Source organism: Falco rusticolus, chromosome 5 (assembly GCF_015220075.1).
Source record: "Falco rusticolus isolate bFalRus1 chromosome 5, bFalRus1.pri, whole genome shotgun sequence".
NCBI lineage: Eukaryota > Metazoa > Chordata > Aves > Falconiformes > Falconidae > Falco > Falco rusticolus.
In genome coordinates, this window is record NC_051191.1 from 13,982,247 (window position 1) to 14,126,425 (window position 144,179).

Here is a 144,179-nt window from a genome sequence, read left to right on the forward strand (position 1 = left end):
GCTCTGAAAATGGCCTGTCTTCCACATTGTTGTTTGTTTGGATTTTTTTCTAAATTAGAAGGAAATGCAGAAAAAAAACCCCAAAACCCTAATCTGTACACTTCTCATTTGACTTGGGAAAATAACTCGCTTTGGGAGCAACATTTTAATTGTTAAGATTCTTGTGTTGCCTAAAATATTACTAAAGATAAAGGATTTGGCCTGGTCATGGTTTTAAGAGCTACTTACAAAACTAAGCATTTTACAGAACCCAATTCACTATCTTCAAGCTAACAAGGCACCAAGCATGTTGCTATGAATTTCTTATTCATGATATGGAATGTTTTCAGGCTTGAACTGGTTTTAGTGACATTTTTCAAACAAGCAAAACACAGTCTGTAAGAAAACAGAACGTTCATTTCTGTAGAAAATGTGTTTCATTCCAATTAGGGATAAAAATATAAAATCAGAATTCTATTTATGCTGAAGGAATATGATTTTTTAATATTGGAACACTTAGTGTTTTATATAAGGAAATTATAAACTATATATGAAAATACCATATTAAAACAGATACTCTAGCACTGAAGTCTAGAGTGAATCAAAATGATAGTTGAACTAAAAATTCTATCTCATAAAAATGAGCCATTTTTCTCTAGTTGTACTAGGTTAAATTTGATCAATTTCAACAAATTCTGTTAAAAATGGAGAAACGTTTTACAAACACTTAAAGATGAATAAAAATAAAGTCAGAAGTTGTTTAACCAAAAACCTGTCTGATCAATTTTAAAGCAAAATAGTCATCAAAATACCTGCTCAGCTGCAAGTTTCAACATATTTTGAACCTGTGAATTGAAATAGGCCACAATTTTCCGTGTGGGCCATTTGAAATGGTGTGACTTTACCTCTCTATTTCCAGAGGGGCAGATAAGGGCAATAACTGTATTTAACACTGCTTTATGGAGCCATGTAAGCACTGTTGAAGGTGTTGAACTGATTTTAGAGAGAAGTCAAGTTATTTTCCTTGCTTCCAGAAGAATATCTGCCTTCTAGAGCTCCAAAAGGCACAACACTGCAGCTCCACTACACGTCCTATAAAAGCCTCCCCAAACACTAAGTACGGAAGCTGCGATGTATGTAAATATATACATCTCATGACAGTTTGTAGGAGCAAAGCACAGAATACAGGATAGAAACGTATAGCAGGATCAATGAATCTTTTCAGATCTGCTGTTCTCCAGTACAAAGTGCAAGAAAAGCAACACCTACAAAGTTTGAGTTATACTATAATATCAGCAGCAAAATAGATTCACTACTACTCCTGCAAAACCATAATGAAATTCTCTCCATGGATCCTTACAAGAAATTCCATGTCCACTCACCATAAAAATGAATGAGGATAGTATCAGTCATCTCAAATATTAACAGTAACCTAGCTGAGCCAAATTATATGTTTTATTTAAATTTTACCTTTTAAAATTTTTTTTTTCATTTTCCTGCAAGTATGAAGGTTGTAAAAATAAATGTGTTATAAATATTTTTTGCTTCATATATTTGGGTTTATGAACAGGTGGCATTCTGTATGTACCATAATTTAAAGTAAAAAGTTACTGCCAGAGGAGCTCCATGCTGCTAAGTATAGATAGGAAAATAGAAAGCAAGATCCTCATGGTTTGGTTTGAGTTTTGCAAGTTCTATACTGCAAATCTATTGTAAGTTCAAGGGAAGAGGATGATGGAAATTACAAAGATCGTAAAAATGTGTGGTCTGTAGAATGAAAAATGTCACAATTACTGAAAAGTGGGAAATCTGTAAGCTTATGAAGAATTCACCTACATTTCTGAAAAAGAAGAATACATAAAAACTCAGCAGCACCTTTCCTGTGACGTACTCCAGCCTTAAAATGAACTTTGGTTTGGCAGAGGGCTGCAGAAAAACTGTGTAAGTGCTACAGAGGAGTGGCAGTGAGTGGATTAGTAGGAAGGGGGGAACAGGCAGGAGGCAGGGACAAGCAGAGGCAAATATAGATATTTATTATATCATATATATAAAATAATCTAATACCACCTATTACCTGCCATATAGCATTAAGGGGGATCTGTGGGCACCCTCAGGGCTTGAAATTGCTATTTCTCAGCTATTTGAGCTCTGTTTCAGTCTGCTGTTTCTTCATATTTCTAACATACAGTGTTTAACCCTATGTAACCATGGGAATTAATGAGAGGTGAATAGAGGGAGGGGTATTATTTTATCATATTTTAATAGGTTTGTTACTTCAGAGAGGGGTGTACATGCATTTCCATATTAAAGGACATACAGACGTGCTAGGAGTTAAAGTGTAACACATCAGTCCAAAGAAGGCACTAAGTGGACAGAGTTATCCAAAGGACTTTGTTTTCTTGCTGAAGCATCAGACCACAGCAGCTTCTGTTCTTCCTTGTTTTAAGAAACTTTTAAGCCTTATGGGCAATATAAAGGCCTTCAGTATTATTTGGAATAGATCCCATACCACTTTAAATGTTGGATCTAGTCAAAAGAACAGTTCTGTGACAACAACACTGTATTTCTTCCACCCTCTACTCATCTCCAGAGCCAAAGCATTTGTTGCATGATGCTCTTAGCTCATTCTGCTATCAGCAATGCAGAGCCATTACAGCAATCAGATGTAACAGGCTTTATCACCAGCAAAGCAGTTGCAGGAAAATTTCAGATTACCACAATTTGTATACTAATTCAGCAAAAGTGTACATGGTATTTAAAGCATGCCTTGATTTTAAGTCTCATAGTTGTATTTTCAAGCATAAAATTTGGGTGGCTTACTTAGCAATTTTGTTTAATTGAGCAAGCACATACTTTGCACAAATTAAGAAGGCTGCGTATGAAGCATCAAGGTAGCATTTTTAGCAAGCAGATGTTGTAGCCAGGCAGGTCGCTTTTTGGGCAAAAGCAAAACTTTTAAGATGTTTTTCATCATCTGTTGAATTGGTAGAAAATCAGCTGTGGCCAAAGAGAAAAACTTTGACCCTTGAGCCTTACCGTTGAGATATCTAATGACCTTTCCTGTGCCAGTACAACCACTTGTACTGTATTCCCACAACTCCCTCTGGTGGCAATCTTCTCCTTCCCAGCTGCGGGACAGCATCTTCCCTCTTCTTCCTGAAGCTACACATGGGTTAGAGGCGGGCTGGTAGATTCTCGGCTCATTTGGGCACTGGAGATGCTGCTAAAGTTTTTGTTCGAGTTAGAAGATCTCTTTTTCTTACTTTTAGTTATATATCTGCCAGTTCATTTGAATAAACAAACTATTGTTAAATCTGCGTTATATTGAAAAAAAGACTGCAGAAAAAATGCTGATTTAAATAAGTATTTTGTAAAATAAATAAGATTTCTAGTTAACGTATTTTCCTTTCATGTAGCCCACCACTATATAAACACCTCACAAATGGTCTTGATTTGTCCCAGGTGAGGCTGCTGAGGCAAACAGCTGCATCACAAATCCAAAAATAGGGAGCTGCAGCCTAAAGCAGGCAAATGATTTTCCCCAATTTCACATGCAAAGTCAGTGGCATGCTGGGAAAATTAAACCTGGGTTTTCTTCTTACCTGGGGCAATTTACACCGCCCTGTTATATAAAAGGACACCCTGTTATATAAAGGGACCTTAACATCTACTAACTCATTCTTATTTTCAAGGTTTTTCTTTTCCTACCATTGGAGACAGCACTGCCTACCTGCTGCAGTCCTCATCAGATCATCCCTCAGTACCTGCTGCCTAGACACGTAGCTGTGGAGCTTGACATCTCTGTGTGTCCAAAACCCTGGTAAATATGGTAGCAGTTTGATGACAGAAGACCCATCACAGTTCGATCCCCCAGCTTTATGAAAACTGATTGGTACCAAAATTATCTTACATAATTAAGTCAGTTTAACGATGACTACATTCCTTTATAAAGATTGCATTGCAACTTTTTTTCCACTTACAACTTGTCCTTTCTTGTGCACATCTGAACTCACTTTCATCAAGCAATACCATCATGGCTATAATATCAAGAGAAAGTATAGATTTTAAAGAAAAAGCAGTCGTCATAAGCAATCATCATCAAACTCACTAGATGAAAGTAAGATGAAAATATTTCTGTTTATCCTGTTGCTAAATCAACTGTGTTTTGTTTGTTACATTACACAGATTAGTAACATGGGTTTTCACAAGGGCATTGTGGTGGTAAGTCACACTCCATACCCACACTGAACGTAAAATTTCTCCTCTTGTCATGAATAAATCATCCTAGCTGAGCACATAAGGATGATGTGCAAAAGCAGCATGATTGGCCCAAAAGGTAGAATGATGCAGTAGTATGTCTGAGGAATGAAAGGAGAACGAGCTATGAGGGCCTGTAATGCACGATGATGTACCGTTGATCAAAGTAGAGCAGTCTGCTATCAAAGAATAGTGTGCATTACTGGGAGACTAAGGAGGTCTCCTATGTCACCTCTGCTAAACAGGATCCTACTATTTTTAACATTTTAATTCAGGTTAGTATTCAGGTCTCTCTTTCACATGCACACGTGTCTCTGCCTATATATATGTACACAATTTATGTGACATAATTTTCCATTGCATCAAATGGAAATTTTTATTTAGTGATTTCTTATTCCAAGGCTGTTCTTCTGATGAAAGGTAGTTCCAGTTATGTGATCCTAGTGAATTCATTATGACTAAGGCTCTGGTCTTTACCCTGTAACTACCTATGCATGGGCTTTTTATGCTGGAATTTTATTTTTCTAGATGAATCATACCTATTGCAGTTCCCACGGAACAGAGGCATGCCTGCCCCTGGTGATGTGGAATCAGAATAATGGAACGTGAACACATCAATAATGCAAATGAAACCTGAACACATCAGTCCTGTCCCTGTCTGACAGAGGAGAGTAAACCCTTGCAACGCTTTTTGTCCTATTTAGGTTTGCCCTGTACTGTAACTTCGTAGAGTAGATTGACAATGATAATACGAAAGAATGAGGGCTGCCAACCATAAAAATTCATCAACACCGGAGGCCATTCCTATCCCAGTGTCATAACCATTTAGTTGCATTTCTCCCTCCTGAGGTTTTTTCCTCTGCCCAAGTGAATCTTCTTTTTCTAGCTGCGGAGTGGATCAACTACAGCTGAAGGCAGCACTACCAAAACCAGCTAAAAACCAGAGCATTCTCCTTGTACAGGGACAGTGTGGATCCAAACACCTACAAGCTCGGGAATGGGTAGAAATCAGTTTCCTGTCCCTGGGTCAGTCATCCCAAACGTCAGGTGTAAGTACAACCATGTCAGCTAATTAATTAAACAGCAATACTGCCTGCAAAGCCTCTGGATTTTATCTCAAGCAATCAACACTGGGGAGCCCTAAACCGAACCACTCTGTGCAGCGTTGAGTCATTGGCACCACACTCCATGAACTACATAAACCAAATTGGAGAAAACGCGGTAACAATGAGAATGATGCAAGGGCTAAAATCCAGAACTTGCAAGGAAGGTTATGGAAGTGTTAGGGTTGTTGTTGGGGGTCTTGATCAGAGAAACTTGCGTGCCTCAAAGACTGACTGCTGCTAAGTAAGGATCTGTTACCCATGTTTGTGGTGATAAGACAAGAAGCAGTAGCCTTTAATGAAAGAAAGGATGATTAGTCTAGATAGTAAGACACATTTTCTTGCAGCGAGTGATTGTGCACTAGAGCAGCTCACCAGGGAAAACAGTAGATTCTCCATCACCAGAAATATTGAGCAACAGGTCACATGCAAATTCATCCAGCCTGGGGCTAGCATAGTTTTAGAAGACCTCCAGCTCTCACTTTTAGTTCTATTTTTCTAGGTGTTAGGATTCTCGGTGCCCATGTAAGGGGTGAATCTCGGAGGTGGAAAGCCATCCATGCTCTGTACTGCAATAGGTGTTCATCGGAAAATAGGTTCTGCACATGCCCAAGTGAAGTAGTTGCTTGTATTTAGGTGCCTGAGGAGCTTTCAGACTGACCTTGCAAACATCTCCACAATAAGACAAGGGCAGAGATTCTCTCTGCAAAGATGTATTGAACACAAAGTTTACAACTGAGCACAGTAATATTCATTCACGGCATATTGGCATGTGACAAGCAGGGAATTTTAGACTTAAATGAAGCATGACTAGCTAATAATAATTGCATAGTTTATTTACAGATGTAAATTTGCATAGGTTCCTCAGGGTCAGTGAGGTCAAGAACCCAACAAATTTTCTTTTCCCAGCTCTGCAACAAAATCATGCAGTTATATATAGCAAAATACACAGTTAACTCTGGACAGAGAACGTCTTACTCAAGCAGTAAATGTGTACAACTCAGGTTCAAATATGGTATAATTCAGGCACAAACTCTTTTTCATGCCTAAGTAATAAAAAGTATCCACAGCCTACCTGTCCCACCTTTTCTTCCTGCTCTGCTTCTTTAAAAAAAACCAAACAAAACAAAACCAAAAAAAACCAAACCAACAAACCAGCATTTACCCTAAGCGTTTCAGAGACAGCTCTCTCAAGTTTTCCCTGAGTTTGACTGTCTGAACAAACAGAAACCATAATTGCTTACTGTCTGCATCATGACCTCCTTAAGTAACCTTATTTTTAAGTACAGTATACATTGATGGTGCATCCTTAGCTAAAACTACAGTGTGCGGGATTACATACGCTTAACCAGTCATCAAAAGATAATGTAAGTATAGATTCATGGTCCGATTCATCTGGAGTTTTATGTATACAGCTCCCTGAGACATTAGTTGTCAATACACTCTTGGGTAAAAGTACTTATTAGTGGATCTAATTTTTTGTACAGGAACACATATATCAGTGGCACCATATAGCTAACTGTAATGAAGACACACAGAACATCATTTGGATGACACCCTTGTGCTCCTGTGATTTTATTCATCAAAAAGTTATGTAGAATAGATACCATTAACATTTCTCATATATTTCCTTACAGCATTCACAGCATTTTAACTGACAGTGTTGAACAAAGAGGCAGCAAAGAAGCGGCATCCAGCTGAGGAGTGCAGCCAGAAGAAGAGTCTGGCTCCTCTCCCTGCCAGAGGTCCCGCTCGCCACCTCCGAGGATTCTTGCAGCAGCATTAGCTAGAGCATGTGCAGTACAAAATACTCCTTGCTTTCAGTGAAGGTGAAACAAAGTACTGGCTCCAAGAACAGAAAAATAAGCTTTCGAACCTGTGCTATAAAGGAAGTATGAGAAATGAGAAAAGGATGAACTGAGCAGGAAATAAAATGGAGATGGCGTTACACTGCAGCTGTTCTACTTACTGCATGCTGGAAGCCCGTATCTTGAAACATGCTTCTTTCTCCCTGGGACTAAACCTTGTCACGCTACACCCGTACACCCCAGCCACTCTTTCTAGCCCCAAGCCCATCTCTTCTCACCCCAGCAGCCCTTCTTCCTCTTCCTTGCTGCCCCCTCAGCCACAAGTTGCAGCCTGGCCGGAGGCACGACAGCAGCTGCCCAAGGGGAAGGATCCCGCTGTAGGTTTGCAGGCAATGGGTACAAGGGTACTTACCAAGGCTCTGGCTTTGTTCAGTCCCTTGTGTAGAGAGCCTGGTCCCTGGGCATGCTGCAGGCTAGCACTGGGACTCTGGCTTCCCTCCCTGAGTCTGCTTCACCGCTGGGTTTTCTGCTCCACGAGCTGTGGCATATCCAGCACATGCAGCCAGGGGTTGCAGTTGTGCGTGGGTGGCTGCAGGAGCACCAGGGCAGAGCAAAATTTCTCAGTGAGGTCCATGGTCATTCTTACTGATGTAGCAATGTTACTGACACACTCAGAAGAGGGTGATCTATCAACATATTGCAAAACTGTACTTTTGCTAACAGGTAGTTAAACAATTAAAGGCAATGATTTCATTCCTGTAAACTTGCTCATTGGCTCAATCTAGGAGAAACAATGAGTACAGAGAGGAAAAGGCTTCAAACATATCTTTTTTTTTTTTAATAAAAGGTCCCATAATTGGTTTGTCAAGGTTGAAGAAACATATTTATGTACAGGTTGGTTCTGGGAATAATATTTGTTTGGTTTTGTGGTCAAATAGCAGCAAAATCTTCTCATACGTATGTTTTACCATTGTTTAGTATCCTAAGGTACTTCTGAATTATCCTTTTTTTGTCATCTTCTTTTCTCTACTTTTCTGCAGTCACCAGATTCCCCCCCCCCTTCCCTTTTCATTCACTGCAATATTTTTCATGTACATTTTCAATCTACTTCTTCTTAAACTCCTTGGTGATTTAATGAAAATTCATATGTCTTTGATTTCTTTCCAGAACTGTGGCCTAAAACATATTTCCCATCCTCTCTTTGATGTTTTGCTTTAGGGGAATGTTCTTTAGATGGACTATTCTTAAATGGCATCCTATGTGGAGACTCTATTCCTTTCTGTAAGTACATTTTAAACTCCATCTTAATAGTGCACTCCAGTATTCCCCTTTAATGTCACCCTGCTTATCACATCAAAGTAATGTTTGTCTGTAATGCTCCACTGAGGTGTAATGAACAGTTTATCTGACAAACATCTGATGATTTGCATGTGAGTACGCTTCAGTATGGTCTCCTGAAATCACACCCGGCCTGAAACAGAACTAACTTTGCTTCTGTAGGAATAAGCAAACTTGGATCCAAGCTGAAATAACAGGATCTCTTACCAAATTTCTAACAAGAGGATTAAAACTCTTCGGAGCATCCTGTGGGGAGACACATGAAGCCTGGAGAAAGCTCAGCTCCTCCGAAAGCTTGTAGATGGTCTCCTGGGCGGGAACGGCCAGGTGGAGCAGCCATGTTAGTCAGCACTTCTTCTTCCAAGCACAGGTCATACGGGCCCCCGCACTCCTTCCAGTGTGGCTACCGTCCTCTCCGCTGGTGTCTCACTATTTTTGAGTCATAGGAAGGTCATATATTTCAGATTAGAATCTCATTAGAGATGACTAAGTGTTTCCATAACATATGCATCCCTCAGTAGCCTGCTACTGTTGTAAGTCAGGCTGTTTCAGCCCTGAAGACTCACTCTGAAATAGTCTCTTCCCCAGGCAATCACCTCCCCAGCTGAAGAGTTCAGAGCACCCAGGCAAGGGCAGACAGCCGAGCGCTGCTCCAAAGACACCTTCAGGGCTAATGTGTTTGACATTGTTTTGCTTATGCTTCCTGCTGCAAATCAAGGCGACACTTAGGAAATTAATATATAAAGCCCCTTTATTGCACCACTACATCCCGTTAGCAGTTCGGAGACCAGCTGTGAACAGGGGCTTGCCAAAGCCTCCTATGGACTTCGTGAAAGCACAGAGCACTTATCTGAACCTTACAAAGACAGGTTTTTAACCTTTTTTCCCCACACCTTCTTACTTTTCCCTTCCCAATGCTGCTGGCCTTGGCTTTTTGTAAGCCAGCACAGATCCATTCTTCTCGGAAAGATGAGGCAAATCCATCAAACCCTAATGCTCTTCCCCATTTGAAGCTGCTCAAGAAACAGCACACATGAAATGAGGCTTTGTATTGTGGTTTTCAGCTAATAAATATACATCAGAAGGGTGTCACGGGGACATTGCACTAAAAATGTGATGTTTTCAGGAAGCAGTACATCCATATTTTCTTTAACAGAACATTTTCTGTGCACTTTGATTAGAATACACTTATTGGTAGACATCATTTTTCAAAAATAATTACTATTGGAGCTGTTCTTAGTATTAGTTTTCATAAATTCATCCAGTTATAATTAATATGTGCCTTTCAAGGACCTAAAAGGGAAGGCATTCAATATTTCTTGTCTCTAATTTTAGTATGATCTGATTTTCCTCTGGTTGCCTTTCCAAACACCTGGGGCCAGCCATATGAGTAAATTAGATTGTGCTAAAATGCATATTAATGAAGCTCAAGCAACGGTTCCCTAAAGGGACAGTAAAACTATATATAGCTCCTTTTTTTCCCCTCTCTTGGTTAATGTGCCTTTCAACACATTTAGATCCTAGTAAAGTCACGCCATTTTAGAACAGTCAGAAAAATGCAAAGAAACTGTAAAAACAAAAACTCAAAAGCACATTTATTTGACGTCTATAAATGATCATTCCTTTTGATACTTCGGGTTTAAAATTATTTCCTGTTACAAATGGGTTTTCTTTTAACTGGATTATCCTATGAGAAAAAAATAATATCAAGACGTTTGGGGTAGTAGAAACTGGCATATTTGCTAATAGCCTACAGTGATGTGTCAGTTTCCTCTCCACAGAAACCCATAATGCTCATTATAACAGATAGCAGTGGAGGGCGACAACCAATAATCACACGTACCCCTCAGTGTATGGAATGAAAAGAAAGGGTTTTGGAAAAGGACACTGGAATAAATCCCAGTTCCTCAAGGAATTCTCGTGGCTCTATTGGGGATTGTCTGCAGCAATATTTCAGTCTGGACCAGGTGAGTGGTTTCAAGTGAATCACTGCAGACACTGCCTTGGTTCACACCACGGAGTGGTCATAGAGCATGTGCACCAGATTCATTCAGGAGAACTGAAACTCGAAGGTAGACTGCAGAGGCACATTTAAAGTGTGCTGACTGCTAACGGGCTCTCAGTTCATGGAAGGAGACGAGATGAAATCCAAAATGGAAGCTCCTAAATGTGTGGACACTTGCATCCTCAGCACCACCACTTCTAAACCGGGTGGATACAGAGGAAACTGCTTGGATGACTAGGGAAGCCCAGGTTATCATACCAGAAAAAAATTGGTTTGGTAATTAGACCAAAGGCTTAGAGAGGATGTGACTCAGTGACAAACAACAGGAAAAGAACTACCAAGTCACAAAACAATCTGACACAAAAACAAGTGAGTATTAATTGCTCACATCCTAGAAATTAGATGGAAGATCTAAGCACAGATCTAGGGATTAGAAAGAAGATCTAAACAAAACTGAATGTTTGGAATGATGTTTCAACTGGAACATCATGGCTTAAAGGAGCTCCAACTTATTTTAAAATGCAGCTTATGGAAGGAATTGTATAAAATTGGCTGCTTTTTAGTGTAGTGGGCAGAATCTGACAGTTTAATCTGGTAGGATATGATGTTTCATTCCCAAGCATTGTCAAAGCATTGATGTAAGTTCTCCATATCATTACAATTAAACCACATTTTATACAGGTTCCAGTAATTTTTAAGTGCCTTTAATGTAAAAAAGGGGGGAAATATATACATGACTTCTCACTATAAAAAATTTGAGCAAAACTTTAGGATGAGGAATAACTTCAATTGGATGGAAATACTGAAAGTGGTATATTTGTTAATTGCTTACAGCAGTTCTGCATTTTCTTCTTCATAAAAACTGTAGTGCTCACTATAATGGATAACAATTACAAACGGTGTCTTTACAAACAATGCAATGGTCATGCTATTGCAGCTTGTGGATCTACATGCCAGTTAGCAGTCCTGCCTATTTATGTATTTATTTTTATTGCACAGTGTAAGGCACATGAAAAGAGGCAATCAAGAGCAGAGATACTCAGAATGAGTGGCTACTCAAAGCCAGGGGCTTTGCCATGCATGATTTTCAATTAGAAAGAGGAGATGCAGATTCAGGAAGCATTCACGTAGTTATTCAGGTTTTCATTTTCTTCTGACCACACTTTCAGAGTCAGGAGTTGAAAACAGAGGATATGAGCTCTTTCTGTATTTAATGAAAACTTACTTTCTCCATTCTACTCTTCTCTCCCAGTGAAATGAACTTTTTAAGCATGCTAAAGCCTTACTTGTTACTGTAGAAAGAGCATTCAGTTTTACAACTACTGAAGTTTCATTCTGAGTATTTTATTATTTCTGTTATTTGCTTTCTTCTCCCACTACCTGTGCTAAGCTTCCTTCTCTGCCCTCAGACATCCACACTCTTACTCTTCACTTTGAAGACAATCCCAGCCTCCCTGCCAGAAACACCCCTTTGCCACTGTGGGCAACATTTGGAGCCTGTTGTTTTCCAGTACCAAGAACTGTAGGAACAAGTATCCCTGCTACCTGCCTCCCTGCTCCCTCCTCACTAGTACTCATCTTCAGGGGCAGGCAGAAGGTGTGTGTCTTCTGAGGCTGAGCAACAGCTCTTGAGGTAGGATATTCTCGTAGGAAGTGATCATTGGTTTCCACTATTGCTTTGGACACCAAGGACATTGGCAAAGCTTGACTCACTTATGTGCTGTCCACATAGCACAACTGGAACTAACACTGGTCCCTCCAAAAAGTAAAGATTTTGTGAAGGTTTTGGGGTCACTCATGAGAAAATGGGCAGTCGGGAGAACGAAGGTCACTCAGATGCAGGTGCACAGGCAAAAGATGCTGTCATTCAGAAGCGGTCCATGGGTGCTGTGAAGGGAAATCTATGTTCTCCTAGGAAAGGAACATTAATTTAGGTCTCCCACAGAGTTTCCTCAGAACTCTGCTTTTATTCTGTAACTACAGGATGGTTGAATTAGGCTCTAAAAAAGTAAAATGCCAAACATTAGGTTAGTGCACATATTAATAAATTCAGGATTAAAAACTAAAGAGAGAACGGTGAGAAAGCAAGATTTGGCTAAGATGGTCTGACTACATCAGAGAGTGTCTTTCCATAAAAGTAATTCCAGGTCAGTTAAATTGCTTTTAGAAAAATTAAATCTTATGCATAAAATATGCAAGACCTTTAACTTTCCATCTTTTGTGTTTTAATTGTATGGTAAAACATTATTTTGTTACAGTAATTTTGTCCATTTAACTCTGAAGCAGTTTTAAAAAGTCAGTGACATGGGTTTAAAATATAGCACATGAAACAATATTTCCATCAACATACAGCAGTTGCCATAAACAGCCTTAATTTGCAGTCTAAATTACAGATCTAAATATATTCAGACAAATTAATGCAATGGAAAATTATAGAACCCAAACAGTATATTTATTTATTTATTGCAACATCTTGCTTGCATTTCATCTGCCATTCATACAAGGTTACTTCAAGTTTAGTAATTTTTCCCTCTCTCATGCTCAAATTGAGAGGAAAACCCCTCTCCAAATGTTCATAACCAAGCTGAAAAACATATTTTGGACTAATCTGTTCACAGGAATATTTTTTCCTATATATCATATATCCTACCTTCATTTAAACTGTTATACCCGTGTTCAGCTGTTGAAGACTTTGAGTAAGCGAACGATAAATAAAATTGGCCTTTCAGGTTATATGTGGGTCATTTTTGAAGCAGCCAGCCCTACAAAGCATACTGAGGTGCAGAGGATTACCAGTACACGTGCGGTTTTGTTATGCAGCCTGTCTCTCAATGACAGCGTTGTAATTGGTTTTGGAGTGACATGTGGCACAGGCAGTCTGAACTGGGGTGCTACCGAGACTGGTTTCATTGAGAAAGGGTTGTATTCACTGGGGACAGGATTTCCAATAAATCCAATAAATCAAAAAAAAAAAAGTCTTAGCTAATGATAAACCACCAATAATCTCGGGCTGGGACAATAGAAAGTAGATTGGCTCCCCCAGCAAGTGTTAATGTTGAAAATCAAAAGCCACGAGTAGTAAAATTTACTTCATAGTCCTCAAGAAGAAAAGGCTTCTACTTTATTACAAATTAAGACCCGGTTTCTATGAGGCAGCAGACTGCCCTCTTACTCTCCAGATTATTTTAAAATTGAGTCTTTTTCTCTTCTTTTAGATGCTGTAGCTTATTATGAATAAAAAATCTTTATTGTTCAGTATGTCACCTTCTGTTTGACAGGAGGAAACAAGGAACTATTACCGTGTCTGTGGATTTCACATGAGGACAAGCAAGACAATAAAAAATGAAGTGAGATTTTTGTTTTTGTAAGGGAAAATGAAAGGAAACCATTTACAAGTAGCAGAATGAATGGCTGGCTTTGATATTATTTTTTTCTGTCTCACTATTTAATTGTGTTAGCCTCACCTTCTTTCAGTTACTTCTGAAACCTCTCACTTGTCACACTTTGATATGGTGCAGGGGGCTGGGAATGGGTACGAGCAGGCTAAGGGCTTTCTGCCCCTGCACGTCTGTGTGAACTCAGAACTGGTCTGTTCATCCCGGGGAGGAGAAGGGTTTGTGAGCAACACACGTCTCCTGGCCCCTCCTAGGAACTCATCATCCTTAAACATCATTAAACTGATTGCATTGCCAGGTGTGGCTAATGCTAGCCCAAGAGATCAAAAGCTGGTCAAGGGGAGCTGAGGTAAACAGAAAGCATTATATGAAACTGGGATAAAAATCCAGAAACAAAGGGAATAAAATTACATATAGTAAATAGAAATTGATTACAAGTTGAGAGTGCAAAATCATCTGGCTCTTCCACACGTCCTGTCCCTTCCATATCACCTCTGTCCCTTCTTCCATTCACCTCATAGTCCCTTCACCTGACGAAAATACTGTGTCATGTCTGATACAAGTAGAAGTAATTTGGGAAATCCTATCTAGGACTCATCAGGACCGCGTACTTCCAAACATCCAGATTTGCTCTGAGCACAAATTGGAATCTGAGGTTCCAGAAAGCTTGTGGTGAATGACTTCAAGCTGGGCAACCAAAGGTTGGCTGTCTGCAACCTGTTGGAGCAGTAAATTTATAGCACTTAGGGAGCCGCTGTGCTGGGGCATCAATCTTTAGTCTGGGACAGTCCCTATCAGATGTGTGATTTATCATAAAAATTTGGAAGAGCCACTCCTGTGGGCATACAGGTCAACCATGGGCAGACAAAAATTATCTATATGCGCAGTATAGGACCACCCAGCCCCAGCTGTACAAAAACTCCTTCTCCAGATGTCTTGCAACTGCAAAAGCACAGAGAAAGCCATGTCCCGTATACTTTCCATGCAGTGCACAGGATTCAAACATGTAGTAGAGGAAATCTTTTACCTTTTCTCTGACATCTGACAGCACTAGCAGAAGCTGTGCTGCCTTGCAGGCCCTTCAAACCAGTACCCCGAGCCTGGACCTTGCAGACACAGATCTTGAGGTGGCACTGAAAGATGTATGGGTGCAGGCATGGCATCGAGAATGTCCGAGTCAAGCTTCCAGCTGCAGCCTGTGATTCCAGAATCTGGTAAGGCCTAAGAGAAAATTATTTCAGACTGAGGGATGAAGCCAGAGAAGGCTGCTGACAGGAGGGGAGAGGAGCAGGAGTTCAGATGGGAGCAGAAACCCCACAGAAGTCATGCCAGGTGGGAGCAGAGGTGGCACGGAGACAGGGCTGGTGGTCCTGCGCCAGCTGAAGGGGCCAGCACACCCCCAGGCCCCATGTGCACCAGGGCTGCAACAGGGACAGTTTTGGTGCCTGGGGCATCAGCACTGTAGGGTCACACATCTGTGAGATGCACCAAACCGCCCCACACACCTCCACAGGGGTATGCTTGCTTTGGCTAGCAGCACCCAGGGATAGGCAGGATAAGGATTCGTGCCCAGGGAAAGGTCCAATGCTCACCAGACTTGGGGTCCAAGGCCCCTGGCAAGAGCTAGAGCAAGTCTCTTCAGCTGCATTTGTCCTGTGCTTCACATGGGCTTTGGGAGGCAGAAACCTCCTAAAAACAGGATCTGGGAAACAAACACCCAGTGGACATGTTCACCATCGACCGTGCCGGTAGAGATGACAAATGAATATGTTTCAGCTGTAATATCCTTAGAAAGAAAAGATGAGCATGGAGAAAAGTAGAGCTGGGTTTAGGCCTGAAGGAACAGTTTACAAAATTGTTCTAGTCAACGTTTGCAACGAAGTCATAAAAGCAGGTACAGAAGTGATACACAGCAGCTGCCAGCAGCCTGCCACCCCAGGTAAAGTGCTCCAGCATGGGTTTGCCTCGAAATAAATGTAACAGCAGCTCTGAAACACAAAACAGATTTTCCCCAAAGCTTTGTAATGAAAACAAGCTTGAAAATGGTTGGCAGACTGAACTCTGCTCAAGTACGGCATCTCTTTCACCTCTCTCCTCCCTGCCTCCCTACCTTACCCAAAAATAATGGCTTGGGAAAATGAGCAGTTCCTGCAGTAACTCCTGAAGACTGTTGTGTTCGGGTTTTGGTGAAGTAAGGCAGAAGACATTACAGCCACTGAATATTTGCATTAGTCTCAGCAGGTCAATAACCACAAAGATTTTCTGCTCCAGTTGCTTGCAGAGAGATGTGCACTTCTTAAAATCCCAGATACTTTCTGTTAAATTTATTTGCAAAGCAAGACGTAACAGTGTAAAAAAATCAATTGAACAAAACAATTTTATTGGAGTTCACATGCTACAAGGTGTGCAACCACAAGACCTCAAGCAAGACAAGCAAGCAGTCCTGTAGCTGCTTTCAAAGACCTCTGTTGTTTGCAGCAATGTAACTGAGCACACCAGCAGTTTAGCAGGTTTCCCCTTGATCAATTATTTAGCCTTTCATTTTATTTTGCTGAAAGTTCTTCTTTTTTCTTTTTTTTTTTTTTTAGTACAACCACTACCTTTAATAAAGGGTGTATCCCTGTACTTCTGCGCGCTTGAATTTAGAGCACTATAAATCCCTGCTTTCATACCTCTGTTTCAGTTGTTCCTCTGTACCCCCAGTAGTTTGTCAGGCAGGGGAAGGATAAGAAGCCAATAGAAGTTCCAGCAGATCAAAGAACAGGATCTGTCAGACCTCTGCTGCCTCCACGTCCAGTATTGTGTTGCAGTCCTCGGGGGCTGAAGTAGAACCGTTCATTTGAGAACTTGCACTGAAAAAGTTCCAGAATACCAAAAAAAATGGATGAAAGCCAAAGAAAGTCTGGAGGCTTGAGATTCGCAGGAATAAAGGGAGAATTAACACCATCACACACACAACTGTGCTTCCTGTCATTGAACAGAGAAAATAATAAAGAAGATGTCTGAGGATAATTAGCTAAAACTGTACTGTAATATTCAATAGAATAATAGATCCTTTACAAAAATTCCCTCCAGAAATCTTGTAGCTTGTATTAATTTCTATACATTAATATTATTTTTTTTGCTTTGATTCAAATACTTTACATACAGTTTAGATGCAATTGATATTTAAATTTTGTTCAATCCTTTATGAGGCTCAGTGGACAGAAGCAATTAAATCAGAAATAAAGAATGATGTGAATAAGCAGCAAGGGAGTGCCTCTTCATTCAGTGTACAAAAAAATTAATATCCACAGATGAGCTATTAAATAGGGCAGATTTTTTTTCATCGCTTCAGTAGTAAAGCCACACTGATTATGTACCAAGTAAGTATTATACGGTCGAGAAAGATGGGTAACAGAGCTGAAATTTGCTAAGAGGGGGCAGGGGAGTAAGTGTTCTACTTCTTTGTAATGATAAATCCCACAGTAAACCACTGACAGCTGTTAGTTTACCCACATTGCTGATTTCTGCTTTGCTGTGTTGTTTTTTTTTTTTTTAAAGCTGATTTTTGTCAGTAAAATGATACACAAAACACCTAGTTTCACACTTGAAAAGTAGAGAACAGTGAGTAAGAGATAAGAATTAGTCAAACTTACCAGTTTATATCCCTGTTAGAAGGAAATTATCTTACCATCAGTGAACAACAATTGAATTGATAGCCTAGAAATATTCTTCCTTAAAGGCCAGAGGGCCAACAGTTACGAAGGGAAACCAGACAAAGTGATAGGAGAGACACACGCAGTGGGCAAAGCTGCAAATGAACAGGCCTCCCCGCCTGAAGCCAGCGCAGGCAGGTGCCCAGCGGGCTGGGGCAGAGCAAGCTGTGCATCTGCCTCGTCACTCGCTGGATCCCGGCGGCTCCTCTAAGCTCAGCGCAGCCAAATCTGGGACTGAAATACCAGATAGGTACAGGTCACCCTGGCTCATGTCCGAGGTATGAAACAAGGTGCTGTAGCTGCATGATCTAACAGGCTGAGCAGAAACGCAGGTCTGGTCAAAACAGCTGGCTTCTTTGCAAACTTGAAATGCTGAGATATAACTGAAGCCTAAGCTATTCAAATATTCATCATCTGATGCATTGCCATTGCATATCTTAGTCTCAACAGGAAGGTTCTGCATGACACCACCGGCTTTAACTCCTTAATACCACTGTCTGAAAAGAGAACGTAGAAAACACACGCTAGGAAAAATCCCCTCCACAGCTCCAGTGCTGTCTGGGGTAAAACCACCTTTTCCCCATGGATCCTGAAGCTTCTTGCAATGTCAAGGTCATGGAACAACCCATTCAACATGGCATCCAATCTCTTCTCCCTCACAGGGAGGACCACATCGTCAGTATGTTATAACATGAGGTTTTATAATTAGTTTGAACTGGAGGAGAAATATGACCTGTTGTTTCTCATCATCTAATCAATGCTTCTGTCAGTTCGGGGCATTAAAATTATAATGTATTTGCCTAGTACTTGCATAAAAGGGTGAGGAAAACACCCACAGAAAAAAGCTGTACTGCTGTACTCTTCAAAATTCTGCACACTGCGCTAGTGCAGCTTTCCTATAGTATGGAAGATTAATCCATATTTGCACAAAATTCACAATAATGCAAGAAATAAATTTAAAAATAGCTATTCCTCCCAGGCCTAGAATGAAAAATGGAAAGGGGTGGGGTGGGACTGGGCTGGAAAGGAACATTGATATGAAATATTTTTTTCTCAGAATAGTGACAGAAATCTAAAATAATATTTGCAATTCTACTCTTACAGCTGCACTTCAGTTTCTCCCATATTTTACATACTAATTATGGAAAGACAAGTTATCTTAATTTAAGCTTGCATATGAAATTCCTATAAAACATACAGATGTAACACACTGGTGCGTTACACTGGTTTATAGGATGGCTGGCTTTGTGGACAGCGATGACATCCTATATGACATTTATAATCTATTAAAGTGGCTGGTACTAATAATAAAGCCTACATATATCCTCAGTTTTAAGGTTGTTTGATAACACAGTATTGTTTTAATAACTTCATAATGAATCTACATGGAGATGGTGTACTGCCAAAGAGAAATGGATATGAGTTTCTTCTGTATCAGCACTATAAAATTAGGTCTCCTTTTCAATCCTATTTCTAGCCCATACAAATATAGCCTTTGTACTTGCTTACAGGTCATTAATAATGACATTTTCTGCATTTCATTTGATTATTGTAGGGATATATAAACAGGGGAAAAATGTACTTAAGTACACCAATTTAAAGATGTATATTTTCTTAGTTATGAATATACAGTTCTGATAGTACTTCTAAATAAATTGTATATACATTTCTTACTCTTCTATTAGAGCTCAGTTTCCATGAACAAGTAATTATTGTAAAATTTTCATTTTTTCATGTTTCCTAACAAGGTTGTTAAGGAATGCAGCCATGCAACCACCATTAATTTGTAGTAAAAGATACTGGGATGGAAATCAAAAGATACATGTTGAAATTTTTAACAGCCTAAAAAAAAAAAAACCACAAAACACAACAAAAACCAAACCCACAAAAGCACATTCACACAAAACCCCAAATGCAGCTTCAACGCTGTAAGAAAGCACTAGCTTTTTCTGACAGTTTAATAGCTGAAATAAAAGTGAGAAGGGAGAACATGACACCTACAAGTAAGCAAGGGAAGGGAATGTGAGGAAAGATACATGACCATTACCATACAATCACGGCTGGCAAAAGACAGATTTCACACACCGATTTCTACTGAACTGAACGAACCAGTGAGGGCTCATCTTCGTCCCAACTAATGGGGACCAAAACCCACATGTGACACCGGTTATCTTCGTTACAGCAGAATTGATGCTAAGCAGGAAACGACAGAAAATTTCAGTAGGGTCCCCCCAAAACCCCTTTTTTTTGGTGTGGTTTTGTTTTGTGGTTTTGCCTTACACATTTGCAGTGTGCTGACTCTGAAGAGCTAGCTGCTGTTGTGTGCAGCCCAGCTGGCTGCAAAGGACAGCAAGACGCTGCTGCACGGGGCTCTTCACACACAGAAGAACAGGAGGGGGTCTGGGTAGCGCAGGAGGGGGTCCAGGTAGCAAGTTTTCCCCCTTGCCAAGGAGGCATTAGCATGGCTTAATCTGTTCTCTACTTCAGAAACCTATTGCCTATCTAAGACTGGCCCCTTCCACCCACAGCACTTATGGAGCTGGGCTGGAGGTAGCCAAGCAGAACAGCTAAGCCATCTCTCCGGAGCCAACAAGGTGTAACCCACCTCACACTCCCTCTGTTCCCATAAATATATAATTTTAAACTTTCATTTGCAATGAAGTAAACCTATAGTTTCACTTCATTTGCAAAAAAAAACCCAAACCAAAAACAAAACCAAAAACCAACCCCAAATCTTTCACAGGATTTCTGGGATGACAATCTGAGACCAAATAAACAATAATTTTGCTGTTCTAATACCTGATCTCTCATGTGTGACACACAAATTCTCTCTGGATAATTTTTATGCAAGTTAAATGGAACCAGCAATATTCACATACCAAACTTTGATATATCCCTTTTGAGTTTCACATTACTGTGTCTTATGAATGGGGAGAAGTTAGAAATGGGGTTATGTCCTTTTTAGAATAGGGATCATCAGATTTATTATCATTGAAAAGGACTATCCCAAGTGCCTATTACCCATCATATGACATTTAATTTGAGCAAAATAGATGTTTACTTAACTGCATTAAAAACCAGCAACACAGACCCATGAGTGGGAGAGGCTTGAGCTGAAGATGTATTTGAACACTTGTTTTTTGACTACTGTGTAAACAGAACCATTAAACTCCAGCAACCTGGCATTTCTAGGCCAACAGAATCCACCCAGTCTGTAACCCAGACAAGTTCGGTTCAAGCTTGAGAAAAGTATTAACATTTCAAAAACTGATTTCAGAAAAGTTTACTATAAGATGAGTGATGGTTAAAAAAATAAATATTTAAAGGAAGAGTCTGACTGGACAGTCTTCTCCTAGTTATTTTTAGCTAGTGAGACACTCTGGAAAACCGGTGGTCACTAGAATCAGCTGCAAAATATGTTAATTGTAAAATGATTTTTCTACACAAGCTGAGGGGATTATGAGGTGTAAAATAAATGTTATGTTACTTTGTATCAACTAGTCAATCTTATTAGGGCACAGAGCAATTTAAGTGATAGGCTGAAAATTGGCCAGGGCAGAATGCAGACAAGACCCAATTAAGACAAAAAGCAATTTGAGTTTACTGAATAATCTATAAGAGCCAATAACAAATTACAAAAGCCAGAGAAAATTACAAGTAGGTTTTGTTTTCAGTGCGCAATTAGTAGTACTGAAAGAAAGAAAAAAAAGCATGATGTTACCAAATAATTAGAGTGGGGTTACCTCACATTCAGTCTTCAGTGGTGAAGGACAGAAAATGTATTAGCATTTTTAATAGGTTTCTGCATAAAACCAGCTGGGTTTTGTTAAACAGAGGAAAGCTGGGTCGCTGGGGGACTGAATACAAAGATAGATAACATAGCACCTCTGTTTTAGATGCTAGGTCATGAGCTGGGTTTCTTGCTCTGTTAATGGCCTTGCACTTGCATCAGAGCATGCCCCTGTCAGGACAGCACAGATGGCACCTACAGCTCTTTGAGCAATGACAAATCACAGAATCACAGAATGGTCAGGGTTGGAAGGGACCTCTGGGGATCATCTAGTCCAACACTGCTGCTAAAGCAGGTTCACCTACAGCAGGTTGCACTGAGTCGTGTCCAGGCAGGCTTTGAATGTCTCCACTGAAGGAGACTCCACAACCTCTCTGGACAGCCTGTTCCAGTGCTCTGTCACCCTCAAAGTAAAGAAGTTCTTCCTCATATTCAGATGGAACCTCCTATGTTACAGTTTGTGCCCGTTGCCCCTTGTCCTGTGGCTGGGCACCACTGAAAAGAGCCTGGCCCCATCCTCTTGACAATCATCCTTAAGATATCTGTAGACATTAATAAGATCCCCTCTCCATCTTCTCTTCTCCAGGCTAAACAGGCCCAGCTCTTTCAGCCTTTCCTCATAAGGGAGATGCTCCTGTCCCCTCATCATCTTTGTAGCCCTCCGCTGGACCCTCTTCAGTAGTTCCCTGTCTCTCTTGAACTGGGAAGCCCAGACCTGGACACAGCACTCCAGGTATGGCCTCACCAGGGCAGAGAGAGGGTAAGGACAACCTCCCTTGACCCACTGGCCACGTTCCTTCTAATGCACCTCAGGATCCCACTGGCCTTCTTGGCTACAGAGACACACTGCTGGCTCATGGGTAACTTTTTGTCCAAGACAAGGAATAACGCAGGAATAGCCCAAAGTCATGACTGAGGCAGGCTTGTGCTGCCCAAGCAGACCAAAGTTTAATTTTTCCCCGCCATGTGGCTTAGAGAACTCTTGCCATAAGAGAAATAACTGACATGAATTCCTCCAAGTCAAAGATGAAAGCAAAAATTTATTAATTTTTAACTGGAAGATTTAGGCACGTTCACACTCATGTGTGCTGGCTCTTGTGTATCTTTTCTGAGGCAGCTCATCCATGTGCAAGAAATGTGGACACTTAAATGAAAGTGACTTCTACAAAGCAACAGACTTGGAGGCACACCTCTCACTGTCAGAGCACTTAAGTGTTTTGTTAATGTGTATATGTGCTCCATCGCTGCTAACACTATCCCGGTTCATCAGACTACTGTACAAAGCTACAAAAAGCACAGGAGTATTATATATTTTGTTGGCGTATACATTTCACAATATTCAAAGGAAACTTTGCTCAGTGATGCCAGTGGGCACCTACTGGAATTCCCAAAGGCACTTTGATGCTTCAGCTGTTAATTGAAAGGACAACTTTACAAGTCTGGTTGCAAGTCAAGCTAGGAGCTATTCTCCAGACTTTTATACGACTTGCACCACCATAGCACAGGCAAAAGTTGTCTCATCCAGCATAAACTCTGCAGGCATAAATATAACCCAAAGGGTTCTTTTGAACTTGCAAGATACTTTTATATTAAATCAGGAAGTTGTACCAGGATGAAACATGACCAGAGAGAAAACCGAACTGGTTTTTTTCATTCATATTCAGAAAACAAGTTATAACAATGTAAGTACTAGGTAATAAATTACTATAAATGAGTAAAGATGATACTGAAAATACACAGAAAATTATGATTTGTGACTGGATTACCAGTGGCTGATTTATCTTCAACTACACATTAGAGCAGACCTACACCAAAGAACAGCAGTCCTTAATGTTAATGCTTTAGTACCTATTTCTCAAGGGAAAGAAGCCATATTATTATTGCAGTACTTGGTAGAATACTCACTTCAGTTGCTTATTCCACTTCTATTTTAGGTAAGTCTTCCCTTATCAGAAAAAAAAAAAAAAAAAAAAAAAGGCCAAGGGTCTCTTTCATAAGGAATATAACGTGAAATTAATTTAATCTCTTTCTGCTTTGAAATATGTTACAAACAGATTGTGATTTTCTTCAACACGTTATACAAAACTATTCAAGGATTCATTTCAACAACAATTCACATGCTGAACCTCATTAGTAAGTAGTTTGCTGCCAGTACTCTGTATTAAAAATGAAGTGTTTCAATAGATTAGTCATGTTGCTTTGTCGGGCTTCTTTTTTTTAAAACTTGTTTGCACTGATGTAAATCAGAACAATAAATTTGCCCATGTGAAGACAAGGATCCAGTAAGACATTTCATCAATATTTTGCTGCATTCAGTTAATCTCCATTTTGGCAATCACTCCTACTAGCTAGCTAACTTGCTGTCCTTCCAGAATGCGACCACCAAAACAGTATGAAAACAGGCTAAATGAGCCTCTTAACAAACAGAGTATTAACTAAAGCCTCACCCAATCTTTATTAACTGCAGATTCAAATTAACATTTTCTTCTTTTTTTTTTTTTCTTTTCCTCCCACATTGTGTATTCATTCACATGAATATCATGGAGGTACCAACGGAGGTCTCACTTTGTGTTTGTACAAGTTCCTACACAGGGACTGCAGCAGCAGAGAAGGCAGCACAAGGTCTCCACTTGCAGATCACGGAAGTGTTATCAAAACCAGAGTAGAGCTTTACAATTACAGCCTCAGTGAGAAATAAGGTAACTCAACAGAAACAGTAACTCCCAAAGAGCAGCATATTCCATAAAACCATATTTAGTTTCTCGACCTTTATACATACAACTTCTAGAGAGCCGTGCTGTGCTGGCTTTTCTTCAGAAGGAGGAAGGGAGCTGCAGTACTTCACCTTCTCTGCTACTGCGGCTTCAAAGAGCCCATTAAGGGCACAGAGCAATGCTTTGATACCATTGCCTCTTTCTTGAAGATGGGTAGACAATGGTCTGCCCTCCAGGTCACACAAGCAGAGCCCCTCTGGATCACAGAGACAGACCTGCCCTATGTTAGACTCTGGGAAACTGAACTCTGTAGCTTCTATTATAAATTGCCATTTTTCTCCTTAGAAAGTCACTGCTACCTTAATTGCAACAAGCTCAGCATCTGAAAAGCAACCTTGGAGAGCAAAAAGACTGATTAGGCTAAGGGAATGCATTGGCCATACAGGAGCTGTTTACATGGCTGGCAAACACAAACCCAAAATGTACTGCGAGGTTAACTTTTGGCTGCACTTTATATAACTTAAGAGATAACAGTTTAGACGCTCCAGCACTCATTCAAAACATGTTTCCTCTCTCTTATTTAAAAAGTTGAGGAGAAAAAAAAAAGTAATAGGAGCTTGCTTAATATTTCATTACTTTTTTTTTGCATTATCACAAACATCTAGAGCAAACATTCAGTCCCGATCTCTATCTGCCAGAGAGCTGCCAGATTGCCAGTAGTACTACTTGTGTCTATGTAGTAGTCTGTACTTCAGGTCAGCTGTGAGCTGAAGTTCTTAAAGATGAACCGGATGGGATCTTAGAGCAAGCATTTTGTATAACATTTCTCATATGATTGCTAGAAGAGGGTTCATCTCCGCTCAATAAAAAGCTATGAAGCAAGAAGTAATCTTTCAGTCCTTACTATTCCTTTCTGGTAAGCTGTTTTCTCCCTCTGTTACTCAGCTAGATTTTGGAAGACCTGAACACTCATGTCATACCCGGCTGAAGCACGAGTTACAGCTGTTCTTCTGCAGAAAAGGGTGTCCCCCCATTCACCACTTGGCCCCTTATTGTGGGGAGGCAGAGCTGCAGCTTGGATTTCAGCTTCTCACGGGCAGGGCTATGTCAGCCCTCCCACAGGCTGCAAAGACCTGACCTTTCAAATGTAAAAATTGAAAATTCCCTGGACAGAGAACACAGCTAGATTTTGAGGCAGGAGGCTCTTTAACTTGTTTTCCTATCAGTTAGACAGATTCCCTAGACCACCTATACCCTTCAAACTCTCTTGAATGAATAACATTAAAATCTTAATTGGTAACCAGCTCTTTCTGCTTCCCCCAGGCAATTATGACAACAGAATAAGCCTCAGGTAACTCAGACATCAGCCTAACCCAGCACTCTCCAAGTAGGTCTCTAAGCAAAACTCTCCATGATTTTGATGAAAACAGTATTGGGATTGCTTTCTTGAGGTCAGACAGCGTATGTCTACAAAATCAAGAGTTAAACTTTCTCCTTGAAGGCCAAACGCTGCCTCATTGTTAATGCTATAAACCTCTCCGCTCGGCACTTGGATGCCTCATCCATTCTGACCCTGCTGACCTGCTCGGTGTAGTATGAGGTTGACCTTGTTCTTGCCTTGTTTCCCTTTGGTCCTGCTTTTTGTCCCAGGCACTGTGCTTCAGACACACGTAAAGCACAGGAGATCAGGTAGCAGCAATCCCAAGCTGTGTTTCAGCAACCTGCCCTGTGTTTCATCTTCTGCACAGCCCCTCTTTGCTGCTTGGAAGCAGAAGCAGGGCTTTACGTCACATATAAAACCACAAAATGAACACGGAGGAGGTGTAAGAAAAGGCAGCTCTAAAACTCTGAACAGACAAGGTCTTGGACCTCAGTCCAAAAATCTTGGTGCCACGTTAAAATGAATCCTTAGCCTCTTGCCTATAAAGGGAGCCCAGGGTAAGGCACAGAGGCATCAGTACAGCACATGGGGAGAAGCAGGGGTCAGCGACTACCCAGCCGTCCTGTTGCCTGAAAACTTGATGTGTTACATGTTGTTTTACATTCGCTGGCTAAAACCCTGTGATTTTGCTATGAAACAAGAATTTTCTTGCTCTGGGGAAATACCCCTCTCTAAGCTACGCCCTAGCCTCTCACTGACCCGCTCTACAGACATGATAATGTGCTTCTTGCTGCCTGGCACTCTACACCCACAGAAGAGGCAGGAGGTGCCTCCCCTGGTGAAACAAGCAGTTACCAGTGGCAGTTTCCCAGGCTGAGGAAAGCTGATGGCTGGGGCTTGCTTCCTGCCCTGGGCACCTGCTCCATCTGCTCCACTGTTATGCAGAAGGTGGGAGGCACCACCAGAGAGAAGGCAAGGCTTCGAGAATTACATGTGTTTGCAGACATCCAGAAATGGGTTGGAGCATCTTGACACGGGTTCACAACCCCTTTTTTCAGGCTAGGCAATAAAACTCCAGAAAGAGGCAAATGTTCAGATATACCCCTGTGCTCAATATCCCCCATCACTAACTCAGGGGGGATTCCTGTTGCACAAGGGCTGCTCCAGACCCCCTCTCAGGCACCTAATTCTTACTGTTGTCTGTACAGGGAGCCTGTATGCTTTACTGTATGATTGCATTTTACCCCAAGCACTTAGAATTCAGGCACTGGAGCACTTAATTCATGGGTACTAAAGCACTTTATTATATCTGCCCTCCATCAGTAACTTACTGACACAAGCAGAATTGATATACACAAGGGTTAAAAGGATTAACGGAAACCTACATTAGACATTTGCACCAGATGAACCAGATTGATTTTTAAATCCACTTGATTAAATGGGTGTACTTTTTCAAGACTGATTCATTTAGCAATTTTTCCCTCAAAGGCTTCACTGATATTTCGCATACAGTGACTAATTACTTTCCAGAACACAGTGTACTTGTTCTCTGCTTCTGTGGACTTTAGTGACTTCTGCATAGTCACTACATCTGGGCAAAGTGGGTATAAAGTGCTGTTCTGCTTGACAGTATTTCACACTGCTCCGCAGGGATGTACGTAGGATCATGAAAGGGGCAAGAGAGCGTCTGACAACTGCTGGTGGAGGTAGAGCTGCAAACGCTGGAAGAATACATTGCCAAAGTCTTTCCAGGTGGTGGGGCCATCATACTGGCTTCACAGGGTGAAAAAAAGCAAAGGCAAGGTGGTAGCAGAGTCTAGAGGTGGCTGAGCCCTTGCTGTGGAGAGCACAGAGAAGGAGGGAAGCAATGCAGCTCACTCCCCCAGCGCCATGCTGTAAGGCACAAATCGGTCCCCAGGATACCTGCCGGACAGCTCTGGCAGGGCTGGCATCCTGCTGCCCCCCTTATAACAGAGACTGACAACAAGTGATTATTTAATACAAGCTCTTCCTCTGTTTAACATTCTTTTTATTTCAAATTCTTGAACCCCTCTACTCCTCTACCGCTGCACCTGGTGTATACTCCCCCAACCCCCACCTCCCCTTCTTAATTTTGTAAGTATTTTTTGTGCAGCTCTGTCTCAGGTTTGCATAGCTGCTTTCCCCGTCCCACCCCCCACCCCCGACCCCCCACCCCCCGCCTCCTTCATGTACAAGTGGATTTCAGTATAAAAGTCTGCCAGGTTTTCAAAAATCCTCTGAAAATTCTCCTGCTCAGTGAAGCACATGTCAGTATAAATGTCTGTGAAGTCTTCTAAAGCCTCCTTGAACTTCTCCTTCACAGCGATGCCCACGGAACCTGGACAGGCAGCAGGTCTGGCTGGCGGTCACACCATTGTCCATGTTAGCTAGTATTTTCTCATTGCCAGCTTGTGATCCCTGCTCCTTTATATTTTATTTCTGTGTTGTGCCTCCTCTTACATAGGAGCTGATTACTTCTTGGAACAGCAGCTGAATGTATTTTTTTTGTATCATACAGATTTAAGGGATCTACAGCTATGAAATACCTGATTTTTACCATCCACTATTTCCTTATGCAAAAAGGGAGTGCACGCAGATGCTCCTCTTCAGAGGAGAACAGGGTTTGTGGACCAGTCTCAAGGTATTTTTGAAAAAGAACAATTAGTTCAACCCGAGCTCACTTAGGCTGTGCTGTGCCTGCTTGGACAGGTACAGGGAGATCTGCATTCATTCCCCTCATGCTTACCCCTTGTGGCAGAAGCACATAGGATACAGTGCTGGAAGAGCCAGTGTAGCTGGGCGTGAGCCAGCACAGCCCTGGCATTAGCCTAGATGTGCTTGGCTAACACGGGCACAGTGACAGCCTCAGACAGGGCTCCAGCAAAGGGGCTCAGACCTCGGAATTCATCCAAACTACAGTAGTCGTATGCTTCCCTAAATTCACCATCTCATGAAAATGAATGCACCACACTAACGTATTTATCTTAACACCCGTAGTCTCGTGCTTCCAGTGCTGTCATGAGCAGGAGGAAGAAAGTCTGTGGTCAAAAGAAGCCATTTAGAAAAGTGTACAAAAAGGATCTTATTTCTTAAACATCACCTTGCTCACTGTAGTGGTTGCACTCACATGCCCCTTAACGACAAGAGAAGCAAAACTGGGACAGAACTTCCCCAGAGATACATCTCCAGAGCACTGAGATATATTCTTTTGTGTGTTGTTGCAGTGTAGGAAACCTGGCTGATGCCCATGGCATTAGTGCCAGCTCACCTGAGTACACATAAGAGGACACTGGTGTCCCAAAGCCTCCTCAGACTGCTCATTTCAGAGCCGACCTTTGGGATCCAGTTGCTCTCCTGCTTTGGAGTTGCTAGAAATGTCAAAATTTGCTTTAAGCATGTTCACAGGTCTTCTCACAATGTTCTGTAGCTAACAGACAGAGATCTCTGGAAATTTTGTTTCCATTTTCTTCCATGTAGCCAGGCAGGGCTGGAAGGGCAGTTTATGGCTACAACTCCTCTACTTCTTGGAGGCAGCTTGAAACCAATTCTGAAATTTCCAGGGCTGTTAGTACCACTACATGCTCCCTGCTAAAGCTGCCAGGAGTGGCTCGTGATTGTGCACGACCTCTGTTGTGACCAGTAGAGTGTAAGACACAGCTCAGTCTAAAGGAATAAAAACTAATACTTCAGTGAGGGAAAGCTAGCTGCCTGCCCAGCCCAGCTCCGACGGGACTCTCCCACTGACTGCAGGAATAAAATTCCTGTCCCGGGGTCCTCAGCTACAAAACAGGTATCTGCCTGCATTGGGCTGATGTGATACTTGCAGCACAGTGTAAACAAACTAAACCCCTGTCATGCCCTAAGCATGTGACTTTAGCATTGATGGATAAGGTGTGAATCATAGTGGAAATTAGTTCAGTATTTCTAAGTTGTGCTAAATACTGAGCAGGGGAAAGAAAAGTTATGCCTGACCTCAAAGATGCGGTGCTACAGATACAAGAGCCTTTCAAGGTAATGTAGCTACAGTGAAAAGGAAAGAGAAATCCAGAAAGGGGAGAAGAAAAAAAAGTATGAAAAATTAACTAAGAAAGGAAAAAAAGACAAGAAAAGGAAAGGGAAATTACAAACTAAAAACAACAAAAAAAAAAAAAACCCACAAAAACAAAAACAAAAAAACCCAAAACACAACAGGTTGTGGAAAATCAATACACTCAAATAAATTAACAAAAACCAGAAATAAAAATCTCTCCAAACAGGTCTTTCCCACAACACTACTCTTGATTCTTCCTGTTAATACTTTGTGTGCACTGCTAATGTACTTTTAAAATTGTAAGACCTGATTAAACACATACAGGTATAATACGGATATCCTGCTTGCTAAAAAGCTCAGGACTAATACCATATGAGGTCTAAGATAGGACTAGTATCTGGTTTTCCCATTAGCTCCATAGATTTGAAGGCTAAATTAATATTATTTCAATATATAGAGATTTTATTCTTTCTTATTCTGAACAAATCATCCATTAGAAACCCCAATGTATTTTGTAAGACACCACTCTCAAGAGTTGAAAGCACTTGATAGGAGAAGATATTCATAACATTCATATAATTGCTATGAGATTAATCTCAATTTTGAGGTTGTTTGCCTTTATGACTGACAATGTTAGTGCTTCCATGGTCCCTCCTCTTTGTTCATATTCTGATTGGACTGATGACTGTGACATGACATAGATTTTTTTTGTCCTACTTTCTACTTTGGATAGTAATTCACCTCTTCCTCTGACAATTAAGATACATCTTGGAAAATTACTATTCTATACACTACACTGAACATAAGTCAAAACAATTTTCAGTTCAGTTTGCAGGCCCCAGAGGAAACTGCTAGCATGTGCATATTGCACCCTCTATAAATGAATGCATGAATTATACATCAACGTTATATGTCTCAATTCTTTTTAGATTATGAGTTGTTTATAGAGTACATTACGATTATACAGAATTTAACATGCAAAGTTACCCAAGCCTGTCTTGCTGAGTGCATAATAAAGGTACCAGATTGTATCTTCAGATACCTTCTTCACATACCTACACCATTTACAAAAAGAGAAACAATGTAAAGCTTCAAAGAGCAAAATACAAGGAGTTCACTTGCATATTAGAAAGGCTCCATGGCTCCACTGACAGACCATCAACAGAAACCAGTAAACATAACCATATCATCATAGGCCCTGATCACGAGTCATCACTACCTAGTCCAGTCTATTAAAACATCTAAAAACCACACCTTTCCCTGGAAATCTGTGAAAGTTAGCCCTGGAAATCCGTGAAAGTTAGCATTAGATAGGAGTTCTTCAACTGTATATTTTTTCTGGTCATGGGTCAAAGCTAGCATAAAGCTTTGAGAGACTAAATTACACCGACTACAATTTTATGATCCTGAAATCAAAGATTTTAAGCATGGGAGATTCCACGTTTCTGAAGAACTAATCCCAATGGTCACAGTTTTCTTGGCATAACATGAAAAGATCTTTTTCAGAATGTAAATGGCTATATTCCAAGCAGCAAATTTCAAGGACTTCAGAAAGAGCAAGAACATCAAAAAAAGGAATCCATGTTAGTAATGCTGGGCAAACGGGTAAGAGGATTATGCAGAGCTTTACCAAGTACATATGTGAAAAAGTACTAGGTCTAGAATTGGGGCAGAAATCAGCAATGATTCAAAAATGACTACAATATTGAACATAGTCTGGAAGTCTAAGCATATGGTAAGGGAAGATGAGCTGCTAATGTAAGTAGGTAAATGCAAGTGAAGGAAAACATGAGGACCTTCACATTTAGATGAAGTTCTGGGCAAAGAGCATTAGACAGCTTTCAGCACTGCTCAGTGTTTGGGGAGAGCAATCAGTGAAAGGAGAAACCAGAAAATACACACACACACACACACACACACACTCACACATCCTCCCCGCAAAGGTTTTGAAAATTAATGTCAGATGTAAAAAGACACTTTCAAGCTATGATATCCCAAAGTCTATTTTTAGTATTCATAAAAAAGGCTGCCACTAATTTACTAGCACAGTTAAAGTTAATGGATATACTGAACACTAGAGGTAGAAGATGTTTTCAGAGATCAGAAATTATGCTGAGGAAAGACAAATCTGGAAAGAAATACGACTGAGTTGACTTAAGTGAATATTTGTAATGCTTTTTTAATTAAAACAAGTTTCATTCCAAAATTACATTTTCATTTCCAGTCAGAATACATTCAATACAGAGTAAATCCAAACAATTTTATAACTGATTTTTATGCTTGCCCCACAACAAAATCCATTACTCACACAGGTCCGGTAAGTACCTTTCATTCAGACTAAAGGAAGGAGTAATTAAATATTCCCATGTGTGATGACACTTGAAACAAAAACTCCTGCCCAAGGTTAAAGCCAGTATGGTAAGCAGTTAAGCCAGTTCAGTCAATACGCTTCTCTGATTTCTCAGTTGATTGCAAGGCAGTGGGTTGAGGCATGAATGTTTTTAGCTCTGCATTATTAGAGGCCAAGGGAAACCAGAGCACTAAGAGCAACCCAGCAGATGGCACAAATTGTATTCATCAGGAGCAAGTGCAGGGCTCAGTGTTGTGCAGGACCAGTTGGAAAGTCAGACTTACTACCATAAGTTAAAAAATTGGTCACAGCAGTCTATTTGTATACTGTGTTAGGGCAATTAAGCAAACAAAGTTGCAACAAACAAATACCAAGGATGAATGAATTCTGCTACTGATAGAGAGAAGCCAGAAGAGCCTCCAAATATCAGCAAAGCATTTGTGCCAAAATACAAGAAATTACTATATGGCAAATTTTCATTTTTCAAAAAAAAATCCGTATGAAAAGGTACAAAATCAAAGAAACAGGACCTTGCAGTACTCATCTGAACTGGCATCCTAAGGCATAAGGCACTCATGAAAACAAACACCGAAAGGGGGAAAGATAGATGTACATACATAGAAGATCTTTACACCTATATATGTACATATTAAACCCTTACTTCTGTCTTGGACCAGGCCTTTGGAAAAAGACAATTTGCATTAACAGTAGCCCTGGATATGCAGCACCATTCAGGTTTCCATGCCATTTTTCATGCCATGCTTTCAAATCCTAACACAGCAAGAAAAAAAACCAAAACACAATAACAACAACAACAAAAAAAATGCATAGCATGTCATGTACAGAGCCTATCCTATTTTTCCTGACAAAAGTTGCATATAAGTTCATTCATCATCAAGTCCGTGAGCTTTTATACGCAAAAGCAGGCCTCGAGTTCCTCTTCTATCTGGCACAGAGAGTAATGAGATCAGAAGTGATCCTGAATCAGTCTCCAAGAAAGTGCTGCCTCATCCCCTGACTTTCCTGTTGTGATAGTCAGATTTATTGTACCTGATCTGACAGCTGCTGTCTTAACCCAGATGCATACCGTAAAATGTCTTTAAGGGCCTTATAGAAGAGGCAGGTGATCTTGAACATAATATATTAGTTTGCAGAAAGAAGTAAGGCTGAAGGTAGGACAGGTCATGTGCCCATAGAAATTTCTGTACTTGATGAGATGTATTTGTGACAGGACTGAAGAAGTCAGAACAACCACCTAATCTGTGTTACAAAAGGCCCCCCTGTCTGGGATTCAGCCATCAGCAGGGATGGAAAGGCACCTCAAGGGCACAAAACACTGAAGAGCTGCAACACTCCTTACTTTCAACAAGCTTCCACTCCAATCACTAGAAACAGACCTTCCACAACATTATCCTTGGCTATCTTGGCTATCCTTGTAACTTGTGTGTAATGCTTGCATTACAAAAATAAAATCCAGCAGGTTAAATGCTGGAAATGGGACAACAGTAGAGCTTGAATATGTCTGGCCTAATTTAATGTTGTTTCTCTCTACAAATAACAAAAGGAAAGCTTACAATTGGTTTTGTTCATAAATATTTGTGTCCTAGGGGGAAAAAAAACCCTAACAACCTTCCTCAAAAGGAGCAGTTGGTAATCGAAACTTTGTTCACCTTTTCAACTTTGTTGAAACATGCTGCTTTTCTCATGTGAAGATAACCCATAAAAAGAGTGTATTTTAATTCTTTCATTGGATATTTTATTAAAAGATAATTATTTACTAACTACCTATGCCTAGAAGCAAAAAAGTTTTACTTCTAGTTATCAACTCTTTCAGCTACTTAGTCTCCTCCTGGTTTGGAGCAAAACTGGGTTATGACATCATGCGATTTAAAGACTACGTTTTTCTTGGTATTAGCCACACAGCCTCTACTTGTACATTAAAGTAGCACCAAAATGTACCTGGCATCCTGTTGGTATTTGACATCCATGATGTTTCTATCTACAGAAGCTGATTTAGAGATATAACAACTAAGGACAGAGATCAGGCTAGGTAAGGATCTTTTTTTCCTAAATTATTTGTAAAGCAGTTGGACAAATACAGAGATTAGATAATTCATACACATGCTTACATAAAATAAATAATTTCTCTTCCTTTTTTCTTTTCATTCTTTTTTCTTCCCCTCTCACATCTTATAGACAAATCTGGTTTTTTATGCAGTGCATACTAAAAACCACTGTAAACCAGCAGCCTGTGAAAACTTTAAAGCTGTTTGGAGTTAGCAGACACATCTACTCTGGCAACTCCTAATTACATCATCAGCCATTTGCCTGTTTTCAGTCCCCTATGTTCACATCTTACTATGCTAAGCAAATGGCCACATACCTTGAGCTAGCAAACTACCCATCTAGTAATACTTATTTCTAGGCCTGTGTTTTTAGATAAAGAACATCTTGTGATTGATATACTGATATCTCTGTGCATGGCCATACGTGGAAAGAAACATGTATTCTTCATCTATGTTTGCTCACAAGTAGTAACTCACAAGCTGTAAAATTCTGGAAAAGAATAACTTGTATTTTTAAGACATGCTGGCAGACAAGCTGATATGGGGGAGTCTAGTGCCTACCACCATCCTAGTTTTCAGGCATCTGACAATTTTCTGTGATGTAGGAAATACTTCACTGGCTTAAACTGGTACATGAGGCCACTCTTTGAAACAGGGCAAATCACCAAATGTTCATTTAGAATTAAATAGCAGGACAGTTATTTTGATTTCAAGATATTCTCTTGGTTTTATATTGGCAATTGCCTCACGTGACTGAAATATTATAGGTTATTACAGGCTGAGGAACAGATTGTAGCTTCAGGTTTTCCTTTCTAGACTTATATTCCTTTGTTATTCCCATAGGAATAATTCCCTAAAACCTTAAGATTACTGTCAGCTGTCTAGGATTCCATCAAATTTTAAAAATCTTTTTAAACCTGGACACAGTATTCCCAAACGTAAGCAAAGCTGCATGAAGCAGAATTATTCTTCTGTCCTTAAAAGTCATACCCTATTTATATATCTGGTACAATACTCATTTTTTGCAGCTTCATCACATTGTGAACTCCTGTCTCATTTGTTCTCCGTCACCCTCAGGTCTTCCTCTGCATTACTGCATTTTAAAACTTATGATTGGGGAACTGGCCTTAAGTAAAAATAACCAACTTCGTCAGCCCTTACCCAGAATTTTTAGAATTCAGACAATCTAACAGAATATTCCCCTACTGTCCTAACTCCATCTTCCCTAGTCACACTGCGAATAAGCACATTTACTCCCATCACACACTAATCCTGTTATAATTACTTCTCAGAAAACCTTTGCCATGGGTTGAGAGGAAATGGAGAAGAAAATAAAAACAATGCCAGAGGCTCCAAATCCTATCAAGGAAAGGTAAGTGTTCCTTCCAGCACCCAGTGCAAGCCTACCACTCTTTATACCTGAGGGCTGAAACAAGATTGCTGCTTTGTTACAATCACCTTTGTTCCAGTATCTTTTCACTGGCAACACCTCTCTGAAGCATTTCTACACTATGGCTGGTTTCCCTCAAAGCTCCACACAGCTGGAAAATCCTTCTTGGTAGCAAATGAGCATTTTCTTCTGCATGGCAAAGGGGCTCTAAGCTATTTAATTTGAGAGTATGCTGACTTTACATTTTACATTAGATTTCTGCAATCAATGTCACTAGAAATTTCCACATAAAGCAGAGTAAGATAACAGTCTTCATTGATACGATTCTAAAAGTTCACACTTCATGAAAATCACCAAAAGAAAACAAAAATGATGCACCACATTACAGAATTATTTACTTTGTACCACAAGTATCACTTGCAATCACTTTGTTATCACTGGTGCAAAATTAGTTTCCTGATTTGAAAGACAAGTTACTCAGTCCCTCCTCGTCTGATGGCATTCCTACCAAGCAGCACACCGGTGAAAAAGGAAAGCCTACGGTCAGCTTCTCTTTCTACTCACGTTACACTGCACACGCCGAGAAAGGCTAAGGGACCTTCATCCCTGGAAGGTTTCCAGACTCAGCTAGACAAAGCCATGGCTGACCTGGATTAGTTCCAGGATGAGTTCTGCTTCAAGCAGGAGATGGGGTAGATGACATCCACTGGTTCCTTTCAAACACTTCTGGGAATCTGGTCTGTGAAAGCAGCAGGAACGTCAGTTGTATCTCACTGCTTTTCAGATGTCAAAAACTGCATGAGGGAAGAGAAAAAAATGCATCTAAAAATAAAAACAGTCAAAGGATGCCTTGTTTTACCTGTCTCACAACAGCAACAAGAGCCAGGAGCAGGCAGAAAATACAAAAGATCCTTTTCTCTCTGGCAGCTTGGGTGGGTGACTCACAGCAAATAATGAACTCTCTACATACTGCTGCTGTCAGTGGCGAGGGAATCTGCCTTCTAAACTCTGACCTGGGCCATGCGACTGTGGACAGAAAAGAGGGAGCTTGGCTTCTTCCTAGCAGTTTTGTCAATAAGACATAATGCCAAGGACAGCTGAGGACAGCAATTGCTGAAACTTAGACTTTGCAAAGCAGCTAAAACCCAAGTGACAGGAAAGCAGGTTGAGGAAATCCCAGCACTCTCACATCCCATCCCACAGCTGCTCTGAACTGCAGTAAGTTGAGTCTCTCCCCAGACTTTTCTTCCCAGAACTCAGAGTGTGTTTGGATCCCTTTAACCTTTACACCTACCTACTGACAGCCAAAAAAATTATTATGCGTGTTCTTGTTCTCTATCAGTTAAGTTCCTCACCAAAAATTGTAGTTTTTCTCATGACTTCTAACTTGCAAAGCAAACCTAAAATTAAACAAAGGCAGCTTTTTCATGTGGGTAGCAGGAAACAGAATTTGAGGATGATTTTGCTTGATTTATCTTTGTCCTCTTACTATACAGTGGAATTGCATCCAAACATGGAGGCACTGATGGCACATTTCACTTGGTGCCATGCATTTTCACAGTGCTTATATACCCAGAGAAGGCTGTTCATGCCCTTCCAGAGTAATAGGAAGACAAAGTCTTGCAGTAAAGATTTGGTTTTAAACTTTCACTTGCATTTTACAGAACCAAGTGATTTGTGTATCAGCTAAACTTACTATTACATTAGACCCAGAACGCTGAATTGTATTTCATTTGACCTCCAGCTGTGGATACTAGCTTTTAGTCTCCGCAGCTCAGACAGCACTATCCTAGTGTCTTACTTCTCCACATAACTATTTTTTTTCATATATCTTCCACCTAAAGGCAATGAACATTATGGCTGTGACACCTGCTGCCAGTGCAGCTGTAGTTCCAGCTGGTTTTCTTCCCTGGGGTAAACCAAGAGTACTATACTTATATTCTGAGGGGAGGGTGGGGGTGTAATTTATTGTAGACAATATCATCATAATCACCAATCATATCAGTTATTGTTTTTGAAACAAGTTGTTTCACAAGAAGTATGGTTTACAAAGCACTCCCCAGATTTCTCAAGCTTGAGAATGACAAGTCTGGGTTTTCTTGTCTTTCCAAGAAAAGTTTTATTTATTTAACAATCTGTTATGGCTTTCCTGTACATCAGGCAGAACAAGAGCCTCTTTGCTCTTTGCACAGCTCAAGGCTACAAAGAACCTTCTCCACATTGCACAGGCTTTATGACTGAAGTTTTCCCTGTTGAATTCACCCCCACAAGGACCAAAGTGACTGTCAATATTAAATGTAGGGTTGGTGGAAGCTTTCAGGTTCATACCCTGGGAACGGATCCTTCTTGGCCACATCCTGGAAATGGCAATGCACCTTCCTCTTTCCGGAGGTCTTCCTCCTTTATTTTAAACTATAAAGTCCTTTGATACTACAAAAGGTACTTTTATTCCATGCTGAAACAGGCCTTCCTAAGAAGTCTCTTCTTCCTTTATGCTTTCTGAACTTCTACTTCAAGTCTAGTTCAGTTCAGTTTTGTGGGTAGCAAACTCACAGCTGTATGGGAAGCAGGAGGATTTGTGGATGCTCGTGAGGCAAACATACCGCAGGATCTCCTGTGACTGTGGTGGATTAGTCCTCGTGAATGTGGTGGCTCCTTCCACCACTCCTAAAACAACCCGCAGAGGCCATTGGTGATACAGCTGCCACACAGGCACTTGTCCATTAGGAACTGTCCCTGACGGATAAGAAGCTACTGAAAAGCAGTCATAAGAAATTAATTATGTTTCATTCCAGTTAGGATAGATCTGAATCTGTGACTTCAGGGTGAAGGAGGATGAGTTCTGTGAATGAATCTCCTACTGTAGGGTGTTCTGAGGAAAGCTGCGTGATGTCAACAGTCGACTCCTTTCTGGCAGCCAGTCTCTGTCAAGGTCGGGTAAGTGCTAAACAAGTGAATGCAACAGTAATTATTTAGGGAAAAAAAAGAGGCAACATCAACAAGACTTGGAATTTTAACTGAAGTGAAAGAGGTTATGCTTATCTTAAAGATGCAAATGTTGGTAAGTAAACACATTTGAAGACAGAAACATTGATCTGTTTGCCCTTGCTGTGTTGTCTAATTGATCACCTAACCGGCTGACTGGATTAAAATGTGTTCCTGGTATGTGCCCTTTCCTCCTCTTGGTTTCTATTTCTTAAATTTTTAGAGTATTAAAAGTCAGTTTACAATTCTTTTTCTGATTGCAGATCACCCTTACAGTATCTCGTTATCTTAAACACATTGTGAACTTCAGAAAAGTGTTATATTCCTCTATTATGTTTTCTAAGTGCTGCATTTACTTGGTAACTTGGTGACCATGTACTGGTAATTGGTTCTTGTAAGAAAGCTACATTTTTTACTTACAGGAAATCTGCAAGTGCTACAATTCAGCTTCTACTAGTATAAATCAAACACTCTCTGTGAAACTGTAATCTCATAGATATTATCTTCACTTAGGCTATAGATTTAAAATCAGTCTGCTGAAATCTAGAAAGACAGATAGTGAGTATAAATATTAAGTTTTGCTTTTCTTCTGTGATTCATTAGGTCACCTCCCATCATGTACAATAAATCTTGTAAATTTTTAAAAAATAATCAATACTTGGCTAAAGTTACCATTTCAAAGTATGCACTCTTCAATTATGAAGTATTATTTTGCAAGTAAAATATCTAATTGGGAGTCAGGAACCATACAGTATCAAGACCAAAAACCTGACATGGCCCAGTTCTTCATTACCTTGCTCTGCCTTAAGGGTCTATCAGCAGGCAGGAACTTATTTCTCAATTATTCAAAGATGGACAGTTCAAAACTTGCAGTGCAGGTTATTTTGGAGGGTGTCCTGGGAATTACAGAATCTCTGTGGCACTCTAGCAGAGGCTACCATGTGCCAAAATGGCTGAAAGATGAGAGTCTTTGTTTCATCTCCATACTGAAACCAGGTGGGAAGAGGAACTTGACTTAAATAAATGGTCCTCAGATAGTAAGTCTAACTCCCTATATAATGCAAAGGATCTTTTTTGCCTTAGTATGTAAACTGTGCACAAGTGACTACACAAAGTCTGTGACTTGACAAGAAACAGATGACTCAGTTCTCTTAACTTATAAAAGATGATGGAATGGTACCCACTTCCCCCCTGGTTACTCTTAAAGAAATCTTTCTTACAAGTGATATTCTGATTAGCGCTAGCTTGAGGCATAGATTCTACAGGCCAATTTACCTATGGCTTGTGAGATGATGTGCTTGCACCAACATCTGGTTTTCTTTGAGAATATATAATTTAAAATATGGTTTTGCTCTTCATTAAGAAATCCTTCAAACTCTGAACCATATACAATTGATGATCTGATTTTTTGCCTGGAAATAATCTCAAAGGACAGTACTGAAGAGGGGAACTGCACATACTCTAGGGCTGTAGTGTACCTAGAGCTCAGCTTGCCCTAATCCCACTCCAGCTGTAAACCTCAACTTATTCACTGACCTGTCAGATTTTCCAGGTTGTGTGTGACCTTCACTTAACAGGTCTTTGCCTTGCATTGGTGTCCAAATTTCATTAATTTACAGTACGATGCTTCCCTTCCGTGCTGGTAATCTCCATGCCAGACAGAGCTTGGCAAGCTGTGTTTGCTGTGCTGGTGTTAGAGGTGGTGGAGCCAGGGAGGTGCCACAGTAGGATGCCAAGGGGTCATCCTTCAGTGAGGCCAAAACCTCATCTCCCCACCATATCATCCTGCATATGGGGTCTTGCACATTGGCTGAGATGCCCATTCTGAAGGCTTTCAAGTTGCTGCTATGGCACTCATGACCACATTCTACACAATTACATTGTGGTAAAAATTAGTGTAATGTGCCAATTAATTTATAGATAAAATAAAAGAACTGGTTCTTTATTTTTGGCTTTGTTTAGCTTACAAACCTCTTCTGGTTGCAGTCTTTCTGGTAGTCTTATTTAAAGACTCAACTCTACAAGTATGTTTAGAAAGAAATTTATATCAGACTTCTGCTTATGTGAAATTATAAAAACACACAAGAAAGAGTGAAGGACTGAAGTGAGAAAATACTTCCTGTGAGCACACTGACTACTATTCCTCAAGTCAGAATTACAGCCTGTTCCAAAACCGTGCAGCTATTTTGCCCATTTACCAATCAGGATTTGCGTGTTCACACACAAGATGCCAGCATGGGACCCAATGGCCATTACTGGTTTTGTATTACAGGAAAGACACATTACGTTGGTCTGGAGCCAACTGTTTGTAAAACTATTATTAAAAGAGTGTACGCAGAGTAATGGTGATCACAAATCACTTACTAAACCTTGAATTTGTATTGACCCAAGCCTTGCCACTATGTTTAAGAGATTCAAATTTAGACCTGATAAATAACTGCTGTCAGAAATGGTAGCTGCTTATGTCAGTCATTGCTGAGACCCAGCAAGTACATGTGAATTCAGCAATCCCCAGCAACAAAAGAAGACTTCAGACTATAGGAATTTGCTAGTCACCTTCATTTAGTTGCCAGGTTCTATAGGAAAAGAATTCTCAGAAACATTCACAGATGACCAGGTAACTTGAAATATCAGAACAACAACTACGATAGTCACTGAGCATATACCCCAGAGTAGAGAGAATGTAGAAGAAAGTTTATTTTAAAATAAAATTCCATTAAAAACATGGCTCATTGAGGATTAACTAACTCTTTTGGAAGTCTCTTACACCATAGCAACAACACAGGCATTTTGGAAAGTCCCTCTTTTTACAGTTTCAAAAATCTCATCAAGTTTCTCGGATTGCAAAAAGGAAACCCTAAAAGTTCTATAGAAGTCTCAGCAACGGAGAGCTTTAAAAGTTCATCTTTGTGCTGATATTTCTCTTATTCAGGACAAAAGAGGAAATGATGCAGGAGTACAATTCAAAATAATAACACGATCAACCACTGTATTCTTTCTCAACAGCCCAAAAATTACATGCTCCCATTACCTTTGGGGTGTGTTAGAAAAATCCCTAGTGTGCAATTTCTAGCTAAGCTTCTTCAGGAAGAAATACAGTTCCTGTCCTCCAAAGGTCTTAAGTGATGTAACTTTAAGAATATCAGGCATAGAAGTTTCACAGGTAAGGGCAATTCACATCATAGAAACATTTATGTAGTGCTCTTAACCGCTAATGTAGGCAGACCCATTCAACGCCCGGGAGCAAAAGGTTCCTCCAGCAAAAGAAAATTGGCCAGGGTCCCATTTGTGTTCATCTGCATAAAGAAGCTATTGCAAAACCAACAAGCCAGGTGTGAATTTAAAGTACAATAGCTATTTGTCTTGTTTCTCTTAGTGCTCTGGCTCAAGCAGGTTACATTGGGGTTCTGTAACAGCTACAGAAGCTGCTGTTCACAGCTGGATGCGTGCCCCTTGTTCAGAGGTTTCTGTCTGCATTCTAAGGCTAGTTCATGAAGCAGCTGCTAGGCTGCCACAAATTACAGATGAAAATTAAGGAAAACCATCAGGCATAAAACATGCCCAAGAATGCATCCTCATCCTAGGGACCCTAAGCAATGTCAAGGCCATAGAATAAATGAGATTTGTAGGTAGCCTGAAAAAAAATCTGTCAACAAGGATTCATAGGATGCCTTCTGCTGGGTCTGGGATGCCTTCTGTCTGGTCTGTGTGGCCCCAGGAGTCTTTGCCAAACATGTTTTAAACATAACCGGTGTCCATACCATAAACAATGTCTAACCAAAAAGACCATCTAATTTGAGCTGCTTCTCTCAAAAATGAGCCTTCATAGATCAATAGAATTCTGTTTGTCCCACCGAACTGGGTTTACAGATAACTTGTTTTGAAATAGTGAATTGTCTAAAATAACTCCACACATGGACAACCCTCCAACAACTCTAAGGACAGTTAGATCTTTCTATACATTTATGGGTCTTTAGACTTCAGTATGAATGGTAAAAAAATGGGGGCAGCCTTTTACCAAAGGGAAGCACATCCTGAAACAGTTTGAAACCAAAAATCTCTTCCCAACCTTTCACACAGGCTTTAATATTATTCAGAACAAAACAAAACAAAACAAAATTAATGAAAAAGCAGGCTTCAAAATTATTTTTAAAATACATTTTTAGTCATGCTTTTAGTTCTGGTTCAGGGACCTTTAAGTAATGATGGAAAAAATTCACCTTTATGAGTACAAATAGAGCTTGAAAGGTCATGAGTTATGTAAGAAATTTTGCCACAACTACTTTTCTTGATGCTACAGAATTATTTCTACATCTTCTAAGAAAAGGCTGTTTCTATTTATGTAGAAAAGCCTCCAGGAGACCATTCTAGCTTCTGAAAAGGCAAGGACAGCAATGTTTCAAGTACCTGTTAGGCTGTGTGATAAGCCTCATGCTGCATTTTGCTGATCATGTCAGGCTCCAGAAGAGGCAAATATTATAACTTTATGATATGAAATTCTGTTCCTGCTGAGCCTATGACCTGTGAGCTGACAGCCGTTTCACCTGGATTTAAAGGTGTTATTCAGCAAAAATCCACCTTTCAGGTTCCAGCAAGCAGAAGCTCTGCCACTGGTTCTTACATTACCTCCTAAAATTTTCCCCATTTTGTAGTATATTGTCACTATGGCTTCCAAAATGATGCCTTTTCCTTGGTGACCAGTGCAGAAAAGCACGTAGCCTGAATAGACATTTTTATTATAGAAGCGTTCTTAACGCCATTTCTGTGTAATGAAGCCATCAACGTTTATAAGGAGAGTTTGCACTGGTTTTAACACTTTCCTGACAGAGTATCTATGTGTGATGCGTTTCAAGGAACTAGTTGAAATGGCAAATGTGAGCCCTTCAACACTGGATCCCCAGCAAAATTTAGGCAGTACTACATTTTTTGTAAAGAGATAGGTTCCACTCGACACCCAGAACTCTGAAGAGAATGAGTATTTGCAGTTAGCTCTTCCCCTCCCCTTCTTTTTAATTAATGAAAAAGACATGGCACCTGTAGGGGCTGAAAAATACGTTGTGGTTGTAATTACGGAGCCATCCGGATCATACAGCTGGGATCCTGACAAAGCCAGATGAAGGTGCTGGCTGCCCTGTGGCTTGGAGGTGCTTCTTCCCCCTCCTGTTAGGATGCCGGTGAGATGGCGGTCGTGCTCTGAAATGGTTTGAAGCTGCCCAGGGTGAAAGCACAGAAGTGCTGTAGGTCTCCGACTCCAGAGGCTCAGGCTTTGTGGTGGCTACCATAACTCTGTGTGTGCCTGCAGGTGTCTGGCTCCTCCACGGTTTGCCGGCCAGCCTGCACTCCCACATCACCCCCTCCTCCCCAGTAGCTGAGCCGCTCTGATTTTCGGCACTGCCAGCTCTCCTGAGAGTGGCAGTTTGAACCTGGCTGTGAGGCAGACAGCAGCTTTTCCTCACGTCCCCTCCTTCCCCAACATGGCTGCCACCATCCATTTTGGACAAATGGGTTTACAGCAGCCATTTCACCTCCACGTTTCTCTGTGCGGCTGCAAGGCTGTGCTTCAGGCGCTGCCCTCCACAGCTTTTAGTGAGACTGAAGTGGCAAAGCGATGGGAGCTGCAGAAATCCTACGGGAAAGCTGGGAAATGAGACAGGAGTGGCACCAGGAGTCAGGCTGGGGGGCTGGAGGGGGCTGCGGGGCTGAGGCAGCGGGAGGAAGGAGGCCTGGCACAGCATCGCTGTCGCAGGGGCTCAGGTGGAGGAGACGGTGGGAGCCAGGGGGGACCTGCCGGCGGAGGGAAAGCATGGCAGGGCAGGAAAAACACACAACAGCCCCTTGTGGGGCTGGGGCAGAGGCGCTCTGCAGCCCCCCATGCATGAAACGCCCATGTCCAGCGGGAACGGAAAGAAGGGTGTTTGAAGATGGATATTTACTGCCTTGCTGTTTGACAATTTTCTTTTCTTAACCTGCATTGAATGTCATGATTATAACATTGTGCGTAGCTCAAACACACATATTTCAAATTATTATTGAAATGTCTTCAGCGTGTGAGAGAGATTTCGTTATTTTAACAAGACTGAAGACTCCAACCGTAATCATAGCACTCAATAATGGAAGCTTATTAGTCTAAAGTTTTTCTAGGAGTTAACAAGATGGTTAATGTCCAAGAACACTCTCACACATACAGAGAAGTTATAGACATTTTTATTAGCTAGAAATCTGAAAGACTTCAAGTCTTAACTGAAATCTGAACATCAGTATGAAATGTATGTCTCCGCTAACTGCTACGCTATTCTTCTCTTTCCTGGGTTTTTAACATAACAGTTTATCAGTGTATCCTCAACAAATTGAAATGGTTATTTAATTTTATCACAACTCTACCTATCTTTAAATAAGCATTTCAGAGCTGCTTTCTTCTCCTGCAGACTGTAGTTCCATTCATACCTTAGGGCAGCTGCTATCAGATCATTCTTAATCCACAGTAATAGCAGATGAAATTTTTAAAAAATCTAGTGTGGACAATGCTTACTTCATGGTATTTGTGCCACAGCTGTTTTATTAGATGTTCTGGAGAAGAAAAGAGAAACTATTCCTCTAACAGTAGATAATCTTTATCTGTGGTGCTTATATGGGTAAACTATTGAGAACCTTTGTGTACTGACTGTCAAAAATTCTGAAACAGCATTAATATTCGTGGTTTCATTTGTCCTACCACCATTCTTTGGGCTCCTAAGCCCTGATCCTTCAAACTGATGAAGAGAGTACTAACCCTTTTAATTTTGTTGATAACACCTCAGGCATTAGCGTCAGTGAGGCAAGACTTCCCCAAACCTAAAACATGAACTGTGCACAGGCCAAACACCATGTGTGCAGGGTAAGTAAGAGCTTTGGCATTCCTTGCTCTTCCTGCAGTATATTATACTGCCTGCAATACGTTGTCCCAGAGACAGAACTCCATTTGATGTTGCATGATTAGACATTGCTGTTGTTCTCTCATCTTCTTAACTGAAAACTTGAACTTCAGTAGAGTCCCAGATAAACCACATGACAGTATTCAAGAGGCAGGAGAGATTAAAAGGAGTTGGGCAATCTTTGGAATAGACAAGAACAGTTGATGCATACTAGAGATGTATTTACTTTATAGGTCATATCTAATGATACCCAAAATATCTTCTTCCGCACCCTCCAGGATTTAGGAGGTGAAAGAGAGAAGTGAAATGACGCAGCATACCTTGATCTATCCACGGCACCACAGAAACAGATTATTTTCCATGGATTTTTTTTTTCTGTCTCAAAATTTCACCTGCAGCTTAGTCTTTCTTTGGGTGCTTTTTAGCACTCACAGCTCCAGTCAAACTGTGAGTTCATCTTAGTTTAGGAGTCAGGTTATCATACCTGCAATACAAGATTACAGGATACTGCAGTATTTCCCAAGTTGAAAATGACCTAATGTACAGCTGCACTGCTATTGAGCTGAACTAGTATTATACATACCTGACCAATACAGGAAGACTGGAATTTGAATCCCAAGAATTAAGAACATCTTCAAGGCTATCAGGTTCCACAGATGCACAAATAATCAAACTTAAAATTTTCCTACTAGCACTGATTTTTCTTGAAGTTACTGTGTCCGAATTGATTACTCAGCAAGTTTATGCATAGCAGCTGACAGAAACATGAATCAGTGCTAAAACCACACACTATTTTGACTGACATTGGAAGAAAACCAGTTAGACCTGCTGGATGTTTTGACATCTCTTGCTAAATCAAAGTGATTTTATGAGTTAATCTTTTATGGCAGCAAGAAATCAGCTAAGAAAATCAATCTAGAAAGAGTAGCTGGTAGTCTTTGTTAAAGCAATCATTATATTGACTCTCTTCATTTAATAATTCACATTCCAAATAACAGGGGAATGTGCTTAGACTAAAATCAATAAAACCCCCCAGATTTTTAAGGGAATTGGGGATTACTTTTAAATAAATTATGTTTATATTTAATGATTTTTGTTAATAGAGTATTAAGTATGTTTGTGATGCTCATGTTGCAAAGAAGTTGTACAATGAAGTACAGCATTTTATTTGAAAAATGCATTATCTGTTCTCAGCATTAAAGGATCGTTTTATTTTCTACACATGCACATAACATTCAGAACAGCTCAGGTATAAAGTACTTTGCTGGATTTCAGTAGACCTGTCAGTAGTTACACAGAATTTAATACCCACTTTACTATTACACAAGTGACAGAAGGAAGGGACTAAAAAATTCCTAGTTTCCCTCATGTCAAAAGAAACAGCCCCTTCCCATGGACAGAAATCGGTGGTATCTTCTAGCCACAATGGAGGAAGTGAATGTATTGTTTATTAGAAATGCTGGGTACTGTTAAAATTATTCCTGCCTTACTGCAACACAAGTTAACAAGCAGAAGGCACAATTTCAATAAATAAAATCTCCTATCAGTATCTAATTCTCATGGTCTTGAGGATCTATAATCAGACTCCACAATGAGTCCCCATGTGTGAGGATTTTTCAGCCTTTTTCTCCAAGTTGAGTGTCTCTATCTAGTTGAAGAGCAACTTTAATTGGTCCTTCAGTAGACAAATACTCTGTTATCCAGAAGCAAAATGTTTGTTTCTGTGAATACTGGGACTTCAGATGCAAAACAAAGTCAATATCAGTCCTATTTTTTCCACTAAAATACACAGGGGATTAAGTAGGGGGACTGCTGATGTCAACTTACTTTTAGAGGTGTCAGCCTCCAGGAATAGTATCCAGGATCTGTAGTTACAAAATTATTGTTATGGGGTAGCAGTTTTAATTACTATATAATTTTAATTACTAAATTACTAAAGTGTGTAGTCTGGAGAAATGTAATAAGGGACCAGCTCTTAATAATTGCATCAGTGCAAATTCAGGGATGTGACTCCCACTTTTTAAATCAAATTATCTTATTTTCGTGGCCTTCGTGGTCTCCACAGTTAATGAAAAAAATCTTAAATTCAAACCAAATACACTATTGCTCCCTATTTGTTTTCCCTTTGGATATATGTAGCAAAAACAGTTCTGCACCCAACAAAGAACCTTTTATTCCTTTAAAATTACCACAGTGTTTCAGTATTCCATTAAAATCATTACATGCTTTTGGTAATATTTTTGCAGATTACATTGCATTAGAGACTCTTATGATGATGTCATCATACTTGAGAGAGTGTTGTCTAGAAAGGTTTCTTCTCTTTGATGCTGTGTCATTTTTTTGGTTCCTTTTCAAACAACCAGCATCTATAGCATAGAAGGGATGAAGAGGCTGAGAAGACTTGATTATCAAAAGTACCATGAAACAGAGATGGAAACAAAGCACCACCGAGTTGCATAGCTCAGAAATTTTTTTATCTTACTTTTCTTCCACAGTTTCCCTGGGGAGAAAGACTGAAAATATAGGCTGCTTGTCACCCTTCCCTCCGGAAGGAAGAGCACTTCCACTTTGTATAATCTCACAGTGAAGATGTGGGTTCAGATTCCCCTCAGGCAGAGTAGGGATGTGAACTGGTTTTCCCACATCCTCAGTGAATGTTCCAGCCACCTCATTACTGGAAAGGACTGGGGTTATTCCTCCTCCTGGCCCGTGAATCCAGACACTTGTTTCTAATGCTATTCATGAAAAGTGACGGGCACTGAAATATTGCAGAAATGTCTAAAGAAACTGCTAGCCTGCCCTATATTGGCCTTTTCTTTTTAGAAAGTAAGCAATACACAAAGGATTGTGTGTCCATTTTCTACATTCAAGATAGTAAATCCAGCTGCTCAAAATTATTCTTTCCCAGATGGTCAAACTCCATCATCCCCATCAGGACACAGGTAGTTTATTGTCCTATCCCCCTGGAGTAAGTGTATGGATTCTGATCATTCGTTCTGCCCTCGCATCTTGGGGACAACCACAAGATTTATGTTCATCTTCATTTGTTCCTTGACTCTTCCTGTACTGTGTTCAAGAAACGTATTGAGCATACATGTTTTTTCTCCACCTCGATAGAGCAAGTGGGTCATCAGTTCCAGGCCTGACAGAACTGGTCCTGCATTAATCACCCACTCCATCATCCCCCTGTATCTCTGTAGCACTCAGGGGAAGCGCCTCCTTCAATTGCTTTGCATTCAGAGCCTGTCGCTGGGAGCCAGCTCTCACCGCAGTCTGAGGTAAGTATCTGTGTGTCCTGAAAACATAATGCCTCTTCCTCAAGTATTCTTTCATTTTTGTTCCTGGACAAATTTGACATCTGGTAAATGCTGTTTACTTGTTTATTGAAACTAAGCTTCTAAGTTACTTCTTTAAGAAGGAGAAATGCTTTTTGTATCTTGGTCTATTTTCATATAGAACCACTTATGTTAAAAATTCGATACTTCCCTAGTTCCTATTTTTTAATAATAGCTTGTACAGCTAGATATGAAAGTAGGCTGTGCATTAAAGTAATGAGTTGGATTTTTTTCCTTGTTGATATATTTCTAAAATATCCGAAAATGATCAAAATATTGAAAATGTAAAGTAACATCATTCACTTTTATTGAAGAGTCATGTAAAAACTGTACAGTGTAGTCATAATACTGAAGTATGCTTAATATCAAAACTGTAAGTTTTGAAATAATTGTGATAAATTTAAACCATTTTGTACTTAAACCAACTTTGTTAGTTTTAGAAAGAATTCCTGAGAACTGAAAAACAATGTAAACATCATTCAAATAGTAACTTTTAATTATTATTCTGGGAGAGTATATTTCACCTAAGTGCCATTTCCCCCTGATTTTCCAATTATACAACTTGATTTCCAATTTTCCAAACCACAGATACACTCATATTTTGACCTACATTTCCAAGTCTAGAGGTTTGTGACTGGGGAGGGCATTGATGCCACCACAGTATCTGTTAGGCATCCTCCAAATGCCTCCATCTCTTTTCTGTCACTCTGGTACTCCTACTCTTCTGAGAAGGCTCCCTCAGTGCTCTTCTAGTATCATGCTGCACACAGAAGACTGGTTTATGCTTTCCTCTTCATTCTGTGTTTCCCCAAATCCTACATAATGTAGAAGTGGAAGGAATATTAACCACTGTGTAGGCACACCCTTAACCAAAAGGTTCCTAGTAGTTATCAATGTAACCTCTTTTTACACCATCTTAATTCTTCTTAGGTGGAGTTGCAAATAAAACTAGAAATAGAAGTATTTCAGAAAGCTATCATTAACCCCAGCCCAAGCCTTCTTTCTACTTCAGATTTGACTTCCTGGATCAGTTTGGTGAATATGAAATACAGTAACTGATATGAGAAGCCAATTTTTCAGATGTTTTCCAAATCAAAGTAAAATAACATATTTTTTATTAATGCATGATCATTTTCTTCAGTTTCAAAATTAAAAGTACAGCTAAAAGAATAACTCAATCACTATACTTCTTTTCCCTTTCTTAGTGCTGATGTCAGTAGAAAAAATTTAAATTCTGCTTCCGTTATTCTCCTGCATTTTGAGAAAAAAACCTCAAATTGAAATATTCTCACAATAAAATACATAATGGCATGTAAATATATCATGGAAGATCCAAACTACACCGGAGGTTTTTAAGCACTTACTGAAAAATAACACTACTGAAAAAGCTGGACCTTTAGGCATAATGTGTGATCCGCTTCCAGGGCAATGGGTGCGATGCAGTATTTGCCTGCACAGCTCAGCGTGAAGTGAAGAAGGGATGTCTTTGCAGCCAGTAATGATGAAAAGTTTTTGTTTGGACATTGCTGTTTGGTCGTGATAATTGCACCTTCAAAAATAATTTATCAGAAAAGCAGAACAACATCATGCGTGCTCTCTGATCAGCTGTAAAACCTTTTTGGCAGGACTGACACAGTGCTGATAAGGAGCTGTTATACACCCTACTGCATAAAGTTGCCTGTGTCACTGACTTCTTATTAGGATGAAATCTTGACCCTACCCGAGTCAGATTTGTCACCGATTTAATTGTAGCTGCAATTACCTCCTTAATGTTTTCGAACATCTTCAGAGAAGACAATTAGCTACTTCTGGCCCAGTCAAACAAGCAAGCCACTTCGTGGCAGATTTCCCTGCCCTGATCTTGTGAGGAGTGGTTTTGTTTTATCCTGTTTCCAACAACGACTGAATGAGAGAACTGAAGTACTTTGGTTTTGGTGGAAGGCTGAAGCTGGGCAGAGAGCACTGTGTCTTCACCTGTGAAGGGCAGTTCTGCTGGCTGCAGGCATTGCTCGGTGTTATTTCCAAGCAGATAAGGTCAGCAATGGTACTCTGCTAAGAAATGGGCCCAGCAGCTCCATGATGACAGAAAAAAAGCCTGTACAAAACCATGCTCTTCAAACACCCATCTCCACACCACCGACACCGACCTGCCAAGGTTCACTTTACCTTATTTTGAATTCAGTTTGTTTCTGCAAGGTCTTTTGTAGGTGGGGAATGGGTTTTACCACCCTACTTCAGAGCGATTCACCCTCAGATCTTTTAGAGGGGTCTCTGGGGTGGCTGGTGAACCAGGGTAATGCAGGGAGGCAGAGGAGCCCCCGCTGCGAAGTTGCACTGCCCCAGGCCCCTCCGTCTGTTCTTCACCTGATTTCCCCCCCTGCTTTATTAAGCACCGCGGGGTGACCTGCTCCAGCTGTGGGATGTGGAAACTTTTGCTGGAGCGAAGCAAACCCACATCTCTGGGGAGCCCTCACGGCGCAGAGGGGCCACCAGCTGCCGGGCCCTGCCATGGCCCCGCCGGCGCGGCCCTGAGGGGGCGGGGGGCTGCAGACTCCACCTCCCGGCATGCCGAGCGGGGCGGGGGGGGCTGCAGACTCCACCTCCCGGCATGCCGAGCGGGGCGGGGGGGGCTGCAGACTCCACCTCCCGGCATGCCGAGCGGGGCGGGGGGGGCTGCAGACTCCACCTCCCGGCATGCCGAGCGGGGCGGCGCGCGGGCGGCGCGCATGCCCGCCCTGCCACAGCGCCCGGCGCTCACGCCTACCCCTCAGCCGGGCTGCGTGCGGCGGAGCAGCGGTACCACCATGGAGGCCGTTCCACAGCCACGGCCCGCGGGGGCCGCCGCCGCCGCCCCGCCGCCGCCCGCCGCCCCGGCCCCGGAGCAGGAGCGGAAGCTGGAGCAGGAGAAGCTGTCGGGGGTGGTGAAGAGCGTCCACCGGCGGCTGCGCAAGAAGTACCGGGAAGGTAACCGCGGAGGAGGGGGCCGTCCGCTCCGCGCCGCCCCTCTCCCCTCACGGCGGGAGGCGGGCTGGCAGCGGGGGGCGGCCGGCGGGGAGCTGCAGCGCCGCCGCCGAGGAGGAGGGGAAGCCGCTCCCGCGGGGGGCTCCGCGCCGGTCGGTGCGTCGTCCCCCCCCCCCCCCCCCCGGGGCGGGGCGGCCCGGCCCGGTGCCCCCAGCCGCCGCCGGAGCGGCGCGGGCCGGCTGGGCCGCGGACCGCTGCCGAGGGGGGTGTGTCATGGGGGGTGGCTGGGAGCAGCGGCTGGGAGCAGCGCCGGGCTCGCTTCCTGCTCCTCCCCGGGCGCCCGGGGTGCCGCTGCCGGGGGTTGCCCGCAGCCCCGCCGAGGAGCCCTGGGCCGGTCTGCCGAGGCTGTGCCGCTTTCCTTGAGCTCTTGACGGCGGAGACCCCTTCCTGGCTCGGGAGGGCTTATGGCGCATCTCTAGGAGTTTTTCTCGTGGGATGTTAAGAGAAGAGGGTTGGCGCGCACGGATAATGCACCGAGATGGAAACGTGCCCTTGGCTAAAGGTGTGCTACACCTGTGCCTGGGCATGGGTCCGTCTAGCCCTATGTTACTGCTCCGTGTGACGTTCAGTAGCAGATAGCTAGGCCTTTCACCACAGGCAGCTTCCAAGTCCTACAGCAGTGTTTTCCAGACCTAGGATATGCAGGAGTGAGGACTGTAGGTCATGAATGCCGAGAGAGATTGAATGACGATCTGGAGAGGCACGGGTCTTTGTGAGTTGTTTATCCCTTCTGTCTTTCTACGGTGGAGATGTAGCTCAGGCTGGAGCGCTAAGCGAAAGAGCTGAGAGTTGAGGAAAAGCTGTTATAAAATCCTGTGAGTCCTTGAAAAATCTACTAGGTCATCAGTATTAACGCCCTTATGCAAGGTTCTTATGGGTGGTATTGCAATGTGTAAAACCTTCCCAGAAATGCTTTCAGATGAGTGTCAGAGTTGAGATTTGTTTACTGAAATTTCTGGCCTCCTTGGGTTGACCATAACAATCTCTTCAGTCTTTGTTTTAACACAGGTTACAAAATATTCATCCATTCATTCTTTCAGGGAGTCCACAGCTTTTTGGTGCATACCTCCAGAAGGACACACATAAAAATGGGAACTCTTCCTGTTGTAGGCAGGAGTTCTTGCTGCTCCTCTATGTCTGTGTATGACACTTCCGTTAAAGAAACGAGGTCATACTGCCTTCTGAACTTCAGAAGTCTCCACAGGAGCCTGTCCATGGGATTTGGGCACAGATATCTACCTATCTGGACCCTGATCAAAAGTTGCTGTTTATTTTGGCCTTGATGAGCCAAAACTGAAGGGAGGATCTCCCTTGCTCTCCCAACATCTAAGCAAAGGAACATAGTACGTTTAAACATGCAAATTCTGGCAAAGGAATCCAGCTTTTAGCAGTTCTTATTTATCTGGTATTTCAGAGTGCCTGCAGATTAAGACAGATAAGCACTGGCACCATTAACTTTACAAAAACAAAAGTGAGCAATCTCTGTAACAATTGAATGTTTTTTAGATGAGAGCCTAAATTACATGGAAGTCTATATAAGCCTGCTTCTCGGCAAAGAGCAGATTAGTATGCAAAGGTAAGTTGTGTGTAACTGGTTAAGCAAAAGAGCCAATAGTACTCTTAATTTACATCGTATTTTCTGTAAATCTTGTGTTAATGAAAACTTTAAGGTGACTTTTCTAGTTTCTCTAAATTAGCAACACTGTTTGTATTTTCATGGATAGAGTTAAAAACCAAACAGTTCATCACATCTATGCAGCAAGGAGAGCTCCACCCATTACCTACTCAGCCAATAATAGGTGGTCTTTACTAGCTATTAGTAGTCATAGTACTTCATACCTTAGCTTCTTTCAACTTCAGAATTTTATCTTTGGAGTCTTTTCTCCCTGTGTTTCTCTATGCTTCTAAAAGCAGACTTGAGAATCTCCTTCCTAAATGCCTTTAATGTCATTCTGAAATTGTAATACTAAGACGTGCTTGACCTCTGAAGGATCTTTTGGATTTTTTTGTTTTCTAATACTCAGCAACTCTGACTGGCAAATACATTGCACTGACAAAATTAAAGTTGATAAGTTTGCTGAAGAGAAATAAAAAGCCAATAAATCTTCTGTAATTTCTCAGTATAATTTGAATTTTAACTTGGGTATGAAAGAGCAGAGGAAAAAAATGCATCCTTGGTTATATACTTACAGCTTATTACAGTTGGAAAACCTCTTGACTCCGCAGTCAACCTCCATATGAAGCAGAAACAGACCTATCTGTATTCTAGAGTCTTCTGTTGTCCTTCTTTGGGGTTTTCTTTAGTTTTGTGTTTTTGTTTGGTTTGTCTGCCTCTTTTCATGTTTAGTGGAGTTCCATGAAGCTAGAAGCCAGTTTCCATTTTGTCTAAATAAGCATAGAGAATTGCCATTGCATGGACTTCAGTGCGTTGTCTGTAAACAGTAAAATAAATTACATATGAATTTTATCGGTAGGAGGAAAAAGCATGTTGAATATCCTTCTCAAAGGCGGATGATTATGTTGCACAGGGTGGGTAAGTCTAAGAAAGTCCCTAGTATTGTACTATGATCCTAAGTTACTGTCTTCTGTTTAAGTGTTGAAGGGAAATAGATGCATCCTTTTTCATGAGATGTTTGTTGATAGAAGTTATACAGGCTTGATTGTAATAAGCTGGTTTGATAATTCATTTGCCTTGCTGATGTTAGCAAGGCTTGTGTTTTAACGGGCAATTGTAAAAGGCGAGCCACTGTATTTGAAGAGGAACCAGTGGGAAAGTGACAATATGCTTCAAAACTGCAAGCTAACACATTTCTGAAGAAGTTGCATACTTGTCAAACTGCAAGAGCAATAAATCTTAACTAAGGATGCATCACAGCAAATTTTTTGTAGTTACTAAGGAATTACCAGAGTAAAGTTTAGTTAGCATCATGTCATCAAATCTGAATCTTGGGTTTTTTTGATTTCTGCATTTGTTGAACCACTTGTACTTGTAAGTATGGTAGATTGATTTTGTATGTACTTCTGTACTGTGGTTCATGTCATATGATAGTCCCAGAGCATGCCAGTATATTTATGACAGCATTTGCTGTGTTTGAAATGGTTCAGCTTAAATTCTTTTAAGTTTGCATTGAAGCGCATTTCTTTTTCTTCAACAATTTTTAGGTTTTTTACCATGTAACTAGTACTTACCTCTACCTATTTTCAGGATATTACTAATCTAGTATGACTTCTAGTGGGAATATTTATTTTTTTCTCTCTTTTTCACTCCTTTTTCTTTTCATCCTTTGTGACTTCCTTCCCTTCCCCTTACATCCTTTCTGTTCTTAATTAGTAAATAAAGAAGGGAAGCATGTAATTGTAAATGCCATGGCAGATATGGTAATTTGCAATTGTAAGATATTCTTTTTTTTCACCACTGTGGATCTGACAGTAGTATTATGTCATATATTGTAAAATGGTTTAATTGTTTAAAAAATGAGTTTGTGTTTTTTAGTGGAGAAAAAAAAAGTGTATTTTTTAAATTGAGGTGATTGGTCCTTGTCCACACTGAGTGAATGTGTCAACTAATTTAGCTAATCATTAATAAATTGTTTCAGTTGCTGAGGTATCTGTAAAGGTATTTTATGCAATAATTTTCTGTGTTTGACTAAAACATTTCATTTTTCCTTCCATACACCTGTTAAGGCTGTTCAGGCTTAGAATGAGACAGAACTGATCCTTGTCCTGATATTTGTTACTGTATCACAGAAACTGATAGAAACCTTCCTAGGTGGTAGTTTGATTCCTTAAAGATTTGTTGAAACTTTAAAGAAAATGGGTAGTAACTTACTAAGAGGTTTTTCAAATCCAGAAAATCAGGAAGAATTTACAGGAACCTGCCTGACAATAATAAGTAGCCTGAGTAGGTAATTGGTTTAGACATTTGAGTGAGAAGTGTGGCTCTGAAGTCAGTTGCTTTATGGTCTCTTCCTCTCTCATGTTTTTCATGAAAAACCTTGAGAGAGCTTAAGTTCTTCCTGATGTGAAACCGGAAACAGTTTGAAATAGTGGCATTTTTCACAGGACAGGAAAACTTTGTCACTGAACTCTACACAGTAAGTTAACAGTTGTTACACTTTTTTTTTTGTTAAATAAACCTAAGTTTTCAAGATCTCCATTTGTCTTTTCCCCACTCGCATTAATTTCTTGGAAGAGGGGGACATTTTATAATACTGTTACATTTTCAAGCAATACAAACTAAAATCCATTTAATTAAAATTGATGCTATCTTATGACATGAGCATTGATACAATTGCCCTTCCAGTTTGCACACCACAGTTTTGCAGTGAAACTTTCATTAGGAGTCCCATAATGTTTTTATAGTTTGGGGGATTTAATCACTGGTATCATTAGTTAGTCCACAAATTTTGAAAACTCTTTTTTTGAAAAATTTGAAAATTTTTGAAAAAAGCTACGATACAGACTTGCAGCCACTGAACAAACAGCTATATGTAAACTTCTTCCCTGCTCCTTTATTGCCTTGGCAGGGAAGATGATGTTCCAATTGCAGGGTCAGTATTATGAAATCTTTACCTGTGCCTCTGTTGCTTCTGATTTTTTTTTTTTGCTCCTGTGTTTGCACAAATCTACCAAAATCAGTAGGTTTTGTTAATGTGTTCATCTGTGTGTTGGTGGTGTTAAGGTGTAGCACATAGTCCATCCCACAAAGTCAGGTTTGGGGAAGAAGAGAGAGGGCTGGTAGGTTCCTATAGAATAATCCAACACCTGAGGGCAGTAATTGCTTAAACTATCACCAATGGGCTCCCCACTGTTTGTGTGACAGCCATCAGAGATTTACACCAGATCACAGACACAGATTATTCTTCAGGGTGATCTAAGATGACCCCCAGTAGATGCTTTAAATGGCAGATGAATTGGGCCCTGGGAGTCTGTTTAGTGTAAACAGATAGATAGGAAGTTTACTTGACAGGTCAGATGTAGAGATCCATGCTTGGTCAAATGAATCCTTTCTGTGTGAGTAGAAGGGAGGAACATTGATATTGAGATAGATAGAGAAAAGGAGATTCTATGATTTATTTTTTAAAATACTTTATTGTGAAATATTTCAGGTAAATCCTAAGAAATGTAAAGCAAACACTGGTCAGACAAGAGAAGGAAAATACTAGCTCCAGTTGCTTTAACTTTGAGTTGAAGTTCATGTTCTGTATTTAGACATGTGAAACTGGAAAACAGTGAAGCCGAAAATACCTAATGTCTTTTACAAGAAATACTGGATATGCTGTTTTAGTAAGACAGATGTTCAGTTAGTTTCTAGTTTATCTTGTATACACTGAAAATTGTGACTAGCATAGTATTAGCTGATATTTCTCATGTAATTAATTTTACTAATCATAGCCACAGCATTCAGGCATTTAGTAGTAAAGCTAAATTTCAACTGACAAGTCTGACAAGATAAGGAAATTTTGTTGGGATATTCATAGGAATTTGATTTCAGCTTTAGAGCAGTGGACTATGTAGGGTTGCTTTTCCCATTTACACTTTGGCATGTTGTAGAGGCTAGTTTACTCTTGCCAGCAGTGAGAGGTGGTCTTAAGGGACTGAAAATGAGATGGATTTTTTGCATTCCCCAGTTTGTTGCCATCAACAACAAAAAAGAAAGCTCAAAGATCTTGCTAGGTGTTGCTATGGCCAGCAGCCTGTCATCTGAAGTTATCCAGATTGTTAATTGTGGGGATAGGTTTGCTTTTTCCAATGAGCAATTCAAAGAGCTTTATTAGTAACTATTGTACAAACATGAATATGTAACTTCTGTTCCTAGCTTTCATTGTTGGTCAACGTATTTGAGCTGATTTTCTTCTCTACCAGAGTCATTAAAGGTGTACATAGGAGTTAAATAGACATATTGAAAAGGGAGTGGGTTAAATTGTGGGGTTTTACATTTAAAATTTTTATCAGCATGTCGGTAGCCAAGACTTCAAAACCTTTGTTTGGTCTTCCCCCTGCCCCAATTACAGCCACTTTGAATTCAGAAAATTGTAGTTTTCCAAAAGGAAATAATGGCTGTTCTAATTCCAGTTTTCCTTGAATGTTAAAAAAACTTTCTTTTGGGGGGAGTTGTTGATTAAGATCTAAGTCCACATTGCATCTGCCTGAAGTTTAAACGCACAATTTCAGTTAAATTTTGGGATGCAAAATCTTGTTCAGTGATGAAGTATTTAGTATTTGTTTTTGAGATTGTCAGAGATGACTGCACTATTTTTCTGAAGAGCACTGATGGAATTAAGGAAAATAGTACTTACAAAGCTCGTCTTGTGGGTGCAGATAGTACTTTTAAATCTCTGACTTAACTATTTTATTGCTTAATAAAAGGGAATTATTCAGATCAGTTGTTTGGGGTTTTATCCCATTCAAAAATGAAAAATATTGCCTTTAGCAAAACTGAGCTCTGTTTCTTTTATATAGAGGATTGTGTTTTGTTTAAAATACTAGTTGATATGACTCGTTCCATCAGAAGCAGAAGACTGATTTTTTTCTATTTATTTCATAAATATACCTTAAATGACTATTACATTTAACACTCTGTAAAGAAATGTCTTAGAAATAAAAAAGACAAACAAAAATAGGATGAAAGAAAGCTGGGGTTTTGTTCTTAAAAATAGGCTGCCTATAGAGAAGAGTTCTGGTGAGAAATTGTCCTGCCAAGAATGGCAAACCTGGTCTGCTCATGCTGTGCTGGGGACCTTTGATACAGTCTTGTAAATAAATGTAGAATAAGGAGAGTTCTTACAGAGCTTGTATGATTCTTTTTCTTTATTAAAAATGTTTTCAGTTGTTGAAACTTACAACTAACGTTAAGTCTCTATTGCTGTTACCCACAATTAAAACTATCTTGTAATTAGGATCATTTAAAAATAACTTCAACGTGCCTGACCTGTTCTCTCTCTGACGGGATTCAGCAACTGCTGATTACTCTGTGGTTGAGTTTGGGGTATGATTTAGCCATTATGTGGGCAATATTAATGTGAGTGGAAACTGTTTAGAGGGACTATTCTGTTTTAGGTAAATAGTATTGGATTTTTGTTACTGCATTGGAAAAGGCTGTGTTACAAAAACCTGCAAGTTGGTCAGTCATTTATTCACTGACAGAATTGCTGGAAGGAGGTGGGCTTTGGGCTTTTTTTGTTTTTAATGAAATAGTTAATCATCAAGGTTAAGAATAGGTAATTTATTTGCTAGGCAATTCTGGATAGAGAGGAAAACAAACATGAAAAAATTTTAAAATAATGGCACTGTAGTGATTTGAGAGGTATGTGAAACTTCTGTTGTGAGCCAATCTTGCCAATCACACTTTTTAGCTGGATGTTGGCATAACTGGTTTGTTGATGGAGATCTGAAGTGTATGAAGATTTCTGAAGTCAGTCAGTGCTCAAAACAGGTTTTAAATCGCGTAAAAGGTGATCTCCAAGTGCATAGTAAGAGTGTCAAGTAGCCTTACACATCAGATTGTAGTATGGTCATGAGTATGCAAGATTAAAAGTTTAATGCACTAAATCAAATATTAACTTTAAGGTGCAATTGAAGATGCAAACCTTTTTTTTTATTATTCCTTTAGATTAGCCTACCACAAACTTATGTTCAATTTACAGCATTATTGATTGCTTAACAGAAGATTTTATTTATCTTATATCTTTAGTAAGCATTAGTTTTGTGGTGAAACCTTCCTGCATATTTTACTGGGTTTTTTTGGTTACACAAGCAATGATTCATAAATAAATGTTTAACTCCACTAGAGTTAATGCAGTATTTGCACATGGGTTATAATGTATTGCTTGAAAAATTAATACACAGTAGATTATATTGTATTGTTTGAAAATTTTTAATACCTAGCTCTACTGTGTTCTGGGTATCGGTTTGAAAGTGGATGTTGCAAGACCTGTTGTAGTCACTACCTCAAAAATCTCATTATTTGCATTTTCAACTCTGTTTTGGAGCATGATTATGGAATTAAAGTTCCTGTAAATCTAATGCACTTGTCTGTGTCTTCTCAAAGCTCACCCTGGAGAAGAATGGGGAGGGGAACCCAAAGCAACACACTACCATGGTAGTTGCTCAAGGAAAACTGGACCTCAGACCCTTCTTTGAAAGTCCCCGTGCATTTGTGACAATGTGTTAAGATGACCCTGTCTGCAATTGTTCTGGAGCTTACATTAATGAAAGGACAGGCAAACAGGCATCATATCAAGCCCAGTATTGACAGTGGGTCAACAGCAGATGCTTAAACAAGAATATATGAGAAATGCTGCTGGAGCATCACTTTAGACTTGCTTCACTCTGTCTTTCGGCGATTTCATAGTCTAGGACCTCCTGTGTTAAAAACTGCATCATTGAATATGGACTTTGTCCCAGACTTTCTTCTCTTAGCTTGCTCCACTACATGAACTTTAAGTGTAATTATACGTTTTGTCCAGAAGTAACTTTTTTTTTGCTTTGAAGCTGTCTTTTTTTTTTTTTTATGTTTTTCCTGAATGTCTCCTACTCCCAGAACAACCAGAAGTTGTTCCATACTTACCTTCCCTCTGTCACTTCTGATCTTGCGGAGTTCTGTCCCCTCCTGCTTTTGCCTTTTCCTTACCTCTATTTAGGTGTTCCTCATACAGAAGCTGTACTGTATCTGCCCCATGTTGCCATTTTCTGTATCTCTAGACGTTCTGTATTGGTAGATGAAAACAAACTGGAAGTTCACCCAGACTTGATATAGGAAGTGTGACAGAATTACTTTGTGATGAATTTTTCACTTTTGTTCTGACTATCTCTCCTAATAGTCCTTATCATTCAGTTTTATTTTCCTACTAGCTGAGTGCCAAGAAGCTGTTGCTGTCATAGGCAGCTCTGTAGTAACCCAAAGTTCATGTCTCAGAGTGCTAGTAGTCACCTCTAGGTCTGTTGCTGTATATCTAAATTCAAGATCCCTTATCTGTGGACTCTTTTGACCCTCACCTGACTTTCAGAGAGAGGTGCAAACTACCTTGTTCGGAAGGAAATAGTAAGAGTTGCTATAAGCAGTATTTGGTGTTAGGAGGCATCATTACTTTGCTATAAAAAAGTAGTAAGTTACTAGTGGAGGCTAGTTAAGATAAGAATGTCTGGTCTTTGCATAGTTCTTCTTACCCATCTATTTCTTAATTTTTAAGAAGTGGTGTTTGGAAATAGTATCATTGCTTAAGAATAGACCAAATAAAGTAGTGGACTAAAAGAACAATATTAAATGTGGGATGTTGTATTTGTGATGTTTTCCCTCAGGAAGTGTTCACTTGTTTACTTTTTTCTAATTAGTAGTGTATTCTTGAAACAAAACTTTAGCAGCTACATGTCATTCAGGTATTTTGCAGTTGTCTGGAACATGCATTAACATTCAGAGTATTGTGTCAGAAAATGAAACTTTATCTAAATTGCACCATAACTGGCCATTGGAAATACACTTTGAACTTGGCTAGTGCTTTCTGGCTTGGTGCTGTATAAGTTCTGCACTGCACTGACACAAGAAATAAAGATTCATAGGAGTTATGCTTGTTTTGCCCCCTTTGCTGGTAGGCCACTGTCTATACCATTTCTTGCTCTTTTTTTGCCAGTAGAGTATGTTCTGTCCTGCATGATTGTTTTTACACAAAGCTTTCCTGAAAGCTCTTGAAAAGTGACCCACAGGTTTTGGTAGTAACCCCTGTGAGGGCCTGCCTGTGTCTTGGGTGGTCAGTTGGTGACCATGACCACCTTTTCTTTTAAGCATATCTCCTTGAACTTGGATCATTTGGGAAATAATGAGGGCTATCTCTCAAATATTGCTATGTTCTTTTGTCCAGCCTAAGAACTTTCTTATATGTGCTAGTTGAGTAGCAAGTAGAATGTGATTTCTTGCTTAGCCTTCCTATTTTGTTAAAACTAAATCATGGCCACTCCCTTCCATCTCACCTTCCATCTCACACAAGGGAGTATAAACACCTAATTTTAAACATGACTCATTTTGATGATTGTACAAGTGTGCTAGATGATTATTTTAGAAGAGAAAATTGCAGTGACTTCCCTAACCCAAACTTGAACAGGGAGTAACCTGGATGGTTGGTTTAAATTTTCTAAGTATGCAGCTGTCTATACTTGTCTGTCATACCCAGTCTTGCTCTTAAGTGGAGGACAGGTGAGGTAAGACCTTGTTACTACTTTGCATGAGGGCAAAAAAGAGATTGCTACTGGAAGAAATCTGTTATTTACTGCTAGTTAAAACAAAGCACATCGAAGAAATTGCCATAAGTGGGTTAGGAACAGAAATCTCTTACTGGTATGAGAAGGACAGGTCATATGGTAAGCTACTTGCAGGCTTTAGCAGACATTAATAGTTAGCTTATGCTTGATACTTTTAAAATATTTTTAATATGAAGTTGCTACAAAACCTGGTCTGGAACCATGTGAAACCTTGAAGTGTAACTCTGCTCTTGAAAACTTGTTTTTAGCTGTGTCAGCTTGTAGGTGCAAAATCAGTAGATAATTTTTATTCTACAGATTTATATATATAAAAGATGCGTACTCACGTTTGTGACTAAGAAACAGAAGGAATTAGTGAAGATTGTACTAGAGTTTTTCTTTAAGGCAGAAATATCCTTTAAGTAAGGTATACCAGGGGGTTGCGTGCTATAGAAACCACAGTAAGACTTGTGGCTAGCCAGACTAGCATTTACCTTGTTTTTGTTTAGCAGTACATTATGTAAAGCAAACTAGCAGAAGTGGATACTTAGCAGCAAAAGAGAGGGAAATCACGTTTAATGACTTCGAAGTGACAAACTTAATCTGCAAGACTTCTTTTCAGCAAGGTGATGCGCATGGAAATAAATTTGTCCCTAGGGATCAGCAGGCGAGTTTACCTGTGATTTCCTGACCATAGTTTGATTGTTCCATACTGTCCCCTAGAAGCAAATTCATTGGGACTGGCTAGATTAGGCAGACATCAATGAAGGCTTCAATTCCTTTTCCAATGTATCCATAGAAATCTGTATTCTGGGTTAAACTTTTTTTGGTATTGTTACATGTAATATCATCCACAGTATTTGCCATGAGCATGAATGTTCTAGAAAATCTTTCAGTCTTCCATCTCTAAAATGTTTGTCACATTAATGCTTATGCACAGAAACCTGAAAGTGAAACTTCCTGGGGACTTGAATTTCACAGAGCAAACTGAACAAAATCAGTATACTGAGAATACTACTAGCTTCTCAAGTACTTGATAGTCCCTTCCTTCAAACCCTGGATTATTTTTTTGTGTGTGTGTTTAACTAGAGAAAGGGGACCTTGTTTTTGTTGCATGCAGGTGAAGTAATATCTTGGGGCATTATGTAACATCTTTTAACTGGAAGATGGGGATTTTGCCATGGAGATAATAAACTGCTTTGTATCTAATGTGCACATGTTTTTGTTGTGTTGTTTTGTTTAGTGGGAGACTTTGATAAGATCTGGCGTGAGCACTGTGAGGATGAAGAAACTCTGTGTGAATATGCTGTGGCAATGAAAAACCTTGCAGATAATCACTGGGCAAAAACTTGTGAAGGGGAAGGCCGAATTGAATGGTGTTGCAGGTAAGTCTTAATGTATTTGAAAGACACAATTATACACTTCTACTTGCAATAATTTAATACAGGCTTAAACATTTTTTTTTTGCTTTTTTGCTGGTTTTTAACATGTTGTTATATTTGTTTATAAGATGTTAATGATTTATTACTTTCTAAAACAAACGCCTTCTTACTGTTCCAGCTTACTAAGGAAATAGCTTATGAAGTGTAATTTTTCAGGGCTTTGGTTTGGTTTGTGTGTCCAATAGTGTTTGATTCCTAAATGCCAATCTCTGGTGCTTAATTTTCGAGTCTCAATCTCTTGCAGCAGACTTTAACCTCTGTGAAACTCGTTTTAAGTGGATTTTAAACTTTTAAATTCCTATATGTCATAAACATCTAATTTTTGTTGGGTTTTCCTATTTGTAAAGTCATTAAGTGAGTTCAGCTAAAATATTTCAATACTTGGAAAACAAATTCCTAAAAGGAGAAATGTTGGTCACTTAGGATTCCTGCATGCAGTCAGCATCCAAGGCATACCATGGAATTTGTATGGCAGAATAAAACAAAATATTGTTGAAATCTAACTGGGAAGAGAATTTATCAATGGTTCTGTCTTTGGGAATGACTTTATACAAGTGAAAATAATCTTCTGTGCCAGTCTGTAGGTTCTGCAAGTGAGTGTTGCAAAGTGCAGAGCAAAAGGCATTAAAGAACAGCAGATATGGTATCGTTAAATTTAAATTCATTATATGGGTCCTTTGAGCCCATAAAACAAAAAAAAAAAAAGTAGGAGGAATGACTGTGAAACAATTCATCTAGAATACATCTTGGTGGCAACTCAACCTGTTCTGTGGCTTCTGGAAATGCAGCAAGTAATAACAAGCTAGTTTCCTTTTTCCCTACCATAGACTTCTAAATATTTGAAAACCATTCCTTTACATATCAATATTTTACCCTTTAACTTAAACTTAACTATGGGGTTTTTTTGCATATCTTTTTCTGGACAAGTTTTGTGTATCCTTATTCCAGTTGCAAGAGAGGTTAATCTGTTGTAAAGAACTATGCCCCGAAATGGATAGTGTTCTAATGGCCTTGTCAGGGATAAATAAATATTATTGAGGTTGTAGTAAACTCTTGTTTATGCTGTTGACCTTGTTTGGTGGGTTTTCTGTGGGTTTTTTGGCTTTTATGTTTGGTTTTGGCATTGATTATGTTCACTTGTGATCCCAACTGCCTGTTTCTTTTTTACAGGCTTGCTTAGTTGCTAGTTGTTTTCTTGTATTTGTGCTATTCATTACTTCTGTGGAAATGCTGATATTTGTATTTCTCTTCACTAAATTACACTCTCTTGAATCATACTGAATACTAATACTGTGACTTGCAGCATCTTTTCCCCCCCCTGCCTCAGCTTGGCATTGTTTGCAGATCAGTTAAGAGGAGTACTGACTGTTCCAATGTTCAGGTTATCTGTGCAAAAACTAATTATACAGGACCCAGGGCAGATTCCCATGGAATATTGCTTGATATTTTCTTACAATTTGATTGTCAACTAATATGTGAAAAGTTTTTCAATAGAGCTGTGTGCATTTACTTTAGTTTCAATTAAACAGTATCCTGAGCTTGTGGCAAGCTTGTCTGTTACCCTGTAGGGCTGGGAAACGTTCCCTGTGGACAGGGGAGGAACAGTTCATGGCCTCTGTATTGAAGGTTTTTGGCTCTGTCGCACTTGGTTTCTGTTTCTAGTTCCTACAAGATTTACAAAGTAAACACTTAAGCAAGTGTCCAGTTTGGACCTTGCAGCATGAACTCATATTAAGAAAAGAATCAGTATAAAACTTCAGTTAAAGCACACATACCTTCTCAATTTGCAAAGTCAAGGGGTCAGGAGTTTTACATTTGTAGAAAAAGAGGGGTACTCTTCACTTCTGTTTGTCTCTGATTAAACCAAAGCCTGGATGGCTAGATGCCAGAACACATCAGATTGACATTGTGTTGCACAGGGGTTTTTTTGTTCCTTCTCAAAGGGCCAAGAATTATGCCATACAGATGGCAGGTCCCACGGATTTTACTCCTCCTTGTGTTTGGGTGTGTAATTGCACGGAAGAGAACTTGCATGAGACTTCAGTGAAAGTTTTTGCTCAGTGCTGTCACCATGACAGCAGGAAGGTAGTTGATGTGTATTAGATGAAATTTAATTTGGGGGTGGAATGCTGAAAATACTTTGGAACCACTGGTGTATGCCTGCTGAAGAAAGGATAGTCTAAGCTTTTTTTGTTTTAAACTGAAGAAAGAACTTTTCAGAGGTCTGAATCTGAGAAGTGTTGTTTCCGCTAGTTAAAAAAAACACTTTTTTTTCCTTTCATTTTCTTTGTATTCTCTTACAAACCAGCACCTGATAAAGTAAATCAGAGAATACAGTAGGGTTCTCCTTTCAAAATTCAGCCTAGCTATTTAATTGAAGACACTGAAAAAATGCTTGTTCTGACATTAATTCTTAAACCAGGTGTCATAAAACTTTTTATTTTACTTTTGTTAGTTGTTGAATTAAACAAGCACATATCCAGACCTTAGAAACTCTGTAAGATGGAAGGCAGTGCATCATAGACTGTGCTGATGACCATACGCTGCACTGTATAGGGCCAGTTTTATTTGTTGTTTCAGGGTGACATTATACAACTGTTAACTGGGGAGAGGGGCAGGGGGAAGAGGGATTAAAATGTTACCCCCTTCCAGATGCAGGTCAATGATCCCCTGAGTGGTTGTGTAAAAAGCCTGGATAACACTCAACTGTCTTTACCCTTGCTTTCTTTTTATATCTTTAGAAAACTGAATACAGAGTAACAAATGGTATTTGGAAATTAATGTTTCTGGGTTTCTTTCATTCGTATTACAACACAAAACCTTGTCTTATCCTATTTTGGTTTAAAGTTGGTTTACCCTGAATAATTGTCCTAACTCTTAATTTTTGCTGGCATAGGTAGGCTGGTGAACCTTTTGTATGGACAATGAATGCCAGCCTGTTCTGGTTCTAGTTAGAACAAAATAAGCTAGACCAGCAGGTTTGCTTCTTTCTGTTGCTTTTGCAGTGTTAAGACTTGTGTTGACCTGGCTATTTTTTTTATAATAAAAAAAAAAGGTCTGTACTTCTAACTATCATGACAAAACACTATCTAGACCTGCCTTTTTTCAAAAGTTTTTTGACTGTTTCATGAGCAAACTGAAGAAATGTAGTCTTGATGAAGCTAATATCAGGTGAGTACAGAACTCTTTGGAAAAACTTGCAGAGAATAGATGTTAGAAGCTTGTCTTAAAAATGTGATTTACTGAGGACTCTGTCAGTGTTTGTCCCTGCATCCATTACTAATCAATATTTTCATTAGCAATCTGCTAGAATAATGTCTGTTTATTAAATTTGCAAATGAGACCAAACAGCAAAGAACTGTTACTCTGAGAGCAGGATTAAAATTAACAGTGTTGTCAACTATACAAATACAGACCAGGGAGTAATTGGTTGTGTCAGTCTTTTAGAAAACCATTTGGATTCTGTAGCAGGCCACAAGCTGAAAATGAAACAGTCATGGGATGCTTTTCCAATAAAGGCAAATATTATACTGGAGTGTGTTAATGAGATTGTCCACAAGATGCGCAAAGTAGTCCTCTGACTTCTAATATTGCTCTTAGCCAAAACATCACCTTGGCCACTGCATTTAAAAAATAACAAATAACAGCTCAACCCCAAGAAAGACAAAGAAATGATCAAAAATCTTTTTTTTCTGCAAAAGCCTTGGAGATTTTTTTTTTTTTTTAGAAACTGGAACTGTCTAGTTAAAAGTCGAGAAGGCTAAGTAATCTCTTCAAGGATCTTTGAGAATAAAAGGTCTCTGCTAGAACCGGAAAGTTGATCCTGTTTGGGTTTGGAAGACTGAATGGATGTTCAAAAAGGAAAATGTGTCAAAACCCTAGAACTGAGACCAAATATGAAAAATAAAATGAAAAATGTATTGTATACAAGTTTCTCAACTTGAAGTATAACAAAATGTGATGATAAAAAATTATAATGCTTTAAATTGAGAAACCTAGTGCCATCACCTATGCTGAATACAGGATTTCCATAACCCAAAGCTGGGTGCGCATGAGAATCACAAAATTTTTCCCAGTCCAGAGGAAACTTTTCTGCTCTTCTAGGTATGATTAATGTGTGTAAGGGCAATTGAGAATTCTCCCTTCTTTGATTTTTCTTTAGAGGTTAGGGGGTGGGTAGGTTAAACCTATAGAAGAGTTTACGCTCTTTTTCAGGCCAGCAGCTCTGTCAGTCAACATTAATAAACATATTCCTCAGTGTGTGGGAGAAAGGGAGAAATGTTTTGCAGACAAACCATGACAAGAAGTCCAGACTTTCAGCTCTAAAGGGAAGTATGTTATTTCTCTGTACTCTCCCAAACTTCATCTTCAATATTAGGTTTTGGTTAGTGAACATTATAAGGAACGTATGTTAAGATCACCTTTTCCTTGTTATAAAGCAGAAGGGGAAAAAAATGGTCTGTGTCAGTTCTTAGCTTGTAAAATTGGCTGCTTGAAACCCTCAAGAACTGATGACAGCCATCAGAAACTGCTTTTTGCTATGATAAAAGCTGACCATGCCAGCTTTCACGTAGTTGTTCGTTATTACTCAACAAGAACAAACTACTGATTCTTTCATGGGTTTTACATTTCATATTGTGTTTCTTTGGCAATGCTCCCCTCAATAGTTTTTTCTTTTTATTATTATATAACCTATTGAATCCCTTGGTTTTGGTCACTGTATTTGAAAACAAAGCTTCTCTTTAATTTCTGGAGAGTATTAATAAATTAATATGTATTCATATTGGCTTTTACTGAAACTCCCTATATGTGTCCAGCCCAAATGGTGGAGAATGGGGTCAACTTGAACTTAAAAAGGTTGTTTAACATTTAAGGAAGAATAGGAAATAAGTTGCACTGAGGAAATACCTCAATGATTTTGTTACTATTTATTCTATTTTTAAAGCGAAGACATGAACTTATACTTCACCCATTCCTCTGCCAGCAAACTTGAACAATTTAGACCTGAAGTGTTTATTTTGCAGTTTGAGTAAACTGTAGTAAGTGTTAGTTCAGTTAGCATTTACATTGCGTAATTCTTCACAAACAAGTATATTAATTGTAGAGCTAATATTGTATCATCAAAGACTGAACGCTTGAATGTCAGTTAAAAATGGAGCCATGTCAGCTCTCGAAATTATAAAACAGATCCCTTAATTTTTTTTCTTTGTAGGTAATTGAGATGCTCTGTTCATTAATTTGGACAGTTGTTAAATGTAGAGTCTTACATAACAGCATACTCAAAACCACAGTGTGATCAATGAGAGCTTGTAATGGCCGTGAAGTTAAACATATGGCTACATCAACAAGTTACCATGAAGTAAGCTACAGAGTGCATTACCTCTGGTTACCTGTTGTGCAGTGACTGCTCACATGCTCCCTGTTACTCCACAGTAGGTGTGAGGTCTGCTTCAATGAGCGGAGTACGTGCACAGCTCCTCTGAGGCCTCAGGAGCCAAAAGGGCAACATGCAGTAGTCCTGCCAGAATCACTGTGATTTCAGAAAGGTGTAAAATGGCGATAACCCTCAGTGGTTATGAAGTGTAGTGTTGCCTGGGGTTTTTTGATTGGTGGTTTTTTGTTTGGATGGGTGGATTTGGTTGGGGGCTTTTTTGTTTTTGTTTTTTTTTTTCTTTTTATTCCTTGTGGTACTGCATGGGTATACAGACTGGGATCTGAATGTGAAGAATTTCACCCAGCTTGCAGTCTGTGTGGCTCTGGCCCCTCTTGTCTACCCAGGAGTAGAAAAGAAGATGCTTCCTCTCATGGCTGACTGATAAAGTCTTATGTGCTGACAAGGAAGATCAGTTAAGAATATAGAATTATGAGAGCTCAGATGACATGATAGAAAGGGGTAGAAGGATGGAAAAAACACTTATTTGCACCAGTACCAGTGAGGAAGAAATGGCTTCTCCGTGATGAGAGGAGCTTACACTACACTCGGAGTAGGTAGTTCTCCAGTGCAACAGCTCATCAAGTGTCAAGCGGGGCAACACTCGCTTCTAGGGAGTTAAAAGGTTGGTAACATTTGTAGTCAAGGGGAAAAAGCAATACATTCTCCTGAGGTTGTGAACTTTTTAATATGTTGCAACTTAAATGTCAGCATCTGATTCTGGATTTTTTTAAGACATGTAATGAGGAAAAAAAGACTTAAAATAAAAATGTAAAGACTGCAAGATGCTAACAAAGTAGCAAGGTGACTGATAAATTGTGAGGAAAAAGGGGTTTGTTTTGTTTCATTTCTTTGACTAAATGACACAGAACTAAATAGTTTTACATTGGTCATATGCTTATGAACAAATAACACAATACAGTGAAAATAGACTTCTATTAGCATACCAGCAATAATTCAAGTGTGTTTTCTAGGTTTTTCTTTGGCTTCCTGATGTGTTAAATCTCGTCCCTGCTAAGCTAAATGACTAGCTACTTCTGCTTTAACTTTCTTAATTTTAGAATTGTTGGTTTTCCATACATACAGTCTCTAATGAATGGAGTTGGTATGGTTTCACAGTCTATATATCTGAGAGTATTGCAGCCTCGACTGCTGTTCATGCTTCTACATGCGATGTTGCCCCATACTGTTAAGATGTGGATTTTATTTCTTTATTACACCTCACTTCTCTTTGGTCTGAAAATAGCTTTGGTTGCTGATGAATTGCAACAATAAACTTGTTGATTGTAAATACAATGTTTACTGAGTTTATTTCTTACATAGCTGTGTTTTCTGCTCTAAGGTTACTGTCAGCGTTTTAGACTTTTTATATTTAGTGCAATAATGCCTAGGGCCTACTTAAGCAAGTAAAACTTGCTTGTGCTTTGAGTTTTAGACAGGTCAGTTTTGATCTTGAGGTCCTATAAGCATGTCAGCACAGGAATGTGTCCAGGCTAACTTTTTTTTTTTACCCCCCTTATGGCAAGAATTAGAAACCTGGACATAATGTGCTACTGTAATTATATGTTTACTGATTCAAGGTGATCATTTTCTACCATCTTGGAGTAAAGCAATTTCTGTTTGATTGTGTATGTTTCCCTTTACATACTCAAGAAACTCAAATGTAACGACTCTTTTCCTTCACATCTTATATGGTGGAGTGGCTGGATATATTTGGTGCATATAATAGCACCAACACTTAGGTAAGGCCTGTGTATTCCAAATCCTTGTCTCTATTTGTGATTTAAATGCAGTGTTATACCAACATGTCCTTTCCTGAATATGTAATGTGAAATACTATGTTATCTTGACCCTGCTTTGTATAAGGTGTTATTAAACTACGCTTGAATTTATGTTTTCTGGAATGTTTCCTTCAAACCTCTGCAGCTTTGGTAGAGGAAAATTGAGTGAATTTCAAGAAAACATCATAAAAATGGGTTGTTACGAAAACATTCAAACAAGTACTATTTCTGTGAAACGTTCCATGCAAATACTTGGCTGGCACATCTAATTAAAAATACTGTTTTGTACAGGGTGAGTCAGGCTTTTTAATTTGAGCAATGAATTGTTTCCAATTCTAGTTCTATTTTGTAGACAGAATTCAGTTATTTTCTAACATAATGTTTGCTTCTCATACCCTAGTGCTGAACTACTGGTTGAAGTATGCAGGTGCAATTAAACTTTTTTTATAACATTCATTGCTTTAAACTAGTTAACGTTTCTGTTGAAGTATGATCAGATTGTTTTGTTCTGGTTCCTATTAGCGAAATAATTACGTATGGGGGAAAAAATGGGAAGCTAAAGTACGTCTTCCACAATAATACAGCTACTGCAGATATCAGTTACTTAAAAACACCCCAGGCAGAGTCAATTAAAATTAAAAACTGGTATATGTAACTTAGCCCATAGGCCTAGATTATGTTCCTTTTCCCCCACATTATGTGCCTTTTAAGACACGAGCGTTTCAAAAGCCCTTGCATTTATGGGGAGCTAGTTAATAATTCTTTTCACCTTGGTGAAGAACAGTGGTGCTCAGGTGACAGCTGAAGTGTACCCTCTGGTGATGTTCTGACAAGACTTCGGCAGCTTTGCTTTAAAGATCTGTCCAGATAAAACTATTTTTAATCTGTTTACTCAACTGTGACTTACAGCCTAATTTTTGGGAATAAAACACCATGTGACTTCCCATGTCTCTTTGGGTGTATTGCATCTTTCCTAAAGCTGATCTACCAAAGTTGCAGTAAAACCCGGACATGTCTAAAAGCTGACAGCACTTCTATCTCTTAAACCTCTGTCTTGTGTCTTATCTATAGTAATGACCACAAATAGCATTCTGTTTTTCTGGGGAATTTTTCTTTTTGTCTTTTTCAGTGTATGCCGAGAATATTTTCAGAACGGTGGGAAAAGAAAAGCACTTGAAAAAGATGAAAAAAGAGCACTTCTTGCTTCGAACACCACTCCAGCTCCCAAGATTGAAGATCCTTTGCCAAACTTTGGCTTGACAAATCATGAAGCTATAACAGAAGAGTAAGTCTTACTTGTTTTCCAAGCTCCCCCCCCCCTCCCGGCTTTGGTAAGACTCTACCTGGACGTTTTTTCCCCCATATTAGATCAATCTGATGTATTTTTAATAGTTAAGAAAGGGTATTTTCATGTGAATACGTACATGTTTTGAGAAATACTTACGTTGTAGTATATTTTGATGGATGCCATAAAAAAAACTGGTTGAGAATGACAACTGAGTCATCTTCATTTAAGTGTTAGAGCAATTTCACTTTCGTATGTCATTGGTGTGCAATGCAATTTATATTAAACCTTGAGGTGAAATAAGGGAGATGTTAATTAAGTTAGAATCTAATGGCTGTTCAGCACTGTTGAAAAGTCAATTGCTTATGTAAGTACTAAGTGCGAAATGTAAATATCGGAGTACTTAAAACTTTCTCTTCATAAATAATTGCAGAGAAACTCTTGATTCCAATTATACACTTCAAAAGCAATTTTGAATTATAACCCTTAATTTTAAATGTGCTAGCTTTCTGATGACTGGCTCTGCAGAAGTTGTAGTATCCTTGAGGTATTTTCCTAACAACAGTTTTAATTTTGTTTTTGACCTTCACTCAAGTAAGAATTTTATTTTTGGCATTCAAGAGTAACTTTATTTCAGTTACAGTCCCACCCTCCTATTTTTCCTAAATAACATGGGTCATGTTTGTGGCTATTCCATACACGATGGAAAGAATTCAATATTTTGCAAGTATAATGGAATAATGAATGTCTAAGCATATTATCATCGAATGTTACGCTTATGACTTGTGTCGTATACTTTATAGACCAATTATTACAACTGTCTGCAATATTTTTTCCATTCTGTGAAGAGATTTTTCTCATTATTGTAGCATGTCTTCTATGATCAGTGCTTAAGTTGGATATGGTTTTAGTTAGGAAAGGAACGAGCATGTTAATAATATTATTAGCAGATGTCTATCCGTATGAGCTGGTATCTTTGTGGTTTCTCATGTTTGTAAACTTGTAAAAGGCATAAAGATCCCAAATGCCAATGTAGGTGAATAGTTACATGCAAAATGAAAACATTTTGTCCCTTGTTGTCCTCTTATGACAAAACAAACCAGATGTTTCCAAAATGAAGGCAGGGGCTTCTCATAAGCTGACTTCCCCCAGGCTCCTCTTTTTAGTGCTCATTTTGCTAAGTCAGCCTCAAACAAACACCTGTTTTTAATAAAAACTGCCAGGCACTTTTGCACAAAGGGCTGATGAGATACTAATACCTTATAACATCCCAATAATGCTGGCAATTGTTAACACATAATTTTAACATTACTATAAATAGCAGTTTATTGGTGGTACTTTGTTTAAATCAATAGGTTTGATGATCGTACACTACTTGTCTTTGTCTTCCAGTGGGAGCCTTGTTATGATAAAGCATTAGTTATCTCTTTGTATGTGCTCTGTCTTCATACTTTATAATAATGGCCATTGTGGAGCTAATTTCACACGAGTTTCTTCTTGTTACCAGTAGTCTGTAGCCTTACCTTTTGTTCTGACTAGTGTGTATACAAAGTAGTTAGTAGAGAAGGTTTTATTATTTTAAAATAATTTTAAAAGTATTTTTTAATATAGTTAATGATGATTTTTTCTCTTCATCCCTAAGACTTAAAAAAAAAATCAGTAAAGACGCACATGGCAAAGGCAAGATTCATAATATTTACCTGAGTAAGCAACAACTGATAGTAAGGGTTTTAGTAGCTGTACAGACCTTAAAGCTACAAGGGACAGCTGTTCTAAGTTACTGCCCAGAGAAATCAAAATTCAGTTTCTTCCTATGTGCTTTATAGAAGAAACTACAGAGTTAATCAGATGAAAATGAATTGTGTATTACACAATGCATACTTTGCTCCTGAAATGCTTTTCCACCATGTCTACATTGGTCAGTTAGTGAAGTCTGAATCTTGGTGAAGTCTTGGTACAAGGGATATGGGGGAACCTATGCGCACACACTTGTTGCAAGCACTGTTGCTCCGTTCTGGTCATGTAACACTACAAGTAAGAGTTGTGAGGTTGTCTATAGGTATGGCTAAGCCTGTGACATTTTGTTGTACTCTGGGAAGTGTAAACACAATAATTTTGTTCTTCCCATAAATAATCCTCTCCCGTAGTATTAAAAACAGGTTGCTCATGTGAGAGCTCTTTCTGAGTTTACTTTTACTGGCAAGCCATAGTAGACTGTACCTTGCCTGGTAAGGAGCAAAGCTAGCTCAGGAATAAAAAGTTCCACAGGTAGTAAAAAGGACTCTGGGAGATGTAGAGAGAAGTAAGAAGCACTCAGCCAGCTCTTACAGGCGATGGCAGGCAATATCATAAGAACCAGAAGTGCAAAGTTTACTGCATCTCAAGGTAGTCACTCAACTACTTTGAACTCATTTCCAGCTGCTCGTGTTGCTCACCTCTTTGCCAGATTAAAATTGGGGAGTTTCACAGAAATAACTAATATGAACAGTCTTGCTTTTTTTTACTTTCATCTATATGAAAAGTAATGTACTGTCCACAGTACTTCCATCCCAGAATGAGTTCTAGCATTACAACTGCACCTGTTGTGAAGCTGGACATCAAAGTGTCTCAGTCTTGCAAGATAAGTGGCTGTTATCTGCTGTTTAACAGCTCCTCCCTTCAATAAATCAGTCCCCTCTTTGTTCTCTTTTTCAGTATTGTTTTCTTTTTTTTTTCCCATCAAATTAAGCAGTCTTCCTTTTTATCCTTAATGGCAAAAATCACAACTTTTTGGTATGGATTCTTCTCAGCTGCTGGTTTGACTGTCTCTTAAGGTACAACCTATCATTCCTTCTTTCATATGTATCTCAGCAAGCTAGACCTTCCCATTAGATATCTTTACGCATGGATGTTACAAAAGATTTGAGGCATACCAATATTGCCACTCAGAACCAGATATCTAGCTTTGTTCTGCTCTTCTGACAGCAGCATAAGGCTTCTGAATTTTTTTCCCCTCTCATTCTTGATAAATACTAGAGTAACTAAAAACTGTAAACTAGGAGATCAGCGCTTGAAGTGATGAATTTCAGAGATAAAGTGACTTTCCTTATGGTTGTGTAACTGCTCTATTTCTATCTACTTTGAAGAAAAAATGTCACTTACCTGTACAGCACCTAGTTGAATAATAGGTGCGTTTTTAAGGGGGCTGATAAATGAAGCACTGCAGTCCATTTAGTAACGTTCTTGAAAAACAAATGTGGGATATACTTAAAATGCACTCATTTCCCAGGTTATGGTACTCTTCTTTACCAGTTCCTGCTCTCTTAACTATTCACATTTTGGTTTTCTGCCTATACACTAATGCATTAAAGAATGGGATTCCAGGTGTGCTTGCAAGTTACCTACAGTGGCAAAGTACATCTCTTGCATTTAATGCTGCCTTTAACTGAAAATCATTATGAAACATGGTTGAAAGGTGGTTATCAATTAATTCAGAAAGACTAAATTTCTAACAAAGTCACTGGATTGCTGATCGTCATCTAGATTACAGTTATATTCTCACTGAGGAATCTGACTTCAGATTTACAGTGCTGAAAAAGTAAGTATCTGAACTAGTGGTGTTGAGGCTATCCGAATCTGTGATCTGTGTTCCCTGTAAATGTTCAAGTGACCAAATCTAAGTGCTTCTGAAGAGCTTCAAAATGATTTCAAGCATGTAACTAGGATCCTGTTCCTACTGATAACTGGCAGCCTGAGAATTGCTACTAAGTGATTCATTGCACCTGTGTTCTAAAAGGCAGCAAAACCTGACCAACAGCAGGAAGTCAAGGCATAAATGAGCATCTGAATCTCTGCTACTTTTAAGACTTCGAAGTATATTTACATGAACATAGACTACAAGGTTTCTTGGATGTGGCACACCTATCGGAGTGAGTTTGCTCTGTATCAGATGTCTTGGATCTGTTGTCCATTAGTGTAGAAAAGAGTTTCTGTCTTCTGCTCAGCTTGGAATCCAGAGTTACAGCTTTCCAGAAGTGTGCCCCAATGCTGTAGTAGTCTGAAGCGGTATCCCCTTTCACCCAGTCAAACAATGCTGCAGTCAAGAATGCAGGTTTTGTAAGAGAGGAAGTCAGAATAGATCAGTGATTCCCCCCACACCCCTCCAGTCTACTGTAGGTGAAGCGGGTTCTCCTGGAGGTTAGAGGGCTCTGGGTTCTGTTGCTTAATTGTCATCTGTACAAGTATTTCATCAAACACTTTAAATGGAAAGTGTTAAGATCTCTAGAGGCTGTCACTCTTCTACATGGGAAGTTTTCTCTGCACTATAGAGTCGCATTCCCTCTTGTCTTTCCTGTGGTCCCATGTGTCTTCTATTTATTTGCTATTACGATTTAAGTAGAACACAGGCGTACAGAGGCACATACGTTTTTGTGTTTGAATGAGAAATCTGCTATTGGTGTCTCCATTTGCTAGGCAAGGAGACATGCTGGTCTGAAGGAGACATGCTGGCCTTATGTGGAAAAAGATGATACTTTAGCCTATGTCTGTGATTTATGGCCGCTAGGATCCCTCTGTAGTATTCGGATCCCTGTTGTACAGATTACATTGTGATTGGCATCCAAGCTGGAAAAAAACTGTTGCTATCATCTTCATTCTGAAACCTCACTTGGTACTGACTGACTTACAGGGTAGCCTGGTAATGCGTGTGGTTTTAACTTAAAGGTAATTGTTGCACCATTTGCCTTGGTGATGCTGGTGTTTTGACAGAAGTATCCCCTGGGTATCTTCTATTCTGTGTAGAAGCAAAATCCTTAAACTTAGCGTGATTATTCTGCCAAACGCAACAAGAAATACTGTCTTGCTTCTCCAGTATCCTCTCTGTGGTAGATCACTAAGAGTTTAGGAGGAACACATTATTGCTGCTTAAAGATGGGGGTTTTTTTTCCATGGTATTCCTTCCTGCTTTGTTGTTGCTATGAATAGAACCATGGTTTTGTTGGACTCCAGTGATCCTGCAGATCTGTTTCTGAAAGTGTTTGCAGTTATCTGCATCTCTAGGGCTGAATCATTCCCAGAAACATGACAAGTGATATTTTGGAGATGCCAATTGGAATTGGCTGCAGAACTTGAAACAAGAAGCAACATTTGCTTGATGGAAAGTTATTATTCACCTTCCTGTGAAAGCTGCGAGTTTGTGTTTGTCTCTATTAATGGATTTTGGGAATTCTAAGATCTTACAAATCATGATGGAAATTTTTAGATGCGGCCCTAAAAATGATCCAATAGAAGGAGCTCAAACTGTTGCCTAGATTTTCTTTTTTTTTCTACGTGGATATACTCATCAAGTTGTGTTTTAAAGAAGAGGCAGATGTAAAATCTATACTAGTGGACTTAAACAACTGTGTTTAACTCAGATTTACTGGTTTGTTGGAATTGCAAAGAAAGAATAAACAGCAGGGGTTTCCAAATTCAGATTGCAAGGAAAATAAAAAAAAATAGACAATGTCTCTGATTGTAGAATGTATTCAGCAGCTGAGTCCTTGATATTAGTGATAAGAGTGCAACATTCAAATTTAATTATTATGAGAGACAACATTTCAAGTTAGACAAACTAAATGCCAAGACAAGGCAAAACCTTTAAATGCTGACAAGATAGCTGACTGCCAGTACTTCTGTACAGGTACGTTGATCTTATCTGATGCTACGTTATCTATACTGGTAACTGCCTCTTGTCATTAAAAAAATGCTTATGGCCACAAACTTTAAGACTGCAAATGCTCCTTTAGGCACCGGTCAAGGACACTATTCTTTAGAAAATAAGAATGCTTTCAGAGGCAAGACTGCAGTTGCTATTCTTAAAAGTTGCAAGGCATCTTTTTTCTTATAATAGAGAAAACATTATCTTTATAAAGGCATTTCAGGGGCTTTTTTTTTTTTGCAGTTGGTCACAGATGATGTCAGAGCTTCCCAAGAAAAAAGGCAAATCTCATCTGCCAGCCTCTAACATCTTTTTTGCTATATTACAATGGCAGCTTCAACCAGACAGTACAAGAATGTCCTCTCTTTGTTTCTTCAGTCTGCTGTTTCCTTTCTGATCTCCCACTCCTCGTTTTGTTTTGTTTTTTACCTCAGGAAGTTTTGGAATCTAGTTGAGAAGATGATGGGCCAGTTATTCAGTGCAGGGTTAATTTATTTATTGATTCCTTTTCCATGATGTTTTGGAAGGGTATATGTGAATTTCTGCAGCATTCTGGATCTAAATCATTGAAGTGTCCTCAGCAGTCTGTCAATATCTATCAGTCCAAGCCGTAAGTCATGATTTCTCAAGTTAATTCTGCTACACACACACCCCCACCCTTTTTTTTTTTTTAATCATTCACTTTTTGTTGTTTGGTTGCATAGGGAAGTATTTAGCATTAAGGCCACTGTCCTTCTTATCTGTAACTTCACCTTGAATAGTAGGGTCATCACACAGTAACAGATAAGGAGATAGATTTTTGGCTTGCTAAAATGTTCTCCAGAATTCTTATGGGATAAATCTTCATTTTTCAGTACTTCAGAAGTACTCTGATAAGGACTCTTTCCTAAACCAGATGGCTACCTTTGACTATCTCTCATTAAAAAGCTTTTGGATACTCCAAAAGAAAACTGACTGCATGGCATACAATAGACTCCCCCCCCCAAGTAGTTTTGAGGGAATACTTTGTTCATTTAGATGTTTAGAATAATTCCCTACAACTTGAGTGGCCAATTTTATTTAAGTTTGTAGCTGTGTGTGGACTGATCTCTTTCACAGCATCTGTTGAAAACAGAATTGGAGTGAGCTTCCAGCAGTCATCCATTTTTAAAAAAATTAGCTAACATAAAGCAAATAAAATATTTTACATTTTTTTTGCAGGGAATAACTAAATGCTTTCATTTTTATATTATTTTTTGTGGTTTACCTTGGAATGCCATTATATGTGTTCTTGTCTTTATTAACCAATTATGGCAGTTGATTTCAGATGCCCATTTAAATGGGACTGACAAGAAGGTAGGTCACAGAGTGTTGCCAGTTTCTCTTTTTAAACTTATGAAATTTTAACTCGGACTTGTGTGTCTTCACCATCGATAAATACCACAAATAGGTAAGTGGGAAACATAAAGCAACAGAGAAAGCCTGTCTAGTGGACACCCAAGTTGCCATTCTTACTACAAGTACAAGTTAATAGAATTACAGCTGCTCTGAACGTAACTCTTCTATTTGAGGGTCATCTGCTTTACTGATGAAGCTTGGTTCTTTAGGTATCTCAGCAATTCAAGTAAGGCCTTCACTTTTGTTAGTCACTACTGTGGTGTTCTATCAGAATTCTTTTGCATTCATTATCTGAAATTGTAATTCAGAATATACCTTCAAAAACATTTGATAAAGCTGAATTCTTGCTTCTTCTTAGGTTGCTCCACTCATTGGGGAAGATCAGATTACTTGATGTTGGTAGCTGCTTTAATCCATTTCTGAAATTTGAAGAATTTCTGACAGTTGGCATAGATATTGTTCCAGCTGTTGAGGTATGTAATTTTGCTGAATTTAATATAAACTTGATTCTCTAATATTTTTGAATGCTTCAAAATGACTGTAAAAAAGAAAGTATGTTAAATACTTAAGTGTGTATTGTAAATATCTGTGCTTTAATAGGAACTGTGATCCTCCTACTATATCCTTTCCCATCAACAGGCTCTAAACTGCAATTGTTCTGTTTTAAAAAAACTGATTTTTTAAAATTAATGCCTTTTATGTTGTTGTGAATCTTAAAATTTGAAAATTTTAGTAGCCATCTTTTCAGATGAGTCCTTGCATCTTAAAGGCATAAGTACAGATTACATAGGGTTATGCTTAGGCATAAACCTCTCAGAAGCTGCGTTTGCTGACAGAAAGAAATGATCAGTGACTGTACTTGGTGAGTTTTTCTGGGGAGTTTTAGTAACCAGAGTTCACTGTAAGGGGGCTTTTCGTTAATTGCTAGAATTATTACTGAACTTCCACAATACTTAAGACAAATTTATAAGCATTTTTGGGGTAAACTGCTTTACTTTCTCGAGTTAGTAAGGGTCTCAAATGTTTTAATTCTGCTGTAATCATATATTCTTTGTCTTCTGCTCTTGACCCAACTTTTGTCAGTCCAGATAGCATTTATCAACCAAGCAAAATGACAAAGTGGCATAAAAATGAAAAGAAACAAAAAGGAATGCATTTCTGACAGAAAAACTTTTGACTGTACGCATCTTGACCACTTCCAGTTTAAAATCAGGCTCTGATTTTAAAGCTTTAAAAATTAAAGATTTAAGGCTCTTAAAATCAGTGGGCTAAGGTTACCCTCTTTAGAACTGGAAAAGTGTATGAGTACAATACAGTTAACTTGAAAGTAATGTCCTCTTACTTGCTGCAGTGTCGTTTACATGCTAAATGTGTGATATTTTGTTGTGGTTACCAGGTTTAGTCCACTAACATCTGATTTATATTTTTGCATATACGCTTAGAGATAATGAAAGAGATTCTTGGAAAAAAGGTCTGAGTCTGATAAATTGCTTTTTAAGGCAATTCAATGTTAGCTTCATCTAAAACATAAAGAAACTTTGAGTGGACTCAGTCTTGCCTAATTTGAAGAATAGGCACCAGTTGCCCAAACATGATTGCCCTCCAGTACTTTTCCACTGATGAGGCTGTAGGACATCTGCATAGGGCTGTTGGCATGATACAGGATGTCAGAGCCACATGCCACTGAAGTGGCAGCCTATGGCACTTAAACAGTAATACATGGCAAGTAAATTTTGAGGTAAGATACACAGATCTCCCACTACAGTCAGTGGAGATCTATTAAAAATAGTCAGTGAAGCCTCAGTGTCTGCTCTTTCATGCTGAGGTGAATTGTGTGCTGACCCCATGGGCTGTATTGATTAGCTCTCCAGTGGCTATAAAGGGAGCCTAGGCACCTGAAGGTGCATGAGCTGAACCCAACCATTAATTTGTGGGTATGCATAGTTAATATTTTGGTATCTAGTCGGTTGTGCTGTTTTCGTATTACTATTATTCTCGTGAAAATCAGTGTAGATGTACAGTGACCAAAACCATTCTTGGAAGAGTCCCAGAAAGGTTACTCCTGTGGATGTAATGGAGGAATGCATGTGAGTAATCCAGGCCAGACAACAGTAATCAGGTAGTCGCAGTTTCTGTGTGTTAACCAGTTCTTCAGGCTCTCTCCCAGAACAAGAGAATGATAAACTAATTGATTTCTTGTCATCGGACATAATTAGTACTGTAGCCTGATGATAGGAAATGGTAGGAACTCCCCAGAATGCTACTGTACAGACCAACACAGTTACTGTGAAGCCTGTCCCCAGGCTCACCAGCTTCTCTTACTTCGATTCTTCTGGATACTCTGTGTTCAGGGCACCTTGCAACCTAGCTAGCAAGCCTTCTTGGAGTGACATGGAGTACAATTTGTGCACTCAAATGCATCTGCTAGAATAAGCTTAGGCCCACCTCCAAAACAGCACTAATAAGCCCTGATGTATTCAAGATAACTCAATTTTGAACTACATCAGCACTGTAACCTCCTGAATAAATTTATCTTTAGGCTAGCAGTTTTCTGGGCTGATTTAAGATTTCAGAACAACAGCCAGAGGGTTCTTGTGGTAGTTATTGCCATCTTCTGACCTGAAAATTGATCCAATAACTTAGTGGTAGAAGCTGAAAATAGAACTGGTAAAATCTGATTTAGCAGATCTTTGAGTTAAGATACCAAAGTAGTTTTTGAAACACATTGAAGCATAGAGACTTCTTAGGAAGTCAGTTTCTTGAGTAATGTTGAATGGAGGGTTAAATAATTCCTTCCTTAATAAAAATAGATTAATCCACTTTCTGCATATATAAATGCTTTGGATATAGACTAAATAGTTGAATAACATACTTCAGCTAATTTGAGGATTAAGACAGATACAATTGTGGAAAAACTAGGAGGGGAACTGAAATGTAATAATGTATTCAAAATGTTTAGAATTTCAGTTTCATATAAAGAAAATATAAACTGTAGAGATACGAAAATGGAAATATATTTCCATTAAAAGGTTTTGTGTTTTGAGCAGGAAGGGAACTGCACCAAGAAAAAAAATAGCATTCCCTTTAGCTAGGCATTGTGCACTCATTTTCAGTGTCTGGGTGTAACATACGCAGAGGGAAACAGGCAGTATTAGAAACTAGGAGGAGGGGGACTGGGATAAGCAGAATACGTCTCTTCTTGACCCAGTGTGGGTTTTTTTGCTATTCCTTCAAATGTTCTGCTTATAACACAGATATTCTAGAGTACAAGTAGCAGTGGTTATTTTCTTGGAGGAGTTTAATTTGTCTACACTGAATTAAAAAAAAGCCAAAACTGAAGGGAGAATGTGCACTTTGGGAAAATCCAAATATGATTTCATACTGCTGCAAAAGTTTCTGAATATGCAACATCTGTTGCATTAGAGTAAATATAGTTTGAGACAAAAAAAGGGGGGGGGATGGAAGGGTACTGGAATTAAAAATTAGAATATACAAGTAGGATTACGTTTTTAAATATCAGTGGATGCACTGAAGTATGACTGCTGTTTCAGTGTCTAGGGGGACTTTAAGATCAGTTCAAGACTTGTATATCTGGAGTTTAGTAGCAGTCTCCAGTTGAGTAGCATTTTTGTCCTAAAACTTTCTGCAGAGTTCAGATTCCACTTGAAAAATAAGTCATAAACCAGTCATAAACAACATAGAAATAGTGTTAAGGACAATTTAAGGACTAAAGTATTTTACCAGTATACAGAAATACTTGTGGTCTGTATTGTTTTTTTAATTGTGTATGTTTAACCTTTAACTTTTTAAGTCTTGTTTCTACATAAAGTTAGCCTGTTACCCTGAACAATTATTCTTCAAAGCACTTCTTTTAAAACTTATTAGAGGAAATAATGAAATTACTACTGGTAATTTCCTGTTCTAAGTATTACAAGAAAGCAGAATATAGCCCTGCAGGTATAATAGTTGCAATTAAAATTTCTTTATTATAGCCACATAACGTAAGTATTTATCTGGATTTTTAGCATATTGGAGGCCAAGATTAATGCTACTAGAAAATAAATCGCACATTTTTTTGAACATTGGCTACTTTTTCTAATTTAATGCATACTCTTGGGAGAGAATGTGATTTTATATAAACAAATAACATTCTCTTCTACTTGAAAACAATTGTGCACATCAGTTGCTTTATGAATAGCTTTACAATAGTGTTCTAGAGATCTTTTTTTGAATATTATTTTGTAAGTCATGATATAAATACTTCTGTGGTATGAAAACGCAACAGATCTAACAGGTGGACCTTTCAGATGTGCTCCATAAAATGTTTTGTCTGCTTTCATATTCACTTACCTGTTCAGAGTGTCTGTCGTTCACTGCATGTTCTCTAGGCATTAATAACAAGTTTTGTTGCTATCGTGCCAAAACCTTGTATCTTAATACCTTTGCTATGAAGAAGTCAGATTTGGATGAATATAAAGTGTCAAAACGTAAATGTAGTGAATAGCATACTGTGGTTTTGGGGTTTTTTTAATGCTCAGTAATTAAGGGCATTAAGAACTTCTGTATGTTGTATTGTGGTGTCATTTCCCATCTTTGGCAGCTTGAGTACACAAATGATCAACAGGTGAACTTAACAACCCTCACCTTACTTTGATAATTGCCAAAATGTGTACCACTTTGCATTTACAGTAAATTACATGGACCTGCCTCACTGCTGCGAAACAGTTAGCGTACTGTAACTTTCTAATGTATATTGCCTTGCCATAGCTTCTTTGTTTCTGTATCAGTAAAGAATGACGCTTTTTTCCCCAAGTGATCAGATGACTAAGTTTCTTGGATTCTTTTCAAAGAACTGCTGTAAATACTGAGGTATCAAATATAGTTTCTCATTACTAATTTCAGGTTTATAAAAGGCTTCCAGCATCTGGAGAAACAAAAGCAATGTAGGCTTACCTGAGTTCTTAAATCATTTATGAGATAGTTCATTTGATACTTTAGGAAAATTATTTTTTTAAATTAATATTTCTCAGCAATTAAATCACTAGTAAATTACTGCACATCTAAAATTTTGCTTTGCAACTCTAAAAGCTAGCAATGCATTAAATTGTTTGATGTGATATCAAGAGGAGTGTTCAGAAGGCTTGATATTTCCTCAAGAGAATGGAGAGGGTGTCATTGATTTTTTTTCTGTGGATTTGGATTGTTTGCTCTTTAACCTTGATGTTTGTTTTTTCTGTTTTTTTATTCCACCAGAGTGTATACAAATGTGACTTCCTAAATCTTCAAATTCAGCAACCTCTCCAACTGGCACAAGATGCTATAGATGCTTTTCTTAAGCAACTGAAAAATCCCATTGATTCTCTACCTGGAGAACTGTTCCATGTCGTTGTTTTCTCACTCCTCCTTTCTTACTTTCCATCCCCCTATCAACGATGGATATGCTGCAAGAAGGCACATGAACTTCTCGTATTAAATGGCTTATTGCTTGTAATAACTCCTGATTCATCTCATCAGAATCGCCGGGCTATGATGATGAAAAGCTGGAAAATTGCCATAGAGTCTTTGGGTTTTAAACGCTTCAAGTATTCCAAGTTTTCTCACATGCATCTGATGGCATTTAGGAAAACCTCCCTGCAAACAACAAGTGACTTAGTTAGCAGGAACTACCCAGGAATGTTGTATATCCCACAGGATTTCAACAGTATAGAGGATGAGGAGTATTCCAACACTTCCTGCTATGTTCGATCTGATACAGAAGATGAACAGCTAGCTTATGGTTTTATGGAGCTACCTGATGCTCCTTATGACTCGGACTCTGGAGAAAGCCAGTCTAGTTCAATTCCTTTCTATGAGCTAGAAGATCCTATATTGCTTCTAAGTTAATGTAGTTGTTGAAATGCCCTTTCAGTCAAACCTCTTGCTTAACTAATTTTGCTATACTAACATGGGCTCAACACACAAAAACGGTTTGCATAAAGAAAATGCAAAGGTTTACAGAGTTTGCTATTTTTTTCTACTTTGAATTTTAAAATTTATTCTTGTATGAAAGTGAAAGAAATACAAGTTTTATGCAAATGACTCGCGTCATAGCATAAATTACTGTTACTTTCTTTAGATTTGTATCACTAATTTTTTCCAGAAAGGTACCATTCTTTTCTTTAGTGCTGTGAAGTGTGAATTCTATTTAATTTGTTAAATGTTGTTTCAATATTTTAACTCGGTGTGGTTGAGCTTAAGGCACTGGAGTTGGTGGGCTTCTGAGAAGTATTTGTAGAAAGAAATATTGTGCACTTTAATTCAACGTGCAGAAAGGTTAAGACACTTGGTTACACGTGTCCCTTCTTAATTAGGGAAAAAAACTTTTCTTCCAAAATCTATTTCACTCTGGGCTGGAGAAACTATAATTCTTGCACATTTGATTTTATGTTTATTGCAGCCCTCTTGAGATAACACCAAATCAAGATAACACCAAAACACAGGAATTTATTAATCCATAGTTATACATATTATGTAATTTCACTGCATAAATAGCAGTTAGACATGAAATTTCTGAAGAGGTTATCCCCCCCAGAGGAGTATGGTACGTCTAGACAATTATGTTTCACTTCAAAGCTGGAACATGATTTTGCAATTTTGTGAGTGTACAAGCACTAACATATATCAGTATTTCTCCGATGATGGTGTTCTGTATTCTCTTCAAACCATGTTTTTTGGGGGACAGGGTAGGTTTTGTCATGTTTTAAAGTAAATTATTTATGCATTTTAAAATCAACTTTTTTCTTTATTTGCCCTTATTTGTAGACCTCCCAAGTTATAAGGTAACTACAGATCAATTTTGTGAAAACAAACACAATTACACAAGTTTTTCAAAGATACACTTATTTGCACAAAGCCACATATTCAGTGAATTGGACCCAAAAATCTTCTGCTTAGTTAAGTAAAAACTCCATAGCTGTCTGAAAACTGGTCTGTGCTGTAAGAACAGGGAACAGAAGTTTTTTACATCTGAGTTTTCAAATTTGTGTAATAAATTTGTGAGTTTTTGCTGGAAAAAACATATCTGTTCAATAGTAAAAACAGAGGATTCACTATTACTTTAGCTTAGATTTCCCTCCATTTAAAAATAATGGTCAGAATCTTCAGGTTTGAATGTTAGGCTGTTAAATCTGTAAGTGCCTAATAACAAATGATTTGAACTAGGTGCCACATCATGGTTTTAAGACTGACTTCAGCAAAATGGTAGAAAATACTAATAATGTACTTTCACAACTAGTTGTGATGATACACACCTTATACCATATTAACTTACCATGTTGTACTTATAATACAGACGTTACCAGATAAACTGAAATTGTAGTGTGGATTTTACGGTGGTTGCTACAAAAAGGAAACTACTCCTTTCACTGAAGTTTTGCACTGACAAGTGTCACAGTTTGACCTATGTGTTTTTCTTTTACACTGTTTCCTACACAGAGTCATACCACATTGGTCCATCTTACACTCAAACATGATCTGGACTGCAATGCTTTATTCTTTAACATAAGCTTTTTGTGTTTCCCTTCTTAAATTTAAAGGGTCCCTTTGTACCTGATTCAAATTTGTTATTCAATCTGAATGATATATATAAACCAAATAATTATATTCTGATGTGTTAAGAAAAAAGTTTAGATACAGAAGTATCGGGGTTGATTTTTTTGAGAATACCTCTCTAATGAAATATATAATGGTTTCAAAATTGGCTTTAAGTCAATGTTTGCATCCAGTGCTTTCCCACTTCACTTTCACTAAAATGTTTGTCATTCACAGCCTTTCTTCTTCCCAGTTAACCACTGACTCCAGCAGTGCTCATGTTAAAGCTAAAATACTGGTGCTATAAATTCAGCTGTTTATGGAAACAATCTGTGCATACTTCAAAATGTACCTAACATTTGAACTGATACTCTTTTTAACAACAAGTTATGGACCAGCTGAAGTGTATGTTGGCATTGTTTAATTGTAAACCGGTTTGTGATTCATACAAAAAAGCAATTTAGACCAAGATTTATCCGCCCCCAAAATAGTCTATAATATTAACATTTAAATTTAAGCCTTTTTGGCAGGTTGGTGACACCATTGTATTTGTGGTTTAGGGACCTGAGATTCATAACAGCTTGGTTTTCTTGCTGCTCCTTTTAAATAGCTGAAGGGGGGGTGTTTTGTTGTTGGTATTTTTGTTTTGGTTTTGGTTTTTTTTTTGCTTTTTGTTGTTTTTTTAATTTGTTTTTTGGTGGTTTTTTTTTTTTACAAGGGACAGTAGATTGTGGTGGAGGAGGAAAGTGGGATTTGCATAAATACACCTCCCTGAACAATAAAGTGGTGATATCAGGAGTTGTTGGATATTTGGCTTTAGTGCAAGAATGTTTCTAGGTTATGAAATATTTGAAAATATGACTGTGCAAGAGATCTCTTGTTCTTAAGGTGCTGGAGGGGAAAAGGAAAAAATGTGTATTTGCATTTCTGTTGTCTTTATGTCACTACTTTTTGTGAACAAAGCACATTTATTAAAAAACACAAAAAACTGAAAACCTCTTTAAAATTTGTTTCTTTGGGGTGGAGATACCCTTTTTTCTTCCTGTGCAATTTGTTTATGCTGAAATCCAGTGAAACCCATGCATAATTATTTTCCTTATTGTCAAGAAAGTATTTGCACTGGGTTTATTTTATAAACTACTGAATTATAGTGGAGATATTAGATTTGGTACTTCCATTTCAGCTTCTACATCGTGGTTGTGGCCTTTGCTTTACAGAAGGGGTTTTAGAGTTCCTCCACTTGATCCTGTATCATGTTTCTAGGATGCAATTACTTTCTATTGCAGTTCCCATCTTTTTCTCTAGATGTTCTTAATTTTTCCTCTATTCCCCTGAAATGTCTTTGCAGCGCTCATTGAATGTTGACCCTTTGAGGTGATTGTATTTTTCTCCGTAATGGTTTTGAGTATTGGAGGTGTTGGGGAAAGGCTGGCAATGGGAAAAGACACCACACCGCACCCCCCAAAAAAAAAAAAAAAAAGCAAGGTGCCTACTCTGATCCAGATTCTACAAAAATTAGATTTTAGCAGAACTGATGTGTGTGTCTAGCACTGCAGAGCCTAGCTGGTATATTCTGGTCTCTTACTTGACAGTGAAGACCAGAAGATGTGATTTCACAGCTGGATCTCAGTATTGCTTCCTGCAGAATCTGCCCTTTTCAGCTTAAGGGAGACTTGCTTTAAAAGTATGATCACTCTAAGTCTTTAATTTTATCTCTATGAATCAGCAGCAGGTTTTCTCCTTTTTCCTCATTTTCTTGATTTTCCTTGATTCATTGTTTTGTAACTGTAGAATAGTAAAAGATAGTTTTAGAAGGGTTGCATTTCACAGACTTGCACAGGAACTCAGTTGTTTGGAGGGTTTGGGTTTGTTGTTTTTTTTTTTTACTTTTTAAGTAAAAAGTTCTACAAATAGTTGCTTGTAGAGTATTCCTAAATCACAGTTGAACAGATGTAGTACCAACTAAGCATTGTCTATGATGCTGGTAAAGCATCTGAAGCAGGTAACATTTACTAACCAACTGAGATTTCTACTGTTCTGCTTGTTCAAGGGAAACCTCTAGGCTTTTTAACCAGTGTTAACTTTTAGGCCAGTTTTATTTAATATTTGGAGAGCGGTACGGATTTGGAGACTACGGAGGTTCCTTGTGAATCAGTTGTCTGAATAACTGAGGCAGAAAAGACAGGCTGTCAGTTTAGATGTTTGAGTGTCCAGCTCGGGAGTTTAGATGTTTGAGTGTCCAGCTGCCACCCATCAGCACCAGTGCTTCTTGATGCGGGGGGCGAAGGGGCTGGATGTGATGCAGGCACAAAGGATATAAATCTGTGGCAGGCCCAGCCCTCTGGCAGTTCAAGGCAGTGCCCCTTAAGCTGTCACTCACACAGGCTCCCCTGGTTTTGCCTGAGCCATGGAGCCATTATGCTCCAGAAGCTTCCTGCTCTTGCCCACCTGCCTGCAAGGGCCAGTAGCAAGCATCCATTCCCAAGGCCGAGTGCTGTGCCACAGCGGTGGCCGAGGCGGTGTGCCTGAGGGGGGTGAATGCTTTGGTTGGGGAAGGCCCGGAGCCGAGCCCCCCCCCCCCCCCCCCCCCCCCCCCCCCCCGAAGGCACTCCTGGCCCGCCATGGGGGAGGCCAGGGAGGGCCCAGCCCGCCTTACAGGGGCGCTGACTCAAACACAGCTTCCCTCTTCTGTCCCCTAAGCACCAGTTCAGTGCGTATAGTTTTGTCTTGTTTTCTACTTCTTCCAGCTGATTAACTTGGCATTTTTGGGGGGTGTGGAGGGAAGAACGTGCTTTCGCGCTTCCCTTGCATCCACGTGCTCATGAGAGCAGGGCAGCCGTGAGGCTGGGGGGTGCGGACGGGGCCGCCCACGGTCACAGCCCCGCTCTGCCCCACCGACGCAGGCACCGTTCCGCTGAGGGCCTCGTCGCCCGGGGCCGCCTCGGGCCCAGCCTGCCCGCCGCGATCAGCTGGGCTCCGGCAGCGCCCGGGCGGCCGCGGCGGCGTTTGAGCCTTGGCGCCGCCCGTAGCCGGGACGCCTCACGGAGCCTCAACATGGCGGCGGCGCTGCGCGGGGGGTGGGAAGTTCCCGGGACGCCTGTTGAGGTGAGTGCGGGCCGGGAGCGCGGCGGGGGCCGGCGGCACCGAAGGGCTGGGGCCGGGCTCGCCCCGGCGCCGTGTGCGTGGAGCAGGGCCCCGTCGCTGCGGGGCCGAGGGGAGGCGGGCGGCCTGGCGGGCAGCCCCTGGGGGACGGGGCCTCCCCGGGCCGGGCCGGGCCCAGGCGGCCTCCCGGGGCGGCAGCTGGCGGTGAGCGGCGTTGCCCCGCAGGCACCCCGCGGAGCCCGCAGCCGTCGGTAGGCTCCCCTGGCCGGGCCAGTCCGGCAGCTGGTGCTTGGGCCGGGCGCTCCCCGCATGTCCCGCACCAGGAATCCGTAATGCGGGCTGGGCGTGCACGTCCGAAGACTAACGAAGACGTTCACCTGAAGTTTAAGGCTGCTGTATTAATGTGGTAGCTAAGTACGACGTTATGGTTTTAAAAAGGCGTCACGCAGTTGTGTTTTGGTTGGTTTTTTTTAAAAAAAACCATGCACTAAACTGGAAGAATAAAGCTGAAAGAAAGTAAGTCCAGCATTTTAGATAGGCCTCACCTGGACTTCAGGTCAACTGTAGTCAAACTACTGAACCATCTTCGGGTTTTGGTTCTTTTTTTTATATTTTCTTAGACAAATTAAGATGAAAACTACTTTGGGAATGATGTTCCTTTACATGTAGGAAAGCTCTTGGATGGTTTAGTCTCTAAATCTCTACTTGGACTCCAGGTTTTGCTTAAAATTGCGTTTGCAAAAGTCAACAAATGTTTAAAAGTGGGTGTACACATTCTGTGTTTTGGATCTAAATGTGATTCGCTCAGGTATGTAACTCAGATGTTGAAGCCTGAAACTTTTAAGGCAGTTGGTTTTAAAACCAAACACAACACTTCCCTGCCTTGGAACAGTCTTTGCTTCAACAGTCAGTCTTAACAGAAATGAGTTACAAATAGCTATGTTTTAAAGAATAAATCAGATAATTGAAATCTCCCATTAAAATTGTCTGAATTGTTGTGTTAAATTGTGTTAAATTTATTTGGTAATAACTGCATGATGGGATGCATTAATCATTAAAATGCTCCTTTTTCTCTTTTCACCAAAAAGTTGACCATGTGTTTTGAACAGAAAAATACTAATGATTAATAGCGTGGTTTAGTAGTACGCCTTTTTGATAATTGCCTAGAAGGCGTAGCCAGGAAGAGGGTGTTGCATTCACGTCCAAGCTGTTATTTTGCAAATATTTGGTACTTAAGCAGACTTTGTGTCTTTCCACTAGGAGCAGGCACATTCCCCCACCCCGGTACCTGGCACAGCAGGTGGGGCAGCAGCAGTGGAGCTTCGCTTTCACATTTCTCATGATGTGATCACAGCAAAACTCCGCTTGGCACAAGCTGAGCTAGTCAGAGTAGTTTTCTGTCAGAGCGGCTGCTTGCCTGCGAGGTAGCTTGCTAGTGTAATGATACCACCAGAAAATAATGTAGCAACTGTAGCAAAATAGTAAGCCAGGGGTTAGGTGGGAGCTTCCACCCTTTGCGCGTGAGCTAAACTGCTGACTTCCATGAGTCTGTTGTCCAGATGAATGTTTATAGTATTAGCTTCTTAACTTGGAGGGATTCCAGAAAGGAATCAAGATAACAGAATGGCATGGCAGATGTGCTTTGGCATAGCAGTAGTTACACGTCAGTGCTGTGGGTTGGAAGGGGAGATGGGGAAGTCGTTCCTTTATATTCATGGTTTGGAGGAGAGAGAACTGCGGGCAGGGAGGGGGCATGTGTAGGAGTTGAACTGAAAAGCTCAAGTTGTCCATAAAGCAAATGTTGATCATAGTACAAGAAACAGCCTTGCTGACAGTGCTATGATACCAGATATATTGTGACCTGGAAAAGGCTAGCTAACTTTGGGTTGTTATCTATATAAAGTAGAAACAAATGAAAGGTTGAGAAAACTGTAAATATGTTACCAACTAATGAGAGAAATATTACACGATCTTAAGCATTCAGGCAACTCAGAATTAAGTTTATTTGTATAAAACACTAGCAATAATAAGTAATATGAAAATGCACAGTTAAAATGAAAACTTTTAACTCTCAATGGCATGCAGTAACCATTTGCTTTAACTGTATGGTATGTATTCTATTTCAATTAAACAGATTTTTAATACATAGTTTTTGCAAGTAACATCTGCAGTGTTGTTAGGAGTTTAACATAATTTGGAAATATGTTACCAAACTTAAGTAATTTAAACAATAGGATTTCTTAAGCCTGTTTTATCTCTACACCAATTATTCAAGCTGGTTTTATGCTGGGTGTCAGTCTTCAAGTCAGCCAAAGCATATGGGTAAATCAGTCAGTTTGTCTTCTGTTGTTCTCTGGTTTAAAAAATGAGAATTTAAAAATCAAGGGAAAATGGAAGTTAAGTTCTGATTTTCAGTCAAGGTGTCCTTTATAAATAAATAAGTAAAAATAAATAAATAGTATAAATAAAAGCAGTAAGCTATAACCTATCTTTGAGTGTTCTTGACACATTAATTGCTCTGTCATACCATTAACTCTCCAGAAGTCTCTGTAAGATGGGCAATTAGGTAATTACTTAAAAAACTATAGTGGCTACGAATGAGTGTTCCTACATGCCGCCCATAACCTGTACAATTAGATTTACAAATAAACTTTTCATTAATTACTTCAGAAGCAAAACTTATGCTTAAATATAAATACTATACAGGGTTTTGCTAAGTTTTAACTAAGGGAATTTGGACAACTGGAGCTCTGGAGCTCTTTGTAATGTATGACACTTAAGAAAAATAGAGACAAAAAAAATGATGCTGATTTTCTTGTTTCTGTACTTTCTTGTGATCTACCAGTTGTTTTCTGCCTTATTTTTTCTGGTGGTATGGACTCAGCTTTATTCCTTCAGTGACTCCTGCACCAAAAATCAGAAGTATGTGTGGCTCTTTTTGCAAAAGCCTGTTCTCTGAGTAATTCTTATTAATTTGTCACAACATGTTTTACGTACAGAGCAGGGTTGTGACTTCAAAAGTACTAACCTTTTTTGCCTTTAATTAGAAAGCTCTGAACTGTGCCTCTGACAAATTTGTGGTAAGTACAAAAGTGTATAAATACAGTGCAATTAAGATTTTCACAGAAATAGAATTTCCTCAATAACTTTTTTTCCTAATTATAGCAGTTACTAGTATTGTTTATGTGTAAGCCCCGTATGATTAACCACCAATAGGATGACAGTGGTCCTCATGTTTCAAGACTGAGTTCAGACCGGGAAGAAACTTTTCCTGTAAAATAGTAATGATCTCCAGTGAAATCTGCCTAGCCACATTTTCATACAAAATTCCCCTAAAAATACTACTGTCTGTTCCTATACTATATTAAAAAGAAAAGCATGTCAGTTAAATGGATCCGAGTAGGAGATGCTTATGTTCTAAATATAATAGTTATCCCCATCATTTTGTTTGGGTTTTTTGGTGGGAGAAAAAAAAGTGGCTTGGAGGGGTGAAAATGAAGTCTTTGGTTAAGAAAAGTTTCTGAAAATATTGCCAGATCTATTGATACATCTGTGTGTCCACTCCCCTTTTGTGAAATGGAGATGATAATATCCTTTTTGATTATCTACTGTGGGTTTAGCTCATTAACTGATTATGAAGTTCTTTTTGTGAATCCTGTGGCTACTTGACTACTAAAAAGAAGCCTTGCAAAACGTACTGAAAAGGTATGTTATAAAGTGAGAACTTACCAAAGGTAATGGTGAAGTAAAACAATGTTTTAAATCAATATTAAATTATTTTAGAAGACAATGGATATCATAGCAATATTTTGGATACCCATAGATGTCTAATATAGATACCTAATGGATGAGTTTTGTGGAAAAACTGCACAGGCCAGGTTTGGTTTACCTTTTCCTTTCATTCAGATTATGAAATAAGATTGATGCAGAACCAGTCTTATATTGGATTTAATAATAACCCCAATTTGAATGACCTTTAACAACACACTTACTTGGTCATTATTATGTGTTTTTTAATTTATGTGTTCAACTCCTTGGTGAGAAAGGTTGTGTCATGTTTATGCTGTATGTGATTAAAAGGAATTATTTGCTGCTAAAACCTTCTTAATTCTTCTTCCAGGATTTCAGGGATTGCGGACTGCTGTTGCTGAAATGATATTACAGAAGGTGGCGATTGCCTTGTCTTTGTTGGATGAAACCCAAATATTTACTTTCAGCCGAGTGGGTAAAACCCCCTAACTGCAGTTTACATGTGTAGGTCACTGCGTTACTGTGTTAGTCATTGTCTCTATGCAGCAATGACAAGGCTAGAAGAAGCGAACAGAGAAGTGAACATGCACTCATCGGTCAGATACCTTGGCTATCTTGCCAGGATCAACCTGCTGGTTGCCATTTGCATGGGCCTTTATGTCAGATGGGAAAAAACTGCAGATGCATTGATTTTGGTAATATTTATTCTGGGACTCTTTGTTCTTGGAATTGCCAGCATACTGTACTACTATTTTTCAATGGAAACAGCAAGCCTGAGTCTTTCCAATCTTTGGTTTGGTTTTTTGCTTGGCCTTCTCTGTTTTCTTAATAATTCTGCCTTCAAAACGGATGTGAAAGAAGAAGCCACTAAATATTTACTCCTCTCCGCCATTGTTTTAAGGATATTATGTGCTTTGGTTGAGAGGATTTGTGGTTGTATCCATCATCGACCAACTCTGCTGACAACAGTTGAGTTTTTGGAACTAGTTGGATTTGCAATTGCCAGCACAACTATGCTGGTTGAAAAATCTGTGAGTATTATTCTGTTGGTCATGGCTTTGGCCATGTTGATTATTGACTTACGTATGAAGTCTTTTTTGGCAATTCCAAATTTGGCAATTTTTGGAGCCATTGCATCCTTACTCTTTTTTCCATCACTGCAAATCCCCACAAACCCTTTTGCCTTGGCATGTTTCTTCAGCTGCCTGATTTCCGATCCCCTTCTTGATGTTTACTTCAGTGGACTTTCAGTTACTGAACGATGGAAGCCCTACTTGTATCGTGGTAAAATTTGCAGAAGGCTTTCTGTCATCTCAATTGGAGTCATTGAACTAATCTTTTTCATTCTTGCAGCCTTTAAACTGCGTGATTTGGATCTCTGGTATTTTGTGATACCTGGTTTTTCTATTTTTGGAATTTTTTGGATGATCTGTCATGTGATTTTTTTCATAACTCTTTGGGGCTTTCACACAAAACTAAATGACTGTCACAAGGTATACTATACCCACCGTGCAGAAAACAACAGCCTTGACAGAGTTATGGCATCTAAAGGAATGCGTCATTTTTGTTTAATTTCGGAACAGCTAGTATTTTTCAGCCTTGTCGCGACCGCTGTTTTGGGGGCCGTTTCTTGGCAGGTAAATAACAGTCTGTTTATATTGATATCCCTCTTGAGAATGCTCCAGAGAACTCCTGGCTCCTTAAAACTTCTGTGACGTTTGATGGTGTGCTGTGGCTCAGCAATTCAGAGTTGGAACCCTTGGTTTCACCAGCACGCGCTTTGAATTTAACGCTGTGTGCTGCCTTGACCTGTGACCTGTTAAGGCAACTGGAACTTACCAGCTTCCTTATGTTGGCAGAATGGGAAGAGTTAATGCTTCCGGGGCAGATGAAGTGTGCAAAGTATTTTACATTTATACACTTAGGAAATTATTTTGGTTTTGAATTCATTGTGCCATAAAATTTGTTTTCAAGGTAAATCACAGTGTTGAACCCTAGTAATGCTCACTATATTGAGGCTTTTCCTATGGACTATTTTAATTGAATCAAGGCAAATTCATGTTTTAAGAATGTATTTTTCAGTGATTTTGCCTTGGAGTTAACTATTAATGTGGCGTTAGAAATCAGCTGATAAACTGATAAATTGTTGGTATAGCACGTGCTCCAAGTGTCTTATTTTCAAGTCTGGTTATGCACCACAGGATACTTCCTCTGAAAGACCAGTTCTCAAAATCACACAGTGTTCTTTGACTTTTCTTTCCATTCCTGAATTAAGGCTGTTGTCTCTTCTTTAGCAGAAAGCATACATCTCTCTCAAAATGTTTGCAAAGTGCCCAAGTTAAAGTATATTGTGTGTTGTCACAGTTGCAGCAGCGTGTTTGGTGCCTACTTGCTTTTTTAAGTTGATCTAAAACAAGACAACAATCATTTTTGTACCCATGCATCTCTTAAATCAATTACAAGTATATATATATATATTATAAAGGTATATAAAATTATATATATTTTTTATGGCAGATGTAAGTTTAGAAATTCCCTATAGTGTTTCCAGAACAATTTGCCACCCATATCTGCAGATTTTCTCAGATTAAGTAACGTCTTGGATGAAAGGTGTTAAAGAACTTGGGTGGAAAAGGAAATTAACAGTCATTTTGTGAGGGTTTGTGTGTTGGTGGTTTGGGTTTTTTTGGTTTGGGTTTGTGTTTTTTTGAGTTGGGGTTTCTTTTAGGTGTTGGGGTTTTATTTGAATGAAGAGCATTAGAGGTTAACGGACAAGCCTGGGAGGAAAGCTAGGTGCTTTTGGTCTGTCTTTGGGAAAGTATCAGCATGCATAGCTGTAGTGTGTGGGCTGGCAGAAAAGACAATAGGAAGAAATAGAACCAAAGTGAAGTAGAGGAGAAAAATCCTCAGAATGTACTTACAGAAAGTGAGGGTGCTAATGCACCAAAGGAAATGGTGGTTTGGGAGACAGAAACAATAAAGATCAGTGTGCAAATATTGCTAACTTCCATACTTTTCCTTCTGAGAATTTTGTGATTTTATCAAAATGTTAGCTTTTAATTTCTATATGCTAGTTGTGTGTTTTTTCAGGAAAAGCAATTTTTTACCATTTCTATCAGATAGTCTTATTAATTTCTCTGTCCTTGCCCTCTTCCTTTAACACCCTGAGACACATTAGTTAATTACAGTTTCAAAATTACTTGGATGGAGTCATTCCACCTAGTTGCATCTAGCAAAGCAGTCGGAACAAATCAAGAGCGTAAATTGTCCAGATAGCAACTGGAGAGAGGCAGTTTCTTTTGGTGGTGCCCAGAGCCTGTCTGCGGGGAGTTAAACACCAGACTTGGACAGGATCTCCTGCTGTAGCCCTTCACGGGAAGGGCTCCCCCTCCCCAGGCCATCTGTTTAAAACACACAGGTGCTTCCTATAGAACTGCTTCATTACTGCAAGGAGGACTGGTTTCATACCCATCTTACAACTTCTTTCTCTTCACGTTGATTGATAGTTCATTGGGTTTTTTTCCTGTCTCTGTCCTATGCCCCAAAATAGCTGCAACTGTTAACGTATCTGATAATTTTCAGTCCTCTCTAATTCTAAAGAAGTGCAGTTGTGCTGTGGAACGACTTGTGCAGGACTGTTCTCAAGAAGAAAACTGACAGTGCAGCTAAAATCTTTATTGTTGTTAATTTCAATTTCTAGCATTCTGTGTGTGTAAATTAGATAAGCTGTAGATAAGCTGTTGCTCATCACCTTTGTCTGACAGGTTGTGTATTTGCCTATTCAGTGGGAGGAGCAGTAATTGTAGCAAAAGGGAAAGGCATCAGACCAAATACTTTCCCTTGTCAGGAAATCCAGATTTTTATTATAATAATTTATTTTCCATAGATAATTACATTTACATTTCTTTTACTATGTTTATATTTTTTTCATCATGTGTTTATAGTAATGAATTAGCTTAAGATTATGAATGCAGGTGTCTCCAACTAAAAGCATTTCTACTTCAGCAGATGTTGTGATGTTTGCCTTGCAGATCAGTGTGTCTATTTCGTCTCTTGTCAGAAAATGAAATACTTCATCAGACCTGGCAGGAACATAATTTAATAAATGGATGTATCATTTATTATAGTGATTGCAGGAAGCTGGGGTCTTTTCTGTATTATTCTGCATAGTGTCAGGTTTCAAAATAATTAGAGGTAAGAAAGCAATGATGCATGCACACAATTTACCCTCTTGCAGGGCATTTGTTTTTTTTCCTAGAGACTTAAGGAAACCAGTGTTTTTTCTTCATTGCAGGGGGAATTCAAGGCCTTAAGACTCTACTTTAGAATCATTTGCTGGATTTTTGAGTCTGCTGTTTCAGGAGGTCTAACAAGCTCAACATTAATGCAGCAAAGAAGCTTCTGCAGTGAATGTGTACTTTTCTTATGGTGATTTATATGTATTGTAACAGTTAAAGAGACAAATCAGACTGCTGAAGATCACTCTCAGCCTTTCCTCTTTAAAAAGTAATAGTTATTGCTAAATACTTAGTGGGTTGGGATTTCAGGGTTTTTTTGTTTGTTTTTTAAGAAAACTTTGCTGCAGAAAAAAAAGCCAGTGACATCAGTATGTAGTAGAAAGAGATCTTAGGGCTGTGTTAGGTGCCTTTCCATGAAAGCATCAGCATAATATTTATTAGTGGTCAAAAAAGCACATTAAATATTAGGAATTATTAGGAAAGGACTGGAGGTATCATTATGCCACTGTATAAATCCATAGCTTCTGTATTTTGAATAACTCTGCAATTCTTACTTACCATCCTACAGATAAGAAAACAAGCAAAGGTTCAGGGAAGGGTGATTAAATTCATCATAGACATGAAACAGTTTACATGGAGGGAATGAATAAACAAGGATGCTTCAGTCAGGAAAGGAGAAAACTAAGAATATGATGAAGGTATGAAATATGTTTATGCAGGAGAAGGTAAACAGTAAGAGACAACAAGCGATCAGTTTTGGTGCAAAAGTTGAGGGGAATGAAGTTGGCAAGAAGCAGGCTGGAGCCAAACAGGTGGAACAGTTCTTCGTACAGCGCTGGGTGAGCTCTGGGGCTGTGGATCATGGCCTGCTGTGTGCCAAATGGTTGCAGAGGCTCGGGAGGAAGCTGGACTAGTTCAGGGAAACATTCACAGAGGTTTATGTACTATATGAAACTACATCTGGCTCAGGAAGTCCTTGAGCCATCAGTGGTTGGAGTACTCAGGGACATGTGCTTGGTCTGTTACAGTTTTCCCTAGGCACCCATTTGGCCTCTTTGGAGACCAGGCTTTCTTCTAGGTGGACTTTTGGTGCAACCTAATACAGCCACTCATACATTCTTATATTATGGACATTTTTTTAACTCAAATTTTCAGTGTATTTTTTCCTTACGTTCTGTTAGGAATGCCAAGTATTCCTCAGTCACCAGTTCCTGAAAATGTATTTGCTCTTTTTTTAAAATTGTTTAAAACATTTTGTGTATGTGTAAGTTTCACAGTTTTCAGTCTGTGTGACTTCAGTTTATGATTTATGTAGTCATTTTAGTAAGTGCTAATTATATTTAAACCTGTTAAGTGTCACCTGGAGGGTGAAGCATTTTTTATTTATACCTTACCTCACTCTGAAAATGTACTGAGAGTTTGTTTAATGATACTGTGTTTGATAAGAGGGGTGGCTTGACATCACTTCATGGTTGCCATTTGGCCTCCTATATAATGAGTAGAATTGGCTAAAAACAGTCTTGACAAAAAAAGACTGACTTGGACAGTCAGCTATATAGCCATAGCATGTAAAAAAATCTAGCTCAGCTGTGTGTGTTAGGTTATAGCCAGAGACAGGGTTGTGGAGAGGAGGGGTTCTGTTTCATGGAAAACTTTTGTGACAGGCACATTATATATGCCCTTTTAATGGTTTTAATAACTAATATCTATATGTCATATAAATCTCAAGTGTATGAAAGGTCAAGACCCAAAGAGACAGTTGTCTGCTAATTGGTGGCTAGAAGTATCCTATTTGATTGAAATTGCCAGAAAAACATCAAATCTCCTTTTGTGGAAAGGATTTTAAAGTGAGGTCAGTTAACTCACTGTTGCACATAGTGGTTTTCTGACTCATGCAGAGCTGTTGAGGCTCAGAGTCCGGTTAGCCAAGGACCTTTCTTGAAGGGGAGCTGAGCCCTTGTAATAAGCCAAAGGATGAAAGTCTTTGTTCCTAGTGCTTCAGTATGTGCTTGGGAAGGCCTGTGGCTCCTGAAAGCAGAATGTGTGTCTGGGATGAAGCTTTAAATGTGAAGAGCAGAATTGTCAGGTCTGTGTGAAGCTGGAGGATGAGCTCAGGAAGCATGAGAAGTGTAAAAGTCATTTGTTCAACCTGGTTGCATTAAAAAACGGAGTAAGAGCTTTTCAGTGGGGCATGTTTAATTTTGGGCATGGTCTACTTCTGAGCGTAATTCCTGCTTTAGCTGGAGAGGAAAGACACCTTGCCTTGTTGGTAGAAATGCATTGACATTTTCCTTGCAAAATATCTAGGGAATGTTCTGCACCTGCCTTTACATTTCTGTGAGTAATTTCAGTCAGATCAATAGACTTTTTCAACTCCAGCTTATTTCAGCAATTATTCATGTGCTTGCCTATAATTAGGCCCTTGGATGGGACAAGATCCAGCAGAAGTCATGCAAATGACTCAGGCATTACTTCTTTCAGAAGCCAATAAAATTATGAAAAAAATTGCAGGTGGAAGTCTTGGAATTTGCAAGCAAAGATCTTGGAAAGGTTTGGGGGACTCTTTTTCTCAGAAACTTAAAATCAGCTTTTGTTAAGTGCTCTATGCCATGGTAACTACAGGTTTTCTGAATTACTGGCCAAAGAGAATTATTATCCCTGGAAGACCTGTAATGTAATATTACCAAGAGAAAAATGAACTGTCAGAGACAGATAAAGTAATGGAATGAAGTACTTTCAGTGCATTATTCTTGATTTTAGTGAAATTTATGGGTTAGTATATAATCATATTCATGATATGCTTGAGTACTTAAATGGACAGTACTATTGAACTTGAATTATTCATGGAAGAAAAGTTAGTTTATTGTATGTATGAGTATTTTCTTGTTTGGGGAGAGCTACTGACTTTGTAGTCTTTGTTGTGTGATTGCCTGGTGTTTCTTGAAAGCTCAATTTGCAATGCCTTAGTAAGATTGAAGATGGTAAGGTTTTTAACTTTCCTAAAACCAAGATTGTTTTCTGAGTAGTAAGAAGTTTTCTAAGTAACATCTGTATTTACCTGCACGTACTTTTGTTAACATCACAGATTAAGTGACTTTTTTGAATACAGATCATATCCAGTCTTTCTCCTTTATTTCCCCCTGCTTTTCATCCTGATGTATTTTTAATCCAGTCTTCCTCAGGCTTTGCTTGTCCAATTTGATTTTTTTTCCTTCCCCCCCCCTCTTCAGAGGCCCTGCTGCATTCTCTGGCCTTTCTCCATATTTTCTCACATAGCCATGCCACTCCTGCTTGGTTTTGTTTCTTCCTCTCTCTCTGTCTGGTCATCTTTAGTTCCCCCTTTCTTTTCCTCACTGATGGTTTTTCCCCTACTTGCTGATTTGACTTGCATATCTGTGCTTCACTGTTTCTTTATAGACTCATCTGTTCAGTTTCTTTTATAATAACCTGGATTCCCTCTTTCCCTACTATTTCAGAATCTCTTAAGCTGGATTCTAAGTCCTCCTTGCTTACTGCTCATCATTTCTTCTCAAGCTCACCTGCTGTACTGTTTATTTTTGGTGCCCATCTTCCTCCCTGCAGTGAGCACTCATCCTGCCTTGGCTCTCTCCCTTTCCAGTCCTGCCCCGAGGGCTACATCAGGTTACCTGTTCACATCCACAGTGCCAGTACACCTTGCTGCTGTTGCCACTGCTCCCAGCGGCCCTAGGTCATGAAGGGAATCTCTGGTGACAAAAGAAAGAAGGTATTCATTGTTGGTCTAAAGAATCTGACTTATGTGTTAAGCTTGCTGTCAAAATCGCATTAATTTCAGAATTCAAAGTTTTATATTAAAAAAAAATAATATCAGAAAACCATGTAGTATTCTTTTAAACTGACAGCCACTTCTGGTTTGCTGGGACAAATGCCAGACTAAAGCACTGGCATTCCTGTGGTTAGAACAGGAGTCAAAGATGGGAAACATAACATTATTAAATCTGTCTGCCAGTGAACATGACAACTATTTTCTGCAAATTGTATTCCCAGTGCTGTTTTAATAGTCAGAAGTAATGGATTATTTATTGTTCTTCAGAGACTGTTCTTTCATTCAGTAACTTGTAAGATTCTTTCCTCTGGTAGTTGATCTACATTGTAATTTTACAAATTCTGTCTTTAGGCTTCCTTTTACCTGTAATATACATGTCTTGTTTTCATTCAGAATGAGCTATCCATAAAATATTTTCAAATTAGTTATCACGTTATCCTGTTTCTCCTGAGCCTTCTCCATCATGGAACATCATATACTCCTTTGTTTTTGCAGAATCACTGCAGCGGAGCTAAGCAAAACTGGTTTCTTTAATATTTATTTACATGTGTCTCTGTGTCTATGGATATATAAAAATAGGTAAATATTATTCAGCTTGGATAATAGAAAGCAGGGCAGAATTTTTGCTTGGAAATACACAAAGACATCTTTGTAAGCCTCCTCTGTTGTTGGTCTGTTCCATGTAATCCCAGGCAGCCTGCTTGTAGGTGATCCTGCTTGAACAGTGGGTCAGACCAGACAATTTCCAGAGGCCCCTTCCAACCTCAGCCACTCAGTGTTTCTGTGATCATCTTAGTTGACATATGTTTAGTAATTTGTTCCTGTTTTAAACAGAAGGGCTCTTCTGTGGGTCTTTGTAACTGGCTTCCAATTTAAACTAATGTTTCTTTTTTTTTTTTTTTTTTCTCCTCGTTATTTTCATCGGTCTCATGTCAGTAATGCTCCATCATTAAATACAGTTCCGGAATTGTTCCACGTCCAACAGGGGTTTATGCTGTGGGATTGGAGTTGTGCTATCTATGAATATAAAATTATGTATCTTGGCTGTAAAATACCTCTAAATTCTTCTGGTGCTTTAACAGTTACAGTTAAAGACAAGTGTTGCTTGAAAAGCTAAAGAAAGTGGAAAGATAATACTACTAGTGAAGCTCACAGGTCTTTTATTGCCATCAGAGGCAAGAAGCATGGAGTTTTTACCTTTTCTACATTATTTGAAATGAAAACACACTGTATATTTCCTAAATACTTATTTAGAAGAAGACAAAGGCAAAAAACCCCAAAGACTAAGGGATAAAATGACTTCTCATGTTTTCAGTGGGATTGCTGAGAAGGGTCCCTGTCTTCTGTTTGCTTTTGGAGCAGTCTGTCTGGAATCAATGGGCACTTGAAGCACAGGGATGTACTTCAGGCTGAGATTGCCACTGCAGTCGAAAACAGAATGAAAATGGGTTCAACAGATGAAAGAACAAAATCCCTTTCTGGCTCTGCTTATGCATCCACGGCCATCTGCTCCATTAAGGACCAGTCATCAAATCTTTCGGATTTAGTAAAGCACTGGCAGTCCCCACCTGGCATCTTAGCTGCTACCTTAAAAGAGGAGCCTACCTTCAGATTTACTGTAATTACTAACTTAATTATATATTATTTTTTACTCTTTTCAAATTCCTGTAGTTTATGTATTTTAAAATGCCACCAGTCATGTCTTTGCAGTGCTGAATTAAAATATTTTTTAATAAATCAAAATCTTACTGTAGAGCTGCACTGAGCATCGTTAATCATTTTTATATTTTAGTGATACATTTCTTCTAAATCAAAACTGTTGAAGTGCTGACAGCAAGTCTTTACATTAGATAGATGTCTAAAAATGTAAAATATCCATACTAACAACACTTTCCTACTCCAATAGCGTAAGACGGTCACTAAATGAAAAACAAAGTTGAAACTTCAGGTGGAGCTGAGTTGATTCATAACACTACAGAGCATATTTCCCATACTTGTTTAATATTTGGTACAAACTCAAAGCAAGATACAGAACAAGGTGGATCACTGAGATGATCCTTACGGTTTCTGTGTGGAATCCTTATCTCACAAGTACTTGTGAATTTTCTTGCCGGTATCTTCATATTAGTAGGAGTACTTTCAAAAATCAAATGTGGATATTTTTTAGTAGTCAGACTCAGTCAGAAGTTTGGTGAAAACTATTAATCTTTGTGGTAATCTCAAATTGTGTTAATGAAGAACACTGTGGATTTAATAACTTCCATGTGTTTAGGGGATTGGGGAAATGCAGGGAGTGTTTATAACAACCTGGCATGTTGTAAGAACACTTCCACAAGAACATTCATACAAAGTAATAATGTAATAGTATTCTTTAGGATATTATGATTGCTGTACTTTTTATGGGCAAATGTGGGTTTTATTTTGTAATATGCTCACTGCGATCAAAACACTAATGCAGTATAAGAGCAGTTTGCTCTAATGAGATCCAAGAAGAGTCATATATGTCACATTTATACATGATGGAAAAGCTGAATTTGTCATAAAAATGCATTATATAACTTCCCAGTCTATGTATTCAGTCTTTCCAAAGTTGAGAAAGTCCTCTAACTGATGGAATAGGAAGCTTTTCCAGACAAGCCCTTCAATTTCTGCAGGATCCAAGTCTTCCTTTTTTTTATAACTTAAAGTAAATTATCCTTCTGGTATCCACAGTTACAAAAGTAAGTCTCCAAAACTTGAAACTAATTTAGCTAGAGAGCTCCACTATTTCATCAGAATCTTATATTTTAGAAGGCTTCTATAGAATGAAAACTAACCAAATATTTGTAAGTTTTTATTGCTGCTGCTCTGAGTGCTTTTCATTTTCAGAGTGCATTAGGGAAAATGAGCAACAAAAATGCGCACTTTCTGATGATACATTTGAAACAAAAATTATATTGTCTTAGTTATAGGATTTTTTTCCTCCTTCTTGACAACAAAACAAGTTGAAGTTGCACCATAATTATTACAGTGGTTTATGCTTTCCTGTCTTCTGGTGATTTCAGGTAATTATATGGATTTCAGGGAAATTACTCTGAAAACCCTTATTCTCTGACACAAAACTCGAGGATCACTATGTGAATGCTTCTCTGCACTAGTCGTAAATACATTCCATCTGCTCACTTGCTCGTTGATCCCAGCCCTCTGAGAGTAGTCAAGACTGGGATGGGGGAAGGGTTGTATTTGGAGGGATGCAACATCTCTCCTGAGATGTCTAAGAAAATTATGTACATAGAAGTGATTGTGAATCTCCTACAATGTATGTCTGCTTCGTAGGCACACATGGCTCCTTGTGGATTCAAATTACTGCACCAAAACATAAAATTACATTATATCACATGAAATTGTATTGCAGTATTAACACTAGCATTATCACTGGTTGATGAGCTGGTTATATCTGAACCAGTTTCGTAGTTCAAACGATAGCAGGTCAATAAGCAGATTGATTGCACTTTTGTACTAGGGTGTGCAGGGCTGTGGGTTAGGGGAAGCTCTCCATGGTTGTTCTGTGATATGATCTGATGTTCGCTCAATGTCCTATCTTCATGTCCTGGAGAGCTAGAAGCCAAATAAATAAACTTTTCATTTGTCATGAATTGTCCGAAGCATAGTAGGAGCTGGATTATAGTTTTACAGTGGTTTCAGGTGTTGGAATTTGAGAATAATGCTATCAATTAACAGTCACCAGTTATTTGAGAATAGTGCTATCAGTGAGTTATCAGTTAATATCAGATTCTGGTGTTTATTTGCGGTTAGAAGTATTGCTGTCACCATTTCAAGGACATAGGTGAGATCCTTCCATCAGAAGTATAATGGGACACTTTAAAACCAGGACAGGCAGCAAACAGGATTCTTCCTTAGGGCAGGAAGCACATTAGATAGGTAAAGCTGTTCTTTCAGACCAAGTCTTGTAATATTTATGTGTTTAAAAACTGAATATAGTTGAGTTAGTGCCATGTGACAACAAGAAATGAGCTGGTTTAAATTTCATTTTTTTCAGTATAATTTACTTTCAAAATTATTAATGGCTTATTCTATGCGTTAAGCCAAACTCCCAGTCCACATCAAATCACTGAGTGTTAAACAATAAGGTAATATCCTGTTTTTTAAAAAAATGAATATCATGGATTTATGCACAGAGGGTGAATAAAACATAAATGTGGTCAGAGGCCACGGGACTCTTCTCAAGACAGAAATCTGTAGCTGTGAATTTATTCCCTTGGCTACATAATAAACTATCTAATAACCGTACCATGTGTATTAACGTTCTTGATTAATTATATAATACTGTTTCTACCTTTCCTAAAGCCTTTAATGCCTCATTAAACCCATTTACATCATATTAAAATAATTAAAATGAAGCTGTATCTGTTCTGCCTCTGACAGCTAGCATTTCAGCAGTCTGTTTTTATTTTACTAGTGCTAGTGATTGAAACTTAACTTTTCAAACTTCTTTTTTACAGAAATCATCTGTATCAGTCTATAAAACAGGAAAGCTCGGTGTAGGTAGGGTATAAACTGTGTGAATGCTGTGAAGTTGTGTAGTGGATGCTCCTTCTCATCTGATATTTATGTAGCTGATAAACAATTGTCATTTTAATGGGAGTAATGTTCATAAATATTCTCAGAAGTCATCTTTTGTGTGATACATAGTATTCCACAAAGAATGTTCTAAAAACTCTTGGTGTTAAAAGGTAAGAATAGTTAAATCTAGAGTTAAATCTATGTTTTTAATGACGTAATGTAGTATGCAGCCATCTGATGCTAGGTACATAATATTCTGTGTTGTACTGTACTGATTAAGGCCTGACCCTGCAGATATTTACAGATATACTTGTTTTATGCACATAAATAATTCTGTGGTATTTGATTTTCCTGCTTAAGTGGGTAAAGCTAACCTATCATCAGGGCTTTTAAACCCGAGTCCTGTGCTGTTAGTGTTTTTAAATACATTCCTTTCCAAAGAGTGACCCCTGCTTACCAGCCATCTTCTCCCCAAGCCTTTCATTTGCCATGCGAGTACTTCACTGTATAGTATGTGGAAAAATAAGTATACATTTCATATAATAATTTGCGTGTTTCAGGATCCAGTTATGTGTGTTCATACACGGGGAATTATTCGTATAACTGTAACCAACAGGAAGGATTTTTCGTGCAATAGCTCAATCTCTATTTTCTTTTTAGCCAACCAATGGGATCTTCATGAGTGCATTTCTCATCGTTTTACCTCTGGAGTCCATGGCTCATGGGCTTTTCCATGAGCTGGGAAACTGCTTGGGAGGAACATGTGTTGGGTATGCTGTTGTGATTCCCACCAACTTTTGCAGGTATAGTTACCACGTATTTGAACTTCATAGCAGTGTAAGTGTACTGTTAGCTCGCAGAGGCAATGCAGCACTGTTGCTTGTTTTTTTCAATAATTAAGTACAAATTTAAGTAGGCAGATTTTGTATTTTTCCTTTGCCTTGCCTTCCAAAAAAGATGAGTAACTGCAACTCTACCTTTCTATATGTATTTAATTTGCTTTTAGAAAGCAAATGAATGCTTCACAAACCAGTCATGCATAGGCAGATTCCACAGTCCCTATCTCATGCAAAGAGAGAAACAAATTTTCTGAGCTCTTGATCTACAGTCTTCAGCGATGCAGTCTTAAAAAATCCCTGTAGTCAATTATTGTTAGGGGTTAAAAAAATTATTTTTCAATATTTACATTAAAATATGAATAAATTAATTTTGTTTCCGTGGCAACAAATTGATTCTTTCATTGTATTACATTATTTTGGCTCTGGCAGCTCCCTCTAATTTTTGAGTGAATGAGATACTTTTGAACAACTGTTTAGGACCTGACAGAACTAAGCTTCCTTGTCAAAAAAGCTTGACTGTTTCAATGATGGGCCCGTTGAAACTTGCTGAGACAAACAGTAATGACGATGTATTCTGTATAACTGTAGTAGTAGAATGTGAGCCAGGTGAGGAGGCACACAATGTAATTAGCTAGACCAAAAAAGAAACCTGGTAGCATTACACAGTGACTTGCAAACAAAATACATGAAATATACACATGTATAAAAAATGGAAGTTATAATTTGTATTAGTAGAGTAAGACTGTCTCCATATTTTCACCCACGGAACCTCTCCATGTCTCCAGCTAAGCATAAATCAGGTCAGCTTGGTAAAGCTGTCAGTTAGGCTCCTTATCATTACCATTATTACATTGGCTGAAGAGTGATGAATGCATTTCTTTTTCTGAAAACGCATCCTGAAGAGCGCTCCCATAGCTGGGTGTCTTGCAAGACCAAATTTCTTATTGTCATGATTAATGAATAGCTATGTAGACTTAAAAAAAAGTGTATTTTATACATTTTAAAACATTTTTATTATATATTTCTATATAGAAAGTATATATAAATACAAATAAAATCCATTTTGGAACCCAGGGATTCTTTTGCTGTGTATGCATATTCATATGTATACACACAGAGACAGGTACACGCGCACCCCTCTATATATACATGGTTTGTTCCAGGTCTAGTTTGTAATTTTCTTAGAACTCCCATTTTCTAAGCTGTGAATGCCATTATATGAAACACATTTCTTGTGTTGAAAGATCAGCACCTGAACAGCACACACAAGTAAGAATTAACTGTATTTGTATGAGTACCATATTGAATAAAGGCTGGTTTGGAACAGAGGGAGATTAATTCAGAATACCTGAGCAAAATGTGTCCTTGGATTTCTCTTTAGTCAGTTATTGGAAACTAGCTTGCATGATATTCTATGCAGATTAGCACGAATTCTTGCATGGGACTTAATTGTCGAAGCCTACATAGTCTGTTCACATCACAGCTCCTCTCTCTATCCCTCTGTCTCTCAGCTGTAGGAATAGCATGGGTTTGAGTAGGACTGCTTTGAAGTGAAATGTGACAGAAGGAAGGGAGAGGTAGTGGTCCCTCACTCAAATACAGTATTTTGAATTGTTTATGAACTGTACATTTCGAGCCAATTTCCATTTAGAACAGTGCTAGTTCATATCAGAGATGAGATGCACAGGGAAAAAAACACTCAATTGCTGAAAGTCAACTAAGCATGAAATAATTATAAATCATAATCATAGCTGGTTTTCTTCTTTTTAGTCCTGATGGCCAACCAACTCTTCTTCCACCTGAGCATGTACAAGAGTTAAATCTGAGGTCTACTGGCATGCTTAATGCCATCCAAAGATTTTTTGCATATCATATGATTGAAACATATGGTTGTGACTACTCTACAAGCGGACTGACCTTTGATACTCTTCACTCCAAGATCAAGTCTTTTCTTGAACTTCGCACAGCAGATGGACCCAGACATGATACCTACATTTTATATTACAGTGGTCACTCACATGGCACTGGCGAATGGGCACTGGCAGGTAACTGGTTTGGCAGGTTTTTTTATTAATAGTTTTGGAATTGATAAATTTTCCAAATCAATTAATTTGTTCTTTAAAACATCATGGCGTATTGCAAAACTTTGATGTTTTTGTCACATCTATTATCTGATAGTCCAGAATGTCAAGGAATCACCAGTCTTTGGAGAACAGGTTTATACAAGCTCCTGTCAGGGAAGGAAGGGGTCATCTGCAGAGCATGGCTGTTGAGAGATTCAGGGCCTACAAGGAATTGTCAAAATAGGCAAGGCTGCAGGTGCCTACCTCTGCTAGCGGGGAGGATTGTGAAATGCAGAAGCCCCTTTTGTGTGCAGTTAACTTGACGAAAAGCAGGAGCTCTTGCCTTACCTTGCTCTGTGTGGCAGCCAGGTATGTTACTTCATGAACTTCGTGTCATTTTAGTATTTAGTCACTTTGGCAGCTAACTGATCTTACACTTGTTCTCAAAATTGTCTACATATCATTGACCCCAAATGTATGCTTACAAGTTTAAACATGACTTCAAATTCCATGTACAATCCAAGTGAACTTTAAAGATAACTTTTTTTTTTTTCCCCCCCCAGAAAAGCCCTTCCTGCTCTCAAGACAGATTTCCCCTGTATTTTGAGGAATATTTGGTCACTATAATGGAAAAGCATAATCTTTTCTCCTTCCCTGGACATGGCAGTGTATTACAGTGCTCTGTGTCACTGTGTCAGTTAGGCTGTCATGAAGGGCTGCATTCATGTTATTAAGATGTGCTCTGCTTTTTATATAGAAGATAGAATCAATAAAAGAAGTAGGAGGCAGCTGTACAATCCACACTAGAAAACCAGGTCTTCAAACGTAGAGCAAACCTTGTATCATGAAAACAGCTGTGGTTTGCTGAGATCCTGGAGTTTGGGGGTCCCTGTGGGCACAGTGTAGCCTTAAGACTACAAAGCCCTATATAAAGGGCTGATTTAATACCTTATCATACGCCTGGCATAAACTTCACCACTTCCCCCTCCCCTTTCCTTCCTCCCCCTCCCCTTTCCTTCCTCCCCCTCCCCTTTCCTTCCTCCCCCTCCCCTTTCCTTCCTCCCCCTCCCCTTTCCTTCCTCCCCCTCCCCTTTCCTTCCTCCCCCTCCCCTTTCCTTCCTTCCCCCCCCTTTCCTTCCCCCCCTTTCCTTCCTCCCCCCCTTTCCTTCCTCCCCCCCTTTCCTTCCTCCCCCCCTTTCCTTCCTCCCCCCCTTTCCTCCCCACCCCCCTTTCCTCCCCACCCCCCTTTCCTCGCCCCCCACCCCCCTTTCCTCGCCCCCCCACCCCCCTTTCCTTCCCCTTTTCTTTTTTGATCTCTCTATGATGGGCAGTTCTGTCTCAGCTGTATTCCTTGGTAACCCTGAAGATTACAGACCGTTGGTAGGTTTAGCTTCCTTCTTCTGCTGTATGGAACTGTGCTTCTGGGGTTGCTGTGTGCGAACAGCGAATCTTGTAGTTAATACATTGAAAAATTGCAGCTTCTCTTTCTTCCTGGGACAGAATTAATTCCCTTGGGTAGTGCTCGGGGAGCTCCTGCCTGTTTGTCATCAGTCTGCCCCCCCCCCCCGGGGGCATGTGCTCCTCAACAGTGCCGACAGACAGCTTTGCCTGTGGTCTGCTCAGGTCGGTTTTCAGCTGGAGGCTGTGTGCCTGTTTGGTGCGACTCCATGCCTGCACCATTAGACCTGCTGAAGAAGCAACACGTTATTTTTTTCTCAAAGGCTTCATCCATACCTATGATTTCAAAAAGCCACAGCTGTACGCCGAGCTTAGCACGAGCGAGGTACCGCAGCATATGCCGGGGCAGCGGAGTGACTTCTCCAAGGGTAGGGTGGTTTGTCCAAAAGAGCAGCTGCCGCCCTGTGCAACTGCTTAGTGTGTCCACGGCCAGCAGCAAAACTGCCTCCCAGCCGTGCTGCAGCCGGCAGCACAGACAGGGTTAGCTTTCCAGCATATAGGGAGCCACGTGCTGCTGCAAAAACTGCACAGCTTCCAGCCCAGTCCTGCCTTACATCTGGCCAGCCTGGAGTGTGACGGGAGCACAGGTCTCTCTGTACCTGCTCAGGTAGCTGTAGCTTAAATTAAACTCTGACTTCACTTTTAGGATAAGGGCCAAGGTAACTGTTAAAATAAAGTTTTTGTGCTAAAAGAGAAAGTGTGTAACTACAGTAGTGTTCCGACATTCTCACAGAGCTTTGCCGTTCTCTGTCCAAGCCCATCTTCAGCTTCTAATTGAAGATATGTATAGTCACAAGAAGATAGGAACAGGCAGCTGTCATGTGTCTTGCATGCTTTTTGGTGATTAATTTTAGCAAAATCATGGAGTGTAACATGATAGTCCCTCCAGATAGCACTGCTCCTGAATGTAACTGGAAGTATAAACTGGAAAGATGAAGGCTGATTGTGTAATCGTACTGCATGTATTGGACAGTGGTGGTTTTTGACAGATGGAACATTTGGTCATCAGCTCCAGTAATGTGTACCGTTCTCCAACCTCTGGAGAGGGTGGAGAGAGATGGCAACGATGAAATACAACATTCTGATCTAATAGAAAAAGCAGTGTCTCGCTGCCAGCTTATGCTGTGATAGGGCACAGCAGTAGGAGTGTAGTCTTTGCTTTGTAATGACATCTTTTAAAGCAGACTTACTGGATTTATTAGTTCACTAATGATGTTTCTCTCATGTTGGAAGCTGAGATGTAACACAATGGTGTATGTAAGAAATTGTTAACTAGTCATGCATAAAGTATGAGCAGTCAAACAACCTGGGAGGTCATGTTCTCCGAGTGAAGGCAAAGGCAAGAGCTGGGCTAATGAAGCTTTGCCTCTGTTGCTGAAACTGTCGGCTTAACTGCCTGAAAAACCTGCCAAAGAGCCAGATGTGGCCAGATGCATGGATTTCTTGCACAGCTTGGTGCCTAAATCTTGCACAGTCCTATCAGTCCATGTGTTTGAGGTCAGTAGGATTAGAAGCTGAGCATGTATTTGTGTATGTGTATGAATGATGAGATGGTTTTCTTTGGGCAGCTCTGTCCCGTACTGTTTTGAAATCACCTGCACCCCCTGCATAGTTACCGTAAATTAAATTTATTTAAAAGCTTTTAAAATGTGAACAAATAAAGTAATTTTTACTGCTAATTGACATGGAAGGCTTATCTAGAAAAAGGAAGCTGCTTCTGTATAAGTCTCTGCTGTAAATAACTACCACAGTGTGGGGATTGTGTACAAGTCATTACTTGTAGGTTTGCATATTAAGATTTTCCTTGGTGCTAAATTTTTCCAAGTGTACATATTTTTTTGGAAAAAAATGTAGCCTTGTAATTTTGCTTTTACTTTAACTGTGATAGCATGCTCACAGCTTTTAACTGTGAGCTATTAATTTGAAGCACTTTTTTGTCACCTCTTACAGGTAGAAATGTTAATGCTGAAATTGCACCTATTCCATTTGAGATTCATTAGTGCAGTGAAACTCTTACTAACAAGATTTTAAACACTGTTAAATGTACTTATATTCCACAGCGAAGATAACTATGGAATTAAAATGCAGTTATTTTAAATCATATTTTTCTGCCTTTCTTCTAAAAGTCTGCTTTTTTTTATTTGACGTTGACAGTTTCAAACTAGAGTGCTGTTGTAAATTTGTGTCATAGCTCCAACACGCAAACACCTAGACATACCATTTCTTCACATTGATAGTCACTATGGAGGCAATGTGGTTTTATTCACTTATTTGCAGGATGCTTTCCTTAGGCACTTAAGTGTGCTTTTCAGAGCATAAATCCTACAGTATCCATTACACTTAACCAGAAGGACTCCCCAGTACAGGTGGCTTGGTTTAATTACAGTCTGCTCTTTCAAAGTTTTGCTGGAGCAAGAGCTGAGAGGGAACACGAGAAGGTGCACGTTCTAGTTGCAAATGCTTTCTGAGCTTACAGGAAATAAATATTGTGGAAAAATTCCATATGAGATTTTTGCTTCGTTGAGTTGTAAATCCATGCCAGTTTTAATTTTCTTGAAACTGAAGACATTGGTGTCTAGAGCGAATCTCTCCATTTCTGGTCACATGAATTTTTCAAGCCAAAGCCATGGTTGTGCCTGTAGGTGGCTTTCTCGTTGTGCTTTGAAACAGTTAGCATGTGTTCTGCTCAGAAGTCCTCTCTTTTCCTGTAAAAGATGAGTTCTCTTTAATATTAATAAGAACATATGAAAAATGTCCCTTTTTTTTTGCCTTAAAATTATTAAGATTTAATACAAAATAAACTCTTATTTTAGGTTTTCTATCCTCCTTCAGATATTTCCAGATTTCTTCAATAGTCTGTGATTTCTTTCACTCTGTAAGGGAATTTTTTTTTTTTTTTTTTTTTTAAATCGAGGGTGAGTTAATGGCCCCATCTGCCACAGATGTCAGGTGGAATCGGTTAATGCCTCTCTGGAGATCTGCAGCATACAGGCAGGGAGGATCAGTTGAAAACTTCTGTTATGTCTGTCCAGGTTGTTAAAATAAGGGATTCTTGGAACCCGCAGTCAAAACTCTGCAGAGGTTTCTGTTTCTTCATCCTAATGTAAATCTTTTTTTACTTGTGGCAGGAGGTGATGCTTTACGACTAGACACATTGTTGGAGTGGTGGAGAGAGAAGAATGGCACTTTTTGTTCTCGACTCATCATCGTTTTAGACTGTGAGAACTCTCAGCCTTGGGTTAAAGAAGTAAGAAAAGTAAATGACCAGTATGTTGCTGTGCAAGGAGCAGAAATGGCCAGAGTTGTAGACATCGAGGAAGCAGACCCTCCACAGCTTGGGGACTTCACCAGGCAATGGGTTGAGTACAACTGTAACCCTGACAGCAACATCAGCTGGTCCGAAAAGGGACGTACAGTGAAAGCAGTGTATGGTGTGTCGAAACACTGGAGTGACTACACTTTGCATTTGCCAACAGGAAGCGATGTTGCCAAACACTGGATGATATACTTCCCACGTGTCACCTATCCATTAGTGCATTTGGCAAACTGGTTTTGTGGTCTCAATCTGTTCTGGGTCTGTAAAGCATGCTTTAGGTGCTTGAAAAGACTGAAAATGAGTTGGTTTCTTCCCACAGTGCTGGACACGGGACAGGGTTTCAAACTTGTCAAATCCTAATTAGCAACCAAAGAGAAAATGAAGTGAGTACTCTGGGAACTTACTCACTGTACTGTACTTACAACATTTTATATGACTATTTTTCTCAAAAAAAAAAAAAATGTCTGCTACGCTCACTTTATTCAGTAGCTGTTTGAGCAGCTACAGTATATGCAACAATTAGAAACCACAATCTTAAAACAGGAGAGGGTAGGACTATGATGTTTGAGTTTTGTTTCTGGTCTGTATATGTACATATGTAAGAGACTTACTTAATGTGACCATGCATTTTGGAGACAGTTTGCATGTTCATGTGCGTTACTTAAAGCAGCCTTTTTCAGAGTCACCAGTTTGATGGACAGCAGCTCCTCTGAATGTTACAGCATACTTATTTGTCATTTATATCCACTATAAGGTTCAAATATAGGAAAGGAACCAAGCTAATACTCAAATCAACTTATACGTCCTTGAAATTGTATTGTGGGGTCGTGGGTATTATGAAACAGCACTGAGCCAAAAAAATAAGAAGAATGAATAGCCATTGTAGGTAAGTAGCTATCAAGAATCTTTAGTTTTATTTCCTTTTACATCTTCAGCCCCTGCCTCAGTTCTGTACTGCCATCAGTGGAAGTTTGCTACAGGGGAGTCAGACAACCCACTAATGTTCTGGTGCTCCTCAGTATTTTCTGAAGTGCAGTTTTTTAAACCTTTCAGTGTTACTTTCAGAATTGGACCAATGAGTTCATTATCTGTTAAAACCACAAGCAAAGTTGTCAGAAAGATTGGATTTATTCCCTTAGGACAGAAGGGAATCTTGAGTGTTCCTCAGCTCTGTTCTTCCAGCCACAAGGTCCCAGTCCTAATCCTTCCACTCACATAGCTGGATGGGAGTCTAGAAAATCTGTCCTAGCCTTTCCTCTTCAGTCAGAGAATCTGCATAACTTGCTGATCTTGTTTTCTCAAGTACAGAAAACAGGGAGTGAAACAGCTGAGCAGCTAAGACAGTACAATTTGTGGTGGGTTTTTTTTGTATATGTGTGTGCAATCCTGTAGACCTAGAGTTTACTTTTCTCTGTTTCCATCAGTATTTTAATAAAAAAGTTAGGCATTAGCTGATACTTGTCGCAAATATAACTTACTAATATTTTTTTTTACTTAAATATATGAAAATACTTTAGGAGATCTTTAAGTCTTTGCCATCAAGGGTTCTTCTAATTTTGTTTGAACATTTTAGTCAGCCAAGTTAGAGAATCTGCTAACACTGATACCTGTTAGTAACTCCTGAAAATAAAATGTGTGATTAAACTAAGAGATCTGTAATAGCCAGAGTAATCTGCACCCACCAACTTAAAAATTGTGTTTCTGTAGGATTTACAAGTGACAGGCACTAAATTTCTTCATTAGTGTGTTTTATACAACTTTGTTTAGCAAGGCACCACCCGCCACCCCACTTTGCCTTTCTCTATTCCCTTCCATGAAGTGAAAAGGTGATAAAGAAATGAGATGAGATACCCTACCAAGACTCAGTTCCCTTGGGTTGTCTTTAAGTAAATGCTGTGATTGCAGCTCTGTCATGGATTGGAGAGGTGGCTGTCCTCAGTAAGGGCCAGAGGGTAACTGCACCATCTAACTACAAGTAGCCAACTTCAGTTCCTGACGTGGCAGCCTGAGGTAGCAGTCATCTCATTTAAATTCAGGTGTCTGAAAGCTGGACATCTGAATCCATGCTAGTGACCTGAAGTGCTCCACTGTTCATTAACAAAGAGAATTAAATATTTCCAGAGGAAGACTCATTTGATCTCTTTATTTTAGGATGAATTTTCTTGTGATTGTGCCCATTAGATTTGTTTTGACTTTGCCAGAGGTCAAACAGACGAATCATTTATGGCTGTTGAATAACCTAAGAGCACTTCTGTTCCAAGTCATCCTCTGGAGCCTGGGGTGGGTGCATACGCTCCTCGTTCAAGCACATAAATTGGATACTTGAGGTTAGAGCTTCCGTCAGGTTGCAGAAAAGCAGTGCTGTCTCCTGCAGAAGTAATTTTCAGCCATTTCTGGTCAACAACCCTGGGGTACAGAGAAAAAATGATTGTATGAAAGCAGTCATTTGGTTTGTAAAATCACCATTATTTTGACTGCTGTTTTAGTAAAGGTTCATCTGATTGCATCATAAACTGTTACAGCTTGAGCACTAGAAATTTTTAATGAAGTCGCCATAAAGCAGTGCAGTAATACCCGATAGTCACTCTGTGAACATCTGAAAGTCAAGAAGTTAGTCCTTTCTGGTTTGGAAAAGCTTTGGCTATCAACCACTACCAACTAATTTTAATGGGTAAATCTTACTCTGTACCTGCTGCTGCTACATTTTCACAGATGTCGTCTTTCTCTTTCCTTTTGTACATCAAGGGAAACAGGGAAAGCATGGGACTCCTGACCTGTCCTGGGACTGTGAGCAGTGTTGGCTCTGCAGTGCAGTGATGGGCCTAGCTTTGGGCAGAGCAAACGCAACAGTTGGTGCTGATCTTTTGCCTCTCTTTATTAAATGGTTTCCAGCTATTTTTTTCTAGGATAGACCTGGTGATCTTTAGCAGATGGCTGAAAGTTAGATAGGTATGAGTCAGCTACAAATAGAGCAGAAGGATTATTTGCAAAATCATGTTTTCAGATTTGTTTCAGTTTTATGAATTAAAGAACTCTAGTTTTCTGAGTTTGAAATAGTTTTAGGGTCAGCTAAGGTATTCCTACTTTGGATTTTGTTGTTTTTTAAACAGCGAAGACATGGTGAAAATGCTGATTTAAACTAAAATGTTTACAGCCATTCAGACTACGAGGCCTTTTTGGGCAGAGACTGTCTTGTGTATTTCAAAACACAGCAAAGCCAGGGCTGTGGGATGATGAGCCTCAGGAATTCAACAGCATTAATTCTTCACTTACACACTCACCAATACCAGGGTGTCCTACCTGAACCACGTTCCCAGTGGAGTTTTTCTCCACCTCCGCAGGTCTCTGCCCAGCCCTGGGTGCATACTGGAGCTCCAGCTGGTAATCCCAGTGGGGAGTTACCCCTCTGCTGTTCCCTGTATGAAATACAGGGGCAACGCCTGAAGGAGAAGGTTAAATCTAATTCCAAAGAATGTTGCATATGCGGTCAGTTACATACAAGTTGTTTAGCAGTAACATGCTTACAAATTGTCTGCATGGAGAAAATTAAACTTTTTTTAGAGGCTTGTCTCCATACTGTATATTCAGACATTTTGTTATAAAGGTTGTTATAAATTTATATCATGCTAGTAATTTTATGTTGACTGTGTTTCATTTACCTCCTGTATGGTGTCAGCCTTGCTGAAACATGCTAACGCACTGAGTCCTACAAATGTAAGTCTTTAAAAGGAATTCAGATTGCAAATTCACGGTAGTATTTTTCACTGAGCAAGTATTGGGGGAAAAAAAGCCATTCTTCATTTTTGCACTACCAGAGTATTTGCAGTTCCTTGTGCTTTGTACACCTTGTGATTGTGTTGTCTAGCCTTCAGTTCAAGTTTTTCCCAGAAAGTTTCTTCAACTTAATTAAGTTTTCCCTTTATTTTGCAAAGGCATAATTAATGCTATGCCAGCCATAAAGCACCTCTGTTGCCAGCAGTAGACAATGTAACTGGGTTAATTTTCTCATTTATAAATACCTTTCTGTGGGAGGATTTTTATGGGATATACCAATTGTAGATCTGTAAATAGATTTTTTTTGTGTGTGTATATGTGATATTACTTAAATATATTTTGCTGGTTTGGATGCTCATTGCCATTTCATGTTTTTGTTTATGCCTTGATCAGTTCCCAGATCTCTGTGCTCCCTCTTGAATTACATGGGGTTTTTTTCTGTACAGCTTGGTTTAGAGGGTTTTTTAAGCTATAAATTGCAACAAGAGTTTACTGAAAATACTGTAAGGGTTATTTGTAGTTTAGCAATTAAATAGACATGAGAAATATTAACTTAAATTATTAACAACTTTCACCTTGTCATTTTTTTATCACTTAACAAGCTAGTAAAAATGTTGTTATACTTTGAGACATTATTTTATAGAGACTTAATTGAAGCCTTCATTTATGTGAGTATTTGTAGTTAGTCAAACTTACCATCTCCAGCAAGGTAAGGGCATGGAGGGTTCCTGTCTGAGTGAGATCAAGCTTGGAAGATGAAACAGAAGGGAACTGCGACACTGCAGAGTGGTGAGAAGGACAGATCTGCACATCTGCCCCTCCCAGAAACTGCTGAGGAGGCTCCTGCACTCCCTCCTCATGAAACAGGTCCAGCATTACTCTTAAGAAGCTGGGGCTTGTTAAGTGAAGACTTCAGTAGGAAATGGAGGGGAGGCAGAGCGTTTAGTGTGATGAGAGGTGATGGGCATACCAGTAGTAATCCAGTATCCAGAGCTGCAGGAAAGGGCACTGCACCATTAGCAGTGCTTGTAACACAAGGACTAGCTGAGTACAATGAAGATTTAGTGGCACGTTTTCTTGGTTGGTTGTTGTTTTTTTTTTTAATCAGAAGGAATTTAACTTTAGCTCATCCTTCTAATTCATGGTTGAATCCATTATTTTTGAAACTTACTCATCGGTGTTTCTTTCTGTTTAGTCTCAAATTCAGAGGTAACCCTAGACAGCAATACAGCTCGCCCTCAGTACTGCCCCGCAGCTATTCAGAGTCTCTTTGGCTGGACTCATCTGGCCTGGTATGTCTACATCCGTGGCACGGGCTTTGGGGGCTTTGAAGGGGTTTTTGGTCAACTTCTTTGGTGACCTAGGAAATAGAAGTGTGAATAGCCATGTGAACGTTCCAATAATGTTTCTTCTTAGGTGCTGTTGCATATATTATTGTTGGAAAACAAGTGTAAGCAGAAGAATTCAAGCACATGGATTTGAAGCAAGGTGGTCTCCATTGCCCACTGCCACTGTGGAGTGAAATACAAACACACTGTTATCACGGTGTTATACTGGAGACTGGAAAGCTGGATCCAGTAAAGGCCCTCCGTACGACAGAGCTCACCTTTAGTGATTCAGGGCCGGAACAGGTATGCACGACTGGATGCACAACGTACGCGTTTGTGAAGGGCTGGTCACCCTGCAGGCAGCAGTCAGACACTGGATTACTGGGTAGGAAGCTGTTCCCAACAGGCGCCTGCAGCATTCAGCTGCTTACATCTAGTGACACAGAAACTCAAAATTTCACTCCTCGTCAGCACCGAATTATTTTCTCTGGTAAAGGCACTTTGAGGTAAAGTGAAACATTCTGGGCTCTTACCTCGGATACTTCTCTGCCCAGAGCCAGGGAGCTGCCAGTGCTGACTCATGCCAGTGCTGAAGCTGATGGAGAAATGTAGCCAGCTGTGTTGGTTATAGACAGGTCCATAGTTAATAGCTGCTAAAATAAACCACGAGCCCTACTTTGCGATCCCACAAACGGAGAAAGACAGGCTGTGTTGGGAGTATAAAACAGACAGCTGGGCTTCCTCTGCAAATCAGAGAACAGCCTGATTCAGAGACTGGCAGCAGCCAGAAGAGAAGTAGGAACTTCTTGCGAAAAGTGTTTGCTTTATAAATTGTGTATAAGGTCCCTAGACACCATGGTACTGAGTACATTATAAATGCATAAGAGATCCATTAGGGGGGGTGGGGGGTGGGGAACCTGACAAATTAGGTTTATATAGCTGAAAGCCCTGAAGATTTCTTCTGCCTTGCAAAAAGAAGTATGAAGATTTTTATCCTTAGAGAAAGATAAGCAAAGGGCAGAAGACAGAAAAGGAAGAAGGAGAAAAAAAAAAAGCCAAGGGGAAAAGAAATACTATCAGATGGGTCAGATTCAGTGCTGTGGGCAGGAGAACGGGGTTCACAGACCTAAAATGAGAGAGAGGCTTCAGAACGGATCAGTTTCGTTTCTTGCAGAGGTGGCCTGTGTGTACTGTCAGACCATCTTACCTTCCAAACCGAGGCAGCAGCATCCAGACTGCCTTCCAAACGTGTCCCATACCATCTCCCAAGCCCTGCCAGGGAAAGCTGTCAGCCCACCAGAAGTATGCTGCAGCCTGTCCTAACAAACTGACAGGACAGACAGGCAAGTTTCCATTCTGGGCTCATATCCTGGCACCATTTAATTGACTGTTACAAAGATGTCTTCTAAAAAATTCTGATTGTTACATTTTTAATACGGTGTCTGAAACCAGATAATGCTGTACAGCTACAGCTCTACAGCTGGCCAGGAAGAGGGGCTTTTGTAGTACAAAGGCAATAGTGGATGTTATGCACCCTCAGGCACATTCCCACAGTGGTGTTTGTGCATGGAACATCTGCTGCAGCACTGAAGGTTCCCTGTCTTCTGCCATCGCTGGTGAAGAAGATGGCTCAGATGACTTAAGCCAGGTTTCCACCTGTTTCATTTTTACTGTCAGCTGAGTCTCCAGATGCTTCTCTGGATGAGGAAACGCGGTACCTTCCTGGCTGAATTTAGAGCAGGTTTCTAATACCTCAAGTACTCAGTGAAATAAATTTTAAAGATTTGAAGTTTAAAGATCAAGCACATTCTGATAAGAGATCTGATGAATGTGGACAGCATACAGCGCTGGCGTACACGGACAAGGTATGTGAGGTACAAAAGTACGGAAAGCGGGGCTAGAAAGGGAGTAGGAAGCCCTATAAAGGAACCACATCCCGCTTGTCTTGCACCCAGATGTACCACAGGACTCTTTGGTTTAGGGCAGGAAGTCAATTATTTTGTAATTCCTGCTTGTTTGACGTAGGTGTATAAAAATAGTAGAACTGAGATAACTGCCAGGAAGATTTCAGATGACAGACTTACAGCCCACCTCGTCTACAAATACAGAAAGTACGTAACGGGCCAGCGCTCGGGAGTTGCCCCTGTCTGAACAAGCCAGAACAGACTGGTTCCACCCACATACAGGGCGAAGTATGCTCTTGGACCAGCCTGCTTTTGATGCACAAAACTGTGTACATAAACATTGAAATTAGCTGTTGGAGACTGTTAATGGATGTACAGAGTCTTCATGCATCTATAGTTCTGGGTAAGAAATTTGTCCTGCAGGGAACACCAAACTTAAACCTAGCAGGCGTGGGGCTGCCAGGAATCTACTCCAAAGTTCTAATGCATACTACAAAACTGTATTCTTTAGAGACCATTTCTGTGAAGGGGGGAAAAAACCCAAAACCCAAACATCTGAAAAGCTGGTACTTTTCTGGAGTTCACTGCTGTGCGCCAGCTGCCCCATGGCTCTTCCGAGGAAACACAAAAGGAATTGATGGCAGCCAGGAAATTGCTACGCACAATTGCACAGTGAACTGCTGGAAAGTTAGCAGCTTTCACTTGTGCATACCCTGGAGAGAGGGTTTGTTGGTCACTGCATGATGCTAAATATCAAGTTGCAGTTGGAGTACTGTTATCGTAGTTCATTTTCTAACTCTTTCCCCAGCTCTTCACTAAATAACCTTAATAGAGAGTTGAGCTGCGACTCCTGCCAGAGGGCGTTGCAGATGCTTATATGGATTAAAGAGGTCTAGGACAGGCTCATAGGAGACAACCGTACCACTGAGTACAACCGTACAACTGAGACACAAAGCTAGTAACCCAAGTTCAGTCCTCTCAGCTGCAAACTGTTTGACCCATTCTTATGGCTCATCCCATTTTTGGCCACTCTAAGCAACATGGTGCTGGACTGGATCGTGCTCTGACCAGAGCTGAGGCGGCTGATCTCATTTTACATTCTCCTCCCCTCAAAAGCCCTTAGCCCTCCTGTCTACCCAGTGGACAAAGCACGAAGTGGCCCCCAGGCCCAGCACACTGCTTGGTGGTTGGTGAACGGCATCTACTGCCCGTCACCTCGTGGCTGACAGAGCATGAGAGGGTTAGTAGGTATCTATTTGAGGATCCCAAGATCTTCAAGGTCGGTCAGTACAGCATCCCAGAAGCATAAACTATGAAACTGTTTTCATTTCTAGGTCCATATTAGATTGTAGGACATTCCCTGTGTGACCTCAAATGCCCACAGTTGTGTCAGTGTGCTGATTCAACCTGTAATGTCAAAAGCGAAGTAAATACCCAAAAACATCATTATGAGGAGAAAACTCACTCCCTTGTCACTCTCTCTTGTCTTCTAGTTACAGTTGCTGCTTTTTAGATTTCCAGCCGTGCTAGGATAGTTTCAGCTGTGCTAGTTAAAGTTTTGATGTCTTTAGAATTTATAAGGTACTCGGCTTAGACCACAAAAAGGAAGTAAGTCAAAACTGGTCACAAAGCTGTCAGGTCACAGCTCGTTCCAGCTCATCCATCTTTCACTTCCCATTTATTTATTTGGTTGTCTTCCCCACAGCAGAAATCCCCAGTCTAAACACTGTAGCTCAGATACAGCTCCTATTCAAGGCATCAGATTTACCCCAAACCTCGCTCAGATGAAGCCATGACAGAACAGTACCACCAGAGGTGCGGAATAACCACCGAGCTTGCAGGCAGTGGAGCGAAACCATCCCAGCATCATGTGGGAGCATCCTATATCTGCATAGCTCTGGACACCCACGCCGGCACTTCTGCCAGTCCATATATCCCACAGCCTAATAAACATGGGTTTATTTACTGGAAAGTCAAAGAGAGACATAACATACCTCAAAAGCTCCTGTTTTTACAGGATTCAAAGTAGGACCCAGCTAGGACATTTCCACCAAACCTCATCCTGCCACCTAAGCAAGCCCAGCCCGGGTTTTAGCCCCCAGTTAGAGTTTCCTTCGCACACGGAAATGGCTCATTCCCTCACCTGAGCTGTCTGCAGTCTCACACGCATCACACAGTGTGCGCAGTGCTGGGGGAACGCTGCCCTCCCAAGAATCACGCTGGCCATTGCCCTCCTCTGGGGGCAAGAGGGGCCAGCCCCAAAGCTTCACCTGTTACCGATGCGTGGCGTGAAGGTGCGGTGCTACCCCACACCCAGGATTTCAGGCCTTATATAGAAGGCAAGGCATGCAAGCAGGCCTCCAAGGCCACCAGCAAGCCAGGATGTGTTTCATGAATTAGCAGTAGCATCAACTGAAAGCCCAGCCACAGACGGGCAAGCAGTTTCAGATCAGAATCTGTGAAATCTCTTCTGGACTTAAAACATTCACATTAATTTCTGGAGCCTTGTTTCACCATTAAAATGGTATTTTAAAACTATACTGAGAGAAGGAGAAGGCTGCAAGAAGCCCACTTGGCACTGCCAGCAGTAAGGCTGCTGGTTGGCACTGTCACAGTCAGAGCAGTTTGCAGTGAACAAGCACAAGATTCAGATCACAGAGGTGAATTTCCAGTGCTTATACCCCGTCTTCCCAGAGCCCCGTGTGAATTCTGCACCAGTGCCTGCATTTGTCACTGAAATGCTGTTGTCCCCTCAGTTTTACTTCTCTGTCTGCCTGGAAGCCTGCAGTCTGCAGGTGAGGCCGGCTGTGCCCCTCGGCCCGTGGAGGGTAACGGTGGGGCAGATCCCCACCTGCAGCCCGTGGGACCCCACGCCGCAGCAGGGGGTGCCCGAAGGGGGCTGTGACCCCGTGGGCAGCCCGTGCTGGGGCAGGGTCCTGGCAGGGCCTGTGGCCCCGCGGGGAGAGGAGCCCGGGCTGGGGCAGGTTTGCTGGCCGGGCTGGTGGCCCCGCGGGGGACCCCGGCTGGAGCCGGCTGTGCCTGAGGGGCTGCGCCCCGCGGGGGGACCCCGGCTGGAGCCGGGCGGGGTGTGAGGAGCCCCCCTGAGGGGGAAGGGGCAGCAGGGGCAGCGTGTGAGGGACTGAGCGCAGCCCCCAGGCCCTGTCCCTGCGCCGCTGGTGGGGAGGAGGGAGAGAAATTGGGAGTGAAGTTGTGCCCAGGGAGAAGGGAGGGGCGAGAGGAAGGTGTTTTAAGATGTGGGGTCTATTTCTCATTATCCTCCTCTGATTTCATTGGTAGTAAATTAAATTAATTTCCTCAAGGTGATTCTTGGATGAGATGGCAATTGGCGGGTGATCTCCGTGTCCTTATCTCAACCCATGAGCCTTTTGTTACATTTTCTCTCCCCTGCCCAGCTGAGGAGCGGAGTGATAAACCAGCTTGGTGGGCACCTGGCATCCAGCCAGGGTCAACCCACCACAGCCTCCCTACAGAGCTCAACCTTGTGAGTACGATTAGCCAAGACCACCAAACAGGTTCTAAACAAGAGCTGGTAAGAGGGGAAAGAGACTTTCCTGTATAACTTGATCACTTGTTCCAGTACTCGTGGAGGACGTGGCAAACTGGCTTCGATTGCCAACATGCCAGCTACTTTAAACAGTATTTAAAGATTTTTGGCATTAGGTTTTCCCACTCAGGAGAGCGTGATGCTCTTGTACAGTACATCGCCTTTCTCTGAGCCAGCCCACCACACCACGTGAAGTGGAAGACTTCTTCGATGAGGACTGGAAAAGATGCTCCACCAGAGACTACTGTAACAGCGGGTGGGAGGTGCTGTTCTCACCGAGCAGCCACAGGAAGGGAACTGTGACCACCCACACCATGGGGGAATAGCTGTAAATACCATGTTTTGGGTAAATAAGACAGTTTCTGTCTCCTTGCCAAACAGCTGCTGATTTATTAGGGCAAGGGGGTGTAAGGTTCCAGAAACAGCTTGTTCTTGTGTACAACAAATCCCATCCTGTACAGCCTCGTGGTGTTTGCAGGAAAACCAGCAGTGAGTATTTACTTACCACCCTTTGTCTCAGGAAGCCGTGCGTGAACGCAAGCACAGGAAGCTGCATTTTAAATGTCAAAATATGCTTTAAAAGCTTCATGTCAGCTACGCTTTTCCGAGCTAGAAAAATACCAACAGCTTCAAGAATAATACAATGCAAGAAATTAAATTACTTGGTTTTTTTCTTTCTTCTCATCATAAACCACACTCCCCTGAAGTCAAGGACTAATATAAAATGTTTTTCACCAGTGGCATTTTGCATATCAGGAGGAGCTCATAATTTTATTTTGAACTGGCATTTGCATATTCAGTTTAGTCAAATCCATTTCCTCTCATGATTAAGCATGCTATATAATTGATATTCTTCTTCCCTGTAGTGTGACACAGCATGTGACTCAAAACTTGCCTTCATAAGGATACTTATGAATGCTAAAGCACAACACATGCAGAAAAGCATATTGCATTCCTATATGCTCAGGCTAGAGGAATCTGTAGCACTCCATAACTTAGCTTTCTTTAGAGGACTGGATGGTGTCTTTGATCTGAGAGAGAAATATTTGCAAGGAAGTGCTGACGAAGCTCTCTCCACTTCTTTGTGAGTTTGAGGCTTATTAAGGGAAATGAGCTGATCATACTGCAAATGTATCCATTTCTTATAAAGAGGACACCAACACCAAATTTTGGTTTAGGCATTTTTTCCTGTTCTTTTTTTTGTTTAGTTGGTTGATTGGTTTGGGATTTTTTTTAAGTATTGAATTCACTTCAGGAAACAAGCCACAGTTATACTGAGTGAGTCGCTCCACAAATGCACAACCATCCCTGTGGGGGTTTTGCCCCACGCAGAGTATGGGCAGCCAGAACAGAGCCCTGTGCTTCATCAAACATTTAGAGAGACATCACATGCCCAGCCACCATCTCCCTGTATTTAAAACTTTCTTCCACCTAACCTAGACTTTTCAAACCTGTCCTAATTGAAAAGTAAGCCTCTGGCAAGTATAAAATTTTAATATTAAGCCACCTGAGACGTCCAGTGAGGAGAAGTTCTTAAAGAAATTGAACCTGAGAGAAAGATAACCACTGAAGCGACCACTGGAGTAACTGGAAATCTTAGCAAACAAGGATCCAGGTATTGAACACAGGCTTAGATGCTGCACACTGCTGCAGTGCTGGGACAGAGTGCAACACGTTCTTCACGTGCATATGTGTTCAGGCCCTGAATATCAGCTGCACATGATTCTCCGCTTCTTAACAAGTCTTGAATTTTTATTCAGATCAATGTTTCTAATTCTAAAATGATTCATGATACAAGGTAATGTCATTATATTACAAGACAGCTTAATTTGCAGCTCATTCCATGCCAAGAGCAAGGCAGCAGAGTCCCTAATTCTAAATAAAATCTATTTTATGCCAAATATCCTTGCCAAAACCTTCTAATGAGCTGGCACCAAATGGCTTCATGGGAACATCCTACTGTCAGGAGTGCTTTCTAGGCATTACCAGTACCTCAAAGAACAACTCTTTTTTTTTTTTTTTTTTTTTTTTCCCCTTGTGGTTGTCAGTTTGTTCTACCCTTCTCCAAGTACTACACATGAAAATTTCCTCTCTCAACCACCACACACATTAAAAAAGCAAGTCACTTCAGTGTATTTTACTTTGGCTCTGTCATGTCTGGAACTATTAAACATTAAACACTTTCATTGTGAAGCTGTTCTGCTGGTGGTAGGGAAGGTGGTCAGTGTTAAGAGTCTGAATCACAAATGTCAACAGTAGACCTCTGTTCTCATAGGCAGGGGATCTCCTTTCATAGACAGGAGAAAAACTTCACGTGAGGTTCAGTTTCTTCAAGTGCTTGCATGATTTATCCTGAAAACTGCTCATCCCAAATGCTTTTTGCCTGTGGAAAAGCTGAAGGTTTCACTCACTGGCCTAATGGGAACTGAGGATATGAGAATATTTTAAGACCTCTCTTGACAAATAAGCATGTTCCTCTCAGGAGAAACCAAAAAATTAGATCAAAGTACTGCCTCCTCTCTATTAATTTAGTCATCATGAGTCAAATTACAAGCTGGTTTCTTACAAACTCCCATTAGAGGAAGCTTTCCCTAAGAAGTAACTGAATAAACTCCAGAAGAAACCCCAGTAGCTCTCCCCATTGCCCAGCACACTCAACACATCCCTGCAATAGCAAAACTTACTGCCAGAGTGCTTTAAAATTACAGGTAGCATATTTGTACTCAGGAGTAGCTACACATATTGCTTGATATGTTTTGTACTGTATTGCCATCCACAAGCACTGATAGCTGAGTAACAAAACATATTGAAAAAATAAAAAAAAAAAAAGAGAAACAACCCAGAAGAGAATGTTTACCTTCTAACCTGAGAGCTTACTTGCATGGAGGTCTAGTTAGCAACCAAGCTGTGGTTTTTCAAAAGCTGCTAATATATCTCCATGACCTCTCCTCCTGAGGTAGCCAGTCGTCTCCAGGTCATTACCAGTGTATGTGTCAGACACAGTGATCCACTTCACAGCCCTGCTAACACCCACACAGTCTTGTAGAGCTGCACTTGACAGCCTGCTCCGTACAGCCTCCACTCTGCTCGTCAACAAGAAGCAGCTTTGCTGACAGCTCCAGCGGATCATAGACAAGGAGCCGTGGTCCCGTGTCCAGCAACAAGTTTCCCTGGATGCCCTTGATGCAACATAAAAAGGTTGCAGGGCTCAAGGAGGGAGAAGTCATTTCCTTGGATGTGGGGGGGATGTGTTTCCTCAGACCTGCCCTGACTGAGGAACCTTAGTGAGACAGACCATGTCTCTAGAGATACAATAAACAACCAGCAAAGCTGGGGAAGCAGCACACCGATACCAGATTTCTAATCTCTGCAAAAGCCAGTCACCAGCACCGTGCTGGCACCGGCTGCCTCTGTTCGTCAGTCAGGCCTGAGCAGGTCACCTGCTGGCTGCTGGTGGGGTTGTGAACAGCTGATGTAAAGAAAGTACAGCTGGTGCAGGTAGGACACTGTACCTTTTCAACAGGGTGGAAGCTATTAAAGAACCTTATCTGCTACTCCTGTTTGGCATGGTGATACATTTGTCAGTATGCATATGTCACTGTGCTGTAAAGCATCTACTTCCCACAGCTACTGCAATCGGTAAAAACGATGCTCTTCCCTCTGGAGACCCACTCTATCCTGTAGCTCCCGGATTAACAAAGCCTTTTCCTGAATGGCTTTGTAAATGGTAAACTGATGTTTAATTAGCTGTAAGGTAAGGATGAAGTATGAATTTGGAAAACTGAAAGGCAAGTTGCAAGGCTGGAGACTTCCATTTAACAGCCTTTTAGTGTTAAGGTTATAACTTGAAGACACAGAAGTAGAAATTATGAGCAACTAGAAAGCTGCTGTCTCCAGAATAACATCCTGCGGTCTCTGATGAAGTCTGTCAGAGCAGCATTCCTGCTATGACAGGAGTGGGCTATTTTTTTATTAATAATTTAAAATAAACTCCAGTGAAGCTGTGGCTGTGCTGTCTTCGTGCTTTGTGTCATTTTGAATGCTTAGCCTATGCATGGCGAGAATGAATTTTAAGACCTATTTTGTGAATCTGCCATGAAACACTGCTTGTCTTTAATGAAATGTAAGAAAATCAAAGCAAGATGTCTGTTCTCTTACAGCTTGGAAGTTTATACTCCTATGATTTATTAAGCTTGTGGCTGTGATGGGGTTTTTTATGTTTTAATATTGTATTAATTGCTATTAAATGTCATGAATGTTGCTATGAAACCTAATGGATATTGTAAAATATGGGGTCTGAACGATTCATGAAATGCAACATATAATCTCATGAAAACTGGGCATGTGTTGTCTTGGAGTCTGCCCAAATTACAACATATCTCACTGGGATCTTAATTATTTTCTTTATACACTGGCATCTATATTTCATGAAAACATCAGGGAGTCTTTTTAAAATACTTCAGATATTTCATGAAAATTGCTGAATATGAGAGCAGGACTTCTTTGGCTGAAAGTTATGCTTTTATAGAATTTTTTTCAATTATACAGATGTAAAATATTTCTTCATTCAAAAATAATCATTTTGCTGTAATAAATTACAGAAAAGAGGAAAGCTTGTGAACTTAAAAAGAGTCAGTCATTAAATTTTGATGATCACAAAAACTGTTGCATGAATTTGTCAAAGTCCAAGAGATCACAAGTTTCCAACATTACAATTAGCTGCCCACTTTGTCTGATATCTTAAGGGCCAGAATCTTGTGTGGGAGAGAATTTTCATTGGATGTCCTGTTTCATATGGCCACAACACAAACCTTCAGCTCTTAATGTCTTATGCAGAATATAAGTTGTGATAGGAGGAAAAAAGAAAAAAGGAAAAAAAAAAAAAAAGGAGAAAAAGTGCCTCGTTTCAGTATGCTTCCCAGTGAAGCCATTTGCCTGTTCCTTATCTGCAGGAGTGATACTTGCTCATCCCTGTTTTCCCAAGTCCTCTTGCTTATGGTGAGATTTTCTTCAGTTGTAACATAGCTAACCCCCCATCTTTCTCTTTCCAACTTCGTGAGAACCTCAAAAACAGTCCTGAAAACACTTGCTGTCAGCATTCTTAAGCTACTAGATGTTATTCAAGTGCTTCCTTCTTTGAGTCTTCTCTCCTGGTTCAGAATGGCAAGGAAGGAGGTAATTGTCCTTGACAACACCAACAGCTCATATTCCATTACTGTGGAAGGCAGGTAGCTTAACGTGAATATCTTACTTGGATGACTTAAAAGATGCGGTCTCCCCCACCTTTCAATTAAGAGATGTGTGCATCTTCCCTAGACTGGAGACAAGAAGTTGTTTCCCCACCTTGTGTTCCTTAAGTATGACACCCTGTGGTCAAGATTCCGTGTGGCCACTGGGGTAGGCAGGTGATTTCTTGCTGTGGACCATTGATCAAGAGCTGACTGTGAGCGGCAAGGGTTCCCATGACCGCAGCGGGAAAAGGAAGAAGAGCTTTCAGAGGACATTGGCAGGGAAATACTTGGGAAAGCCGTGGACAGAATCCATGGAAGGAATGTTATGCTTTGAAGGCTTGCAGGTAGTAAGCGAACAATTGCACAGCGGTTTCCACTGGCAGACTGCATCTAGCATCAAAGAGCCCAGATGTACTTGCTTAAGAAGGTAAATAGAAACTCAGCAAGACACAGGCAGATTGATTCCCTCACAAAACACTGCTGGCAGGTAGGGGTGTAGCTTGATGTAGCGGAGCAGATGAGAAGGGAGCACTGCCTGGCGGTGTCACAGCTGTACCTTCAGTGTATCCTGCAGACAGGGTTCATTCACTGGTTATAATAACCCCTGTAGGATTTCCTTGTAGAATTGCCTTGTTAGGCAATTAAATGCTCTATCACCATGACACAATTCTATGAGTCATCTGTCAGAAGTGTCATCTCAACAACCTAACGATAAAACTGAATCAAACTGCTTTAAATAACGCCTTGCCTCTAGACTGCTCCAAAAACTTACTTCACTGTAAGATTTTATTACACTAAATCTAGTATACGGCACGCTAAAAACACTGCCAAAGTAGGCAGGTTGGTTCCTGATGCCAGAATCTTCTTGGACCTCTCTCTTGTCAGCCCTGTGAACCAGAAGTTGTCCTGAGCAATGGTGGCCTGGATTTGTCAGCAGCTGAGCTGCAGGCTGCTCTCTGATGAAATGCCATCCAGCTTGTCAGAACATGAATACAATAAAAATACAGCTGGAGGTCTGGGTTTTGCGTATTTTCCTATGGAGATATACATAATAACCCTGTGTGTGCATATGTATATTTCCAGTAACTTTAGCACGTGGTAATCCATATGTATCTCGTTTCATGTCAGGCTAGAGATGTTAAAGATGTTAGGTTCTACAAGTTTCTCAAAAGTATGCCGAGAAGGTGGAGAGGGACCTCCCATAAGCACCCCTCTTGAATGAAAGGCTGAGCCCACTCCCGCTGCTAGTTACCACATACAGGAGGGAATACATTGTGAATGTCCTTATTGCCATAGTGCAAAACACGGCTAGGGTCATTAAACACCAGAGAGTCCAGCTAGGAGATTCAAATCCACAGGTAACACTTTTTGTTTGGTTTTTGCTACTCATGCACTCTGCTGTTTGTTCCTTGGGTCTTCTACAATTGGTTTTTACCTCACTGTGTTAATAAAACAAGCTAGCACAGATGCCTCCTGGCTCAGGTACCCCTTCAGAGGATATTCTCAAGCCCATCCTGAACCTTATTTTCTTCCCCGAAGTCATGGACATCTGTCTCTTGCTGGCTGACACAGCACTGGAGTACCACAGACATACTCTGCTCATGACAATGCCAGGGATGTGCAGGTAAAAATGCCCACAATTTTCTCCATAGCTGGATAAGGCCTGAAGGCAAAAGAACTACTTGGTCCTGGTGTGAAACACAACAGAAGGACTGCCATACATTAAAAGAGTGTCTTTGTCCATACTACATCAATAAGCAGTAAACTTAAACACCTTCAAAATAGACAGAGGAACAAGCACTGTCTTGGCAGTCAGTACACCCTAATTATTTTGCCTTGGTAGTTGGTAGCTGTGGCTGCTTTCATGAGCAGTAGCTAAGATTAATGTGAAATAAATACCCCTCTGAAGACAAATGTTTAGGTTTGGACTTGTCATCTCATCCAAACTGCTGCAGTGTCAGTGGAAAGCAGCTATTTTTAAACATTCATCCTCTATACCACTCTCTTGAACTGTTTTGTAAAGTAACCTTCAAGACACATCTGCGGGGCAGTTAACAGTATCCAGTGAAACAACTCAGCCAGAACAGAACAGGTACTCTCAGGTCATTTTCACAGACCGGGTAATGCAGTATCACCATCCAAGCCCAGGAGAGCCCAGAACAGCTCCCGTAACTCAGCAGCAGACCCCTGCCCTCTGCCCCGCAGCTGGCTGGCTGCTTTTGTGCTGAGCACCTGCAAAGGAAGCAGGATGCTGAGCCTGCCAGCATTATTCTTTACTGGCAAAACAAAACGTGGCTGGCAAAAGTTGAAGGTTGCTTTGCGGTGTCTGATGTCCTCCTCAGCTTGCTCAAGATGGAGTCTGGGACAAGAAGAATGCGGTGATTAGAGGGTAAATGGCTCTCCTAGCCTCTAAGGTAAGAGGCCTAATGTCACGTCTTGCAGAAGGACCCCAGGGTCACAAGAGAGGAATTCTTTCAGGATCCTGGTGCACAGGAAGAGGCAACTGACTTCTATCCCCTGTAAGCCCAGCTCTTCCTACTGCTCCACTTTGAGCCCCCCGGCCATTCTCACCAGAGTTGCCCCAACACTTCAACTTTTGCCATAATTTGCCTTTCTCCTCATTGCAACCCGAAGTCATCCCCCCCAGCTTTTCATCCTGTAGTCTCTGCCCCTGACAAACATTCACATCATTTCTTTTCTGAACCAGCTGAATTGCAACCCATGTAAACCACATAATTTTGTAAGATATTTCCTTTAAGCAAAAAGAAGAGAAAGACAATTTCCTCCAACAGCCATTTCTAAATTCAACACTGATTTCAGTCAATGACAAACAAAAATGTTACATAGACTGGATGGTGTTGCAGTTTGGTGGCTGTAATATGTCCCTACCAGAGTTATTCTCTAATGGCAACTTCACAAGGCCACATTTTATTGACCCAGAAGACCCCCTCCAGTCTCCCTAAACAGCTAATTAAGCTCTCCATACAGGTCCCTCAGAGGTGCTTTGCTATGGCTAGGATCCGTATTGAGTAACAGAACATTGGAGATATTAATAGATTACTGATTTGCAGGTCACATCTTCCCAAAAGATGTGACCTTCACTTGCTTGCACTAAGAAAGTCCTGTTTTATGAAAAAGAAAATTAATTTCAAGGCTCCTGCCTGAATCTGAGTCACAAGTACTATTCCACATCAGCAGAGGAATGCCAGATTTCCAGGTAATCTTGAGTACATGTGTGTAATTCTTTCAAAAGAAGAAAGACTTCCAAAAGAGCCAATCTTTACATTTGAAAGTCCTATCAACTTCACTCTAGCAAAGTCAACACTGCAATATGGTCCCCAGATGAAGCTGAAGGCTGTAATTCATGAATGCACAGATTACCTAGGAATTCCTGTTGTGGTGACCTCAGCCTCTTGGAAAATCCTACCCCTGCTTCAGATGTCCCTCTGCTCTTCATGCAACAGCTGCTGAAATGTCAAAGATTTACAAAGATTACCCATGAACTGCGATGGTTCAGTTGCTACGACGCACGCATCTGAGACTGCAACAAAAAACGGAAGAAGGGCAGAAAACAGGAGCCTGACAATTCCCCTGCATTGCAATGAAAAATTGGATTCTACTTGCCAAAAGGCTACATGCATTTCAAAGAGGCCTTCTTGTAAAGCTGGCACATGCATTGTGAGTGATTCTGCTTGACCTCATCATAGTCTGCATTTTCTTTTTTTTTAACGGTACAACAGATCACTACAGTGAAGTAACAGTCATGGACTTTTCTGGAGTATACACCACTATCTGGTAAAGCTGATAAGGTAAACTGCACAGCTATTAGGTCTTCAATACCTAGGATTAAAATGAGTTTTTAGTAATTGCATTGAGTCAAAGCTACTCCTGAACTCATTAGTCACAAGGAGTCTCTTAATTTCTCCCTGCCGTGTTGGACTAAATGAAATTTTGCTGTCCTCTTCTGTCTGTATTTTTCTCCCCCCTTTTTGCTATCAGCACCATCCCCCCACAACCTTTTAAATAGAAAGCTTTCCTGTAAGGACTCAGCTGTACGCACATGAGAGGCAGGAAAGTCTCCTGTTACGGCTATACAACACATTTAAGTTGAAACATGGATTTTGCACTGAAGAGGGAAGAAACCTTGTCATCAGTATTCCTTTAAATGCCTCTTCTACATCACCAATGTAATCAATAGTTTCTTAATGAAAAAACAATTGAGTATGCAGAATCTCTGAAAACTAGGCCACATGTTTTAGTGACTAAATTTAAGAATGCAAATACCATCAGTTTAACTTAAATTAGCCATGAAATTTTACCTTCTTATACTAGATAAGCCTAGCACAGACCTACTGTCTTAAGACCACTTTCTCTGGCTACATTTTTTAAGAACAAGCTGATTCAGGATTCTGTCCAAAATTACTGCAATATAATGTAAAATTTCCCGGCTGTATCTCTGACATCCCCTCTGGAACAGGTGAAACTGAGTAGGAGGTTATGTGTGCACCAGCAGGACATACCCTGCTAGAATGCTTACACATTAACCAACACATGCAAAAAGGCAACTAGACTTGCTTCATCCTGTGATATCCAAGACCTCTACTAGAATTAAGCCTTTCTTCTCGTGATCTCACCAAATCATGATGCACAAAAAGGAAAGAAACGATTCCATGCCTACCACTTTATTGATTGAAATGAAAGTTAGTCTGCTGGTTTGGTTTTATCCATCCAGTACTGAATAAAGTTGCCTTACCTAGCACAAAACTCAGACATGCTGTTTCCATATGTTAAAAGCTATGAAATCTGCACGTTGTGATCTCTGTTATGTATACACTCCAACAGTCCATTTTGCTTTCTGGAGTGGTTTGGTGCTTTGTTTTGTTGTTTGGTTTTTTTTCAAATCTGAACTGGCATGCTTCAGGACAGGTATCTGGAAACCAGATCTCCTTACGAGAGAATAACTGAAAAAGTTCTGCAGGGAGTTAGGGTAGGGAATTGCTTCTCCTTATGTTGTCCATAGAGATATAAAAGAGGAAAATTAAAGACCCGAGGGAGTGAAAACAAGTGTCAGAGCTGGGTTTTAAACCTTTGGATGAGAGGTTTAAAGGACATGCTTTCTCAGGTAGAACCATCTTGTTTTTCAAAAGAGTCCAGGTCTAGATCAGATCTCCCCAAAACACTCAAGAGGAAATCAAGTGCATAAATTCTACTATTTCACATAGCTCTGGATGTCCTTTGTGACTTATGTAAGAATACAGCATAATTGCTTAGAAATCTCTTCATAAAGCCCATCTTTCTCATTTCTCATGCCTGAAAGACTTAAATATTTTTGCATCAAAGCTCCGCTGCACAGCGTAGCTATTTCCCAGATATACCTCATCCAAAAGCAAACCCTGTAAAAGCTGAATGAATGAGGAGAGACCCTGAAGTGAAGGACAGTCATTCTGAGGAACCACAAGAACTTCCTGGGTTTGCTGGCTAGGTCTGGGTAATGTGTGTGTGCAGCCTGGGGAGCCAAGGTCTGTAGCTACAAGGGTCTGGATGAAGCTTTGGGGGACAAGCCAGCAAACTTCAGGCTCAACCAGGCTGCTGGCACATGAATTCCTTCTCAGACCAAGGGCAAGTCAGGGTTTCATGCTGTGGATTCAGCCATGTAGTGCCTAAAAGTAAGTGCTGCGAGATCACCTTTATTCTCTTTATTTTTGCCTTATATTCTTGGGAGGATACAGATCCCAATAGTTTCATGAGAATTGTCTGAAATATACTTCATACACCACGATACATTCGATTCTGGCAGAGTAACACAATCTTGTCCTGTCTTACCATTCAGGAAATGGATCCTCTTGAGAATCGGGGGCTGTAGTCTGTGAGTTACGAAGACCTGACTCAAACAGTAGAAATCAGCTTTTCCTGTATCACCCTTGGTTTGGAGAACACCCCAGTGTGAATGGGCTCTGTATATATTCAGAAAGTGGAGTGAAAATCCGTAGTGAATAAATGTCAAACTGAGCAAATCAACAGAAGGTCAGAGTGGGGTTTATTACTGGTTAAACAGGACATACTGCAGGAGGGCATGGCTAAAACATTTTTAGATGGATCTTAGAAGCTGTACATGTCTTGTAGCTAGACTGAGAGACATCTGACTGCTCATCAGGCCCAAACAGGTAAAACGCCGTATCATCTGTACCAGAAGCTAGTGACCCAACAACCAGGGTAGTAAAGCTGCCAGCAAAGGGGACAGTGCGAAGCCATGTAATCAAATGTCAGTCCCAAGACCTGCAGAGTTAGCACAATGCCTCTGTCTGAAGCAATTAGTTTTGCTGATAACTTCAGTAACGTAGTGTTATGCAATTGCCATGCAGCTGGTCAAATGCTTCTTCCTGCTTCTACTGCTATTTATATATTCCCAGACTGAAAGCTGGCATGCAGACACTCGTTGGCCCTGGAGTTGCATGCTCTTTGTTTTCCTAAAAAATGAGCTTAGCTTTACCTCAAGAGCTTTGGAAACTTCCTAGGCTAACAGATCCATTAAATCCAGGTTCTGAAGCAAACTTTGCAATCCGGGGTTTTCTGGGCACTGCAGCTATCAAGCAACGTTCAGAATCAGGCCATATATTCAGTAGCTTTTCTTTAGCTATCCATAGTTTTAAAAAATCCCCCAAACCTCAGCATTAATGTGTCATACAATTAAAAGACAAAAGGAACTTCAACATAAAAGAAAAATGCCTTTCGAGAATGTTGGGGTTTTTTTTTAATACAATATTATGATGCTACAGCAGGTTAGATTAAAGCCTGAAACTTAAAAATAATACTGAGATAAAGTCCTTTTACGATAAAGTTTTACTGCTGCTTTGAAAAGAAGCTAAATACATAAAATCGATTAGGGTGATACAATAAGTCTGCTAATTTTTTTTAAGTATTCACAAAAGCACGAAAAGGAGAACTATGCCAAAATTCAATTTAAACTTAGCTTTGGGGGTTTTATTTGTTTGGTTGGTTTTACTATAGGGTTGCTGCATAAACAAAATTGGTTTCTAATCTGTGCATAAAAGGCTGCAGAGGTGAGACATAAGCGTAGCTGCAGAAGGTATTCCACCTGGAGCAAAGGCAGTAAGAAAGCTTTCCAGGGCAAGAACAGGGGAGAACACAGAAAGGGGTCACTGGTCCTCAAGACCTGCAAAGACCACCTTTCCCTGTGGGATCCAGAGCAGGTACCAAGGTAGCCATGGTAGCTACCTGAATTATTTACACTGAGAAAATTAAAATCCAATACTCTGGTGCTACAATAACAGCTCTTCTTAGCAACCTTAAAAAAACTAATAAGCATGTAAAAGGTTAACAAGAAAAATAAGAGGATACTTATTTTGTTGATATGGCCTTGGTAAATCTGCTCTCTTTGCATTATTTGTCCTCTGGAGAAACAGAGGATCATCTCCAGGTTTTGCTGCATTATGGTCATAATTATGCCAGTTAAAACAAGGTATGTGCAATTAGGCTTGGATAAAAATAAGTGACTGAGATGGTTTTCTTGTTTAGTATCATTGTAGATGGACATGCTGTCACAAGAACTGTTAAGTGCAGAAATAATGTTCTGTTTTTCTGGTCAAAATCTTTCATTCAGTACTGAAAAGGAAACTTGCAAAGATTCTGTGATTTATTTTTCTTTTAAATTAGCAGTAATTCTAAATACTCTTAACAGTACCACCCAGAGAACTGATCTAAAATGAGTAAATATGTTTTAAAGCTTTGAATATAATGTGTATAATGCTTTTAAGAGACCAGTTTTTTTCAAGACTGCTCCTCCTCAGCTTCCCCGAGTTCAAATAGAATAAACAGCATCCAATGCCTCCTTATGAAGCCAGGTCCCACGATGTACGGTCTGGGAACACTGTAAAGCACCAGCACCTCCCAGAGGATGCTGACTGCTGTCAGCTCTGCAGCACCCCAGACAGCCTTTGCTCCCAGATAGCAGTCTCGTTCTAGGGGTGCAAATGCAAAAATGATACAGGTGTGAGTTAAGATGTGAATGATCTTGCAAATACTGCATAGGAAGTCCTCAGCTGCAGCCCTCACACAAGTTGCGGTCACACTGCCTTCAGTCACAGGCAGTGAATAATCTTTGGGTGAAACAGGTCTAACTGCTCCAGGAGGCAAGGTTTGGGAGCTGCAGAAAGCTGGTGCGTTCAGCTCAGTTTGGAATCAGGAATGGGAAAGCAGACAGTTTCACTTTCTAAATGGAAAAATATTTTAAAAGAAATTTCAAATAGAAAAGAACTCCAGAAATAAGATTTTATATTTAATAGGAACACAAGCTTGTTGAAATCTCATCATTCTCAGAAATTCTCTGTTTTGATTAGGCTGCTTAATTGTAATAGTATTGGCTCTGCAGAATGAGGCTGCAGTAGTGGGTTAAATACATTACAGCAGAGCTCTCCATCCAAGGAACGGAGAGAACAGAGTGCTGAGACACATCTTCATCACACAGCAAGATATTGGTACCTTTCATCTAAAAGCTATCATCCATTCTCGTGAAATCTGATTCACTCTCCACTGAGATTAAAAGAGAAGGACTTTTCTGGTTTCAGTAGCAGCTAGACGTGGTCTCTGTTGTCTACAGAACCATTATTGCCACAGAGAAAGTAAAAGAAACACCAATGCAATTATTAGGCTTTCCTTTTTATCAGCGAGAATGTCACAGAATATTTCCAGTTCTACAAAAAGCAAGGGGAGGAACAGATTCCAGCTCCCTGGAAAAAAGCATTTCTTGAATAAATACATGGAATTACATTGGTAAAAAGATTATACGCAAAGAATAAAATAAAAAAGTAGCTAACACAGAAACAGAGAATATTTTAAAAATAGATGTATTTTAATGTGCTCCTTAATCAAACATATTGTATTAGATCACAAAGAAGACATATAATTTAGGCATCAATTCCTTAAATGCAAAACAAAAAAAATAATGCAAAAGAATGCATTCCTCCATTCTACGATATTTACGATAACAGTATGCAAGCAGTATAGGACAGTATTATTTTGAAAATCCATTACACAAAGCCTCGTCAGATATTTCAAAATGACTCAAGACAAACACAATCTTTCTTTGATACTTCAGTGAAAAAATTACTGTATTAGAGAAATTTACTATGATGATAAATTTTGACTGAAGTGGTTTGGGCTTCCTCAAAAATGAATAAATACTGTTACTGACACTTGATGATTAGATAAAACTTGACAACAACAGCTGTGACAATTTAAGTTAATTTTTAGGAAGGATAACTTGTGCAAATGCCATCAAAATGAATACCAACCAGAGTCATAAATATAATACACTTCTTGAAGATAGATGCTGCCATTCCTTAAACTTTTTCCATCTCCAGTATGCGATGCTGCTTCTCCACTACAAGTCTGCTGCTAATTGCTCTGGAAAGTGCAACTGTCTGAATTTTTACATGGATGGAGAATTGTTCTGAACAGCTACACCAGACAGCCAGACCTCTGCTAAACTCAACAAAAGCAAGGCACAAGGTTCCACCAAGAACAGCAATCCTTCTTCAGTTATTTGATAAGTGACTGTATCTTAAGTCAGGAAGCCTGGTCCCTCAATGCAGGGCACATGCTTGCAATTCCAATTCTGCATGGTATCGAAAAATTTCAGAGGAACTTTTGATACTCCACACATTGCTTCAGCCCTAGTTGTAACTACAGGACACAAAATTCAGACCATTACTTTTGCAAAAGTCTGAATGTGTCAGAAGTTAAATCCTTACATCTGGAAGGAATTAGGCTCAGTAAACTGCATTTCAGACTCATATGTGACTAAGCATAAAGTAATCTCAGTCCAGAACTAAAACCGATAGATATTGCTGCAAGAAACTTGGTTTATTTTCCTAGTAAGGACTAGACTGAACAATGAAGTGTAATAATTTATAATTCTACAATTCCACAATATTAAATCTTCACCAGATAATCCATGCCAATAATCCAGGAATTGGTTCTCTAAAAAAGCTGCATCGTCACTTTACTGTAGCTGACTGCTGGTACTGTACCACACGCATGTCAACATATTCTCCTCTTTGTCTGTGTAACCAAATGGATCTAAATGCAAAAGGACACTTGAAGAGATTAATGGAGTATTACCTAACCCCGAGCTGCAGGAAGCATATTCTATGGTGAGATAACAAAGACTTCCTGTTAGAGGATGACACTTCCTAAGAGTTAAGTCTATTAACCTTTAAACAAGTACTTTGAAAAATAGCTTGGAAAGCCCCCAAAACCCAATCAATTTAAAGGACTTCAAGAAACTTCTTTAATGTTAAAGAAAAATGTTTCATAATTCAGACAAAACACACAAACATTCCTGTTCCTACAGCTATTGATCTAAACAGAAATAAGACAGCGAGACTGAAATACGAGGTGTACATATGCTGAAACAGCGCACATTCACAATAGCTTTCTCAAACTTGAAGTTAGGTAAAGAAATCAAAATGTCTAATTTTGATTAATCAAATCACATGCTTGAGCTAAATGGAAAAACAATGCAAGCTTACAAATAGCCCCAAAGTTCATACGTGTGTGCAAGACAAACCACTGCAGTATTTACATACCTCTACTATGTGTCTTGATGCCAAAACAGCACAGAGTAACTGCTCAGAGGTGAATTTTGTCTTTAAGTAGCAAAGTTATTTATTTCGTGCAACATTGGGGAGCTAGCCAGTTCGCACTGGACAAACTAGCTCCAAAGTTTTCAGTGAAAAGTTAGGTATTTTATACAGTTTTCATGAGAGGTTACGACATCTTTACATACATATTCATTTGATTTTGACACCCAGTCATTCCATTCACAACAGGTGGGATCTAGGTGGAATAGACCTTTCAATTTTCTTTGTTTTCCTGACTCATGGTCTCCTTATCTCTTTCAGCTGCCCACCTTATCTTTTCTAATTGTTCAGAGTACATTCCTTTCTCAACACAAACAGAGCATCAGCCAGAGCATTGTACCAAACTCATCCTGACTAATCTTTTTTTTTTTTTAAGACCTTGTTCTGTTTCAGTCTTCAGTGCCAAAGTCCTAAATTTAGATTCTAAAATGCTTGTCCAGCTCTTGCCTATTTCAAGAAGCATTTAATGCCAGTTTCATAGAAAGATATAGGTGTCCAAAGTGGAATATAAATCAAACACATGCACTTAAATCCAGCAGTGACATTAAAAAAAAAAAAAAAAAAAAAGACACTCTTATGTTTACCAGTAAAGGAGATATGCACAGTTCTTCTTGACAGAAAACAATGAAACAATCAAATGATTGGGGATTAAGTCTGAAGTCTCACCTTATAACACACATTCTCTCTTTAAGGCTCAAAGAATGCTTAGGTATGCCATTTAAAAGTGGAGCAATTTCAAGTGGAGATTGAGAGCAGTAAGCTAAAATTGCCTGCTTCAGGAGTTAAGTCCTATGAGTTCAAATCTTCTTCAGGAAAAGGGAAGAGCTGAACAACATCCAAAGTGAGTGTCCCAAGCCTTGAAATAAAATATTTCACATTTTCAAGAAGAAGGCTTGCTTACTGCAGTGGTTCTAAGAGTATTCCCAAAGAGATAAATTTCTCACTTTCAGAGAAAATAATTTAAGTAAATGTAAGGTTACATTTATCAGTGCTCAGAATGTATATTGTCTTTGAAAAAATAATTCATCAAAACTGAATACATTAAGGATAAGCACGTTTCCTACAGAAACATCAAAGCTACTTTAAAATAAGAGTCACAGCCTTCATTTCATCTAAACTGAGAAATACAGAATGAAATCTCATGCTCGTGCAGGTCAACAGGAGGAGGTTCAGGGCACCCGAGAAAGTAAGTCAGAGTAAGTCTGCATGTCAAGCAGACAACTAAGCATTCGTGAATGCAAGGTAACATGTGCAGAAAGGAACAACATGTTAAATTCTAAACTAACCACACCTCTCACCAAAGTCTTGAGTCTAAAACCACAGTTCAGTGTGCTGTGACAGATAACGTCTGAAACAATAAAGAAACAATAAAGATGCCGAGACTAAATCAGTGTATTTCAACATTTTTTATGTATCACTGAAGTGTTCTCCTATAATACTATTCTGGATCACTAAGTGGAAGAGCACATAAAAAACAGCCATATGCAAAGACAGTCAGGAGAATGATTAGAAAACAAAGTTGGGAAAGGCATCTGTCTGAGAAAACAACCAAAAGACTAATACTTTGATCCAGGGGGACAAGAAATAACGATACAAAGAAGGAAAAATGAATACTTCTGGCCACTTGTTCTTCAAAATACAAGAAATAATATATTAGATTTTGTAATAAATATAATCTACAATGCTTCCCATCCCAATTTAATGAATCCCAACTGCTTGTTATCATATTCCCTTTGGCTTGCAACAATCATGAAGAACATCAGCTAAATTCTGAATGCCCTTATACCTTATGCTGGGGAGCAGTCCTGCTCCTCCTGCAGTATATAGTGCTCCACAGAATTACAAAGGGAAGCTGGTCTGGTCATGGAATCCATATTGACAACTTTCTTTTCAAGGGAGTTTCTTCATGGATTACAAGATCAGCAGACAGCAGCTACAAACCTGCTGTTCAGGTTAGAGATTGGCAAAAAAAAAAAAAAATACATCTAGAGTTCCATTTATATTAGTGAATCTACAGAAGCAGTCTGAGTTATAATGGAATGGGCTCTAGTCCATGTAATTAAACCAGTTAGTTGTCTCATAATAGTATCTACCATGTAAGATACATGTTTAAACAGTATTAAATATAAAAATCTTTTCTCATCTTTGTAACAGGCCAAAAAGCCAAAGTGAGCTCCAAAGGGTTCTGTCCTGCCCAGTTGTCTTAAAGATCTCTGACCACCTCACTGGTTAGAAACTGCGTTTTCTTACTTCAAATTGAGCTTGGTCAAATTAAAATGAGAAAATTTATCAACAGTGAAAGTAAAGATTTAAAAGTATCTTTGATAAGATATAAAAATATGAAATTGGTGAATTGAAGAATCTGTTTTGCAACTAACAATGTCATTTTTTTCCATAAAGTTATATTAATTATCATTATCATTTCCTCCTTTAACTATATATTAATCAAATCCTGTATCAGCATCCTTCATTTTGCCTCAGACCAATGTCAGAGAAGTCTTCATTGCTCTATAGAATGTTTCAACTAATAGAATGATTAAAAGATGTTTCTTATACCTATAAACTTTCATTTTCTTACATCCTCAGGCTACCACAGCTACAGGAACACTATCACTAGATAACCCACTCTCTACAAAATAAACCATTATATTTAAAGAATGTAAAGCTGTAGCGTCAGAAGTACTAAGGGAGCTTGGCCAGGTTTCTAACCTTAAGAGTTAGGAAGAAAAAGCCTGAATATAGGGTTCTAACATCTCACTGGGGTGGCTGTGGGAGGGAGGCAGTGGAGCTTTAGAAGGGATGCAACAGAACCTCAGCTGCATTTCAGAGATTCACATGGGAGCTGCAGAGCTGTTGCTTCAGACTTGCTTCATTGCAACTTTTTACTGGAAAGAGAGAAGAGTTTATGGTCAGAAAATGGGTATAAAGCCAAGAAAGAGTACCTGGAACGTATTCAAGAAGGCAGAAAAACCAGAGAGATCCAAGCGTTTTGAGCTAACCAAATTTCAGGTATTATTTTTTGTACTATAGTTGTTTCATATGTTAATTGGGTAAACAGACACAGACTAGTCTGCTTTGTGTGTCTTCCATTGAGGATTGTATCTAGTCACTAATTCTGTTCTGAGATACACAGTTCTTGCCTAAAAACAAGATGGAGCAATAAAAAACCAGTATTTATTTTACAAATTACTTCTGTCTTTTGAAACCAACATAGATCTGGTAAGCAGCCTTAGTCGACATCCATGCTTATAGTATACAAGGGCATCTGCAGAAGCTACATGGAAAACCTAAATTGTCATGACCGATGCTTACATCTCAACAGCCCCACAGATGTGACAGGATAATTCTGCCCGAGTTGTTTACTCTCAGCACTCTGAGTCATAAAAGGTGAAAGAAACAGGATTCATTAAAAAATTACAATAATTGCCTGTAATTTTTTTAAAAAAACCACACTATAACAATATAAAATCTAGTTCAGTCTTCTTTTCCACATGCAAGTCAGATTATTTAAATTCATGAATAATGGATATCTTTTATAATGTCTTGTTGCTTTCTATAGCACGAAAAGACAAGCATTATGCAAATATAACATCTTAAAAACAGTCTCTTTCCAAATAGGCATAGTTTTCTAGTTTTCTGTTGCTAATATAATTGACAAAATACTTGATACTACTGATTAGGCTTTTTCTTGTAAACCACTTATTTTAGGGGCTTAAGCAGCTGTGGTTTTGCTTCTATGAGTTTGTTATTGGTTATGCAGTTGTAACCATGCTGTGAAAGAGAAATAGGCAAAGTCTTAGGCATACTATCCTACCAGCTGGTAAACAGCATTTCATAGCAATAAAGGTATATAATTCAATCAACGTTGGCACATTTCTAAAAAAGGGAGAAGGTTACTATTATTCTGCCCTCCTCCTCTTCCTCCTCAAGTAGTTGAACCCACATGAAATGAACGGAGATTTAATTTGCAAATCTGAAAGTAGATGTTCTTGATTTATATAGAATCTCTTCAGAGATCTGCAAACGTTTGTCACTATTAACAATTCTAGGTCTCACCCTGGGACACCTTGAGTCAACTCGGCTCTCTTCAAAATTTCTTTTAGGATACATTCTATCTGCTAGAAAATTAGACCACAGGCTGATTCAGACCTAGTGGCTCAGAGATTAAACAAGGTTACAGTTAAGGCATAAGTCTTGTTCATTCCTACAC

At 39.8% G+C, this 144,179-nt stretch overlaps 2 protein-coding genes across 7 annotated transcripts; both read left to right on the forward strand.

Annotated features, from left to right (window-relative positions):
* Positions 1-51,250: 51,250 nt before the first annotated feature.
* Positions 51,251-87,367, forward strand: BMT2 (base methyltransferase of 25S rRNA 2 homolog). Its single transcript, XM_037388931.1, has 5 exons — positions 51,251-51,520; positions 63,054-63,195; positions 71,594-71,749; positions 79,162-79,276; positions 84,057-87,367. Exons 1-5 carry the CDS (start codon positions 51,283-51,285, stop codon positions 84,684-84,686), a joined length of 1,281 nt encoding a protein of 426 aa, XP_037244828.1. The 5' UTR covers positions 51,251-51,282; the 3' UTR covers positions 84,687-87,367.
* A 1,645-nt stretch (positions 87,368-89,012) lies between these two features.
* On the forward strand, positions 89,013-117,644 carry TMEM168 (transmembrane protein 168). 6 transcript variants are annotated; one of them, XM_037387706.1, is made up of 6 exons: positions 89,013-89,477; positions 90,735-92,554; positions 93,595-94,861; positions 106,491-106,633; positions 108,440-108,714; positions 113,319-117,638. In XM_037387706.1, exons 3-6 carry the CDS (start codon positions 93,725-93,727, stop codon positions 113,864-113,866), a joined length of 2,103 nt encoding a protein of 700 aa, XP_037243603.1. In that variant the 5' UTR covers positions 89,013-89,477; positions 90,735-92,554; positions 93,595-93,724; the 3' UTR covers positions 113,867-117,638. The 6 variants fall into 6 exon arrangements, with proteins under 6 accessions (XP_037243603.1, XP_037243605.1, XP_037243602.1 ...); XM_037387708.1 differs by having other exon boundaries at positions 92,522-92,554; XM_037387709.1 differs by lacking the exon at positions 89,013-89,477 and having other exon boundaries at positions 89,686-92,554; positions 113,319-113,807; positions 116,413-117,644.
* Positions 117,645-144,179: the final 26,535 nt, after the last annotated feature.

Bases quoted from the DNA above. Each gene is read 5' to 3' on its own strand.
- BMT2 (XM_037388931.1), top strand. From the start codon at position 51,283: ATGCCCGCCCTGCCACAGCGCCCGGCGCTCACGCCTACCCCTCAGCCG. The intron at 51,521-63,053 runs GTAACCGCGGAG...TGTTTTGTTTAG, and splicing joins GCGCAAGAAGTACCGGGAAG to TGGGAGACTTTGATAAGATC. The intron at 71,750-79,161 runs GTAAGTCTTACT...GCTTCTTCTTAG, and splicing joins CATGAAGCTATAACAGAAGA to GTTGCTCCACTCATTGGGGA.
- TMEM168 (XM_037387706.1), top strand. From the start codon at position 93,725: ATGTGTAGGTCACTGCGTTACTGTGTTAGTCATTGTCTCTATGCAGCA. The intron at 94,862-106,490 runs GTAAATAACAGT...TTTTCTTTTTAG, and splicing joins TGGGGGCCGTTTCTTGGCAG to CCAACCAATGGGATCTTCAT. The intron at 108,715-113,318 runs GTAACTGGTTTG...TACTTGTGGCAG, and splicing joins TGGCGAATGGGCACTGGCAG to GAGGTGATGCTTTACGACTA.